Source organism: Triturus cristatus, chromosome 2_1 (genome assembly GCF_964204655.1).
Source record: "Triturus cristatus chromosome 2_1, aTriCri1.1, whole genome shotgun sequence".
Taxonomy (NCBI): Eukaryota; Metazoa; Chordata; class Amphibia; order Caudata; family Salamandridae; genus Triturus; species Triturus cristatus.
In genome coordinates this window covers 146,322,123-146,466,301 of record NC_140581.1, presented here as the reverse complement: position 1 = coordinate 146,466,301, position 144,179 = coordinate 146,322,123, and positions in this window count along the sequence as shown.

Below are 144,179 nucleotides of genomic sequence, written 5' to 3'. Positions count from 1 at the left end.
ATAACTCTCAGGATTTCTGATTCCTCGTCCTCCTCAACCACTTCCGGTACAATCACCTCTGGATTTCCTTGGCTATCCACCTCTTCTTTTACTTCGGGCAGGGCCACATATGTCCATTTTGGCGATTTATACTTCTGGTTAGGTTTCCTCGTTCTTTTGCTTTCTTTAATTACAACTATTTCTTCGTCTTTTGATTTCTCTTGACTCGTTACTTCATTCACTTGGTCAGCTCTTGGTGAATTTACTCGTGTCAGTCGATATCTCAGTCTTTTTATTTTATTCGGCCAAACTTCGTCTTTTGCTGCTCTTTTCAGTTTACTTCCTTTATCATTCTTTTCAGTTCTCCAAGCTCTCTTTCTTAGAACTCGACCTTCAGGTACTCCGTCTTCGCTTTCCTCTGACTCTGTTTCAACTTGCTTTTTACTTTCAACAGCTTCTTTTTCCACCACTTCTTTCATTTTCCCAACTTCTGTCCCTCCTCGAATCTCCGGCACGCAATCTTCCTGCTGACTACTTGTCCCTACTTCTAACTGGATGTTGGAGTTCCCTACACCTCCTCGGGGGTCTTCCACAGAAATCTTTCCCTCTCTCTCTGTATCTGGCCCCTGTCCATCTAAATTGGTTATTTCAGGTGGAATTTCTCTCAATATTTCACCTGGAACTTCTCTCTCAGTAATTTCTTTAATTGCCTTTTCACTGTCTTTTTCTTTTCTCAAACATTGAGTTTCTTGTTCAGTCTCTGAGTCTGAGCTGGTATCAGAAATCTGTAGCCTTCTTCTCAAGGAAATACTTCTGGGGACGAAAGTTAGATTTGACTCTGATTCCCCCCTTTCAGGGTTTGCTTTTGTTCTTGTCTCTTTGTCATCTGATTCAGTACTAGATTCTGATTCGTCAAAATATTCCTTTTCTGTGCTATCCACTGGATTTGGAATTCTCAATGTGTGGCTTGCATGAATCCAGTTTTTCAGTCCAGCACACTTCGCAGCTTTTGTTGTGGTCAAAATAACCTGTCGTGGTTTTCCCCACCTTGGAACCAAACAGTTTCTTCTTCTGTGTACTTTGATTCTTACCCAGTCCCCTGGGCTCAGATCATGGGCTTGCTTCTTTTCAAGGGTGGTGGCATCCGCTCCAACCTGATGAAACACAGAATGAACTGCGTCAGCCAGGCTTTTACAGTAATCCAACACCATGTCATCAGTTGTAGGCATCAGCTTGTTGACTGGTATGAACACATGACGCATTGCTCTACCCATGATGATTTCATGGGGGCTCAACCCTGTAGTTCTGTCTGGAATTGATCTAATAGTCATGAGTACCAGAGGCAAGACATCAGGTCATTTCATACCTGTGGCTAAACACATTTTCCCTATCCTGTTTTTGATAGCACCATTCATCTGTTACACCACACCAGAAGCCTCTGGGCAATAGGCACAATGTAGTTTTTGTCGTACATTCAATGCTTCACAAATCAATTTTATGATCTCATTATGGAAATGTCTTCCTCGGTCTGATTCAATTGTTACTGGGAACCCGAATCTAGGGATAAATTCCCTCAAAAGTAATTTTGCCACTGTGATTCCATCATTTCTCCTTGTTGGGAATGCTTCCACCCATCTAGAAAACAAACAGACCATAATAGAACATACCTCAACCTGTTACAGGGAGGCATCTCAATGAAATCCACTTGCATTCTAGTAAAAGGCCCTCCTTCTCGACCCATTGTTCCTAGGCTCACTACTGTCTTTCTTCCAGGGTTGTATTGCTGACTTATAAGGCATCTTTGACAAAGACTCTCTGCTACAAGTCTAAATTTTGCATTGTACCAGGTCTGCTTGAGCGACCTGATGATAGCATCTCTCCCTATGTGTCCCTGGCCATGATACATCTGTGCCATGGCAGACATCATGCTATCAGGCATAACTGGTGTTCCATCCCGATAGACCCACACATTATCCTTTTCCCTTGGTGCACATCCTGCTTTTACCCACTGTCTGATTTCCTCATCTCCTGTTTCTTCCTGCAATTGCCTTACTTCTTCCCAGGTACCCACAGTGTTAGTAAACATCAAGGTGCAAGAAATCACTTCCTTCTCCTTCGCCCTGTTTATCGAATTCTGATTACGTGCACAGTATTGAGCCATATCATTGGCGTACTTGTTACCAATGGCGATGTAATCACCAGTCTGACTTTGGGCAGCACACTTCACAACAGCCAATTGCCTAGGCAGCTGTATCGCCTCAAGCAATTTCCCAACCACCTCAGCATTCTTAATGGGAGTTCCACTTGATGTCAAAAACCCTCTCTGCAGTCATATTTGGCCGAAATCGTGCACCACACCGAATCCGTACTGTTAGTCAGTTATCACGATAACTCTCACACTCTTCCCAATCTTACATGCTCTAGTTAAAGTGACAAGTTCAGCTACTTGGGCCGATCTTACTCCTTTCAGGTAGGATGCTTCCATTACTGCTGCAACTGTGCATACTGCATATGCTGCACTCAACATTCCATCATCTGTTCTCAAGCAAGACTCAGCTACAAACATCACAAAATCACTTTCTGGTAATGGTACATCCTTTATGTCAGGACGTGGTTTGGTACAGAAATTGAGTACATCCAGACAATCATGATCTGCTTCATCTCTGACTTCCACATTCTCAGCATCAGGCAGTAACGTTGAAGGATTCACATTCAGGCATCTCACAAGTCTTACATTCATTGCACCCAATATGACTTTCACATACTTAGTCAGCCGACTATGTGTCATGTACTGAGTGTGACTCCTTGTAAAAAGGATTGCCACATCATGAGGTACAAACACTTTCACAGGATATCCCATCACAATTCCTTCACTCTGTTCCAAACTCCGACAGGTAGCAGCCACTGCTTTCAAGCACCCAGGTAAGGCTACAGCTACTGGGTCTAGCATTGATGAGATGTATGCAATTGGTCTCCTCAGTTTTCCATGCTTCTGTATTAGAACAGAGAGTGCACATCCATTCCTCTCACTGCAATACAACTCAAATTCCTTTTCATAATCAGGCATACCTAATGCAGGTGCTTCACACAACCCATTTCTCAATCGCTTAAAAGCTGCCAATTCTTCTTTGTTCAAATCAATGGGATCTCTCACATCACTTCTTGTCAAACGTACCAAAGGCTGTGCAATCAGAGAGAAATTGCTAATCCACTGGCGACAGTATCCAACCATTCCAAGAAACATTCTCACCTCTCTTGGGAGCTCTCATTCCTTTTATGATCCTGATTCTGTCTATTGTTATCTTTCTCAGTCCTTTTTCAATATTATGGCCCAAATAATGTTCTTCCTTCTTGCAAAATTGTAATTTTGATGGTGACACTTTAAGTCCTCCATCAGCCAGATGATTCAGCAAGGCTATAGTGTCTATTTCACAAGCTTCACAGGTTTTCGACGCCACAAGAAGGTCGTCGATATATTGGACTAACACTGAATTTTCGGGCATTTCTAAACTCTCTAAGGATTTCTTCAATATCTGATTAAATATGGAGGGGCTTTCTGTATACCCCTGTGGAATTCGGCACCAAGCCAAAATACGTTCGCCAAAACGTAACGCAAAAATCTGCTGACTGTCATGGTGCAATGGAATGGAAAAGAAAGCATTGCATAGATCAATCACTGTATACCATTCTGCATCATGGGGAAACTGATACAAAATCAGAGATGGATTTGGTACAATGGGACAGCAAGATACAACAATTTTGTTTATTTTTCTCAAGTGTTGCACTATCCTGAACTTTCCATTAGGCTTTTTCAGTCCCATAATCGGGGAATTACATGGACTACTCATTATTTCTCTCAGAATGCCTTGTTTTATCAGTTTTTCAATCCTTCAATTATCTCAGGTGTCAATTTATATTGAGGGACATTTGGATAGCTTACTCCTTCCTTCACTGTTATTTTTACTGGATCTACATTTCTCATTAACCCACATCTTCTCCTGTGAAATCCCAAACTTCTGCTTTTACGGACTGTTTCAATTCTTTAGGTAACTCATCAGGGTTAAATACAGCATAAGTTTCAGTAACCTCATTGTCCTTGTTTGCCATAGTCATTTTATACAGCACATCTTCATCAGGAGTTTCAAATGTTATCCCATCAGGGGTACAGAATATAGTGCAATTCATTTTACACAGCAAATCCCTACCTAACAAATTCACAGGACTTGTATCGCACATGACAAAGCGGTGCATTTCTGAGAATTTCCCTATGCTAACTTTCACTGGTTCGGTAAGATAAGTTTTAATCTGTCTGTTGGATACACCAACTACTTGGATCGTTTCATCCGAGAGAAGAAGATTCTTAACACCAGCTGACCTAACAGTTGATCGAGTAGCACCAGTATCGACTAGGAAAGTAATATTTTCATTATTTATCTTCCCAACCACAAATGGGCCTGTCTGGTCTACTTCTAGAGTTGCGCCAAGTACGCACTCTTCTTCCTCCCTTCGGCACCGTCAATAACCCTTTTCCGAATCGCTCTCAACGCGTTTTAGCCAATACTGCAAAACAGCGCTAGCGCGCGGCAGCTTAGTTACCTGTTCTTCGTTGTAGAATCCTGTCTCATTACTGTATTTCTGTGAGTTTTTCCTTTGTGGAAAAGGCGGTTTTGGCACATGATTCTGTTGGGTAACAACCTGCTGCTGTCGCTGCGGTTGACCACTCACCTCATTCTGCACCTGTGGATTCAATGATGCATTTTCATTGTCAGTACTTGGGGGAAATTTACACTCGGATTTCCAATGCCCTACCCTACCGCAATTATGACATGCAAATTTCTTTTTAGCTTCTTCTATATTAAAATATCCCTTACCTTTCCCAGGAATTAATTTTTGTATGGGGCCTGTATTACTCGCTTGTTCTGCTAACTGAGCTTCCTGCCTCTCTGCCAATTTTACTTGTGCCCACATAGCTTTCTCTTTTAATTTACGCTGTTTTGCTTCAATCTCATCACTGAAATATTTTGCATGTCTTAATACTTCATCTATTTTCTTATTTTGCCAATCTACAGTATGTTGTTTGATCATCTCACTAATCTCTGGACGTAGACCATATACAAATCTACATACAAAATGACTTACTTCCTTTTCACTCAAATTTTCATCACAACTGAACTGTTTAAAGGCCAAAATCAGTCTTTCGTAATAGGCATGTACTGACTCGTTGCTTTCCCGATGAGTTCTGTCAATTTTCACCCAATCTGTTTCTTTAGGAGGTACTTTATTTTTCAGAAACGCAATAACCTGTTCATATTTCTTCATAGCCTCTGGATCAGGAGCTCCTGTCTTTGGATCCCTAGGGTGTTCCTGTGTTGGCCAATTTATCATAAGCTTACACTCTTTCCATAAATCTGCTGGTACTATTATGTCAAATAGGCTATTCAGATCAATCCATAATACTTTAGATAACTTCACAAATGTGTCCACTTGCCTATACCACTCGACAGGCTTTTCGTGTAGTCAAGGAAAATCATTTGTAAATGACAAAATATCTTGTCTAGTCCATGGAACATGTACATATCCTCCTCCTGGAATTTCTCTCATGGGACATTCTGTTACTATCTTGTCCTTTTCTCTCACCGGAAATGCTGCAAATGTTTTATCTGAGGCGTCATCTCGTTTTCGGTACCACCTGCTTCTCCATTTATCTACATCTCCCCATTTTCTCAACAAAATAATTATCTCCTTAATCTGACTTATCCGTCCTGTGGTGTTCAAATTTTCAATATCTTTTTCAGTAAAATCTATTCGATATGGTTTTTGTAATGCCTTCACCTTTTCAATATCTATACCCATTTCATTTGCTACTTCTTCTAGTCTTTCATGCTGATTTTTTGCTCTCCATGTTACACTTTTGCACAAAAACAGTAACTCCTCATCCTGATAAGTTTTTAATTTCTCTGTGGGGATAGTTCCTACTATCAACTCTTCCAGCACCATTCGTAATTTAGCCACATCTATTGATTGGGATTCTTTGTCTTTTCTCTGCAAGCTTCTCTGGACCTAATGGTTTCTCTACATCACTTCGTTCTGAGTCCCTTTGTGTCTCTAATACTGATTCCATTGTCATTGTATGTCTTTCCGCTACATTTGGACCTATAAATGGGTTACTCGAAACATTTGGTTCGATCATACTCATTGTCTGTCTCCATGGATTTTCATTTAGGCTCTGCTTTGGCTTCTCAATCTGTTTATTGCTATTATAAGGAACTGTTAAACAATGTTCACTATCTTTCTGTTTATCAAAAATAGGCATCACAGGGCCTATAGTCACTGGAACAGTTACAGCTTCTAAACTTTTAGTCAATTCTCTTAGCTTTTCAGTTAATTCTAAAGTTGTTTTTGCTAATTCTTCCAAATTTTCACCACTCATTTTATCGTCTGATTTTATTTCTATCTCTCTGATGGCATTATTTTTCCCTAATTCTTGGGGAACTGGTTCAGTCTTAATGACTCGCAAAGTTTCTCTCATTGGGGCACTTGGTGTCAACATTTCAGATTCTGGTTGATACGGAGGTGGATTTTTATAAAACATGTCATCAAGAACATCATCCTCCGATTCATTCACTCCATACCCCCTTGATTCTATATTATGTCTTTTTTCCGTACATTTTCTACCTCCAACTTCTTCAGCAGTTCTTACAGGAAACAGACCTTCAGTCACACTCGCATTCCGCCACCTTCTCATTCTCTCATCATGAGTGTCATGCCCATATCTACCAAACATGTACTTATACCTTCCGCCACTCCTCTGTCTCTCTCTGTCATGCATTTCATCTTCCCATTCGGTCAATGCTTCAAAGTGTGTCGGTCTAGGTATCGGTTCTAGGTTCATCATTCTTTCTCTCAAATTTCTCAAAACCGCTAAATTAAATGAACTATGCTCTGGAAATGCCAAAACTCCGTAATTCTTAGTGTATTTTACCCAATTGTCTACCCAAATACAAGTATGATATCCGTATTTCACAACCATGAGGGATGCAGGCGATTTCGGCGGGGGAAGCAACTGTCCTTCCCTAGTCACAATCGGTTTGTCCTTTTTAAACTATTTCTTGATTTTCCCCAAACCCGGACTTTTTCTCCTTTTCAGGTGGATCGTAATACATTATTTTGTCTTTCGTGTATCACTAATTTTCTCCTTACGTCTTGTTCTGTTATTTTAACCAATCGTAGCGCGACTGACACTAACGCACCAATCCGGAGCGTCTATGTCACTTCTGCAATTCTCCAATCCCAGCGCGTCTCACACTAACGCACCAATCCGGAGTGTCTACGTCACCCTGTAATTCTCCACTCCTAACGCGGCGTACATTAACTCACCACTCAGGAGCGTCTACGTCTCTAGCTGACTGGCCAATCCCAGAGCGGTCTTTCTGTTGTCACAGCCGCTGCCGCAGCTCCTGCTCCTGTTGACCCCTCCTTTACAAAATTCTCTCGGTAAGCTTTTTTATGTTCTTCCAATTCACAAATCTGTTAGTAACGACATAAAAACACCACCATTGTCCGCTTCACTAACCAAAGAACAGTCAATGACCTTTCTCACAAGAATTCCGTCTTTCCCGAGAGCAGCGCTTACCTCTGCCCTACTATGGAATCGTTACTTCCGTTGAGAATGTAGCACATCCCTCTACCTTACCCTTCTAACAAACATCAGCTAACAGTTTCTCCAGAGTTAAGACACCTAGTTGGAGACCCAATGCTCCTGAGAAATAAAACCAGAGTTTCACAATTAACCTGAATGCTATTTCATTCACGCACTTTCACACGGTAAAATGTAGTACATTCACACAAAATTCTGTCTTTCCCGAGAACAGCGAACAGCCTGTTCTACTACAGAATTATAACACACGTTAATAAAGTAGCACTTCCCTCTACTTTATCCTTCTAGCAAACTAAAGGAACACCTATTACCTTTCCAGTGATAAGCATTATCAGAGTACCTTCTGGACACCTGGTACTTAAGACCAAAATTTCACAGGTGACCTTCGCTACCATACACTTCTTTCATACATGAGATATTTCTAATGGCAACACATGACGATGTCACCGAACCGAACCCAGACAATACGTCATGCAACTTCACTCATTACACGTTTCCCCTGTGTACCTACAGGGCAACAACAATTCCGTCGTTCCCGAGAGCAGCGCTTACCTCTGCTCTACTATGGAACTGTCACAAACTTCCGACTTCCTACATCCCAGGAGTCGTGCAAACCACATAGAACCTGACGCGACTCCACATAGAGTGTTAATACATAAACCAATACCAATCAATAATCAATAAGCAATGTACAAGCACTAATCACCAAACCAAAACAATAAAAACCATCATCTTGCTACCAGAAAAACTGTTGCAGCGCGGAAACCTGGGTAACAGGAATCAGGACAAAACCCCGTACCTAATATCCTCCCTTCGTCACAGACCAAATATCACATTAACACATTCACTTATACAATCATTGGCGGGGCACATAACACCAACATTCACACTTCGCTTCTCACTGGTCTGTACTTACAGGAGAAATGAATGTTCTAAGCGCTGACATGAAAGGAATACCTTATAATCTATAGAGAGAAAAATTATTTACATTTCTATACACTAATACCCTTATCACTGCACATCATAAACCTAAACATTAAGATACTTCTCCCACGTGATCGATGGATCAATTAGTTGTTTTGATATTGATGATTTAGTGCATCTAAAGCATACTCAAACATCCTGATCTACCTCCTTTCATTAAACAACCAAACACATTTTCTTGTTAATCAATATTTTTGTTTATCTAAATAATGCAAGAATTTTAGTTCCATCTAGTAAATTTATTAATCATTACGCAAATCACAGAACACCATATTTACCTATTCTGGCTATCGGTCGTCCTCTAAGTCATCTAATTTAGTCGTCAGCACGCTAAGGCCCAAAGATCGGGTCAAGGACCAGAGACGTGCAAGTATCGATCAGTGCCCATAGATTTTTGGAAGTCCATCAAGAAATTTGGCAGCAATTCAGTCTGTCAAAGATTCTGGAACACAGCCGTCACGTAGCATCACCGTCTTCTCCGTCAGCAAAGGAAACACGCAATCCAACAATTTAACCGTCCTCTCTATTCTAATGTCTTTTTTATAATGGAAATAAGGTCTAAAAGATACAATTTAGAGGATTTGGGCTCATCCCATTGGTTGGTTGGGATCGTCCGGTGAGGTTTCACACAATTCAGGATGTTAGGTCATCCTACATGTTTCATCCGGTTTTTATAAAAGTCTTTTGTCGAAGCACTTGGCAGGCATCCCGTTGTGACCTTGCTTGGGCACATCGTGTCTAGGGTCATGTCGAGGCCACTGGTACATGGTGTTGTAGCAGGCACACTTTGTCTGAAACCTCGTGGAATGGTGGCCATCGCGTCAAGTATGTCAGGTGGCCATCTTGATTTTAGGCCCAAAGGACAACTTAAGCGAAACAAACACAAAAAGTAATTAAAACATAGAAATAACGAATAAAATGTTAAACCTCACTTATTTCCCTATGTGCTTGTAATTATCTAGCATATGGCGACATTTAAAGCGTTCAAATTCACCCATTGATGTCATCTGGTGCAACATATGATAATGTCACAAAAGCAACATATATCATGCGATATTCTATTTTTCTAGTATTAGTATGTGTACATATGTTAATTACAAATTATTTTAGCCATGCAAAATGCAAATCCCACGTATATTTCGTACATTAGTAATGTTGGTTAAACTTCACACAAACACATTAATAGTATTATAATTATTAGATTATTCTAATTAGTATAAACATGCAGAATGGGGGGGTATACAAAATTACAGCAGAGAGGTGTAGGTGACAGCTGCATAACAGCAGAGCTGCTGAGACAGAGAGCAGGGACTCTGGCCAGGAGTTCAGAGGTCCTCCTCAGACACCCGAGCAGCGGCTGCCATTAAATAGGAAAGGGGGACGGAATCGCAAGTGGGAGGTGGGAGTGGGAACGGCAGGGGGGAGGGGCCGCGGGGCAGCAGCTGTGAGAAAAGGGAGCTGAAAACAGGCACGGAGGACAAAAACAAAGGGCACAGGCACAACGACGAGCAACATGTTCACAAATAGACAGAATCAAAGAAAATATCAAACACCAGGCACAACAATAAAAAGACAGACAAAAAGACAATAACCGGCACAACACGCAGACAGACAACAGCGGAACAGCAGAAGAGTTTGGCTCTCCCACTGGACCACCAGGGATGAGGCGCAGACAGGAGCCTGCGGGTGGAGGAGGGCCTCGAACACCTACCAGGGTAGAGGTGTAGGCAGCAGCGGCACAACAGCGGAGCTGCTGGGGCCGAGAACAGGGACTCTGGACAGGAGGTCAGAGGTCCTTCAGAATATTGTTTCTTCCTTATTCTGATGTTATTACTGATTTATAATAATACACAGGTGCTCTTAATCAATCGTACTCTCCCGTCTCGAATTAGGTATTTGCAAATAACTTCAATCATTAACCTCGGACAGAACAAAGTCGGTTCAGCACATTTCTCTCTCAGATGTGGGGTTCCTCCCGGCTCCTTCAATTTAATGCAATCATTTACTACATATTCCAATAGTCTTATCTTTCTTCAGAGGGTATGGGGCACATGGCCCTGGGCTACCCCAGCTTGCTACATCTTCATACGAAAAAAAGCACTCATGATGGACGTGAAGGTGCAAGGGGGGCATGTCCTAATCTGTAATACACAATATTTTGAGCCCTAATCTTTATTGTCACAGTTTTACGATCACTGCTTTATCCTCTATCATGGAGGAGGACAATTTATAAGTAAAACTGCATATATTTATTTATTTACTAAGTAACTGCTAGAAATGTGGTTGTTGGTTTATTGGGGTGTAAACCTTAGTCAAACAGCAACCACAATTCTAGTCTAACACCAGACAAAAAGATACCGCACCAAGTTAGAAAAATGGTTCTGACTTCAATATAAAATGCAATACCAAAACAATAAAAATCCAATGAGTAGAGCTTGAGATATTCATTTTAAAAGTTTTAAGTAAAAATAGCGCTTGGAAGCCTAAAGCTCTAAAGTGGGATATCATGGTGCTGCCGGATGGGGGCAAAGTCAAAATTTCAGGCCGACCACAATAGAGCGTGGGCCGGATAGAGGGATCCAAGCTGGCCATTGAACAAAAATACCTGAATTCGAGGTTACAGAGGATTGTGTGGATGTTGGTTTAAGATGTGTCGCACAGCAGAGGCAATGCACCAGTTCCAAGATGTGGCCAACCTGAAGTGTGGGATCCTGATGCATCGATGTTGAAGATACTTTAGACAGGGCTTGCGGTGAGAAGACCGGTGTCGAGGATTCTTTGCACAGTCAATGTGATATGTCGGCTCCGATGAGTAGGGAAGCTTTTGACGGCAATGCAAGGACTTTGCACTGGAAAGTGCATTGTGCAGTAGCGGTTCCAAATGCAATAAAGTTGAGTCCAATCAAAGCAGCAGTAGCTATGTATCAGTGCTGATCCATGCAGCTGTGGCGATGCACCAGTGCCGATCCATGCAGCATAGGTCCACTTCCAAGGGTCTGGGAATGGGGTGACATCACTTTGCAGGGCAGTCTTACAGACGACAGAGTCCAGGTGCAGAGGCAGGGTGGTTGGAGGTCATTATGTCCCTGAGACCACAAATCATGAGGCCAGCAAGCTAGCTCTTGGAGTCACTCTGGGTTCAAGAGATTCAGGTCCAGTCCTTCTTACCCAGGCAGGGGAACAGCAGGCAGCAGGGTAGCACAGCAAGGCAGGGGTCCAGCAGAGCAGCAGTCCGGAAGAGTGCCAGTCCTTCAGCAGCTCAGCTGCCCTTTTTCCTGGCAGAATAGTCAGAGGTTCAGAAGTTGACTGAAGTGGTGGTGTGATAGGTCTATTGCTTATACCCAGTTGGGCCTTTGAAGTGGGGGGAGAATTCAAAGCCAGGCCTCCGTAGTACACAGTACCCTTCCTGCCCTGGCTCCAAACTCACCTCAGGCAGCCCTTTCTGTGGGGACAGTCAGCCCTTTCTATGGGGACAGGACACAGCCTATTCAGGTGTTAGTGAGGCTGGGTCCAGCTCCTGCTGTTCCCACCCTGCCATCCTTCCGGGATGGCCAATCAAGTCACACCTAAGCTCTAATTGTGTGTGTCTGTCTAAGGGTATATACAAAGCCCAGCTATCACCCACCGCAGACAAGTGATCAGAAACAGGCAGCAGGCACAAAAAGGCTAAAGTAATAAAATGCTAACTTTGTAACAGTGGCATCATAAGAATTACAACTTAAAAGTCGACTCCACCATAAGTTATGACTTTAAATTGTGATTCTAGAGACACCAAATGTAAGAAGTTCATCTCTTTCTTATTGTGAATTACAGTTTTAAGATGTAATATGGTAATGGTAGAGATAGGCCTTGCAGTAGTGAAAAACAACTTTGGCAGTATATCACTTCCAGCACATGTCAAATTTAAAAATACATGTTCTGCCTTTTAAATACACTGCAACCTGCTCTTTGGGTTGTCCAGGCCCACCCTAGGGGTGACTTATATGCATAAAAAGGGAAGGTTTGGGCCTGGCAAAAGGGTGGTTTTGCCAGGTAGACATGGCAATGTGAAAATGCACATCCAGGCTCTGTAATGGCAGGCTTGAGCCATAGTTAAAGGGCTACTTAAGTGGGTGGCACAATCAGTGCTGCAGGCCCAGTAGAAGTGTTTAATTCACAGGCCCTGGGTAAGTATCGTACCATAATACGAGGGCTTATACATTAACTAAATAAGCTAATTGTGGATGAGCCAATATTACCATGTTTAGGGGAGAGAACAAAAGTACTTTAGCACTGGTTAGCAGTGGTAAAGTGTACACAGTCCTAAGGCCAGCAAAAACGAGGTCAGAATGTGTAGCAGGTAGGCAAAGGCTGGAGGGAAGACCACCCTAGGGCTGTCAGTTCTAACAGAAAATATTTAATAATTAAGTATTTATTATCTGAATAAGTAACACCTCAGTACTAATCCTGAAACGATGATTACCCATATGCAATTGGTTCATTACCTTTAACAAAAAGAATGTTTTTGTAATCCAGCCCCACTGTAATCATGAAACCTGCAGAGGAATGTTATTGTTGAAGTACCAACTTTTCAGGAAACATTTGTTTTGTTGAAAGCCTTTCTACTAAGACTTCATTCGCCTTTACTCAGTCTCTTTTTTAATTTACTAATTTGGCCTCCTGTGTATTATTCCAGATCGCAGTCATTAGCCTTCTATTCCATCGCAAGGAATTATAGTATTTTTTTCTGGAGCCCTGTTCGATAAATCTGCGGTGCTTCCTGTGGGAACCAGCAGACGCGGATGACGGGGGCCGGCGCCTAAGTGTTTATGCATCTAACATGACTCAAGTGTCCGTGGGAAACGCTATTTGCATGTGCCCATTGTCATTATCTTTGTTTTCCTGTAATTAATCCTCAGATTATTTACAGAGCTGCAGAAAGTTTGGTAAACTGAGATGAAGATCTCCAGAGGCCTCTTGAGTCTCGGAAAGAAATGCTATCATTTGCATTCATAAGAAGGTAAGTGCGGGTGTTAAAAATGTAAGCAGAATAGAAAGTGGTAACAAGTCGCCAAGTTGACTCCACATTTACATGAATAAGTTGTGTGCCAAAAGCGACGTTCATTTGGGTCCATAATAACTTTGCTGATAGTGGCAACCTGAATACCGTATATTTATAAAATGGCAAATGACAGAAGGCTAGGAGTAAAACCCCGAGGGCAGAAACCAAGATTGAAAGACCAAAATTAGATGCCACACCACAGGGCAAACAATGCGCAGCGCAAAGAGGCCACAAATCACATTCGCAATACAGTACTAGACCATCATGATAGGTCCACCATGCTGGACAGTTAGGGGCAGATTTACAAGCCGTCATTTTTAACATGGGAAAAATGACGCAAAAGTGGCGCAAGAGGCTTGTAAATATGCCCCTTGTTTTGGACTACATTTCAAAGGACAATGGGTCAAGCTCATATAGTGCAGGGAAAATTCTATACTGGGGTTAATAATCTTGTGCATATAAATAGTTTTATTGGACTCGAAATATACTTAAAAACAACTTCCAGTTCCCATCAAATGAACTAACAACGCCCTAGACACATGGGGCAGATTGCATGTTTCCTGGCGCATCCCTGCAAATCAGCAAGGATGCGCCAGGAATGATGCGTCACGCAAGTTTACCCTTGCGCCACACATGATGCGCCGCATTTACAATGCGGCGCATCATGGCGCAGGAATAAACAGATGTGTGACGCATCCAATGGCGTAAGGTTGGCGCAGTGCTTCAGTTGCGTCGCAAGCGCGACGCAACTCCAGCACTGTTCCAACCTACCCTATCCCTAACATGGTGCGTCAAGCCTTACGCCTGCTTCAAGCAGGCGCAGGGTTTTGGCGCATCAGCGTTGGGAAAGTGACTCAGTCAAATCTTATAGATTTGACCGAGTCACTTTTCAGGGGCGTTCCTGCGACGGAACGCCCCCCCCCTCTGTCGACACGCCCACGTGAAACCTGACGCAGGTTTTACGTGGCGCAGGGCTTTACATCGTGACGCATCTCCATAGATGCGTCACAATGTAAATATGGCGCAACGTGGCGCAGGGTTTACACCGCCGCTGCGTCACAAAAGTGACGCAACGGCGGCGTAAAAGTGGCGCATCTCCAATATAGATCTGCCCCATGATTTATACTTGAGCAAATGCTATGTCACATTCCTCTTTGTGGGCTTCAGCGTCACCTCTACACCGTGTTCAATCCAGTAACATCCAAGCTCCCATTTTCAGTTTGTGTCCCAGACCTCTTGTTCTGCCATTACGGCTTTAGGGTCAGTTTTAGCCTGCCAGCCTTAGAAGCATTACTCACACTTCAAGATTAACTTGGCTCCTAGGCCTCGCAGAGAGGCAACTTTTTTCTTATCCAATGCACTTTGGCCCATATGTTAAAAAATTGGAATATCGATTACCTAATTGCGTTTTTCTGTGAATCACAATAAGGAAATTGCCATTCCTAATGTATAAAACAGATGGAGTTTTATTGAGCGATTCCTAGTGTGTAGAAAATTGACCTACGTCAAGAATATTAATGAGGTAAGTTTCAGTTTGCAATCCATTAGAATTGAAGTCATCACAGGGATGGTGGCCTGTTGGGGTCAGCAAACCACCATGTCTGTGATTATTTTATAGTAAAGCATTTTTTTTTTTAAATGCAGCCCGTATTCCTTGAAGGAAAGCAGGATGTGTTTGTAAAGAAAATAATTAGACATGTACGTTTCATTTTTTAAGAGCAGGCAGTTATCCATATGTACATATATCTTCTGTAAACTACAGAAATTCCAATCTTAGAAAATCCAATAACCTGATACTTGAACATGTTAAACTGGCTATCATGAAAACAAAATCAGGATCTCCTTTGGACCCTTGTCCACCTAAGATAGTCCATCTAGTGCCCCAGTTACTGGCCATCCCTCTGACTAAGATCTAAAAAAGCCTTGTTCAGTTCAGGGCACTTCCTTAAACTGTGGAAGTTGGCCTTGGTCCTCCCACTTCTAAAGAAACCCAACCTAAACGTGTTGGATCCTAGCATCTATCGGTCCATCTCCCGACTTCTTTTTCCTTCTAAGATGGTGGAGAAGGCCATGAACATGCAAATGGCCTCTCCCATAGAGAGCAATCATCTCTTGGGTGATTCACAGTTCAGTTTCAGAAGTGGTCACAGCACTGAATCAGCACAAATTGTGGCCAGAGGGGAAATCAGGTCCTCACTAGATAGGGGCGGTAATGCAGCCCTTATCTTACTTCATTGGCCCGCAGCATTTGACACGGTCAATCATGAAATTTTGATTGGCCATTTGCAGAGCCTAGGGATAGAAGGCGTTGTGTTGGCCCTTCTGCGCTTGTTCCTTGAGAATCGGGTTAAATCGTCTTCGCTTAAAGATTTTACATCTGAGGCCTATTCCTTTCCTTGCAGGGTTCTTCAGGGTTCATTGTTGAGCCCGATCCTGTTCAATATTTTAGTTACACCTCTGGCAACTTTGATCAAGTCTTTTGGGTTATCACTAGTAGCTTATGCTGACGATGCCCAAATTGTGGTCTTGCTTTCCAACAACAGATCCATTCTGACTGACACATTTCAGAACTGCGTGAGCGCATTTAGCAAATGGATGTGCAATAACTGTCTTAAACTGTATTAATCTAAGACAAAAGACATCCCATTTGGGAACAATGCCTTATTCTGGTCTCTTTCATGGTGGCTTGATGACTTGCGCATACTTGCAATAACTGTGAAGAAGGTTAGAAAACTTGGCATCTTGGTGGATGAGATACTCACCTTTAAAGAGCAAGGGAACAAAGAAATTTCCACCTTTTTCTATGCTCTTCGAATCATCAAGAATATAGCTTAATTTGATCCTTTTGATCTTTTAAAGACAGTTGTCATTTCATTAGTCTTTTGTGGATTCAAATACTACAATGGTATCTATCAAAATTTTGGTAAAAGCTATTTGAATATACTTCCAATCCTACAGAAGTCTGCTTCATGGATGCTCCTGAAAGTGCCTAAATTCCACTAAGCATCGCAAACCATTAGCAGGTTACCTAGCTGCCTGTTAAGCAGAAGACAGTATTTAAGGCCTTATGCATCACTTTCAAGGCACTACATGGACAAGGTCCTGCACATCCGAAGGAGAGTTTCAAATGGTATCTTGTAGGACTCTTTGATCCAGCTCTGCCAGTAACCTGGCTGTTCCTCCCTGCAAACGTACTTCTTGGGGTGGCAGGAGCTTTGGTATTTACACGGCCTGAAATTGGAAGCGACTTCCTCGGGATCTAAAATCTGCTACCTCCTTACCAGCTTTTAGGAAATCCTTAAAAACTCGGTTATTGGGTCAGTAGAAGTTATGGGGTTGCCTGATCCTGTCACACATATCGCCAAGATGCAAAAACGCCTCAGGGTATTTGTTGCTCTCTACAAGGTTCTTCATTCATTCTTTCAAATACATTTGGTGGTTTATGGGTGAGTAACTGATTATGTGAAAGGCAGTATAGGTGAGTGTTGGAGTGTATGAGTGACTATGTGTGAAGGAGGGATTGTAATAGTGGCTGTATGGGTGAGTGTGTGCTTCTGTCAGTGACTGTATAGGTGAGTGAGTATGTGTTAGTATCTGTATGAATAAGTGAGTGAGTGCATATAACTGTAAAGGTGAGTAAATGGCTGTGCGAGTGACTCTCTAGGTGAGTGACTAGGTGTGTGAATAGCTTTATGAGTGACTGACAGTGTGTGAGTGGCTGTATATGTGTATAAGTGGATATACCAGTGGCTGTATTAGTGAGTGAGGAGTATGAATGGCTGTATGGGTGACTGAGTGGATGTGTGTGTAGACCCATGAATCAGAGAGTGGATGTGTAAGTACTGGTATGGGTGAGTCAATGGTTTTGAGAATGGTAGTGTGGAAGGTGTAGTGGGTGTATGAAAGATTATATGGGGGTGAGAGTGGGTGTGTAAGAGATTCTGAGGATGATGCCATCAGTGATGTCATCAGTGATGTCATTTGAGATGTGATGTCACTGACCATGTCATGAGTGATGTAATATGTGAGGCCATAAGCAGGGTATTGAGGGGGCGCAAGAAACTGCTGAATTTCTGTGGTTTTATACAAGTTAAATATCAACCTAACTATAACGTCCCTGCAACCTTCGTTTTTCTCAGTGAATTTCCAAGGTTTTTAAATGCTAAATCCTCACTATAATGTACCTGTAACCTTATTTTTTTTCAGTACATTTCTAAGGTTTTTCGAATTCTATTTCCCAACAATAATGTCCATGTAGGCTATGATTTTTTTAAAAGAATTTTTAAGGTTTTTAAATTGTATTTTCTATCTAAAAAGGCTCTATAAGTGGTATTTTTATAAGCTTATATTTACTTCAGTGGATTAATAAGCGCACTTTTTTTTTGTTTCTATCTTTTATATTTGCGACTATTCCCATGGACAAGTAGCGACAACAGAAAAAAAGCAGACATTCAATGAACATCTACACATCCAAAAATAGCATGTAAAAAAATCCATTCTGAACAATGTCCTACACATATTACTATATACATACTGCTTTCGAAGCATGTTTAAACTCATATTTTTCTACTAAGTTTTAAAAGAAACATCTTTCAGACCAGTTTTTTGTTTTTGCACTTATTTGGGACATCGCACTGACGTTAACAGCGACAATCGTGCATTTTCCATAAAGTGAAAACAAATAGATGCACACATCTAACGGTTTTTTTACACACTAGGAGCTTATTACTGTACACTCCAAACTCATGTTTTTCTAGTATATTTCTAGAACAACCATCTCTAAAACCTATTTTCTGTTTTCACGGTGACTCTTGAGACCGCGATGACGTCGGTAATCGCAATTACCCCGGACACTTTGTGAAAGCGCAAAACAAAAGTAGACATTCAATGGCCACCAACACACCCAAAAATATATTGCAAAACGTTGCACTATTTTCTGTTATTGCGGGTATTGGGGACGTTGCAATGACGTTGTTAACCGCGACAATCGCACCTTTTCCATAAAGTCTAAATTACATAAATACACACAGAATTTTACACACTAGGGATTTATTACTGTACACTTCAGACTCATGTATCTCTAAAACCTATTTTCTGTTTTTGCCGTGACTCTGGAGACCGGGGTGACATCGGTAATCGCAAATACCTCGGAAACGACGTGAAAGCGTAAAACAAAAGTAGACATTCAATGGCCACCAACACATCCAAAAATAATATGTAAAAAATCAATTTTGAACATTGCACTATTTTCCATTTTCGCGGTTATTTGGGACGTTGCGATGACGTCGTTAACTGTGATAATCACACCTTTTCCATAAAGTCTAAAATACATAATACACACATACTACAGTATTTTACACACTGGGGTTTCTTACAGTATTCTCTAAACTCATATTTTTCTTGAGAGTTTCTATAAAAACCATCTCTAAAACCTATTTTATATTTTTCAGTGACTCCAGCGATCCCAATGACGTCGGTAAACATGATCCCACCGGACATGTCTTGAAAATGGAAAAAAAAAGCAGGAATTCAATAGCCATTACCATATAAAAAAAATATAACTATATAATTAATTCTAACCATCACAGTAGATAACTCAGTATCTCAATAACTCTCCAAAAAACAATTATCAGAATCTCAATATCTCTATAACAATGCGTATTAATGATTCACTGATATATTTTTAAATTTCCACCAATATTAGCGGTGTTTTCGGTAGTCACGATGTCCCTGCGATGGTACACGCAGGCAGTGCTGGCAGTTGCGTTGTCCTCACGAATATCGCATGTGATTAAAAAAATAAATTTTGGACACATAACTTGTGTCACTAACACCCCCCTTTCTCAACCATGGGGTCATAGTATCTCCACCCTGACTCCTTATGTGGGCTTTCACACAGCCCCGGGAACCGTTCCTGATAGATAAAATAGTGGCTGCAACTTTCTGTTCAGGTTGTGTGCAGCCAATCAGGGTATTCCTGTTGGCGCATGCATTCACGATTCATCGGGAAACCTCCGTGAAATACCCGCAACCAGAGATATCACTACAATTTTAAACTTACATTTCTCAATAACTACTGAATGGATTTACACCAAATAAGCAGACGGCATTTCTGTGAACCAACATTTACCTCCCTGCAAAATTTGGTGTAAGTCTGTTCAGCGGTTCGGGCTGTAAGTTTGGCTAAAGCTTCCTATGGGAATTAACATTACAAAAGCAACCTTATTTTGCACCCAAAACTCTCGGTCCACACTGCACGGATGACACCTAAACTTCCCATAACAATAGAACCCTCTTTGACACTTTTTTGGGAAAATGTCATGAAGATTGATCAAACAACGCCAAAGTTATAGCTAAGTCAAAAACTGCTTTCCCTATGGAAACATGGTCCTAACTATAACTACCTACTGGCTACTGCCAAAATTCACGTAATCTTCAAAACTACTGTCCAGCTCTCTTCAGCTGCTGTGTGGAAAGATTTGTCAAGCAGGAGATGAGAAAAAGAGGGGTCCCAAAACCCATTTTTGCCCATGCAATTTCTCATAGGGATTTTGGACACAACTACAGCCCAAACCGCTGATCCAAATTACACTACATTTGGCAGAAAGCTATCTCTTGTTCACAAAAGAGCACTTTTTTAATTTGGTGTAAATTCATTAAGTAGTCTTTGAGCTATTAAAGAAAAAACAAAATTTGTATATGTAGAGAAGCAGATCCTCCTTAGATCCAACATATCGCATGCTGAGATCAGATTAGCTGCCAACACTTCAACCAGGAAGTGTTGGTAGCCATTTGTAAACACATGCATGGACTTTACACTTAGTTGACACAGGTATGAACTTTAAATACAAGCTTCCCGAGCCCCTAACAAAATTTGGCACACATTCTGTCTGTTTTCCTATTAAAGCGGGGTCTCCAGCCCATGAGATAGATTTACATCCATTAATAGCTCCTCAAGAATGCATAGCTGGCCCGATTTTGAAGAATATTGATACAGTCACGACTCAACCAGTAACACTGCCTGCCTCTGCTGAAGCCTTAGCCGCGAGTCCCTGAATAAACTTATGCTTTGTTAATATTGGACATGAAATAGAAGTGCCCAATTCTATTCAAAGCCAGATTTCAACAGCAAACTAGACCTCATTGACAGAGTAGAAAATAATCACAACCCCTGTCCTTTGCAATGGAATTCGCCACTGTGGGAAAGGCAGTTGACCTTCCCCTCTATCTCCACCCAGAGACTTGCTGCTTTCCACGCAACTCGTTTAAATCATGAGGCCATCAATCACTTTTACTCTTACATCACAAAACGGAGGCAACTTTGGGCCATGATTACATGAGGCAAAAATATAGGTGCCCACTTTGTTAATGGCAAAAATATAGGTGCCCACCCCTCAGATCTCAATTAGCAGCTATATTATGCATGACTTTTTGATTTATTAACAAATTGCATAATGGTTTTAGGAGAGGTTAAAATATTACAAATTTCTTTTCATTCTCGATTCTTTAGATTGGACCCAGTCACAGTCCTGAAGAGAACCGAAAGAGTGGTATTGGGGCTCGAAATGCGTCAGCATTTTTCAACCAGGTTTAAATCTACTCATAGGGAATAGTCGTCAATTTAAATAAAACTATCCCCAAGAGTACAAACAGTGTTCCTGCTGGTAGCAACCTTATAATAAATGTAGAAAATGGTTAATGAATTACCATATTGGTTGCTTTTCCTTGTTTAAATTATGAATGGTCATTCATGTTATGTGTAATGTGCCTTTTGTTCATTTGTTCCTCACAATATGAGTTGATTGTATGTCTAATTGTGGGAATTAGTGTTTGTTTCCCTTGTTCTGACCACATAAAATAAATGATTTCTTTATGAACTAATGAAAACATTAGTAAATAAATACTACAGACCAAAGAAATTGGTTCACGGTCTGCTGTTTGAGTAACAGACAGTGCTTAATGTGATGACTAGATATTTTGTTGTTCTAAACATTTATAGGGCCTATCTAGTTGTCATCTGTAGGGCCAACCCCTTCAGATAGTAATTCTAATGATATGGGGTAACGTTAAGTGGTCTAAGGTGATTGATAAGCCAAATACTCTGCTCTTTATAAAGGAGGATGTTTCCTATGCATTGGTGCTGGTAAAGGAGCATACCCAATGTGCAGAAACACAAGAGATGAGGAAATTCGATTTTCGATCTCGATCGTATTGACCCGCCGTTTTGTAAACCGCCGCCATTTTGTGTTGCCCTCACTCAGGCAGCACGGTGAACGAAGTCCTTTCTGCTTTTCCTGCGATATTGTGTCAAAATAGCCTTCTGCCTCTGTTTACAAAGCTGTTGTTAGGGACTGGCCGAGTACACTAATCCCTGTCTGGTTTCCCTGATCCCTGTCTTAACTATCTGTTGGTTCACACTATTCTCTTCTGACTTTATCTTATCTTCTGGCCTTCACTGTCTTCTGCTCGTATTCTCTCGTTTCACAACTGTCCTCCAAAACACACATACTATCTCGCCACCTGCGAGTCAGCTACGGACACGTTAATAGATTAACCTCTTCAGTGCCCATGACGAGATAGTCTCGTCATGGAGCATGGTCGCGCTGTGCCCATGACGAGACTATCTCGTCATGAACCCCACCCACTAATAAAACGCCCGGCACAGGAGGGGGAAAGGGCGTGGCACAGAAGGGGTTAACCCGTAAGGAGGAGCGACAAACACAGTTGAAGGAGAGGTTCTTCGGGTTACTCGATACTTTGTTTTTCAATCTTCTCTACTGGCTCTATCCTATCTTAAGCTTCCCTCATTGGTTCTCGATGTGTGCGCTGGGTGTGTTTTCTGGTTAATGTATATGTCATCTATACACTATAAAAAATTGTACGCCACGGAGTGAAGTGGCAGTCTCCTGAGAACATACCGTGTGTACTTCTAGGACAACTGTACTAGCTGCAGCTAATAAAATCTGATCTTTTACGCCGACAGAGTGTCCCCGTGTCTCTGTTAGCTGAAGCAGGAGAACCCAGGAGATTAAGGCGTACCCTGCGCCGCCAGACCTAAAAGGTTCTGGTTCTTCAGAGATAATGACAGTCCAACATAAAAAACTGTTTGAGAAACTGAAAACATATGTTTGCATTCAATACAAAACTAATTGTAGGCAGCTATTTGTGCAGCAGAACTGGTTTATTAAGGAGTGTGGACAGGCATAGGAGACCCTTATAACTGACATTAAATATAAATCCCCAGTAAACATCTACCAAGCTAAGATGGTATATAGAGCTGTACAGGCCCAAGTGAAGAAATCATGGGACAAGAACTGCTGGCAGGCCCTTAAAAGGGCACGCTCTGTAAAAGATTGAGCGACCTTTTGGCATCTAGTGAAATGGGTAAAAAGGGGCCAATCTTTGGTTTCTCCAAATCATGTAGCCCCTGATACCTGGATAAACCACTTTGCTAGTTTGTACTCTAGGGTGGACGATCAGTATGAACAGCAGACGGTTACTTTCTCTACATCGTCCGAGCTGACTTTTGATTTAGGCGATGTGGAATTTGCTTTAAATGCAGTTAGAAGGTTTACAGCACCCAGCATGGATAGTATTCTGGCCGATGTATTCCTGCACAACCGAGCCACCTGGTCAAGTTACATTTTTTATTAGCTAATGCCATAGTTTGTAGAGCACCAGTTCCCATTTCTTGGAGAGGTGCTGAGTTGATTCAAATTTTTTAAAGAAGTGATAGATATTTACCCGTGAATTTTAGGCCAATTAACTTAATAGATTCAAAATAAAAGTTGTGGCTCGCGTAGTGCTAGCCAAAGTCCAGGAATGGGTATCAGAAAATTACATCCTTTCTCCCTTAAAAGCAGGATCCTGGGAACGAGTTAGCACAGTACGCCAAGTTTTCAGATTTTCTCTTGCTTTATTGGCGGATGGTAGTGATTGCAAAGGGCAGCATGTATGCTGCTTTTGTTGACCTAAAATCTGCATTCAACTTGGTTATGAGCGAGAAAATGTGGAAGTTATTGTTTGATATGGGCATGCCTGCAGACCGTCTTTCCTTTAATATTCGCCTTCATGATGATGCTAATTATGCTCATGTGTGACGAGGCGCACACGGCAACATTACTGACCGATTTGCTATTGGGAAAATGGGTTTGTAAAGGATATGTTCTTGCCCCCACGTTGTTTTCCTTATTTTTGAATGGCGACTTAAAATTTATGGCCATTTATCTAACAGATGCTCCAACCTTGACAGGACAGAAGATCCCCATTTTAATGTTTGGGATGACTCTCTTTTAATCTCAAAAACCCCAATTGGGTTACAGCTTGCTTTCCTCTGCTTTGAAAAATTTTGAAGGATATGAGGACTTGTTATTATGACGACCAAAATAAAACATTTGGCCTTTATCCAACACCATTCCTTTAGGGGTATAATGACGTTGAATGGCCAGCCTTTTGAACTAACTGATGTTTTTATTTTAGCTATCTTGGCTAAGAAAATGTCATGGAAACCCCAAGTTGAAATAATGTCTCTTAAACATCGGCAAATAGTGGTTGCAGTACTTAAGGAATTCAATTGTTCATTTACCAAACAAATAAGCCCAATTCTTCAGATTTATGACGCTAAAGTAGTGGAATTGTCCTTTATGGTTCTGAACTTTGGGGCTTTTCTAATACTTCTTCTGAGCTTGCAGTTGCAGAAATCAAGTTTCTGAGAAGTATTACACATTGTTCACAAAGTACTCCCCTTAACACTTTGCAGTTAGATCTAGTCAAAAGCCCATATTAGAGAAAGCAAGACTTCTCCCAATTTTATACTGGCATTGATTGTGGACCACACTTGATCTATCTGATTATGCTGATGCTTTGAAGGCTGTTATTGGGGCCGACCGGACCATGAATTTGAATACTTACAAAGCACTGAAAGAACATTGAGGGAGATGGATATGAAGACCTTATGGTAAAATCCATCCGGTACACAGTTTCCCTCAAAAGAGGAATTAAAAGAACAGTTTTGGCTTTTGTATATGAATGATGAACTTAAAGTAACTAGAGGACCACCTTGACGGGACGTTTTTATGCTTTAAGCCTACTTCCCTTTTTGAGCCATACTGGGACAGTATATTGTTCCCTCTTGACAGAAAACTGTATTTGCAATTCCTGGTTTGTTCACTCCCACCAAAAAGGTTTAAATGCAAGTGGTCTCTTGAAACGTTCAGTAACTGCCCAATTTGTATTAAAACAACTGAGACATATTCTCATGTTTTATTTGTATGTCCAGCATACATAGGGCAGTGCAACAAATGGCTGAAGCCATATGTAAAACCTTGGGCACCAGAAGTAGCAGCTCTGCATTAATATTATGGTCCGATTCATCTTTCTTTTATACCTGCTCTGAAGCTAAGTTTGTTGGTTGGATGTGGACTATTGGATCAAAATAGTTACATTCCCACTCTCCTGCCTGTGCGTTATATGATCAGTGATGGCGATTATTGCTGGTTCCTGTATCTTTCCATATTATATATTTGTTCATATCTCATGTATGTTGTGATGTGTATTTTCAATGCATGATGTTTTATTATTCTTTCATTTATTTAATATATTGTTTTAGGATTTATAATGCTTTTATGACAATTAATGTTGAAATAAAGCTTTTGAACTGAAATGTATACACATGCACCCGGCTAGTTTTGGCACAGTCTATAAGCAGAAACAGTGGTTCCTGTGGACAAATGAAAACAATAAGCAATATTGATATACACAATGGCAATAAACAGGGGTAAAGAGGATGTCGAAGAGAGATGTAAGACCATATACAGCGGGATACTTGTAAATTCAAAATGTTTATATACATAAATCATCACAGGTATATTCAAACAAGTGCATGGTGTCCCCAAGTGAACATGAAACCTATGAAACAGTGCGTGACATTTTGTGACATAAAGAAATTGTGTCCATAATAACAAAGTCGACCATCAAATTAGTATACAATGAACGCAGCTTCTAATATGGTAATGGAGACTAGTGAATGATTCGCTTCAGGTATTGTCAACGGTATTTCAACCCTGTTACCAGTGGGGGGTCTCTTCAGGACTTAACAATGCAGGGACATCTGAAAGAAGGAATATGCTGTCCAAGTGACAAAAGTGCACCACAAGGTAGTGAAAGTATTGGAAGGGTACTCACGTGGGACTCAGCCGGGCACCCAGTGAGGGGGAGGACAGTCTTAAAATGTGCTATATTCAATAAACTGCATCCGTTTTCAAAAGAACACTAGAATCCTTGTGTAGAGATAGTAATTTAAGCAAGAATGAGCATGGCAATGCGTGTCGGATAAACGCGTTTCATTTATTAGAGTGATGATGATTCACAGGAATGAAAACACAAACGCGTGCGTCATCTACACGTAGGTAAAAAGAGATCCGCACAAGTCCATCTCCTCTTGTAGAATGACATTCTATAAGTTTATCTAACACGCATTGTTATGCTCATTCTTGCCTAAATTAATTGTCAACATTTTCAAACATCATTCTTGTGCCTGATTAAACACAGAAGTATACGTCTAAGATCCCCAGGACCTGAGAGGAGTTTCTTAGAAACTCTTAGGGCATCAGGAGAAGACCAACAGCAAGTTCCGTGACAGGTATAGTTGCTACTGGTCCGCTGGATACTTTAGGAAAAAGGCCTCTACAAGTTTGTTGTGCTCCTGAAGCCTCAGAGGAGGTCAGCCACCTGACCCTTGGAGTCTACTTATTTTTCCTGGGTACAAGTGGGAACAGGCCCAGGCTTTCAGGTTCCCTCAAAGCTCTCAAACAGCAGGTGCAGTCCTTCTTCTGTCCCGCCAAAGGTCCAAGGAATGTTTTGTGGAGTTGCCGCAGGGTGTCATTTTTATGGCTGACACCAGCTATTGTGTGAGGGTGACTCCTAGACACTCCTTAACCAATATGGAAAGAGTTCCTGGTGCAACACTACCCACTTTTTCAGTACTTATTTTTGCCTTAATGCAAACAGGCCCAAAATTCATGTATGTTCACTACTAGTGCTTAAGTAGAAATGCCCAAAAAACACAAATAATCCTCTTGTGTTTCTATTCATAATTTAAGTGTCCTAGAGGGATCTAAAGATATTGGACAGGTCACCTTACCCACAATTTATCGTGGCATGCTTATTCCATATCAATACCAGAGTAGGTGATAACACTCTGGTAGACTCAGCCATCATTGAAGTTCTTCGATAACTTGTTCCTGGATTAAATCAGGGATCTAGATGAATTGAAAAAATATCTTTGGGTATACCCTAGCAGGTTCCTTTTATTATGTGGATACCCTAGATATGGTTGAAAATTAAATGTTTTGGGATATCTGATCAAGTACAACGGTTCATCTAAACGTGACCTCTGAGAGCTAGGGTTGTGTATCAGAGGGATCTATGAAACTCACCAGTGACTTCTCCACATCTAACACTAAAATCCAGTTTGAAACAGGCCCTGGACCCACAACAAGACAGGAGACAGAAGTCTGGTGGAATAAAACAAGGGTCCCTCAGCAACCAGATGTAACACTTGTAACCTGGTCCTGTTTGATCCCCTTCAAGGGTGCAAATGTTTTACATGTGCCTCAGACAGTCTTGTCAGGTAGGATATGACACTGTTGTGCCCCGGATGGCAACACACCCCACCCTGAATATTCTGCTAAGCTGAGATGAGTCAGACCTGCCCAATCAGTTTGACCAGTCACTCAAAAGTGGCTTTTGTGTAGCTCCAGTAGTTCACACCTCTTTAAGATCATGCACTTGATTGATAGCCACTGGTGAGCAAAAGTAAATCAGCCTTTAGGGGTTCCAGGCAGGGAATATGCAGCTTTCTAAATGTTATTCTACATCAATAATTATGAAAAATCTCACTTCACCATTGAATTGGGCTTTTAATAAATGTTAAAGGAATTTCTTTTCTAGCTGGTTTCTAACTGGAAATAGCAGAATTAATATTTTAATCTGTTCTTGTCTCATAGGACTGCCAGATCCTTCCACTATGAACATTGTTTTGGGGCCCTGTCACTGAAAGGGCATGGTAACATGAAATTTCTGCATGTCCAGATTTTAAATACTATTCTCTCTACCTTGTGTGACATTAATTTTTAAAAGGGTTTTTCCTGTCAAAAAGGTTATTTTGACAGGTTGGGCGCAGGCTTAAACTGGAGCAGTCAGGCTTATCTTAAACCTACAATGTTGAAGCTAATACGTCTGGCCTTTTGTTAGTTGGTAATGATTGGGCAGATTTGTGTGTATTGATTTGAATGAAGGTACCATAATGTAGCAACCTCGTGAGCTGTCATGTGTTAATCAGGTCATTTACATCAGGAGTCGTTACATTGCCGTTTTTATATTGAGGTGCCCCTACAGCACAGAGACTACCTATTGCCCTTATTCACTAACCATCACCAAGGCTAAACATTACCTTAGTACCCTTATGCACTACCCATCCCTGAATCTATCCCTCAACCATAAAAAACCATAAAAACTCTATCCACTGCCTACTATGAGGCCTATATGTTCTTTACTTCTCATAACACTACACAACCCTGAGGCCTAAAGTTTCCCTACTACCCCTATATACTACCTATCCTAGGCCCTAAAAACTCCTTTCTACCGCTATATACTACCCAACCAGAACTCTAAAATCTCTTAGAACTACTCTACACTACCCTTGCCTGAGGCCTCAAAAGTCGTACTAACCCTAAACACTACCGATCCCTGAATCATAAAACCCACTTAATATGCGTATACAACACCCATCCCTGAACCCCCCAAAACCATTCATTACTATCTCTGAACAATAAATCCATCTTTCTGCCCCTGTACGCTACCATTCCTTAAAGACTAAAAACTCCCCAAAAAAGTGTAAGCCCATGTGCCTAATTACCAGTATGGCGGTACACGTGACTGCGACGAGACGCCCGGCTCCGCCAGGATCAAGGATCAGACTGCACTGGTGGTCTGGAAATGGGCAGGAACATGCTGTTGGTGCAGCTGCGGAATTGCTGAGCATATACCAACTTTTATTTCCACTGCCCTTTTCATGCCAATGAGATAACCATAAAAAGGGTGGTGGACATAAAAGTATGGAGGCCCTAATAAGGCCCTTTGCCACTTTTGGTCCTGGTGGTGAATGCAGAGGGGCACGTGTTCCTCCCTGGAATTGCAGCACCATTCCTGCACAGTATGGCATGCACAACATGGTGCATGCCACACAGAGCAGGAACATGTTGCAGGCGCTGTCACGGTGGCAGTTTGATGTTAACTCTCTCCTATGAGCCTAACAGACCACTGCTGAGACTACCGCATCGCCATTGATTACATTCGGATTCCAGCAGGTGGTGCAGTATGGGCATGGGGTCCTTCTGTCAACATGGTGCTGGCCGGCTGACAGGAGGACCTAAACACTCATAATCAGGCACAACGGGCCCCATTCATAGAACTAACTTAAGACAAAATCCTATACTTACTACCATTTTGGTATTCACAGAACGTACTTACTACTTTTGGTATTCACAGAAGGCACTTACTACTTTTGGTATTCACAGAATGCACTTACTACTTTTGGTATTCACAGAATGGATTTACGACTACTAACTTTACGTCCGCACTCGGGCTGGAATTTCCGCACCCGGAGCGGGAATTCCGCTATTGGGCCGGAATCTCCGCTCCTGGGACAGAATCTACGATTACGGGCCTGGAATCTCTGGGCCCGATTCACAGAATTAACTTAAGACAAAATCCTAAACTTACTACTTTTGGTATTCACAGAATGCACTTACTACTTTTGGTATTCACAGAATGGATTTACGACTACTAACTTTACGTCCGCACTCGGGGCGGACATTCTGGCCCGGAGGCGGAGCTTCTGGCCCCGAGGCGGAGTTTCCGGGCCAGAGGCGGGGCTTCCGGGCCGGAGCCGGAGCTTCCGGCCCGGATGGGGAGATTTTGACCATGGCTAAATCTCCGCCACTGGCCGGAATCCCCACCTCCGGGCCGGAAGCTCTGCCTCCGGGCCGGAAGCCCCGCCTCCGGCCCGGAAACTCCGCCTCCGGGCCGGAATTTCCGGCCCGAGTGCGGACGTAAAGTTAGTAGTCGTAAATCCATTCTGTAAATACCAAAAGTAGTAAGTGCATTCTGTGAATACCAAAAGTAGTAAGATTAGGATTTTGTCTTAAGTTAATTCTGTGAATCGGGCCCTCTGATTCCGGCCCGAAATACCCGCACTGTGGCCGTTGATCATTATCCTCAAGGGTAAACACCTGTCCAAGTGCCTACCATCCCCCACCATGCATCAGCTGACACACTGCAGCCTATCCACACACTTCAGCCTATCCCAGCCCTGCAGCATGTATGAATGCAGAGCAGACACACACAAACCTTTTCAACATATCACTGAATGTGTTTGTTGCTCTGCCCCTGGCCATGCGGCAAAACTACTTGAGGAGGAGGAGGAGAGCAGAGAGGATCTTCAGACAGCGAATCAACCTATTTGGAATGTCCAGCCATGATGTCAGGGCCGGGTACCATTTCCCTCCAGAAGTCATCTTGGAGATGGTATGTGAGTGGGAGCAGGAACTTGACTCTGTGACCTGCTGCTCCCATGCCATTCCAGCATATCTCAAGATCCTTTCTACTCTCCATTTCTTTGCCACTGGGTCATTCCAAAAGGTCTGCAGTGACCATGTGGGCATTTCCCAGTCAAGCCAGTCGGGGTGCTTGCATCAGGTACTGAGATGCATCACTTCTAGAGCCTACAACCATATACAAATGCCCCATATACTGGCCAGGAGACATAGGGCAGTTCGAAATTTTGATCTCACGTGCGCTGGGTGCAATTGATTGTACCCATGTGGCCCTTCAGCCACCCCGCCACATTGCACACATCTCTGCAACAGACACCGATGGTATTCCATCAATATGCAAGCTGTCTGTGATGCCAGTGGGAGATTCATTGATGTGCATGCAGTGTTTCCAGGCAGTAGCCATGACAGCTTCTTATTCCACATGTCACCTCTTGCCCGGCGGATGGCTGCAGGAGAATTTGGCAACATGTGGCTACTGGGTAAGTATCAAGCACAAAAAATGAGGGATATGTGTAATTAAAATGTCTGAATGCCACCTAACATTAACCATTGTACAATAAGAATCATAAAGCTACATACACGTCTTAACAGACACTGCATGTACTAAAGTATAGATCATGTCCTGTGCAAAGCAAAGAGGGAAATGTAACTAACTGCCCTTTCTTCCCTCCTCAGGCGATGCTGGGTATGCACTCTCCCCACAACTCCTCACCCCTTACAGGCGAGCAAACACTGTACCTCAGCGTAGGTACAATAAGGCACACATACGGACTAGAGCCATCATAGACTGCACTTTTGGTCTGTTGAAGTCGCTATTCAGATGACTTGACCGTACAGGGGGTGTGCTGCTGTACTCCCCTGCAGTCGTGTGCAAGATCATATTAGCCTGTTGTGTTTTGCACAACATTGCTTTAACGTATGGTTTACACATACATCTTGAACCTCGGCTAGCTCTTAATCTGGGAAACCGGGCCATTGCACATAACTGAGGTCAGGGTATGCAAGTCTGTGATCAGCTTGTTGCCACGTTATTCACATGAGCAACCTGTAGTGTCATGGACAAAATGTGGTTTGCAGTCTGTTGTCAATGATGAAACTTGGATATTCACGACTGTGTCCAACAATTCCATCTTGAGACTATTTGGCAAGCCACACTAACTGCAGGTAAATAACAGCTGTTGACAGTAGTCAAAAGGTTGAGCCTGCTTTAGGTTATGTGCCCATGTCAGAGATCAGTATAGTGGATGTCCCTAAAGAATCTATTGACTCAGATGAAAAACGATACATGTTCTGAGAGACCAACCTGGACCTTATGAGGATGGGTTACTTAATCACAAAAGGGCATAACCATTGCATTCTCAGGCCTGTGCCCTCAACAGATTTTACTGCCCACACAAATGATGGTCCCACAATGTGAGTGACGATGTCATGGGTGAATCAGGCACTATGCATCTGTGATACACAGCACTGCTTCCCCCCAATTTTCTGTAACACAACACACAACTCTTGTTTTGAGTACTAAATATGGACTACATGTACCACAATGCAAAGTAGGAGAAAACTAAACTGTGGTTTGATGTTGTGTCAGCCCCCCCCCCCGTCCACGCAAAAATGTCATTAAATTCTCTGTTCTCCCTTTCGTTACATGTTTATTATTCTCACTTGCAGTGTCATTTCAGGTTTTTCCACAACAGAACAGCAGGATGGCAGTGGATTTGATTAGTGATAGTGGATGACTCAGAATGAACACAAAATGGCTGTCAACAACTTCCTGTGATGAATATCCTGTTTCCCACTTCCTGTATTTCATTTCCTGTATAATAATGTGTTCCGGGTCAATTTCGGTGATTACGGCCCAAAAATGTAATTTCCAATTTTGGAGCGTAATGCACAGATGTGGACCCGCTGCTCCGGAACAGGAAACTATGTTTTCGGACCATAATCTCCGAAAATGAACCGGAACACATTATTCCATACAGGAAATGATATACAGGAAGTTGGAGACAGGAAATACATCACAGGAAGTTGTTGACAGCCATTTTGTGTTCATTCTGAGTCATCCACTATCACAGATCAGATCCTCTGCCATCCTGCTGCCCCTCTTAAACTTATTTCCCCCAAAATGGCTGAGGGTTATGAGTAGAAAGCACCCCCTTTCACTGAAAGGAGATTAGACATCTTGGCTGAGGGGGTGCTGGCCAAATATCCTCAGCTATATGGGGACCCTGAATACCAGCTGAGCCCGGGCCAGACTATGGGCCAACATCGGTGAGCGCTGCAGTGCAGTGGGCGTCCACACCAGGAGTGCTAGGGCATGCCGCAAGCACTGGGAGGACCTAAAACACTGGGCCTGGCACAAGGCTGAGGAGCTGGTCGGACAGTCTTCCCAGCACCATGTGCATCGTCCTCTCCTCTCTCCACTGTACAGGAGTGTCCTGCAAGCAGCTTGACCAACCCTCCATACTCAGCTGGAGGAGCATGAGCAGCAGAGACCTGGTAAGTGCATTATACGCAATATATGGCTGGGAGTATGATGTGAGTGAAGACAGTGCTGTACCATTGTGTGTCCCATGCCTCCATTCACCTATTCTGTGTCCATGCAGCAGTCACCATGAATCAAAAGACACACTGTGGCATATAGACTGTACAGGGCAGAGTGCATTTTGCGAGTTGTAGATTCTTCATGATAACTGGGGAATTGAGCCACACTTGTGCATTTGTTTTGAAATTTGCACTTGCAGCACCACTAAAAGTAAACCAAGGGAATCATAACTGATTTGTGCATTGAATGAGCAATGGTACAGACACTGTCCAGTGTATGTATGGCAGGCCAAAGGGTATTGGATGCTGTGACTTGCATTGCATTTGTTGAGTTTGGGTTCTAATTGAGGCAGATCATCATGTGCCATGGAGTCAAGAAAGACTTTGAGATCCTTGCCTCACTCTTAAGTGTTGCTAAATTTGCAAAGTGTGTCCACTGACACACGTCTTACCCTCAGTGGCTTGTATGCCATTTCACATGTACAGGTAGCTGTCACAATGACCCACTACTGGTCACCGGTGCACTGCACTACCTCATCAGTCACCAAAGCCAATATGTGGCACTGGATTGTCAGCTTTTGTGAGGGAACATCAAAAGGCTAGACTCACAACGTAGCAAAACAAATAGCCCAAACCCTATGTGGATGTGTGACCTCCATTCGGCATTTGTCTTGTCCTATACAATGCTACACAGCAGATGACATTTGTCCAGACATAAAAGAGCTGTGACTCCATATCAGAGGCCAATTTCAATGAAATCTGGACTCTTTCTGATCTCCTTTGGTGGACTGGTTTGGAACCTGCACATGTAGCAGTGACAGGACACACAGATCACAAGAACTCCAAAGTTGAGGGTTGGCTAATACAGTTGTGTAAGCCACAAATATTTTCGTGAGATGTCCATGTCAGACTCAGTTCAGGAGATGACAGTGAACATACATGTAATGTAAGCTCATAAACACTGACAACTGTATAGTGTGATCAGAGGAAAACAAAGTCTGACCTTGGCTCATATATGTATGTGTCTCATCTTAAAGTATACAACCACTACATCATGATTTTGCTTACATTTCAGTGGGAACAGCTGGCCAAATGGTAGAACAGCAGGACCAGGTTCGGAGCGGGAGAACATCAGTGCGCCGGCGGCTATGACCTCTTTCAACCAGTGAGGAAGAAGAGGATGAGGAGGGACCCTCAACATCTGGAGGCAAGGGGATTGCACCCACCCAGACTGACCAGGAACGCAACTCTGGTGCTACAGGCCGGGTGGAGGCTGTAGACATTGAAGTGGGGGGAAGAACTCGACACCTCTGGCCTGGGGGTGGTGGGGAGCTACTCCCCCCAGACCATTCACCTGTGGGTTCTGTTGAGGTGTCCCCAGGGCAGGCCAATACCCAACCTGGGCCTGCCATCAGCCCCTCCCTACATCTAGAGGCCCCCATTACATCAGGGTCTCCAGCTGCATCCCCTGCAACCAGTCTCCCTCATCATAGCTGCCAGCTCGACCACAACATTGTCTCTGGACCTGAGGCACCACATCCCTCCTGTCCTACCATGGCCCCTCATGTGTTGTTCCTCCTGTGGCTGTCCCAGGGGACTTGATGTGGGTATTTGAGGGTCAGCCAGACTTGTCCTCTCGCATCATGCTAATGTTGTGTCTAGAGGTACGCATGATGCGAGAGGAGATTGTCCGAGCTCTGGCCACCCTCACTACCAGCATCAATTTCATAGCCACAGCCATGTCATCTGTTGTTTCCCAACTTCCTTCCCATACCACCGTCAATGTCTCCCCCTGTCCATTGGTCCACACTGTTTCCACCCGTACTCCTTGTGTGTCCCAACCCTGTGTGGTACCTGTTCCTGCACCGGCCAGCCATATGCCTGCATCGTATATGGAGGATCTTGACATTGTGGTAGTAGAGGATGACCGAAAGGGCACTTGACTTTTTGACAGAATTATCTTTGTGGACAATTATTTACTTTTCCCCTTGTAAATAGACTGGTTTCCCTGACGCTCCCTGACGTGTTATATTTTTGTTGCCCCACCCCAATCCAAATTACCTTCTCCATCTGCATTAAGATCATCATTTGTTTTCCTTTCTCCCTTCCAAATGAACGGTTGTTCTTCAAATCATTTATAAATATCTTTAAGAATCTTACTTACTTTAACTTGTTTGACTTCATTGTGAATGTCTGGTACAGAAAATGGACATGTATTTGGTGAGTCATCTGCTATGCACATTATGGCTTTTTGCAATGATGGGTTACACTTGTGACTGTGTCACACACACACATACCTCCTCACATCGTTAGGCCACCTACATTGGTATACAGGACATGATACACAACAGAATCTTGACTTTTGAAGATCATTACTTTTTCTTTACACATATTCACAGTGGTAAATTTGTTTTTGGGATGTTGTCAATGGCGATTGTGCTTGCGAAATTGCAATTTTGGAGGTGAGGATCGCTGTGAGGGATCAGGTCTGGTTTGTCGCCTACGTTTAGGTGGGTGTTGTCCATGTGCCTGTATAGGGTGACGTGCATGTGCAGGGGCAGATGGTGTATGTACAGTTGGTATTTGTGCCTGGACAAGGGGCTAGTTGTGCAGATGGTGGGAGAGCCTGTTCAGGGGGTGGTGGTGGTTGTGCAGGTGGTGGCAGTGCCTGTACAGGAGGTGGTGGTGGTTGTACAGGTGGTGGGAGGGCCTGTTCAGGGGTGGTGGTGGTTGTGCAGGTGGTGGCAGTGCCTGTTCAGGGGGTTGTGGTGGTTGTGCAGGTGGTGGGAGTGCCTGATCAGGGGGTGGTGGTGGTTGTGCTGGTGGTGGCAGTGCCCGTTCAGGGGGTGGAGGTGGTTGTGCAGGGGGTTGCAGTGCCCATTCAGGGGGTGGTGGTGGTTGTGCAGGTGGTGGGAGTGCATGTTCAGGGGGTGGTCGTGGTTGTGCAGGTAGTGGGTGTGCCTTTTCAGGGCGCCGGTGTGGATGTGTACCTTTGCTGTGGTCCTGTGCAGTTGGTGGTACAGGTGTGTGAATGTGCTGTCCTGCAGGCAGATATGATGGCTCCCCTCCCTGCATTGACCAAGAAGGGAGACTTTGGATCACTTTCAGCATGCCCCCATCATCTTCATGGCCAAAGCATGGTGTCTTGCACTCTCTTCCCTTTGGATGGATATCATGTCTCTCATATTCCTGGACATGTCCTGCCAAGTTCTATCTATCCTATTCAAAACATGGGTCAGTGTGTCCACCACCTGAGGGAATTGGAGCATGTCCTTCAGGGACTTAGACATGTCTGACAGGGTAGCCCATATGGCACGAATGTCCTGCCTCACATCTGTCTGCTTTTGGAAGAAGTCCTGCTCCCACTGGCCACCAGAGCCAGGTGCAGGATCTCTCTGCATCAGAATCGTCATCCCCGGAGAGGATGGACAAATAGTCACCATCATCTTCCAAGTCTTCATCCTCAGAAACTTCCTCCTCCTCTTGCGCATGACTTGCTGCCGACATAACTGCCTGGAGGAGCTGTGGATTTTCCCCTCTGATTGCCCGTCACCCAGCACTGGTTGAAGGTCCGTCATCCTCATCATCATTATCCCCTGGAATACAGAGTTTGCAACCATATTAGTAATTGACCTGGTATAATATGTGGTGTAACACAAGGGTTGGATTAACTGTACTTTGCATCAACAGATGACGATCATGTGACCTGGTTAAGGTACCACCACAAATGACAGCTCACACCATAGCACTGAGGTGTTAAACGGAGATGTACATTCTACAAGCAAACTCACCAGCTCCAGCCACAACTTTCTGTCCATTCACGATCCCCCCTGATATCAACTGCTGAACCTGGCTCTTCATAGATGTTGTTGACACAGCTGTCCCCGATACAGCAGCTGTAAGAGGGAAGTGACAACATTCTCAATGATCTGCATTACTAATTGACAAACAGGCACATGTGACACTCATAATATGTATGTCACTTTGTAAACAACAACTGCTGATTCTATACAGAAGGGGATCTTGATCTTTGTCATGGCTTAGTAATCTAAGCTAGTGGCACACTTTATGCCACAATTACCTGATGGACAGGTGCGAGAGGGTTTCACTGCTGCAGCCAGGATGTCATGCATTCCCCAGGATGGTGTACACTGCACTGGTGTCATCCTGTCAGCAGGTTTTGATAAGACATACATGTCCATATTTCAGTAAAACATATGGTAGCTATGAGCTAACATGTCATTCTCAATGACCATTGACAGGATAATCCAGGACAATGTGAAGCATGTTTACCTCATGGACTTTACATGTGGGCCCCTGCTCACATGCAACAGTTGCCAGCTGGTACCTCCACACAGCACTGACATCAATGAGATGACACATCAACAGGCACACTTGTATGAGAAGGTTACTGATATTTCAAGGAAGGGGATAAATGACCAGGACTCCTCCGCATTACACTGATTACACCTTCACCATTAAGACTAACAGGTTTCATGAGTATAATGTTGTCTGTTGACAAGTCAAAAGGAGTTCATGTGTGAGATGTGCAATAGTTAGGTACATACTGTGGCTCATTTGTGCTTCCCTACCCATGAAGTCACAAAGCTCATTTTGAATGAAAGAACACACATTTCTTATGTCCCTGACCAGATGTCACAGCCAACCCTGTAGCAGAAGTCAATGTGAGTCTTTGAATCTGGGAGGATCTCATCGTACCTAAAATGATAAGTGTGTTTGCAACTTTACATTTCTGCTGCCACATGTGATGCACTCAATTTCAGGCCCAAAAGATAAACATAAGCAGTTGTGGGCACCACCATTGCAGAAGTGTGTAGCACTTAATATCATGAGTGATCCCACATATAGGGCCCGATTCACAGAACTAACTTAAGACAAAATCCTAAACTTACTACCATTTTCGTATTCACATAAGGCACTTACTCATTTTGGTATTCACAGAAGACACTTACTCATTTTGGTATTCACAGAAGTTAGGAGTCCTAACTTTAGGACTCCTAAATGCCTTCTGTGAATACCGAAAGTCTTAAAATTAGGATTTTTCTCAGGTTAGGAGTCCTAAAGTTAGGACTCCTAACTTTACTACGACTAAACTGAGAAAAATCCTAATTTTAAGGCTTTCGGTATTCATAGAAGGCATTTAGGAGTCCTAAAGTTAGGAGTACTAACTTTACTACTACTAAATTGAGAAAAATCCAAATTTTAAGACTTTCGGTATTCACATAAGGCATTTAGGAGTCCTAAAGTTAGGAGTCCTAACTATACTACTACTAAACTGAGAAAAATCCTAATTTTAAGGCTTTCGGTATTCACAGAAGGCATTTAGGAGTCCTAAAGTTAGGAGTCCTAACTTTACTACTACTAAATTGAGAAAAATCCTAATTTTAAGACTTTCGGTATTCACAGAAGGCATTTAGGAGTTCTAAAGTTAGGAGTCCTAACTATACTACTACAAAACTGAGAAAAATCCTAACTTTAAGACTTTCGGTATTCACAGAAGGCAGTTAGGAGTCTTAAAGTTAGGACTCCTAACTTCTGTGAATACCGAAATGAGTAAGTGCCTTCTGTGAATACCAAAATGAGTAAGTGCCTACTGTGAATACCAAAATGGTAGTAAGTTTAGGATTTTGTCTTAAGTTAGTTCTGTGAATCGGGCCCTCCATGTATAAGGGGCCCACTACCTAGAAGCGACGTCTATCAAAATGACATGACTACGAATCCTGAAGTAAGGTCCACTATTGTGTTTTGTTGATGGCCAACAAACAAGCCATCCAATGAAAAAAGTACATAACGAGCTGGGCGAACTGGGCGATTTCATGTATAGTGAAAACATTCTTACTTGGACAGTGAATGCATTGTCAATACTACTGATAATAGTATCTCACTTCTTGTTCATCATTGTCATATTTGTCAACGTTGGATTTCTTGATTAGGTCTATGGAAACAATTACAATATAGTGGGGACCCCCTTTTGACTTGTTGTGGCACTCGATTCCATGATTGAGTTCCCAGGTCTGGGACTGTTGGTGGAATGCATGTTATGTTCCCCAATTACAAAGGTATGATGAGCCAAAACATATTGTATTTTGTCTTTCGCTATTCACAAATGTCATTTGCTAAAGTCCATTGACAACTGCAATAGTTATTAAGCTAGTTTTTCATCAGTTTTTCAAAGGTTACCTTTCATAAATGGACACTATATGTCCCTCTGTTGTCCCCTGACAATGTATGCTGACCAGTTTGACTTACCAGTTAGTGAGGGTGGTATGCCTTGCTTTGGATGATGTTGTTTCCTCCCAGAAGATGCAGGGACCTCTGCTACTGTGGTTGTCTGTGCTCTGGCTGAATGTGTCAATAGGTGAGAAGGGAGGAAAGTAACCAATTGGGAAATGTACTTGTGGAACTTGTCAGGCATTTCCCCATACCTTCTGCATGCTAACAGTGTTGTGAAGTACTGCCGCAGACGGGGCAGGTAGGAGCACTGGGGCGTTGAGGATGTAATGGCGTGGCAGGGTGGGAAATGAACAAAGGAATATGTGAATGACATATATTGATCTGAGGATTCTCTTACCTTCTGCTTTGTGATTTTGGCTGGCACAGGGTGAGTTACTTTTTGGATAATTTGGGGCAGATTTACAAGGACAAGCCTCTTGTGACACATTTACGCCGCCGTTGCGTCACTTCTGTGATGCAGCGGCGGCATAAACCATGCGCCACATCGCGACTTATTTACAACGTGGCATATCTAGGGAGATGTGTCACGTTGTAAAGCCCTGCGCAACATTAAACCAGGGTCAGGTTTAATGTAAGCAGGGTGGGATTTCCATCGGGAAATGCCTCGTAAAAGTGATGCAGTGAAATCTACAAGATTTCACGGAGTCACTTTTCAGAGGCCACTGCGAGGAAACCTTACGCCTGCTTGAAGCAGACATAAGGAGTGGCGCAGATCGTTAGGTACGGGCGGTTCCTGAACATTGTTGGGTTTGCGTTGCGCTTGTGACACAACTCCAGCAAAGTGCTGCCCTTACACCATCAGATGCGACACGCATCTGTCTATTCCTGTGCCACGGTGTGCCGCATTGTAAATGAGACGCATCCGTGGTGGCACAAGGGTAGTATTGCGTGTCGCATAAATACTGGCGCATCCCTGCTAATATGCAGGGATGCGCCAGTCCTTGTGAATCTGCCCCCTTGTATTTTCCCAATTCAGTTGTCAGTTGATTTTCATATGTTCCGCAACCCTTACCCCTTTACGTTTTTGACTGACTCAGTCGCATCTGGATAAGTGTAAAGGGAACTTTATCAATTGCTACTTAGCAGGGTTAGGTATTTACGGCAGCAGTACTGAGCCCATGTTTTCAATAGTGGGAGAGGGATTTGCCACTTCTAATACAAAGGATTCTGGGACTTATGGTGCAACATACAGAGGGTAACACATGAATCTCTGACTGATTATATTTATATATACACTTTGGGCAACTTCCTTACTCACAATGACAGTGCAACACAGACAATCTTTTCATATACTTATTCTTGTCATCCCATTTACCTGGTACCACGTTGCGGACATCACTCACAGACAGCCCATGGAGCATGTGGGGGTGGATTGTGGTGAGGATAGCCTCCTCTAGTGGGGTGAGACAGATGCAGGGTCCAGAGTGTGGGGCAGGAAGTATCCTGTTCAACTCGACCCTGGAGTACTTCTCCTTCACCCTCTGTTTTTGTCCTTCCACTTCTTCTTGATGTATCGGACTGTGCACCTCTCCACTCCCAATGCTGTGACAGCATTGGCTAAATGCTGCCATAGAGATGCCTTCTGTGTGCGCCACTGGTGCAGTAAGGTGGGAGACCATATAGGCGTTTGTGGTGCCTCACTATGAACTCCACAACCATAGTGGTCTCCTCAGTAGTAAAGTTCTTATTCCTCCTCATTTGTTCCATTTTTCTCTGGCAATGTACAGCGATTGAAAACACGAACTCTCTGTGGCCAAACCTGTTCCTTCAATGTGTTCTGCTTTTATATGTTTTGTGGTGCTGGTCTTGCAGTTAGTGTTAATTTACTTCAGCTGGAGCGTGGTGGGGGATGGTAGGCACTTGAAACGATCATCAGGCCAAAATGAAGGTATTCTGGCCCACAATCCAGTCGTAAATCCATTCTGTGAATGCCAAAAGTAGTAAGTGCATTCTGTGAATACCAAAAATAGTGAGTACGTTCTGTGAATACCAAAATGGTAGTAAGTTTAAGATTTTGTCTTAAGTTAGTTCTGTGAATCGGGCCCTATGTGTGTAATTGTGTGACATGTCTAAGAGGTAAACATCTTTACAAAATGGATGCAAAGAGAAACTCCTGATTTATTTACCTGTGATGTAATGACCCTCCTGATGTACCTACATGAAAGGCAGCAATTCAGAAAGTAAATCCTGCAAAGTTTTGATGATTCAATCAATCAATCAATCAGGCATTTGTTAAGGGCGACTACTCACCTGTAAGGGTCTCAAGGCGCTGGGGGTGGGGGGATGCAGGTTCAAGTCCATCAAGGAGCCAGGATTTGAGGTTTCTTGTGGAGATGGGGAGCGATGTTGTCTGACTGAGGTGGAGTGGAAGGGCGTTCCTGGCTCTGGCCGCGAGGAAGGATAAGGAGTGGCCTCCCGATCTCGTCTTTCTGGTGCAGGGGACCACAGCGCAGGAGAGCTGGACTGATTGATCGTAGGGTCCTTTGGGGTGCGTGTAATAATGATTTAGTACGTAGACATTTGTTGCAAGTGAATAAGACTGCCACTTTAAATGGCTAATATTTTTCCTAACAGCTGCACCACTTTTCAACTTTTTTTATGGTGTCTTTGTTTTGTTTTAGTATTGAAACCAAACTCACCGTTAGCCCCTAGATGTTGATTTAAAAAACAGTACAACATCTCCACATTTCCAAATTGTTACAAAGGAAACTCTTTTAAATATCGCAGAACAGTGTTATCATGGTGTTACTGTCTTATGATTAATACCTCAGATCAATTTAAATTTTACGGCTGCATTTCGCTTAGTTCAACATGTTTTCATATTTCTTTTTATTGGTTTGGGACTGTTACATGATTTTTTTCTAGACTTTAATGTTTTGATGTCACTGTATGTTCTCCTATACAGGCCTGTTGCATGAATTAAGTTGCTCGGATCAAGTCTAAGACTATCTATAGAAATGTTATTTTACGTTTTTAATAGATTGTTTCCCTTTGTGGAGCTCAGCTACCATTTATATGGAGACAGAGTCAAAGCCCTAATTGTTAGTGATTCCTACGTCACACTATGTAATGTGTGTTTGTGTGTGTAAATGTGCAGATATTTATATAGCGCAAATCACCAACCGGTCTCTAAGCGCTTGCTTAGGGAACCCGTTCTGGTATTCCCCTGTGAGATAACCCAGCAGGGCATCCACAAGGTGAAAGCCAGGCATCCCGCCGCGAGGGGCCATTGTGGAGATTAAGCAAGCTATTGCCCAGAGTCGCAGAATTTATGGACTCAAGACCTAGCCGAGCCAGGAATTGAACCCTGGTCCCGGGCTGACCTCTGCTTCCAGGTCTGCCTACTCTAACCAGTGAGCCACACTTCTCCACGTAGGGATACTGAAAAGTGATATTCCAAAATCGGGGCCAAATTGTTAAGAATTGAACTCAAAATTCGGTAGTATGATTGGTCTTTTTAATTATATACCGTAATATTCAAGAATCACCTGCAAATACTAATTATAAGAGTGAAGAGAAAAATAAACTACTTTGTAGTAGTTAGTGGCGGGTTGGCGTTTCAGCCATTTGGTAGAATGTTATCATTTATGGGGCAACTAGGGAAGAGCATGATAAAACATGAACACAGGTTTTAACCATTATGCAAGGGAAGGGTGTTGTACTGAAGAGTGAAAAGTGTCAGTTTCTAAAGGAAAAGGTAGAATATTTGTGACACATTGTGTCGAACATGGGGTTGAGCCTAGACCACTGTTAGTGAAAGCCATTGTAGAAGATAAAGTTGGTCTGAAATCTTTCATTGGACTGTGTGAATTTTTTTTTAGATTTGTGCCAGACAATGCGTCCAAAGTGAAATCTCTCAATTTTAAATGTGCCCCATGTTTTGAGGATTCAATGGATGAAGTCGTCCCTCCCTTGGCTCGGAAGTTATCCTTTCAGTTTCGGTACAAAACAATACCCACTAAATCTTTTTGAATAAAAATGGAGTAAGGATCCAGCTGATGATGACCAATGCCCTGCTTGTAATGTGAGTCTAGAATGCATTGTTGCTCTGCTATTTTTTTGCCCAAGTTACAACTCTCTTAGGAAAAAATTGATAATTCCTCTTTACAAAATTGTTGGTCCCGGCCATTACCTGGAGGTGCTTAGAACTTTGAGCACGAATACAAGCAGAGTTGTGGTCTTTGGGTTGTTGAGATATTGGCACGCACTGTGGCTGAAAAGGCCCAAATGTATATTATGATGGTCTTTGATCAGCCATGGAAATACTGATATGCAATATAGATCCAGTGTCTAGCAAGCACTTTAGGCCGACCTTATCTTGAAAGCATGTGTATTCTTTTCAATGTTGCTATGTGACATGAATTACCAATCCAATCCAAAACAGCTTTATTCGACAAAAGTCATAAAAGCAATACAAAACAAATACAGGTACACAGTACATAGAGGATCAAATTAGAACAAGAGACTAAACACTTAAAAACGAATACCTTTTAAAATGTATACAAGATTAAAAACATGCAATCTATACAATTTCAAGTAGAGCGTAGGGGGAAGCATCTAGGGCAGCTGGCACTTTACTGACAAATACTCTGGCTTCTTATGATCCAGGCCCACCCCAGGAATTTAGCAACAGCCACAACTATGGCCGGGTCAGTACTGGTACGAAGGATTCTTCCTGCTTCACCACTCAGTCTAGTACCCAGTAATTTACAAATGGGTCTCAGCCAGACACGCCTCGGAACCAAATAGGCAGGGCATGCAAAAAACATATGGGCAATTGTTTAATCATCATATTTACACAAAGAACATAGATTATTACTATTGGTAACCCACCGAGCAGTAAATGATTTTAAAGGCAGCGATCCCACCCGCATCTGAACATATAATTTCCTGTCTAACACTTTTGTGACAAGGTCCCAAAAGGGTTCAAGCCTTGGAGCAGGTTTTATGCTAAAAAACACTGTCAGATAAAGAGAAGGATTTGCTATCAGAAAGTGCCTTAACGTTAACCAGCTCCCAATATTTCTCCCGAAGGGTTCTCCCAAAGATCACTCATTCCCAGAGCCACAAGAGATCTTCTAAGTTCTTTAAACCAGCTAATATTACGGGAGCCAACCAAAGACATTACATCGAGGAAGCCCTCGGCATACTGGGCTAAGGCTGGGGTTGTCCACAATGTACGCCAATAAAGAATGGGGCGTAGTCTAGCTACATCTGCAATGGAATTCTTACCCAGATCATGCCTTAAGGGAACTATAGGCGTGCTCTGTGGGAGAGAAGTAATGCTACGGAGAAACTTCCGAGATGGTTTAGGAAGACAAATTCTCGTGACCCCACAGTTCAGCACCATAGAGGGCTGCATTTACAGCTTTAGCACTATAGACCTGGAGCGCGGGGCTAATAGGCTTCGTTAGCGATTTTTTGAATTCACCAGATATTGCACCTACAAGCTGCCTATGTTTTAAAGTAGACAGTTCCTTCTGCTGTTTCCACTTAACATTGTTTTGAATATTGACCCCTAGATATGAATTACTTTTATCTATGTTTTTAACGTGGTCCTTTGTATTGTAAATTTTCTGTGCTGTGTACTTGTATGACTTTATGGTCAAAATAAAGTACAGAAAAAAAAAAGAAATAAAAAAAACAGAAATCTTTCACCAACATGTTAAAGAACAAATACCTTTTGAATGGGACAAAAGTTATCATGAATGAGGTAAATCCCAATTGGTTAGGTCCCAAATTTTAAAACCCTTCGATCCCAGGGTTAAGTGCACCATCACAGTGAATGCCAGGGTTTTTGGCCTTGGGGCAATTCTCACACAAGGTTGGTATGGAGATAACATTGAGCCATGCCTCAAGGGTTTTAAGAAGGGCAGAAATGAATTTCTCTGTGATTTAGAAATAACTTTTGGCTTGTTAGTGTGTAATCATGAAGTTTCATCCCTGTATCTGGGAAATCATGTTGTCCTGTGTACAGATTACAGTCCCTTAGTCTCTATTCTTTCAGGTGACAAGGTCAAAGAGGCATACCCCTTGGATTGCTAGGTTGTCCACTAAGCTTATACAATAAGATTTTGAAGTTTCATATTTGCCTGGCAAAAAGAATGCAAGGGCAGATTATGTATCCAGATTTTCTATTTCTGTTGTTGATGTATATATGATTGAGGATGAAGAACAAGATAGCTGTTTGTAGCATCCATTGATGTGGAGAACATGCATGCTGTTAGTGAAATTGGAGTGGAGGAAAGAGTTATTCAAAGATGACTTACTAGTACAAGTGATGAGGTTTGTGAAAGATGGATGACCCGAAGAAAAAAATGTTTCATACCACTTTCAAACTTATGTTAAAGTTCTTTGGAACTGTCTGTTGAAGATGGCATCCTTATGCATGGTGGTAGATAGAAACCTCCTGAAAGTTTAAGAGCAAGAATAATGTGTTGTGCGCATAAAGGTTATTTGGGCAAGACTTTGACAAAACGTAGAGTATGCAAAGTTTTTTAGCGGCCCCTCATGGATAAAGAAGTGGATTATTTTTTGGGTGATTGTGTGGTGTTTAGCAGTGCAGGAAAGGGATTCAAAATGAGGACTCTGCATGTGCAACCAATAGAATACCCAACTAGACTGTGGTAAAAGGTGGGCATTGACTTGGTTGGTCCATTTAACTCTTTGCCTCCTTTTTCCAGATTTGCAGTTGTGGTCATTGACTACTATTCAAACTGGCCGGAAGTCCATTTCAAAAGTGAACCTACTTGCAAAAAGGTGATAGATTTGTATAAAGGTTATGTTCCTAAAAGAGGGTTTCCCATCTTCTATTGTGTATGGCAATAGGGTACAGTTTTTCAGTCTAGAATTGAAAAAGATTAGTTCAACAAAGGGGAATTGAACATTACAAAAGCTCATTGTAACACCCACAAATGAATGGACTTGTGGAAAGTATGAATAGAGTTTTGGACAACTGTGTTCAGTGTGCTATTGCAAGTAAGTGCCTGGTACAAAATGATGTGCGTTCAATGATTTGGTTCTACCATACCACTCAACATTCTTCTACAAAGGTCTCTCTTTTCAGTTAGTGAGGGGGAGAAAACCATTGTCCAAGATTTGTCCTGGGTAGATGTCAAGGTGGGTGAAATTGAATATAATTGAAGGTGTAGAAGAAGTTGTCAGAAATAATGTTGGTAAGGCTCAATATCTAAAGAAAATACTTTTATTCTAGTCAAATTGTTGTTCAACAACACGCTAAAGTGGGAGATGTGGTAGGAATAAAGCTGCCTGTTCACACAAAAAAAGATAACATGAAATATTACGAACCCCTGGTGGTCGATATGGTCTGTGGAAATGCCATCAGGGTGAATAACAAACATTGCTGGAATACTGCCAGAGTGAATAAGATTAAGAATTTTGGGGGTCAGTGATGAAGACACTATGAACAATGTTAATGAGAAGAATGAAACTCTCCGATCAGATGTCAGTATCGATGAGGTACCTACGGAGCTCTGCAGGAGTAAACAACAATGATAAGCTCCACTGTGGTATCGCTGAAGTGATCATATTTTTGATTTCCTTGTTGTTTCTGATTATTGAATCTATGCTTTTTACTCACAATGCCTATGTCTACTTTGTGCATGCTTAATTAGTACATATTTTGGTGAAAATGTATATAGTTATGGTTAGTGTTTGTAGCTTTCTTTGTAGAGGTTAAGATGTATTCATCTAGATTCATACTTTTGTTTATGTATGTTCTACCTTCAGTAGTGACTATAAGTTCTTGGTTCATGAATCTTTTATCTGTTTTTATTCAACATAATAGAGGGAGAGGACAATGTAGTAGTTAGTGCTGGGTTGGCGTTTCAACCACTTGGTAGAATGGTATGGGGGTTAATGAGATCAAGTAATTCCACAGTAGAATGTTATGAGGGGTTTGGAAATAACAACAGTTGTTGTGGAGCCGAGGCCATTTGAGGTGGTGCTGTGCAGTCCCTGTACCTACAATAAATCAACATTTGAATTTACAAATATTTGAAAATATTAAGGACAGGTTAGGCTGTGACTGTAAACAGAACTGTTTAATAGTGGAAGTGATCACCATACACATTAACAATGCATTAATTTGATTTTGTTGCAATTACTTGGCTGATGTTTTCTTCAGCTCCCACTCATAGATTTTAAATTTTTCCTTTCAACGGTGAGTCTTCAAAATATGTTTTAATAAATATACCTACTGAACAAGATTGATATCAGTAAACTAAAAAACTGGAACACTAAGGGGCCGATTCCGATCCTTAAAAAGGCCTTAACTCTTGTCGGTCAGTAAACGCTTGTTTACTGACCGACTCGTACAGCTGTACGAGCGAGCAAGTATGATGCGAGCAACGTGAAATTCGCTGACCGACTCGTTTCCGGGTCTGAACTGCTCCGTACGCCTCGTCTGTAAGTGAACCGTGCCATGCAATGGGGGCGAATTCTGACCGAGCCAGTACGATGCACGCGTCGGACAGCCGGATCGAGCTGAAATTTCCTACTCCCAAAACGTCCGGGAAACTGCCTTTGGGGGTCCGCGTTGGACCCCCCGTCACCCGCAGCCTTACAACTCAGACACAGGGGGAGACCCAAGGGTCTCCCCAACACAGGCATGTACGGAACAGATGGCACCGACGCGTACCTACTGTGGGGGCGCCCTTGTGCGAGACGTACCCATTCAGTCAATGGGAGCCCATGTACGCGTTGTACGACCGGCTCCCATTGACTTCTATGGGAGTCTGACCGAACCGAGTCCGGCAGTATGTGACAGCATCGTACTCACTCGGTCGGACTGCAGGAGTCCGGCTCGGTCAGAAAACACTCCGGGAACCGGCTCGGTCTGAGAGCTCTCCGACCCAGATCGGCACCTTAACTGTGATTATACAATGTAGACACCCAGGCAACTGAAAAAATATACATGATGGTTATCAACACAACCATGGCCAAGTAAACATGCTGGTGTGTTGGTCTAGACACAAAATCTTGTGCGAAAGTGCTGACAAGTCATTCTTTCTTTTGGAAAACCTGCAGAAAATCTGCATATAATGTGTTTTGTGTGACCTCCTGTGAATCCAATTAGGGTAGAAGATGTATGTTACTTTTTGATAGATTCTATAGTGTACCACAGTTGCAAATGTATGTTTTAGTGACTAGCTTCATAGTCTACTGGTTGATATATACATGCAAAAAACAGATGCTCGAAGCTGGCAATTCAATTTCGGTGCTTTCTCAAATTGGTATCAACACTGTAGACACCCTGGTCTGAAAAAAATCTCCTCATGCCTCATTAGTGGACTGTAAGAAGATCCAATTAAAGGCATATGTGGTATGAACTTTACCACATTGGTATAGTACAGAGAATGCTGAAATATTATATCTTTAAACTTTGCGGAAAATGTGACAAAATTCATATTCAAAGCAGTCCACTTCCCAGCTAATCAGTATAGTGAACCATTGACATCCATGTATAGGCTTGTAGCAGTATCAGAATGTTTAAATGAGATCATCCTAATATGTTTGCCCATGGCAAAGAATTGATATCTGCAATAATGTGACAGTAAGATAATTCAGTCTATGATTGCCTGATGCCTTTTGCGGGTATGTCTAGGGATTACGTTGGTTCATCCTCACCTGCACTCAAGGACTAGTAGATGGTTGATAATAATTAGGCTATTTTATAAATCATTATGCCAATTTACCAGGTACTGCATGGAAACCAATAGTAACTTTCAGTGGAATTCGATGGTACAATATTTTATAATTGGTAGTATGTAAAATAGTCTAGTCTGCGATAATTTAATGTAATTTGCCACAACTCAGATCTATCTACATGTTGCCCTGTCATTCTTTGGGTGGTTTCCCCAACTTCTGCCTGCTTCCCTCCATTTTTTCTGTATCTTTTTGTTGGCTGTAGGACTCTGAGCACTTTACCACTGCTGACCAGTGCTAAAGTGCATGCTTTTCTCCCTTCAAACATGGCAACATTGGTATATACCTGATTGTCATATGTAGTTTACCTGCAAGTCTCTTCTAAAGTTGTATATCATATAGCCAGGTCCTGCAATCTAAATGCTATTAGTAGGCATGTAGCACTGATTGTGAGACCCACCCAAGTAGCCTTAGAAACCGGTCTCAGGCTTGTCATTGCAGTTTACTGCCACTTTGAATTGGCATTTAAATCTACTTGCCAAGCCTTAAACCCTCCTTTTTATTACACATAGATCACTCCTAAGGTAGGCCCTAGGTAGCCCTGTGGGCAGGGTGTTATGTAAGTAAGACATAGGACATGCAATCTTAAAGTTTTACATGTCCTGCTAGTGGCAAACAGCTAAATTAATGTATCACTACTGTCAGGCCTACTCCTCTCATAGGCTAGCACTCAGAATTCCTTACAAACACTTTAAAGCTATAATTCCTGATCAGAAAGGAGAATCTAAATCATGTATCATATCGTGGTAAAGTTGGATTTGACATTACTATTTACGATAAGCCAATTTTAGAAAGTGGCCATTTCTCTGATCTATACTTTGCTCTGTGTGCTTGCAGTCTGTGTCCAATACACATCTGGGCTGTATGACAGCTACAATTTGGGCATTCCCTCTAGAGAGCCACAAACACAGGAAGGTGAGGCTCATCTGCATTCTGAGCACTCATCTGTATTCATCTGCATTCTAATGGGTCTTCCTGGGTGGCAACGAAAGGGAGGGCCTGACACTTACACCTCAATAGTTAGTGTCCTGTGCACAGACAAAGCACTGATTCACCCACACAGGTGGCCTGACAGACAGGACTCAGTTGAACGGGATCTTTGTGCACTTCAGAGAGATCCTTTGTAGTCACCCCTACATCAAAGGCACTTTTGGGTATAAGTACTGGGGCTCTGACCGTACCAAATCAGTACACTACTGAACCTGGGAAGAACTCTGCTGGAGTAAAGACTGCTGTGCTGTAAGAATTGCCAATTTGCCTTGACTGACTGTTCGCAGGATCTGCTTCTCAGCTTTACAGAGCTGCTGGCTGCCTGCTGATATCTGCCCTGCTGAGAACAAGGACTGGAGCCATCTCCAAGGGCGTGCACGCTTGCCTCCTGTTTTCTAAAGTCTCAAGGACACAAAAGGCTTCCTGCAATGATGCTGGTGGAGATGATCTCTGCCATCTGTGAGTCCTGCCCTTATCTGAGTTGCCTCCAGTCCTGGGCCTCAGAACTGGGTTCTGTAGCTGATTTCTGCGAAAGCTGATGCAGTGCATTGACTGTGAGTGAAATTCCGCCGCATTGCCATTCAATGTCAACGCAGAGGCTTCTCGACAACAGTGGATCCACAGTCTGCGTGGCTCAATGATGGCACTCTGTGCAGCTCGATGATGACGCATTACTTTCACTTCAATGGAGTTCAAAAACGACGCAGGACCCCCTTTGGGTAGCTTGAGGCTACTCAGAATGTTTTTGACAATGACACTTACTACAGCCAAGGTATTTATTCAGCAGGACCTGTCTGGGTCCTGTAGCCAGCCTGCCCTCTATCACGGTTGGCCTGAACATTGGATTTGTATCGGTCCATCGCGACCTGAGGTACCCTTTTGACTGCTAGTGACTTCTAAGCATTCATTTTTGCATTTATACTTTAAAAATATATATTTCGACTTCTTTTTTTTTATTTGGAGAGAGTTTGCAGAAAAATTCATAAACAATTTGCATAAAACTACAGCTAACATCAGATTATTAGGCAAGGACTTGTTGCTCAATATTTCATATATATTTACAATGTAACCAAATAAGAAGAAAAGGAAAAAAAGAAAAAAACAGAAGAAAAAAACAAAGAGAGACATAATAGCAGAGGATTCAATAAAATAGCAATTTCAATCCAGAATCAATTATGCCCCATCTTCCAGAGATCATATTTCAGCTTGTCTCCTTACAGACCGATTTGTCCTATAATCCATTTTTTCATAGGGGCCCAAATTTCCCTACCTCTCCTCCTCACACCCCGGCCTTTACATTTATACAGAGATTTCTCCAAATGGTATATGGCCAACAATCGGTTAATCCAAGCTTGAAAGCACGGAGGATCCACATCTTTCCAATGAGTGGCAATAAGAAGTCGTATTATAGCTACAGCCATAAAAACAAATTTACTATTAAGATAATCACATTGTATCTTCTCATCACATCCTAGCAGCATTAATGTTGGAGTTATTCTGATGGTATTCTCAATGGCTGCTGTCAGAAATGCTTCTATTTGTTTTATTAAGGGATCTAATTTCTCACAACTATAAAACATGTGGACTATATCAGCTGGCCCTTGATCGCATCTGGGGCATTTGTCATTCTCTCTTTTCCCCACATCGATGTAATTTTTCAGGAGTAAAATATAGGTCATATATCGTATAATAATGTTGTGCTTTTAGGTTTGCTGCAAGAAATGTTTCCTTTGCTAATGCTATAGAGAGATACAAAGCAATATCATGGTCTCCAATTTTTGTGGCCCAGTTAGATTCTACTGCCTCAAGATCATCCAGGAGTGTATCTATTAAAATGTTATATATATATTTGATCTTTGTCTGAGACTGACAAATAGCTTCGATTAACAAGTTCCTATGCAGGGAAAATCTCTTCTCCTTCATTTTGTTTAGAAGGCTTGTGAACTGTCTATATTTAAAATATGTTCCATCAGGTTTACCATATTTTTGCTGTAGCTCAAAAAACAACAATCTTTGTTCTATTAAATAAAGGTCTCCAACGATCAAAATTCCCTTTTCCTCCCATTACCTAGCCAATTTATAATACATTGATATAGGATAGAGGGGAGATCGCCACAGTGGGGTATATCTATTATAAATAGATAATTTCACAAGACCAACCATCCTTTTCCAAATTTTCCAAATTGCTATCACCACCTTGAATTTAGTTTTTTTATAATAGCTGGATTCTATTTGTCGGAGAAGTACTCCCTGTGCATTGGCTCCTATAGCTTACTCATATATCGAAGGGAGATCCCCACCCATATTATGTTGTCGATTCTCCATACCTTGTAAAATCACAAAATCCATATACTGTAAAAATCATGCATAATAGTAATATCTAAGATTAGGGGCGGACCATCCTCCTCAATCTTGTGGCAACATTAGAAATTTAAGAGTGCCGAATTTTGGAGTATTTCCAGACAAAATTACTGAATATACTATCTATTTTTTTTTAAAGTTATCTTCAATTTCTATTGGGATAGATCTAAACATATATAAAATTTTAGGGAGCATAACCATTTTCAAGATGTTGCAGCGTCCTATAAGTGATAACTGAAGTTTATCTAGACGACGCAAATCTGCACTAATCTTGTTAATTATGGGTGCCATGTTTATTTTCCATAATCCCAGGGATCAACGTCAGAGTCAGAACAAGCGAGTCTGTACGAGTAACCGCAATAGGTTCCTAACAGCTCACAAGTACCCTGAAGGACCGTTTCTTCACTACAATAGAGAAACAGATACCACAGATCTGATCCCTGAACACAAGGGCGGTGAGTACAAAACACCCACCCCACAACAATGTTTGGTGAGCCAAAAGGTGCTCTACTAAACTCTTCGGTCCTGATGAAAGCCTCTAGAGTCTACATGAGGCTGAAACATGTAGACCATCACCAGACCATCACCAGTGCATTAAACCAATAACGAGGTTTTTACATGCACGATAACTTTTTAATTTCCCATGTCATTAATTTCAAGAATAAAGGACACGAGATTTGATACTGGGAATTTTATCTTCAACTTCACAATTTTTTGAGCACGAGTACGCCCTCTTTTTTATCTCTGGCCACTACTGCAGAACCAGTTGGTCTTCCTCCATGTGGAGGTTAGCATATTGACAAAAGAAGCCCAATGATCATGCTACTACGGTACACAAAGGCGGAGAACCAACATATACCGCCCATCGCTTGTGTGCATTATATGAGGGTTTTTTAACGATGACTTCCTACGTTAACTGAGACCCTGGTACACAGGACAAGTGGTCCATTCTCCCCCCCTTTTTGATATTTGTATTTTCCATATGGCCTCTATATTGCTGGTAATATAAATACCCATTATACATTACCTCAGTTAGCTTTCGAGGATCACTACATGGGGTTTTAGAATTGCATAAGATCTGAGTTTTGCCTGTGTTTAGCAGATATCTTGATTTTCGGCCGTATTCATCAGCTAATTTCTGAATTTGTAACATTGCATTTCCTGGGTCCACAGTTACAATTTCCAAATCATCAGCATATTTTTGTATCATACCCATTGCATTTAACTGGCACTCAAAGAAAAAAAAACAGAGGAGAAAGGGAAAGCATAAAAGTCACTATCAAATTAATCAGTCTATGATTTCCTATCCCAATTCTCCAGGTGTTCTTCCAGTTAAAGAGAGAGGAGAAGCATAAAGGCCAATATCAGTGTATGATTTCATATCCCAGCTCTCCAGGTATTCTTTCACTTTGATTTCTGAAGTGAAAAAATTGACTTGATCTCCTTTTATCACTTTTAGATGGGCTGGATGAAGCAGATATGCTTGCCCTCCCCGATCTTGCACTGGCTTTATCATCTGTCGGAGACGCCATCGTCTTTCCACCGTGAAATGGCAGGAATCTGGTTGGACAAAGAAGGAATAATCCCCACCACTGCACTTTGTTGTTGGCTTTGCTTTATCGTATATTGCCTGTCGCAGTAAAAAATTACCAAAATAAACCAATATGGCGCGAGGTTTCGTGTCGGGCTTCAAAGGCGATTTAAGATTAAAAGGAACTTGATGGGCTCTTGCACTTCCTGCGTCCAATTCCAGCCCTCCAGATCTGGAAATGCCTTAGATAACATATCATCCATGTACAGCCGAGCATCTGTCCCTTCCCTCCCCTCTGGTATACCTAGGGCTCTTAGATTTTTTTCGGCGTTGCCGATTTTCATAGTCTTCAAGTTTCCACTGAATATCAATTAATTGAGCATCGTGTGAGATAGTGCTTGCCCGTGTAGTTGCTAGATCATTTTCCAGGCCTTCAGTGCGTACTTCAAGGGTTGTGAGGCGCTCAGTAATAACAGCACAGGACTTCGCAACTTTTCTGACAGCCCCTTGAATCTTTCGCATCGTCGTTTGCACACGTTTACTGTCTTGGCGTGTTTCTTCACAATAGGACAGTATAGATTGAATAACCATATCCAAGGTTGAGGGTGCTAGGGGGGGATATATTCTCACCTTTAGTTGGTGAAACAGTACTGGTGCTAAGTAAATCTTCTCCCGGATAGTCCCATCTTAGATTTTTTTTTGTGGACTGGGATGGTTTATTTTCCTTACTGCTTTGCACATTGTGGCTATTGTATCTCTTCTGCCAATGTCTGAGTTTTCATCACTAGAGTCCCCCAGTGACTCAGAGCCTGAGCCTGATACTGACCAAATGCCATCAGAGAGCGAAAAAAGTCCAGCTCACTATGATTTGAAGACGTAGCATGGTTGGTAACCAGAGTCATAGCCTTAGCCCTTTCTAGAGGGGAGTTAGGGATGATACCCCCTGACGTACAGTTTCTTTCTTGAATCCCTGGCCCCAGTTTAGTACCTCCATTCATGATATCCTCTGTCTCTGGTTGCAGGCGGGGGGATTGAGAGGTGGGGGAGGAGGCTGAGTATGTTCAGTGGACATAGGTGTTTCTGTATCTATATCTGTCCTCAGGATCGGTGTTTCATCTGACACTAAAAGATTTGTGCCATCACCCTCCCTGTTCACATCTCTCCTCTCCATGTTGTTCCCCCCTGGTGCTGCTCACCTGTTTGTTCTACTTGCTTTTGTGGATGTTTTACCCCTGGTGCTTCTCGCAGCATTTCCAATTCGGTCGGCTCCGCTGCTGATTGCACTCCACTCCAGTTTTTCTTTTCTTCCGCTCTAAGTGAGGCACTCGCTGTATTTTGCTTTTTTCCACCTCCTAACACGGATAGGAATCCATGGATATTGATGCTTTAGGAGATGAGCCAGTGCCCATTCCCGAGCGTGCTTTCGCCTTTGTCCCAATAGCGACGGGAACCTTTGGAGCCATGACTGAAGAATGCGCCCGGTAAGGATCCGAGCACTGTGAACAGTGTTTCCTCTCCCCTCCACCAGGTGTCAATAGCGCCAGGCAAACGGACAGCATCCTCAGAAGCTCAGTGCGGCAAAATGCTACTCCACAGTGGGCAGGACCGGGACAAAACTTCAGGTATGAAGACGCTACATCCATTCCGATCTTGCCCTCCTCTTTGTTTTTGAGCTTTCCGTCCCTTTTTTTTCACTTGTTAATCTTCCTTTCTTATCCCACGAAAAATCAGGCAGCTGGGAGCAACTATGCTGTATTCTTGTGCTCAATATTCGTCCACTCCTGCCATTATTGTATTAGCTTACTTCAGGGTCCATAGTCAGAGAGCAGCAAACGGCCAACTCAAGCAGCCACCATCTTGCCTCTCTGTCGACTTCCACTGAGTTTTATCATTTTGGTCTTGTCTTACTCAGATAAATATTTTTTTATTTTTCTATACCTGTGTGGAGTCTTTTTGTTGTGTTTTCATTGGGCTACAGAGTGTGTGTGTGTTGCACAAATACTTTATACATGGCCTCTTATGTTAAGCCTGCCTTCTCTGTGCCAAACTACCAGAGAGTGAGCATAGTTCATTTAAAGTATGTACCTCACCTACCCTGACTAGGATTGTGGTCCCTACTTGAACAGGATGCAAACCTTTACCAGCTAGAGACCTAAATTCTGGCACCACCCATCTCTTTGAAACTTTTTTAGAAACGTTGTGATTGTTCTGACATAGATTAATTAGCAAAAAGTCCCAGGTGCTGCTCCAGTTTTAGTAATTTGGCTCGTATGTATATACTTATATAATTACTGTAATAGTTGCATTTCAGGCTAATGGACAGCATCACATAACATTGTCTATCTGTTGATTTTATCAGACGTTAATTATCCATGAACAGAAATGAATGAATGAAGCTTACCAGAATGATTTTCTTACTACACATTTAGCACTAGATAAAGATAATTATATATTTTGTATTGAAAGTATTTATTACATTTAAAAAAAATTCATGCAGTTGTTAATGAAGTAATGAAAGTAATCTGTTCAATATATTCAAAGAGATTTCATTATCTGACTATCCAAATATCAACCACTTTTAAAAACACGTCTAAAAGCACCAGAATAGGAAAGCCGCATGTTAATCCATTGCTAAACATTTTCCCTTAAATATTACAGTGAAGCAGTGCTACATCTTTTTACTTTAGACACTGAACTTCTCCTGCTGCCGAAATTTTGACCCCCAGATACTTTGCAGTTTGTACCACCGGAATATCCGTAGATACCATAGTTGATGACTGAATAATCTGGGTTTTCTGGACGTTGAGTTTGTACCCTGAAAGCCGCCCAAAAGTATGCGCTAGGGTCTTAATAGCAGAGAACGCCGATGTCACATTCCTCGTTATAACTATGATATCATCGGCATAAGCTAATGCCTTAAAATCAACCGCATTAATCTCGACAGGTAGAATCTTACTAGAAAACTCTATTGTACTTAGGAAAGGATCGATATAAAGAGCAAATAACAGGGGCGAGCAGGGGCAACCCTGTCTAGTGCCCCTGTTTATTTCAAACGGACTTGAAAGATTCCCTGAAATTGACATAGAGGCTTGAGGAGCGATATAAAGAGATTGAAGAGCCTGGACAAAATTCGGGGAAAACCCCTTCCACAGAAGAACCCTCCATAGGAAATCCCAAGCAACCCGGTCGAACGCCTTTTCGGCGTCCAACAGGATTGCTGCAAGAGGGGAGTGAGTAACCTGCGCCCAATCCAGAAGAGCAATAACACGGCGGACATGATCCGCCGTGTCCCTTCCGGGGATAAATCCATGTTGGCGAATAGAGACCAGGGGGGATATAAACAGAGCCAATCTAGCCGCCAAGATCTTTGAGTAGATTTTACTGTCCGTATTTATTAACGAGATCGGACGAAAAGAGGCGGGATCCAGCTCGGGTTTGTCCTTTTTTTTTAATAGAATGATTGAAGTAAAACGCCAAGAATCTGGAATGATCCCAAGTTGGGCGTCTCTCAAAATCCGTAAAAAATTCTCCTGTATTTCTGATCGAAATGTACAGTAGAACTCCAAAGGAATAAGGTCGGTCCCGCTGCCTTTTGCACTAGCCAATGAATTCAATGCTGATACCACTTCATCCCATTGGATTGGGGCCGCCAAAACCGTATTCTGATGATCCGAAATTTTAACTGTGTCGAGTCCCTCAATAAAAACAGCAAATTCACGATCCATTGCATGCGGAATGGCTTCCTCGGTATATAAAGAACAATATAATTCAGAAAAAACTGATAGGACCCCTTCAGGGGTCTCATGAGTAACCCCCAAAGGATCCTGAATCCTGATAATACGATTGGCTAATCCACGCTGCTGAAGCCGCTTGGCAAGGACCCGCCCAGACTTCTCGCCATACCCAAACATTGTTGAGCGAAACTGCAGATATTTGGCCGCAAGGTCCTGCCCGAAAAACTCCTGCACTGAGACTTTAATACGTGCTACCTGAGTCTGGATTGAAGTTATGGCCCCTCCCTGCCTAGTTGTGGTAGTAAGCAAAATTTCAGCTCTGCGTAGTTCATCGAGCCGATCCTTAATTTGATCTTTTATTTGCTTTTGCCAAAAAAAAAGAAAAACTTTTAGTCTCCCCACGAATAGCAGCCTTGAATGAATCCCAAAGTATATTTTTGGGGGCCGAGCCTCTGTTAATATTCAAGAATTCGGTTACCCAAGGTCTCATATGATCAATATACTTTGAATCTAGAAGCAGCTTCCGCTCAAAGGTCCATGATCTTAAAGTATTCCTATCAGCTGATATAATACATTTGGGGCCTCATGTAGGTAGCCAAATACCGGTCGGTAACGGCCGATTTTCGGTAATTATACCGTTACCGACCGGTATTTTGGCTTTTGGTATGTAGGGGGCTCATTTCTGGATTCGGTAATTTACCGAATCGGTAAAATTACCGAATCGGTAATTTTACCGATTCGGTAAATTCCGAATCCAGAAATGAGATGTAGGGGGAGTGTGTGGGTGTTTTTATGAGTCGGTATTTACCACCAACTAATAGTTGGTGGTAAATAATGAATGGATGTGTTAAAGCATTTTAAAGCGCTTAGACGTGTGCAATGTGGCAGACATACATGCCCTTAGGGCATGTATGTGTGCCACATGTGCACACATGGCCGAATCAGGGGTGCAACAGGGTGTCAATGTGACACCCTGCCACCCTTGCATGTGTTCCCCCCATTACCGAATCGGTATTTACCGATTCGGTAATGAGGCATACCTTCCCATCAATGGGAAGGTATGCCTCATTACCGAATCGGTAAATACCGATTCGGTAATTACCGAATTTTACCGATTCGGTAAAATTTCCCAAATGATTACCTACATACAAGTTACCACTTCTTAAATACCGATTCGGTAACGTTCGGTATTTAAGAAGTGGTAACTTGTATGCTACCTACATGAGGCCCTTGATAACCAAAGGATTATGATCTGACAATATTCTAGGGAAGATTCATATTGAAGAACAGGGTGCTAACTGATCCGAAACAAAAAAATAGTCTAGTCGAACCATTTTTTTGTGGGGAGCAGAAAAATAAGTGGACCCATCTTTATCTTTGCAGTAATAGAACCATAAATCAGTCATAAAATGTTCTTGGACAAGAGCTTGCAGGGCTCTATATACTCTAGGTTTTTGACCAGAGTAGGTCTGCCCTCCTAATAGATTAAAATTAGCTGAGAGATTAATATTAAAGTCCCCGCAAAGGCAAATAGGTTGGGGCCATAGAGCCAGCTCGATATTTAAAGAATCTAATAATTCAGGATCGTCAAAGTTTGAATTATACACAGTGCACACTGTCAAAGTTGAACCGTTAATCAAAAGCTGCGCAATTGCCCAACGGCCCCAGGCATCTTGGCTATATCTCGAGCATGATCCTATCCCATGCTTCATTAGAATAGCCACCCCCCTTATCATGGAAGTCTGAAAAGACATACTATTAGATCAAACCCTGGGATTTTAAGGCACTCTCTATTGTTCAAAGGAACATGAGTTTCCTGCAGACAGAGTACCTCTAAATGAAAAGATTGAATAACCTGTGCAAATAAAGCACGCTTCCTCCCATTGTTGAGACCACAAACATTCCATGAGGCAATAGAGATTTTACCCAGTATCCATTATCGTGAGAAAGACTAAAGAAAAAAAGACACTTTTAATTCGCTGATTTAAACCAAGATTGTCATAAAGAGAAAGAAAACCGTCAAGCTTATTTTTAACATGCACCCTGACCCCATCCTCCCACCCTCCCCGCACCCCTACCGGCCCACCCTCCCACCCAAACCCTAGACACTGAACTTCTCACTCAGATGTTTTGCATGTGAAGACATCTGCCAAAATGTTTGCATTTTGCAGCATACTTGAATATGTGGAATTGTTTGCAAATTTTCAATTTCAACTTGGTGTTTCCTCACTTTTGTAAAGTTCTACTCCTGTATTAACAGTTACGTTTTCAGAAAGGTACTTCTATTATTCAGCAGAGGTTTGTTGTGTTGGATGTCTTAATACCCTGCCAAATTATGGCAAATAAAAAAACACAAGGACTGGATTCAAGCTAGCCTGGCTGATGAGGGGTGTTACCTTGCTTGGCTGTTCGAGCTGGACTGTTCCCATGGTGAAAAAGACACTGGCAAGAAAGAGTTATCCTGTCTGCAAAAATACTTTAAATAACGGAGAAAAAAACTAGTTCCTCTATGGTGCTCTAACGAGTCATAGACATGCGGCTAACAAAAGTAACAGTTAATAAAAAATAAAAAAATTAAGGTCAAATGGATTAGATCCCAGGGTATAGACAAGACTTGTGTTTCTTATTTTTATTCATGTCAAAGTGATCACACTAGACATACAGAGATCAAATCAGGATGGTAAATATCATAAAATAAATACATTGATACAGACAACTGTGTCTGAACACCAAAAGAATCATCACATCTGATCTATCGGTGCCTGTAATGGTTCAGTTGCTAATTTATCCTGTCATTTGAAAGGTTCCCCAGCTGCCATGATTAATCCAGTGTTCGGGCTTCTCTCGAATGGGAGTTACTTAATGCTGAATGATCAAGGGTGTTGTGGGATGCTTCCAGGCATTGAGTATATTTTCACTGTAAGTTCCAGGTTTACTTGCTGTATGCAATTATTGTTTCCACCGACCCACACAGTCAGGGAGACGCCATTATAGCCTTTGTTGACTGTTTCATTTATACGGTTTGATACTCTGAGCTGAATGAAAGCCATGCTTTTACAGAAGGATGTACCTTAACCTCAGCCCGAGAGACTTTTGATCTCCAGGTTGCAAGGTCCTCAGCTGAGATACAGGCACTGGTACAAAATAACTGCCCTTTCCATTTCAAGGAAATGGTAAGTGTATATTTAACATGTCGGATACGAAGGGTATAATACAACTATTTAAGACCATAGTTTTTGGTCTGCTAAGCACCTTTCAGACAGTCTTCGAAATGATTCCAGCTTTCATACACTCTGTATTCGGAAGCATTTTTAGAGGGCTTCCGCTAATCCTGCTACTGGTAGTGGGTATCCTGATATTACTTTTTCTGCTTTGCAATGGACATCCCAGTCACCAAGGAAATTGAAAAAACGCTCTTGGAGCGAAGTTACTGTGATCGCATGGTACTCTATCTTAGCATACCTCCACTTCGGGAGCTAAGCGAGTCTTGGTTCCTATCAATTCAACCAGTCTGGATTGTATGTGTTTTGCCTGTTCTCCACAGCTTGTTCTGTGGACAAAAATGCATGGTGGATCTCTGTCTAACACTGACATCGGTCCACGTACTGCAGTGTCCCCAGCGTATTCCAATGTTGATGTCGGCATTCTTAGAGCCACAGCGGGATGCTTCAGCTCCTGTTGGAATGGATATCAGCTCCTCTACAGGCACGCAGGCTTTGGTTGTTTCAATTGGTTCCCCAGCATCGGCTGTGGGAATTGAGGAAGATCATCTTTGCTCAATTGACCTGATCTGCGAGGTGTTACAGGGACCATCGTCTGTGATGGCAAGCAGCAGTGCTGTTGCATCTCCCACACAGGACACATAAACGTTTGGCTCTCCATGTGCTGGGAAGAATTCGGCCTTTTCCCAAAACAAACAAAATTGAAATTTTAAACAAAATTGTTTCCTCTCTTATTTACTCTTGCTGAGCACTAAGGCTCTCAGATGCTCTCAGTTGCTCCAACCTTATATGTGAACATATTTAATGGACTTACAGGAATTTTTTATATAAAGGATATATATATATATAGTTTTTAGGCACTTTTTAATAGGCTTTTTCAGAGATTCTTTATTCTGAACATTTTTTAACATAGTTTTACGATTAATATATTGTCCGGTCGGATGAGGAGAGGGTGTTATGTTTTGTAATGTACCCTAATATAGGCCTGGGTAGTCACCTAACCTTTCACCTACATTTCCCTGCCTTTGTACTACATACGGTTTTTGGTACTGACCTTTTGCCTAGTTAAGGTGCTTCATAAATGTCATACGGTTTTCCCAGAAAACTAGCCCCATTTATTATGCATGAGGATTCTCAGAATCACAGCAGGATAACCATCTTCTGCATAATAACTATGTATAAGGGTCATCCCTTTCGTCATCCTCAGCCAAAATGACACAGCAAGGAAGAACCCCTGAGGGTACCCTTAAGATATGTATACACCATATATTTGCTGGGCAGGCAGAGGAGACAGACTTCCATGCGAGACACTGAGGTTCCTGCACACAGATACTCCAGCTCACAGTGGTCTGACATCCCTTGTGGAGTGTCTATCTTGAGACCAAGACAGGGTCCCACAGTCTTTCACTTCAGATAATGGGGTTGGCTTCAGCGTGGGGGATTTGTGGCTCTACACCTACATACATTATAGGTACACTTAGGTGCATCTAGTTAGGTTTGCATCGTAGGAGTGCGCATTATTGTCATGTATTTATATTCTTGAATATATTAATTGTTTTAGCACTATGGTAGGAAACTACCATCCCTTTACTCTATTGGTGCTTATAATCATTTATATCTGTTTCTGTCTTATATTTGTTTAAGCACACCGATTTTACACTAGAATGATGCTGGTTCAATAAATGCTTATTGAAAATGTCCCCACTGTTTATTCTGTGTATTTCTCTGAGACAACGCGAGCACCAGTGACTGAACGAAATGTACTGTACTGTTTCCACGATCCCAGGTGGGACAGAGTTGTCATGTTCGATAGCTGCCAAGAAGTATTTTCTCCTTGGTAAGAGGAGCTTATAGTGGCACTGTGAGCTAGCTGGTATACACACAGTATCCAACTCATTTTCGTGTGAGCCCAATGTCTGAATCATCCTTAAAAACAACTGTGCATGTGTGAATCCAAACACCCCATCTGTCCAATTACTGATTTTAATCATCCCTCCTCTGCTACACATTAAAATAAGGGTGTCTTTTTTGGTAGAAGTTAGGAATTTTTGTTAGATACTTCTCTTCTCTCAGTTCCCTTAAGTAAACAACCCTCTGCCTGTTGATTAGGGGCTCACCCACCGTTAGCGGATTCTTTGGTGAGCTACGGATGTTTGAGGTCATACCATTTGTTTTAAGCAATTGCCTATGAGGTCATACAAATCCCTGAAGGTGGAATTGTGGCAGATGCTTTTCTTACTTTGGCCCTTTGTTGCCTACAGCCTGTCTCTGATTACGTGTTTGGGATGGTTGACACTTGAGCTTTGTGTATTACTCTTAGGCAGCCACACACAATGGGAGCATAGGTGTGACCTGATTGGCCATCCTGGAAGGATGAGAGAGAGGAGCTGGGCACAGCCTCACTTACACCTAAAAAGACTGTGTCCTGTTCACACATAAAGGGATGCACACACCCCTGTATTGAGTCTGGAACCGGGGCAGGATGAAAGGACATCTGTGCACTTCAAATACATGTCTTTGAAGTCCCCCTCCACTTCAAAGGCACCACTGGGAATAAGTACTGGACCTCAGACCGCACCACTTCTGTACAATCACGGACCTGTGGATACTCTGCCAGGAAGAAGGACTACTGTGCTGCAACACGGACTACCACTCTGCTGGACTGCTACTCTGCTGTACTGCTGTGCTTTGCTGGCCTGCTGCATGCTGCCCTCTTGCCTAGGAGTGAGAAGGACTGGACCTACATCTCTACAACCCAGAACCTAGAGTGACTCCAAGGGCTAGCTAGTTGGCCTCTTGATCTTAAGTCTCAGGGACATAAAAGACTTCCACCTATCCTGCTCCTGCACCTGGACCCTGCAATCTGTGAGTCTGCCTTGGAAGTGGGCCTAAGTTGTTTGCTCCAGAGGAACCAATGCATCCTCTGATGCAGGAGCAAAATCGCCACACCACTGCTGTTCCAGGAACAGAACCAGTGCATTGCCTTTGGAACCGGCGCATCTCCTTTGGAACCAACACACCCTTTGCTGCTGGAGTAGAATTGATGCATCACCTTCAGAACTAGCACATAGCTTTCAGAACTAATGCATCGCTGCTGCAGTATGGAGAAAATCAATGCAACCTCTCTTCTGAACGATTGACACATACACATCGCCTCAGCTGCACCCACATCTTCATCAACGCAACGAGGTTAAAGGTATCTTCGGTCAGTGAGCCTCTATGGGTCCCCGTGTCTGGCCCGTGCTCTATTGTGGTGAGCCTGAACTTTTGACTTTATCGCGATCCGGTGTGACCAGATATCTGAAGTTCACTCTTACTGCTTCTAAGTGCTATTTTACAGTTTATTCTTTCAAAATTCTGATCTTAAGTTCTACTGCTCTTGTTTTATTTAACAAATTAAGAGATATTATTCTAACCTGGTGTGGAGCCTTTTGTGTGGTATTTTCACAGTTTTACTGTTTGAAATGTTGCACAGCCGTGGTCCATGCAGGTAACAACGGTAGGGCGGTGGGGCCCTGTAAGGGGGGATTCCGAGGGACGATGCAGTGGAAAATTAAATAATTAATTCATTTTCCTTCACCATTGTCCCTCGGAATCCCCCTTACATGGCCCCACCACCCCACCACTGTTACCTGCTCAGACCCCGGCTGCTGTTGCGCCAATACCTTACACATTGCCTCTTAAGTTAAGTCTGACTACTCTGTGCCAAGCTACCAAAGGGTGAGCACAGGTTAATTTAGGATGTATTTGTGACTTGCCCTCACTAGGACTGTGGTTACTGCTTGACCAGGGTGTGTATGGCATTTATCCAGGAATCCAATTTCTAACTCATTGGTTCTTTGGATAAGATCAAAAGATGTTTGTTAAGGTCTGTCGGGTGCAATTGTGGCCTGAAGTTGCTGTAAATGGTGATGATTTTGTTGCTGAAGAAATTAGAGAGATAATTGCAGAGGTCATGTGAGGGAGTGATTAAGTAGGAGGCGGCCATTGGCTTAGGAGAAATCTTTCAATATGGCTCAGATTTCTTTGTTTCTGTTGGTTCTAATGCAGCCTGCCTGAGTGGAGCATGTGGTTGTTCTGATCATCTGGTGGTAGCATCTCAGGGTAGATTTGAGCATGCTCTTATCTTCATTGTCCTGACTCATTCTCCATTTGCACTCCAGTTGTTTGCAGTGCTGTTTCACCAATCTGAGTTCCTCCGTGTACTAACTGGCCTGGCATCTGGAACTTGTAGTAGTGTTGTGTTTTTTCCAACTACGGCTGGCTGGTCTTGTGATAGTGCATGTACGTTGGGCAGGAACTGGGATGCTTAATTTGATGAGGGTGCGGTATGTCCAGGACCTGTTGTGAGCTAGTCAACTCAGATGCTGCAGAAGTTGAAGTTGGTAGAAAAAGGATCCAGAAGGTGTCCAGCGACAAGAGTAGGTCTGTTTCCTCTTTCGGTGAGGCCCAAGCTTTAGAGGTCAACAGTGAGTGCTCTTGAGTTGGGGTTGGTGTGGTCTTCCAAGTGGAAGTTCAGGTCTCTGAGTAGGATATCTTTGCTAGCACTCATAGCGAGTGGTGCAACAAAGTCCATGATGGTGTCGGTGAAGTTGGTGAACATTACTGTTGGTTGGTAGGTGAGGGTGCCACTTGCAGTGAAGTTGACTGTTACGTGGAGCTTGAACTATAGTTGTTCAATGTTGGAGGATGAGGTGTCAGTGGATGTGATGTGACTGATGGTGTTGATAATGATGGTGATTCCGCCTCTGGGAATCTCCATTTGTGAAGTCTGTCTTGCCTCCCAATTTTGTTGACAGGGGGATGGCTGTGGTGATGCCATTTGCCCATGCAGCGCTCAGCCGGGTGTCTGTGGAAAATAGTAGGTCAGGGGCATTGTCGTGAAGCAGGTCCCAGATCTCTGTGGTGTGTTTGTTCAGTGAGCAGGTGTTGAGGAGAATGTATACGAGTGTGGAGTTTTGTGTGGGTGGTTGCAGATCTGCGTGAGTGCCACAGAGTGGGGTTTTGGGTACTGTTGGTGTGAGTGTTAGGTGTGGGTAAGTGCATAAAAAGTTGCAGTAAGTGCAAGAGAATGCTTCCTTGGTGATGTGTGGTGAGGCAAGGCAGCAGCGCTTGGAATAGCGGAGAGGGTTGAGAGCGCGGAAGGTCGCAGCATGGCAGCAATAAGATGGGGAAGGATCCAGGCTCCTGGCAGTGGGTAGGGTCCAGGCATGGAGGGGCACAGACGGGTTTGCCTTTGGTGTGTCAGCAATGCACCCACTGTGCACGGCCGCTTCACGTTCACACTCTGGCAGCCATTAGGTAGGCCCTGGAAGAGGAGAGAAATCTCCCAAGCCCATTAGATATAAATGAACATATAAAGGTGTAAAATGCAGCCATGCTTGAGAACTTTATCTGTGAATATCTTCTCTTAGACAGCCATCCCCGGGGATGGTCTGACTCTCAACCGTATCTGTAATCGTGAGTGAGGATGGCTTTCAGTAAAGATGGTGGGATGTCCCATTTTGTCAATTTTTCCAATCACCATCTGTGCAATCCAAGGCAGTTTAAAAATCGATAAATGCAGCAGAGAAAAGGGTGCCTTTTGTCTAAACTGTTTTTTGAATAAGTGATGGAAGAGATGGTAAGTTATTCTCTATGCAGCATCAGTTCTTGAATCCATACTTAATTAGGCTTTAACTAGTGGCCTACATTCCAGTTCTTTGTGAAGGAGTTTCGCAAGTCATTTATCCTCTTTATCTAATAATGAAATAAGGCAACTGGTGGCAGAAAAGGATCCTTTTTAATGAATTGGCACTAATAATGATCCCTGGCAGCTATCGGGTACAGTGTCATTTTCAGGAAAGTTTATGCATTGTGGAGACATAACCTATGACTATAACAGACTACTGGCTTTCGTTGCAGTAGCCAGAAGGCCATCTGGACTGGGAACTCCATCACTTCAGATGGAGTTCAATAGAGCCTGTTCTTCCAACGGTTTAAAGAAAAATGTGTTCACATTTGAGATATTTGCGGTATTCAATGACACTTCACGTGAAACGTTAACCATAACTTCTTCTGTAGCATGACAACTGAGATGGGGGGAGCAATTGGTACCCTCTTTCTTTTCTTCTGATAAAGTTCGGTTTACTAAACTCCAAAACCTACAAATATCTCCAGATCTACAAACCTAACCTAAATTATTCCAACTTTTTCCATTCATCATATGCTTTTCTATAGTTTCCCTGATTGTGCCTATTTCTTTAGTTAGAGTCTTGTTATTTTATTTGTGCTTATTGTTCTTTAATACAGTGTTAAGCTGCTTCTTTATGTTTCTGACTGTTTTTTTATTAAAGCTATTTTGGCTGGATCACTCTATAAACCTGGCCTTTTCAGATATAGCCAGGCAGCTTGGGGGTTTTATTCCGAAACCAGTTCCAGGATGTGTGTTTGTGGTCCAAGGAGGACCCGGCTTGGCAGTTCGGGCTGGACTGATTCCATGAGGAGCAGGGCCAAGACTGATTTGCATATGGCAGGGTCCAAACTGGGGTTGCATAGTCAGCAAAAGTTCAATGGACTTAACACAGATCTCTTGAATGGGGGTGAATGTTTGATTCATTCAGCATTCTGTCCATCATTTGCTGCTGAAGCACTTTTCACCCTAAGTGGGATGGGTATGCCCAGACGTGGCCCCCTTGCTCGAGGTGCCACTGCATTCAAGCTACCATTACTGGTGTCTCTCTTTCATGCAGCACAGTGCAGCGAGGTAGCTTGCAATGCACCAGAAGAAGGATTTTTATCTGGAGAAGGACCGGAACACTGCCATATTGTAAGACTAAAAGCTATGGGTGTGGCCAGAGACCTTGTTTGGTGCATAGATGGATGAACAATTAGTTGCAAATAATATTTCAATTACATCCATGCACAGAACTCAATTTACAATATGTATTTGAAAATTCAGAAAATACATTTGTTTTTATATTTAGATTTCAATCTTTTTGAGGAATCTGTGTATCATAATCTACACAAACCAAAGTTTATCCACGTGTAGTTTTGCTGAGAGAAATTAAAATGTGTTTTTTTCTGTTCAGGAGTGGAACCTCTATAGGTAATTTCCTATTTCTACCTAGGAAAGCACTTAAACCATCTTCTGCAATTGTAACGTTGATAAATTTGTGGTTGTTCATGAATATTGCATGGCCATCCCTTCCTGCCCCACTTAGGGCCTCATTTATGGGGATTGGACACAAGGCAGAGCAGCAATTCACCTTACTGCGCTGCCCTATGTCTAAGTGAAAGGGCAGGAATGCACCATATTTCTCCAATATGGTGCATTCTTGTCCCTTGCCCCAGCTCTGGCACCATTTTGACAACCTAGCGCAAACATAGGCACACTTGCACCATGGTGCAAGGGTGCCTCTAGTGCCGGCAGGATTGTTTTTGTGCAGGAAGGTTTACATGGTCTTGTAAATCTGGAGAAGAATCAAAATCCATGGGTGTTACGTGGGAACACACACGGTAATGCCCACGGAATGCCTCGGGAGTGCAGACTAAGGCAACACAGTGATTTGCGGTGCCTTGCCTTTCTCCATATCTAGGAGGCCATTGAAAATCACGCAACGTGGCTTTGCGTGACATCATAGATATGATTTTGTAGTTTGTGCCGCCGGAGCATCACAAAAAGTGTCGCTCCAGTGGCACAAGGCGCTCACCAATATGCCCCTAATGTCCCTATTGCAGTTGGTCTGTCATGCTTGCTCATTGTCGTCTGTACTAAGTTCCATATGTGGGCAAATGTCTGCGTCTGTGTATCGGGAACAAGGCCGTTGCACTCAAAGCTGACTTTTGTGCACCTCAAAGTCCTACATTTACCAACAACTATGTGAGTTAGGCCCAGAGTCCTTTATTTGTCCCCAATAAGATCACAAGGTGTGCGAAATGACGTACGAACCATTTCATGAGATTAAAAAAAGCTTGGTTTAGTAGTTAATTGGTAGGAAGGTAGTGGGTTTACTTTTTCATACTGATGGTGCCTAGTTGTAAGACAGAGTGACTATTGCAGAAATAAGAAGGATGTTATATTGATCAGGGCCGGACTGCGAACCAAAACCGGCCCTGACAAAGTGCTCGGCTGCCCACCCTCCCCTCCCCCCCGTGGGTTGGGGGTACGGCTGTGTTATCTTTGCCAGGGCCCGTTTTCGGCCGATTTTGTTACAGGGCTGATTTTGCAGCTATGCTGCAAAAACGACCCTGTAACAAAAACGGCCCCCAGGGGCCCAAAACCGGCCCCCAACCGTGCGGGGCACTGGGGGATTGCCCGGTGCCCGCTACGGCCAGTCCGGCCCTGATATTGATAGAGAGACAGCTGTCTTGCTCCCATAGCTATCCCACAGTGTAATAATTTCATTCTAGGTTTGACTATCAAATCCTGATTTTAATATTTCGTTACAATTTAAATGTTTGCTCTTGTACTGTTTGGCTACCAGAAAGGAGGCTCGCATGCTGCAAATTGATTGTACGCACACAGACACACACACACTTATAAGTGCACACATACACACAAGCATGACCACTCACACATATCACATCCCATTCAGGTTCATGACATAGACTTCAGATCTTTGGTCACAAGGATATCTCCTCTATGTGAACGACACTGCATGGGGATCTTTCAACAATGCTGAACTCAAATTTCGTTTTGTTCAGGAACTAGAACCACAAGTGTACTGTTGCTGCACAAAGTTTTAACAAAGTCTACGATCGGTTGAAAAGTGCGTTATCTTTGTTTTTATTTTTATCAGGTAAAAGCATATTTTATTATTGAAGTTTTAGGAGCTGGATTTTTTAAACATGGGAGAATGCCTGCCTTATTCCTTAAATCGAGTTGTCAGGCGCATTCCCAGTCTTCAAATAGCGGCCAGCAGCTCGCAGTGCTAGAATTGTTCTCTTTAATCATTCCATTTCTGGCCCTCTCTTGCCCAGAATGCAAATCATTATGAATTATGTGACGGTGCTGTGATTTAAAAAGAATAAAACATTTTTTGGATGGAGATCAACTTCTTCAGTGCATGTGAATCAACATGATTTAGGATGTTCTGTGCCGCAGTAAATACACCCTTCTCGGTTCCATTCGCTGCTTTTGTACTGCTCCTGTATTTAGGAACAAAGTGGAACCTTTTCACACTTTCCGAATAAAGGTGTGAACACAAAAAGGAAACACCTGCATAGATAGGGCTTCTAGTTAAGCTTACATGGCAGGAATTGGCATCACCAGGTGTTATTTACTATGGCTTCTTGTCATCTGAAGGGAATACAGATGCCCTAATAAAAAATAGTGCTTTTTGCATTCAAAAGCTATTCAGCCTGCTTTAGAAAGATATATTGCATTATGTCATTATTCTCCAGTGGATGCCAACAAGGCCATAAACCATTTCAGATTTTCAGATTCTCCATGTATGATAAATGTAGATACAATACTCTGAGTGGAAAACCTTTACATGATTTCATATTACCTTGAAATTCTCTCGAGGACCTTGAACTCCAGGGTATACAATACACATCTCTACGTTACATAAATAACATAGTTCATGAATTATATTTCGCAGAAGTACCATTTAAAAGACCAACTCCTCATCTTTTGTTTGGTGGTGATTGGTAAGAAAAGTGAAGTTTGTGCTGTTGTTTATTTCCAAGAATCAGTCGTGGCATGCCATTGGCGTGTCACAAAGAGTTGCACAGCCTTATGCGCGTATGTGAACAACATTAAACACGTAATCAGTAATTGTAACAAAGTTAATCCAATTCATTCCAATGTTTCACTCTTTTTATCCATCACGTCAAAGGTGAATAGGCCCAGATGGGCAATTTGAGAGCATGAACATGTATGAAATCAAGAAACTTTATACCTTTGACGTGATGGATAATAAGAGTGAAACATTGGAATAAATTGGATTAACTTTCTTACAATTACTGATTACGTGTTTAATGTTGTTCACATACGTGCATCAGGCTGTGCCACTCTTCGTGACACGCAAATGGTGTGCCACGACTGATTCTTTGAATTAGGTGGGCGCACTTGGCAGAGAGAGCATTAACAGTACTGCACGCCAAACCTGAGAAACAGGGTATTCAGTTTGAACCAACAAAGAAAAGGGTGTGCTTCAGGTTCATGACAAATGTTGTTTATTTCTAAACACAACTCTGCCCATGTGAAAGTGAGAAAAAACCCTTTCGCACAATCCTCCAGTGCACATTTCACTGGTGAGATAACTCAGTGTAATAAGCCATCACTGAAGATGCAGGTAGGTAGAAAAACAAGATTATTAAGACAATTGTCCATAAAACATTCTAAAAACTCAATTGACGATTAAAATCATTAAAAGGGCCCCATCCTAACTACCCAACATCCACTACCCACTACAGTTCCTCATTAAAAATCTGTTTAAAAGACCCTAAAAACTGAGCAATACTAACTACCACATCTAAGTCACGCATTTTGGACAACAGCTCTACAGTTTCCCTCCAATGGAGAACATCATATTTAAAAAACAGAGGTCTTAAAAACGTAATTCAATTCGCAAGATAGAAGACACAGTCCATAAGTATATGCAGTATGGAGCATTTAACTTTCAGGGGGCAGGGGCAAAACCCCTATTATCCTGAACCATGTCCCAGTATGGCCGGGATGATTAGATTGGATAACATCCCACCCTAACCCTTAAAATTTCATTTTGCAACCCAGGGTCTGGTAACTGTGATAAGTGAGGGAAAACAGTGTCCTGGCCCAAAGTAGAGATTGAGAAAATGATGGATGGTTTCTTGTTCAGGTAAAATAGGTCATTTGATTCAGACATCAACGCAACAGAATCTTTCAAGGCATGCTTGCCTGGGAAGGGGGACCAAGATGTAATTGTACCACTATCTGAATGGAGGTTCCTCGGGGAAAATAATCTAGTTCTTACGTCCTTTGCCCACATTCTTTCCCTATAATAAATCCCTTTCCAGCACAATTTGGAGACTTTAGACAACTCATCATCCTCCAGGACTGTAGTAAGGAATCTTAGGGCCTGAGTAAAGGCCATTAGGTTCCATGAGACCAGATTGCACTCTCTCCTTATGGTCTGAACCATGGTGCCTTGGGGGAGGGATTAAAGCCTTCTAAAACCTACCCCTTCTAATCTGTTCCAAATGTCGGATCAACGGAAACAACCTCTCCTCCATACAGACCCAGCAGAGGTATCTTCCCTTTGTAAGCCCTTAGTAGTGGAATATGGGAAAACTCCCCAAATCTACCATTAAATCTTGATAGACAACTGGCCTGCAATGAGGCCTTCTGATTGAGGCCATCCCAATGTGTACCCCAATTCAGGTTCCTCCTGAAGGCTAAACCCTAATATTTATATTGGCCAACTTGCTCCACCTCCCGTGTGTCTAAGTGCCAGCTGAATTTCTTTATTTTCTTCCAAAAAACAAAAATCTTGGTCTTTTCCAAATTAATGTGAAGCAGGTTCTGCTTACTATAAGTTGCTAGAACATTTAGTTTCTTCTGCAGACCAATAGTGGGCCATCATCTAATAATACCAGATCATCTACATAAAGTAGACAGACAATGTGCTGTTTCCCGATTTTAGGGGAAGATGCAGTGTGCGATGAAGTTTAAATCCAATTAGCATTAACTTATTTTAGATGTTTATGACTAATGTCCTCACAACGAGGCAGCTATAATTCTGATGTGGGTGGAAACACGAGTTTCCACCTGAATCAAGATCACAAGATATGCAGTAATACTCCCTCCTGTGAGTTTACCACATACACATTTCTACAGTGGTAGCCATCTGTTTGCAAAGATGCCCCATGAAGGCCGGGACACCCACGTTATAAATATAGGCAGGAATTCAGGAGTAAACTGGTACATTGTCTGATCATCTTGATGCCCAGCCATGTCTCCATTACCTCATCCATGCATCCGTCCATTTATATGCTTACTCATACACACAGTAACTCGCTGATTCATCCGACCATCGACTCACTCATCTAGATAGCCATTGACTTATTCTCATGTTCACCCATTCACCAGTCCGCACAATCACACATAAAAAATTGCAAAACAATGAGGCACATTTATGTTTAAAATAGTCAGACCTGTTGGCTTTCTTAATAGTTGGTATTTATGTAAATATCATCAATTGGGTTTTAGGTTTTGGAGCAGGGTACCAATACCAACCACAGAAAATGCAATGTGGATAGAGCACATATCAACTCAATGAAAAACTGTTTACCTCTTGCTTATTGCTGCAAAAGCAGCACAAAACTCACCAGAGAAATATTATCAAAGCGCACCATACAGCATGATCGGCGTTACCATCCACAAACCAATGGGCTTGTTGAAAGGTATAACAAGACCCTTAAAGGCCTGATTAGAGTCCTGCCTGAGACCTTAAGGAAAAAGTGGGATATTCTCTACCATTGAACACATCCACGTCTCCTGTGTGACAGATTGAATTAGGACTGAACAATTATGCAATCATTGATTAACCCACAATAAATATGATCTTTTGAACTTGAAAAACATGCAATATTTTTGAGAGGCCAAAGGGGATTACGCTGTGCGTCAGACACAGGGGCGAGATGCCGCTCCAACCATGTGTTTATATTCTCTACCATGCCTGCTGTTTGTCTACAGGGAAGTGCCATACTTCTGGTTGAGCACCCTGTTAGTGGACCTCTGAGTTTGGTCAAGGAGGACTGGGAGTAATCTCCCAGAAAAAAGCCTAGGATGTAGTGGGCTACATGCTGGTCTTCAGGAACCAAATGGGTAAGCTGTGGAAGCAAGCTTCCAATCACTTAGCAGCCAGCCAGGATGTCGTGAAGGAGGGGTATGGCAGAAATACCACTCCTGTGGAATTGACACCTGGTCAGAACGTGTGGGTGATGGTATCCGTGGAGCATGGGGCCCTCCAGGACAACTGGAATAGGCAGTATGAGGTGATTGAGAGGGAAGACCATCTATCAGGTAGATCTCAAGACCCCAAGGCAACTCCCCCAGGTGCTGCATGTCAATTGCCTCGATACGCACTTTGAGAGGGCTGAGCTCACCATCCTGTTGATAATAGATGGAGAAGAGGAGAGTGAACCTGTCCCTGACCTCTCCTGACCTCTTGGACTCCAGGCATAAGCAAGGGGCTGCGGGATGAGTAATCCTTTCCTCCACTCTAACTTCTGAGCAGCAGAAGAACTGCCAAGTGTTAGGGCAGTACCCCTCTCTGTTATCTCTTTTTCCTGGGACTACCTACCTGTGTACCCATGATATGGACACACAGGACAACCTCCCTGTTAAGAATAAATCTTACAGGATTTCAGATACGGGAGGTACAGCATCAAGGCTGAAGTATCAAATATGCTGAAGATGAGGGTGACAGAACCCTCCAGTAGCCCCTGGTCCAGTCATGTAGTTCTGGTACCCAAAGCAGCCCCAGCCGGCACCATACCTGAACTGAGGTTCTGTGTGGATTACAGAGGGCTCAACTCTGTGACAAAGACTGATGCTTATCTTATTCCTACGGCAGATAAGCTGACAGGTTAGGGGCTGCCCAGTTTTTAAGTACCTTTGATCTTACATCGGTCTCCTTGCAGATCACCGTAACAGAGGGAGCCAAGGAGAAATCAGCTTTCTCCACTCCAGAAGGGCATTGCCAGTTTAGGGTAATGCTCTATGGACTCAAAAACTCCTCTGCCACCTTCCAGGGCTTGGTGAACCAGGAACCTGCTGGCATGGAGGCCTTCTCAGCTGCGTATTTGGATGACATAGCTGTCTTCAGTAGCAGTTGAAAGTACCAAATCCTTCACCTTCAGCAAGTGTTTCAGGCTGTACCAACAGGCAGGCCTGACTTTCAAGGCAAGTAAGTTCCAGTTATGATAGGGGTCTGTGGTGTAGCTGGGACACCTGGTGTGTATGGGTAAGGTGCAGTTCTTTCAGGCCAAGATTGAAACAATCATTGCCTGGGAGCCCCTCAAAACCGAAACTGATGTCAAAGCATTCTTAGGTCTCACTGGGTACTATAGGAGGTTTGTCAAGGGATATGGCACCATTGTTGTCCCCTTACTGATTTGACTTCTAAGAAGCAGCCTAGAAATGTTATTTGGACAGAGGAATGCCAATCTGCATTTGACTCTCTCAAGCAGTACATGTGCACAGCTCCTGTGCTCAGCGCGCCTGACTTCTCCCAAGAGTTTATCATTCAGACTGATGCCTCAGAACATGGCATAGGGGCAGTACTGTCTCAGCTTAATGAGGAGGACCTAAACCAGTCTGTAGACTTAATTTCCAGGAGATTACTCCCCAGGGAACAAAGGTGGAGTGCTATTGAGAAAGAAGCTTTTGCTGTGGTCTGGGTACCAAATGGACATAACTGTTCGGAACTCACAGCCAGACAGACTTCAGGCCCCCCCTGTGGCTCATGCAAATGAGGGGTAAAAATGCAAAACTGGCAAGGCATTCCATTTCCGTACAAGGTATGGATATGAGAATAGAACACAGACCAGGGGTAGACCAATCAAATGCAGACGGTCAAGCTAGGTTTTTTTGCCTTAGTGGTGAGAACTCCCTAGAGGCTGAGTAGATCTCCCCACTTTCAGCTGGGGGAAATGTGTTAGACCAGGCATCATTGGGGTGATGTTTCCCCAGATGTTTTGCCTTTTACCTCCTGTTTTCCTGATTCTCTTTTTGTTGGCTTAAGGACTCTGAGCACTTTGCCACAGGTAACCAGTGCTAAAGTGCATGTGCTTCTCCCTAAACATGATGACATTAGTGTATACCTGATTGGTATATTTGTTTTACTGGTAAATCTTTTGTAAAGTTGTATGCTATATACACTGGGCCTATATTTCAAATACTGCAAGTAGGTCTGCAGCACTGATTGTGCCACTCGAATAAGTAGCCTTTTTGACCTGTCTCAGGCCTGCCATTGCAGGGCCTGTGTGTGCAGTTTTCTGCCACTAAAACTACATTCCAAGCCTTAAAATTCCCCTTTGAATTCATATAAGTCACCCCTAAGGTAAGCCCTAAGTGACCCTAAGGAGAGGGTGCTATGTACGTGAAATGTAGGTTGTATACCTATATCTTTTACATGTGCTAGTAGTGACAAACACCCAAATTAATTTTTCACTACTCAAGGCCTGCTCCTATCATAGGTGACTATTGGGAAGTTGCTTGAGTTTGAATCCTTAGAAAAACAGAAGACAAAATGGGTTTGACAGAACAGGAACAGTTTGTTTAATTAAACATAGCGGCAGGGAGAAGAGTTACAAGTCTGATGTCCTTTTTATATACAAAAATAGGATGTCATAAAAGTTTTTGACATACCATATATCGTGAGGAATGTCGGTTGCTGCTTTTGGAGTCATAAATTAATGGTCAAGTGGTTACTACAGGTGGCACTTGACCTTACGTGACAGAGTATGACCAGCAGTGAACGTGTCCAGATGTCCAGCATGAGGAGCGCGTGATCACTATGTGGCTATGTGTTCCAAACTCATGTGGCATCTGACTTTATGGTGTTTTCAGGAGCAAGAGCAACCCCTCCGGCCATGTGTGCTTTATTGGCGCAATCTCCTCTTACCATTGTAATGTCACTGTGCCTATCTGTGAGATTTATCCAAATCTTCTTGCCCAGCTATGTACCCTGTCACCTGTGACCAATCAATAAGCAATTCCAAGGCCTAGGTCTCAGAGCCTACCTAATTATATTTTTGCGAGTCGAGGTTGATGTAGAGTTCAAAACAGGCGATCTGTTAATGAAGACCATATTTCATTTTCATCTATCTATGCATCAACTTCCATATTAACATTCCCCCCTCTGGTTAATTTTTCAACTACACTACCTGTCTCTTGAATTTTGGCAATTACTGTACTTGGGGACTGTTGTCGCTATTGACAACCACTACCTCACTATTCATTCTACCTAGTTTGAGGACTGTGTTTTTATATCAGGTGATCCTCTATTGTATAACCCGGCTTACCAAAAGAAACACAATGATAACAGGCAACAGGTATTTACATAAACTGGATAGCCATCAGGGAGCCAAAAGAACCAATCCAAAAACCACTCATGATCAAGGGCACCTCCATCTTCACGCATGCTTCTTTGTAGAATATGCAGTGCTTGAATGGCAAGCGTCAGTGTTCTATTGTCCATGTCCTTTCCTGGGATGGACATGTAACAGGCAGCACCGATCTTGGCACACACCCCTCCCTTCATTGCGGTTATTAAGTCTAGTACATTACAGTGCTGCATTACCATGAGGTGGATGGCTCGCATTTCTTCCTTGATCACATTGAGGTCAAGCTCTGTGCTGTTCAGCATATTGAGCATTTTCCACCGGGTAATTTGTAGCCAGTGGTCGTTTAGCTTTTCTCTGTAGGGTGAAGAAGGTTATCTACCCACTCTGCCATCAGCTGTGCTTCCATGAACTGCCTAAATTCTTCTGGAATGTGTTTCAACTGAGCCCAGCCCAAAAGGTCCACCACTCTCCTTTCATGTAGTTGGTGCAGCAAGGTGATCTTTTTCCTTAACAGGTGCTGGTACAAGTTTGTTAGCTCTTCTCCAGGAATGACTAGGGTCGGGGTGTGTAGTGTGACAATGGAGCACAGTCCTTTCCATCTGGGAACTAGCTGAGTATAGGTATGTTTGCTACACTGCCAATAATAATCCATAAGCGTGGAGGTGCTGCATGGCATATCCAGAATATGTAGTATCACTCCACCCGCCTTGGTGTCCCAGATTTCCTGTCACGGGTTAGTCATACTTTCTTTAAACCCCACCATGTAACCCACTCCCCATTTATTCCTGAGTTCGATGGCCCTACACAGGAATTCCATGTTGGGAGATCACTTACTGTTTAAAAAGACCACCCTGGATACACTAAGAGCCACTCTCAGTCCACAGGTGGATGTTGGAGCGGACATGTTTGTGTACTGAGTTGGGGGCTTTGCTACCTCTAAACATTTCTTCCCTGGGAAATCTCAGGGCCAAGAGATATCTTCAACTATGATACTCTTCCTACATATCCTGTCCAGTTCAGTTTGGGTATCAGTGGGTTCAGTGAAGATGTATAGTGCTGTTGGGTTGGTGTTGTATTGGGTTATGTTTACAACTACCCTGTGTGGTTCTATCTTGCCGGGTTGGATTTTGGCCCTTATCCTGCATAGGTAGAGGAGTATTAGGCATTTTGCAATCTTGGGTGCTACTTCTTGGGATAAGCGAAGCCTAGCTACACCTACTGTGTGTGAGACCAATGAGCAGACTTAACAAGGCCTGGCTGATGCTTGGAAGCTGCCCGTGGTCATATGCTGATACCATTTGTTATGTTAAAGGGCGCTGTGCAGTGCATGTGGGATGCTGGTGTTCTGTTTAGTGTAATTATAGGTAACACATGGGAGGTCCCTATGCAGGTGCAGTAGTTTACCATTAGTAAACCTCTTTTGACTCAGCAGTTCCTCTGCAGTACTTAAGTGTAGGACTAGCCATAGTAGGCAGATCATACATAACCATATAAATATACATACCTTTTGTCGTCATACTGCAGTTCGAGGTATGGGTTCCTTTGAGTCATCTGTGTACCTCCAGTGGCTGTATTTCTTCTGGCCAATTAAAAAATGTTCGTAATATTTAGTTCAAGGTTGTCATCGCCATAGAAGGGTTTGACTGTACATACATTGGAACGGTGCACTCATGCTGGTGTTAAGCACACTCTTCACTGAGGGCCCATGAGTTTTTCCTTCTTCCATTGGCGTAAGTTTGAAAATTTATTTTTTCCCTTTGGGTTGTGGGGGTGGACGAAATGTCACCACTGGTGCACTGTGGTGTTTTTGCGGTTACATGTTTTGAAGTTTTCCCCGGTACCTTCAATTAGTTCCTCGCGAACCACCAATTTCTGGCTTACAAAAAGGTCCTAGCTCTCCCTAGACAGGCCAGGAGAGCAAGAGTAAGGCGGAGCTGGGTCTCACCAATCCAGACATCACTTGCTCAGGTGATTTAATCAAATATTATATCAGGACTACGCGAGCACCAGAATTGTCATTAAAATGACAAATTAAAATGCTCTTCGAAGAGGAGGGCTCCCCATGGCAGGTGCACTTGGCAGCAGGCACTAGATTACTGGACATTAATATCCAAAATCTGAACAACCCTGACATCCCACTAACAGCCTGGAGGAAAACAGTGAATACTCTGGCCAAGAGAATATCTTTTGAAAGGCACTTGGAAAGCCTGCATCACCAACTCAATCTCTCCTCGCTGGACTACTCATACACCATGGGAAAACCGCAGCCCTACCTGGAGCAAGCTCTGACAGTCCTGGCTCAGGGAATAATCACCTACATGAGACTTCTTGCTTTGCCCATCATGGATTTTAACCCAACTTGGGCCTGGCAGGACAATTCAGTGGCTTGCCGACTCTGCAATTACCACCGTGAATCTTGGCTCCATCTGTTGTGCTGTTGCCCAAAGTTAGTCAGTGAGCGGCAGCGCTTGGTTCTCCCAATCTGTAGGTTGCTTGGCCTACAAAGTTGCAGGGAAGTTTCCGACCTGTGCTTCTCTATGAAAACACCTCAAATTGTGGCCCGACTAGGGAAATTCACAGACGCAATCCGAGCCAAACTGAAACTGGAAAACTGAATTATAACAGCACTCAGTCGATCATCAAGCATGAGAGACTATGATAAAATGTTTCCTTAAGTCCAACGTACAACACTTTACTGCTAGATAGGACAATAATCCTAATAATAGTAATTTTTATTATTTTAAATCTTTTTAAATCACTTTTCTTTCTTAACTAACTGTGTGAGATTTTAAACAAGTTTTTGGTTTATTGATAGAATATTGTAACAATTTTAATTAATTGAACAATAAAGATTAATTCATTCATATTTTGAAAGAGCTTGACTGTTACTTCAGCAAGTCACATTTGCTCCATTGCTAATGGTTTCAAAAACCCTGTATTTTACCACATGGGTGTGATCCCATCAACCTATTAGTTGTGATCTACTGAGGTATCAGAAAGCATTCCCTGTTGAAATGTCCTTCAGTGATTTGGAGTGTGAAGGTGATTATTATTCTCTAGACAGAGTCTATTTTTTATAAGTCTTTGAGCACCCCCCCAATACTTCTTGTGTGTTTTTGGATCTTTGAAGTTTTGATTCTGAGTGATCAAATCGGTATTAGGTATGTTTGTGAGGTGGTCTCATGAGTACAGGGAGGGATGGAATTGTGGCTTTTAGCCGGAGTCCTATTGGTGACACTAGTTTTGCCAAAGGTGCCTCACCTGGTGCATGCCTAAGAGCACGGTTGCTGTTCAGCCCCTTCCTAAGGATATTTTCCCACTGGAGGCTACCTCCTTTTTATATTATCCCCAGTTGAGCTTGCTATGCATTGTGTAGTTCAGTATCGCTATAAGTGCGTGGAAATGTGGGAAGAGGTGGCTTGTTACAGTTTGATATTCCTGGTGTTTTCCACGTGCCCCATGAACACATTGCGCCTCCTTGTTCCCAGCACGTGGTGTGTAATGTGGCACTCCCCTGTGGCCTCAGATATCTTGTTTTGCTGGTCTCGACCCCACCTTTTATCTGAAATCTTCCTTTTGTCCAGATTTTGGGCGTTTCCCTGAATCTTAAAATTCATTGTTTTTTTGCCTTGCCTGGAGAGGGTCCGAGGCTGCTCTGTAGTTCTTCCCTTCCAACCCATACAGCCCCAATGAGCTCAGAATTCAGGGCCGGCAGTTATCCTGGGTTGTGCTTGCAAGTTAGTAGCAGCGTGAGCGGACAATGCTTGGGAGGGGTTGAACCTGAAAGGGGTGTCCCCGATGCCCTGGATTCCATCTGGAGCAGGGGTAGAGGCTCAGAAACCTCCATCCCTGCTACCCCCTCTCCCTCGGGCCCCACCCCACCTTGAAAGGTGGAGTGAACCCCCAACTGGAGTTTCAAGCTCGTCACCACGCTGAGGTAGGATGACTAGATTTCTAAAGCTAAACATTTTGGATGTTTCACAAAATAGGAGTAGGGCTAGAACTTCATGTCGCAAAGGGGCACACAATGCCTTGAAGGCAGTGCTAACCAATGGAGCAATCACAGGCCCCTCTGCACTAAGGGAAAACTAACTATGGCTATTACACTGGCTATGAAAAGACTGTTACCTATTCAGGCACCGAAACTCATAAATACTAGTTCAGTGGGGTCCCTCCAAAAACCCGGGATAAGTGCTTGATCTACTGAAATCTGCCAGGACAGATAACCAAAAAACATGGGGCTGCCGGGTGAGTCTGTGACATCTTTTCACCTTACGCTGAGGCCTCTAGTCTTATTGACTCTTGCGTGTGGGGGCTGTGTAGTTCTGGGGTCTTACCATCCCAAGTGCAGGAAGAACATTGGTTCCCTTTACCAGGTATGGCTTCATTCATAACCGAAAGGGAGGCCTACATTGCTTTAGAGGCTTTTGGAGCATTTGGAGCGTTGTTGGGATGACTCGCCATGACGGAATTGTTGAGCACGGGCATGATGCCCTAAAATGGGAAATGACTTGGTGATTGGAATGCTTCCAATTAGACTTTGGCTGTGGGACCTGGGTGTTCGCTTTTTAACCAGTTTTCTTTCATTGCCCCCTTGTCAGACTGCCCTGTTCCTGAGGTGTGGCCAGTAAACCCCGCTCCTAGGGATCAGAAGCAGAGTGGGTCCTAGTTTCTGTAGGCGCTTTGAAAAACCTGAATAATCTGTGCTCCCATGGAATCACCATTAATGCCTAACTAAGTGTGGACATCGATCAACACAGCCCATAGCAACCCTAAATTTCTGGAAGAAAAAAAAAAAGGTTTTTGGACCCCAAATGCTGTCTGTAGTCCTTTCTGTTCCGATAAAGGGGGAATGGGGATACAGTTTATCTTTACTGTTTGAGTTGAGCTACTGGGGGTTAGGTTGTTATTATTTCCTGTACCTATTTACTGAGGGGACCAATTTTACTGTGTATTTTGGCTCTGTAATTTCGTGAAGGCGCTATATTCCCAAACTGTCACCCATCCTTGCTGTTGTGCTGTGGTTGCTACTGCCATGTGCTCACCGAATTACTTGATCCCTGTTGCGGTTGTGTGGCAACCGGCGGACCTCCCGGTGACTGAGCGTATGATATGTTCTGATTACCTGGCGTTTGGTACTGAGGAGGGACATTTGAGGGGGTATGTGGTGGCTGGCACTTGGCTCACTAACCTCTGCTGCTTTTGCTGCTCATGGTATGCCTTTGTCCAGGACCTTCCTACCAGGTGGCCCAGCCTAAAGCAATAGAAGCACTTTCTAAAGCCTGGTTGCGACCAGCCTTCCTGGACTCCACTACCATAACCTGTTTGTTCTCCCAGACAGCCTGTTTGGAACCCTCTAAAGTTTTTAAGTGGAGCCACCCTTGTGACTGGTGCCATCTAAACTGTTGTGGCCATGTCTGCCCCCAAGAGGGCAGTCGTTATCAACTGAACTATTTTTACTGTATCTCTTTGTGGCTGCTTCTCATTTTCTCTTTCCTTATCTTCTTTTTTCTTATGATAGTGCAGTATATGAGCTTGTATCGCTTGCCAGGGTTTGGTATCTAACTCGACTACACTGTCCAGTCCACTCTGTATCTTGGTTGGTAACCATTTCTTCAAAATATTGTTTAACAATTTGACTTTTGGGCCTGTATCGGTACAAGACTGTCCGGTTTCTTGTCTATATCTTTCCCTTTTTCTATTCAGGACCCTGTTTGTGCTTTCCTCTGGCTTCATAGTCTCTGCCACTTTCCCTCCTACATCTGGGTGGTCAGGGAGTATTTCTCTTTAAAGCGGTCCACTTTCGGTGACTGCATATTAAACATGGTTCCGTTATACAGGGTATTTGTTAGCGCGATTGCTGGAATGCGTGTTTGGGTGAACATTGTGTTAGTCTGTTTATTATTTGTGAGGGGCTCAAATCCCTTGCAATGAACAACACAGTTTATGACATTTGTGTACCTGGATGTGTCTCGTATCTGGGGAGTGATGCTGCTTCCTAAGGGTATTCAAAGCAGTTAGCTGTGCTAGGGTAGGATTCATGAGTTCTCTCACTTTGTATTCCTGGCATTTATATTATCATAGTTGTCACAGTCAGAAGTGTAGAAGGGATTGATTTTTCTTGCCATTCTTCTTTGAAGATTTCAGAGAAGGGTGATTGCTTGCTTTGTTGTAGACTGTGTAATTTTACTGCTGCTTGCTCTACGGTTGTTACTTCTGATTTATCAACCTAGAGCACAGTTTTGTCTAAAAAAACGTATTCAACTTCTTGATTTACAACTATTATCACAACCCTGCATTTTGTAAACACCACAGGCTCAGGGAAATGGGCTATAATTTGTTGTTTAAGCTTGCGGAATTAGCACTCTGTGAATTTCCTCCAAGCTGCTCAGTTGCTCTGCAGTATAGCCACTTAAACTTAAAAGTTTAAAAACTGATTATTTTGTTCACATGGTAGAGTAGATTGAATGAAAGCTATAAGATTTTTTGAATAGCAAGTGCTGTGAATAATCCCTTTCAGTGCTGGCTTGTTTGTTTGCTATTTTTAGGATAACATACCCTGCATGGTGTACTGCTCCTCTAGCAATCATCTCGACCTCACTTGTATTGGAAATTAACATTTCATCTTGCAGTCAAGGGCAGCTCCTCCGCAATGGTGGAGGAGCGTTTGCCCCACTGCTTTTAAGCAGTGCGAGGAAGAAGAGAAACATAAAATAACTATAGTTATTATCATTTTGTGTTTCCTGCCCCTTTGCAGGTTGGCGGGCTGCTCTGCTCTTTGAGCAGGGCAGGGGAGTAGTGGTTTGCCCACTCCTAAGTGCGCAATGATTGTTTGGTCAACACTCTCGGGCCGCCCAAACCAGTCATGCCCACTTTCCCCATTCTCCATGCAGGCTGCATTACAGCCTGCGTGGAAAAAAACCCCATGCTCCCATTTCCTGGTTGAGCTTAAAACCAGGATGCTCAAAACCAAACACAATGCTGCATTGCAGTGTTGTGATTGGTCAGGGGAGCCTGGCTGTACTTCCTGTGCCTGTCTGACAAGGAGAGCAAAGACGTGGGACCCGGTGCAGCAAGGTAAGTGTTTTTTTTAAATTATATATATATATTTTTTTATTGCGCATCATTTCCCCCCTTGCCCTCTTCATGCCCCCCTGCACCCACCCTGTCACCTGCAAACCATGCCGGCCGCCACTGCTTGCAGTTTCAAAGCACACCTCCGCACAAGGGAATCCACTTTAAAGGTTGATGCAATAAACAATATGCCATATCTTTGACTCACTTTGCCTCACTCTTGCACCACGTAACATGGTGCAAGAGTGACCTAAACCTTAATCATATTTTTGAAGCCATGCAAAGCCCCTTTGCATGGCTTTCATTGGCTTAAAAAATATGGAGTAATGCAACGCAGTGCAAATTGCTGCATTGGGTTATTCGGCACTGGGTAGGCATTCCATGGGCCTTGTGTGGGTGTACAAGATCTCGTAAACCTCAGAATGCACCAAAAAGATATGCCTCCGACATAAGGAGGAGAATTCTATTTATTTCTCCTTGTGTTTTCAGCAGCACACATAGAAAGAGGAAAAAGCCTCTCAGGATTGTTTTAGTGCAGGAAGGTGCCTTTTCCTGCACAAAACGTTTCTGCCCATAAAGAGGGGGCCTACATTGTCCCTAGGCTGCAAAACTGGTGCCATCGCTGGGGGAAAGGACAGGAATGCGCAGTATTGAATAAATACAGCGCATTCCTCCCCTTTCCCTGTGATGCAGGGCAGAGCAACAAGTCACCTTGCTGTGCTGCACTGTGCTACTGAACTCGAAAATAGAGCTCTATGCTTTTAATACATCTCAGGTTCTTTATTACGACAGAAGAACATTTCTGTTCTGACTTTTTCTTGAAAATCAACGTGTAGAAGTTTTCAACTTCTTCTTTCTTATTGTTAGGCTCAGAAATATTCTCTTACGTTCTTGGTTTTCTCCATGTTCAGTAGCAAAGGTCCAACGTCTTCTGACTGTAGCACAAATTGCACTTTCTGTGGAACTTAACTTTAGACTGTTGTCCAGTACAGTTGTCAAAGCCATTACAATAATTCAATAGATCGAGATACAGATTCCTCAAATAGGCTACTTACTGATTCAAGAGCCAGAAGATATTTTAGTTTCATATATTGCAAAGGCTGTCACAGAGATGCAACAAACGAATCATCTTCCCCTCAATCATACCACTACTCTTTTGTGCAAGCATCACGGCCTGCAATGGGATAATTAACCTACAAATCATAGGCCCTTTTAGATATGTTTCTTCATTAAAAAATAGACCCAAGCATGGCAGTGAATTCCTCATTATTTTCGTACACTTTTGAGATAAAATTATGGTGTGTATGCTTAATACTGTTGGATGCTGAAAAATATTATCAAGTAAAAAATAAAATATGTCGGCAGGAGTTATGAGTGAAAATACAAATTTGGTGGCATTTGTCTTATGTGGTATTTTGTTGTGCTTGTAATCTGTCCCTACAAGGCTTAAAATGTCAATGTAAAAATAAACAACACTTTATATTTCTACCTATGAAATGCACGATTCTAGATATATCCTCCAGACTGAATGTAAGATATTGGTGTATTAGTTAGGAGGGGTGAGAACCAACCTTAAATAATAATCACTATCCTTGTCAGAGTGAGCCACTAAATGTACTAAATAAACCTGTGCTTAACCCTCTGGTAGCTTGACACAAAGCAATCCGGCTTTACTTAGAGTCAATGTGTGAATTATTTATGTAGTACTCAAATAGTTATAAATTGAAAACACAACACAAGAAAAATCCCAAACAAATTTGGAAAAATAATATATATTTTACTACATAAAATGACATAAAAACTACAAAAAGCCAATAAGTAGAAACTGAAGAGTAGAATTTTTTATATTTGAACTGCAAACAGTGCTAAAAAGGGCAAAACACCAACTGCGGCTATCTGCTTGGGCTTGACTGGTTCAAAGTTAAAAGTTATGGCAAATCGGGATGGATCGGCAGTTGGATACAGGGACCAGGTTAGTTCCGATGGAATGTTTACCTTCAGATATAGAAATGTTTATTGAGAAAAAGTGGTATTCGACAAGTCGTTAGAGGGGCAAGCTGACTAGATCCAGAGCAGTTTGCATTGGTTTATAAATGCCAAAAAGGTGTTTGTGACGATCTGCGTTAAAAAGTAAATCAAATCTGATGCAAAACCTTTCTTATCTAGTCCCCCGTGTCTTGTCTCTATCCTCCGGGATTCTGATAACAATCTGAATTCAGGTCATTAATTTGAAAGATGTGCCCTCCCTACTCAGTGTACACAATAACCACAATCTGATTAGGCAGCTTACCTACCTTAATCATCACTATCAGGATACGGAACAAAACTGGCCATTGAGCATGGCCAAACTGGGAACTGAAACCGGCCCTGGCAAATAACTTCTGTCTCACTGCTGCTGCTATTGTTACAGGAGGCCAAAATTGCAGCCATCTGCAAAACCGGTGCACAGTAACAAAAATGGCCCCTAGGATGTCCAAAACCAGCTCCCACCCTGGCAGCCCACCGGGGAAACGCCTGGTGCCCTCTACGTCCAGTCCGGCACTGCCATTGAGAACCTGTGTTCAAGCACTGTTAGCTGTGGAACAAGAATAATGCAATTCAAAAAGAGAAATGTGGAGTAAATTCAAGCACCATCAAAGAACAACATCAGTGAAGAGAACACAATGAAATAAAAGCTTTGAACGTCAGATAAAAAGCTTGAATGTAATCAGGTAGGACATTCCTTTCTCATTTCCGTAAGCGTTCCCTTTGAGACTATTATGTACAGGCCATTTCTGATTGGTAAACAACACAAAAATTACTAACACTGTATTTTGATGCTGCGAAATACTCTGAATGGCATGAAAAGAAATATAGCAAAATAATAAAGTATTATGTAGTGGAATGATCATTTACAACTCAGTGTAAATCAGCACAGGGCATAAAATATAGCTTCAATCAACGAGGTACTGCCAAATGCAAAATTACATTAATATGCGATAGTGCAAATATCTATATAGCTGGTCTTTATGACAATATAATCTCTGATTTATATTGCATAGTGTGTTAGAAGTATAATGTAGCACTGAAATCAATGCTATTGTTGCCTTCTATTGCATTACGAAAACAGGGACAATTATGTTAACAGAACGCTGCTCCAAGGCCCTATTTTGCACGGCGTGTAAACATAATATACCAGACATAGTTTATGTATTTCTTAGATCTACAACTGCCCAGCACATTTCCATTTCATACTCTGTTGTTTATGACCGGTAATCCGAATAAGATTCCATTACTTGGACTTTTGCCCAAAGCTTATAAAAGTCGTATAAAAATCCATTCAGAAATAATATGCTTACATGTTTCAGCTGTTCAGGCTCATTTCCTTCTCTTTTTATAGAAATAGCAGGACGCCAATAGTGCAATACATAACAAATCCACCAATAGTTCCATGTTTCAGTATTTCTAAGTGAATTGGGTGTTATCCTATGGAATGTTTCAGTGAAGGGAAAAGCAAATGAGATGCAGCATTTTCTGCTTCTGTATTTCACTAGAAACCAAGAGGGAAGCAGGAATGCGTCCTGTTTTCCCTGGACTCTCAGGTTCAATAGTTAGAACTGTGCTTCTTACTGAAATAATAGACTGCTCCATTATTGACCTGTTACAGTGATGCACACTTTCTAGTTTTATAACTGGGGTGGTTCTAATCCTGTTTCACAAGTCCAGAACAATTTCTTGATATTATTGGTAGAAATGCAGTTTTGGAAGGTGCATCAGGATCATTTTTAGAAAGCCCTGCCCTTAAATTTGCAAAACTTCTCCTGAATGGTTTTTCATTCATTTGGAGTTGATTTACAAATGGTGAGGATTCGCAAAGAATTCCAGAAACGACAAAAAGACTACATCACAAAATGTCCTCAGCCTTGAGGTGGATATAACGTTCCTGCTGAGTAGGCACTCCCCGCGCCTAGGGGAGGGGCGCCCTTAGTAGCGCCACGGAGCTGAGCCTCCTCCAGGGCTGGTTAAGGAGGGAAATCACTGGGGACGTCTCCGGTGTACGTAAAGAAACTGAAACTTAGCATTAAGTTATTTAGGGAGGCGTCCCAGGGGTCTCGTCCTCTTTGTCTTTTTGCACCCCAGAGAAGCTGCAGGAGTGTCATAAATGAGGCGAGGCAGAGTGTGGCACAGTGGGTTCAAGGAGGCCTGGCGTAGCGCAATGTAATATCGGGGTCGTTAGCCCAGTAGTAATAACACGATGTTCATAACCCCAAGTTCATGGGTTTGATTCCCCTTACGGGCCAATTTGCAGTTTTATTTTCAATTTTAATTGCATTTTAAGTTCTGTTAACTTACATACCTGTTTTATGCACCAGTTTTAATTAATTTGATATGTGTGTGAAGGCTAGGGGTGGGCGGAATTTGCGAAATTAACTTTTGCAAATTATCGCGAAAATGTTTAAACTTATCGCAAACAAGCGGAAATATCGCGAAGATGCAGAACTTTTTTTCCCGCATGTTCGCGAGATTTTCTGCATGGTTGCGGGTCGCCAACTTACCCATGTGGTTGCTTGCGGGCGCGGCCATCTTGTTTTGAGTTGTCTCGCGGTGCATGATCGCGAGAAGAAAGACATGATCGCGCGACGCATGACGTCACTGCGGGCGCGAACTGTCGCAAGACAGCGCAAATGGCTAAAAACAATACAACATCTCATGGAGAACGCGACCGGATCAAGAAAACTTGTCGGCGAACGCAGGGATTCAGGTAAGGCGATTGTGCGCGCGCCAGAATGTATTATTTTACAGCGCGAGCAAGAAACAAATTATCGCCAAGCTGCGGAAACCGAAAATTTTGACATTTTCGTGCTCTCTGCGGAACGCGAAAATTTCAAATTATCACAATTTCCGCAAACGGAACGAAATTTTCGCCCAGGCCTAGTGAAGGCACAGAGGCCGCAATAATAGCCGGTGGCTGTGGCGGGCAGTTGAGTATTTCGTGTGGCTGCCGCGTTATGCGGAGGGCGTGGCTTCAGTGTTTGGAGCATCGTCTTTGACCCAGGACGGGGTTCGTGCCTTCAGCATACACATGTTGAAAAAAGATGCGCTTGGTTGGAATTTGTATCAGCGTTACTTAAAAAAGATGTGCTTTGATAACAAAACAAAACAAATTGTAACAGCATTAATTATCTGTATAGTGAAGCTCTTTTGTTGCATGAGGTGTGTTGGGGAGGAGACCACTTGGAGGGAGGCCATGTCCATGTGTGAAGGGGTGTGGCTAAGGCGGCAGAGCGTTGTAATGATGTCGTCGGCGGGGATACCTCTCCATACTGACCCAATTCCAGAGGCCAGGGGTTTGTGACTTGTATCAGCGTTAATTAACAAAGATGCACTTTGGTCAAACTATGCAAAAGTATAAATCATGTTTACGGGCTTATCTTATGAGTCGGTTGGAGGCAGTTGCATGCAAACACTGCGCTCCCAATCAGTATTCATAATCTCTATGGTGAATATAGAATTAAAAAGAAAGGCTGCTTTCCTGGTTTTCGTGTGCTTATTCACCGGGTCCAAAGACTGGACAGTTAAAAAAACAAAAACAAAAAAAACAGGGTTTCTGAATGCAGTCTCTTCTTTCCACACGTGCAACGTGGTCTGAAAAGCCCCTTTTCTAAGCACGCTCTGTCATCCTGAGTAGTCAGGTGGAAGGTAGCGCAGATTTTGCAGAAGTATTGCTAGTCTGGTGTCTAACATACCGTCTTTTTGTTTTTGGCTTGAAGGTACGAGGCATGGCGCCAAAGCGTGCACGCGCAAATCTCAGAAAGCCTGCATCCCAGGAGGATTTCCACGCCCTGAGCGAGCTTTGGAAGGCGGCAAGTGGCATGGCATGGAGGCAGCTCTGCAGAAGTTGGCGGGCGAGCCTGAGCAACAGCCTGATGTGGGGCACCAAAGCAGCAGAGGAAGGTCCCGGTTCATTATAGGGAGGGGCAAAAGGACAAGCCCTGCGCACAGCCCGAATCAGTAACCACAGTGGGGGGTGAGTCACTTGCTCAGGGCATAGCTGCTCGCAGCTCGGACTAGGCGGCGCAGGGGCCAGTACTTAACATGAGTGTGGGTGCTGTGGGGCAGAGCATAATGGAGATCTCCACAACAGCGGCATCTGTGGGTTCACCACAGGTAGGGGGAGCACTTGTAGTAACACAATCGGCAGTAAGCGCTGCAGCCCACCAGCCCCTGGTACTGACGGGGGAGCACCAGTGCTGCCACCTCACGGGACCGGCATAACGACAGGAGCACAAGGGGGGTTGCAAGCGGCATGGAGTGCGGCCACCTACCAGTCTCCGGTAATGTTGGGGGGGCAACAGTGCCATCACCACCCAGACAAGTTACGGTGACGGTAGAACAGGGGGGGTAGCAGTGCAGGTGTGGGCACAACCTGGGGCCTGGGGGATGCCGGCGATGGTGGGGTTGGGTGTGGTTCAGCCTTCTCCCACACTGGCGACGATGGGGTCGAACGTATTACAATCGCCTCCTGTAGTGACCCCATTGATATTTGGGTCTACCTCCTTGGTGCTGGCCCCTCCTTCAGCAATTTCATGGCACGTTCCAGCCGGGACGATAGAAAGGATTCACAAGGCTGAATTTGTGAACGGTTTTGACTTGATCAATGTGGGGGTGGACCCAAGTAGTCCGAGAGCTGGAAAGGAGAGCGAGTTAAAGCCAAAGATGGTGTGGGTAGAGTGGTCCTTGAGGAACTGGGTGACGATGTTTTCCATTTACGCGGTGATTCTGACCGAGAAAACTCCATCATTAGCCCCACAATTATTTGGGTACATGTCCCTCATTCATGGGGCGGCATCCAAGTTCCAGGGGTCAGCCTGGATGCAGTACGACATTAAGTTTAGGCATATGAAAGCGGTTAAGCCAGAAATAGCATGGGACCAGAGGGTGATCAATATTTGGCATGCAGAGTTCAAAATGTCTCAAGCAACGGCTCAGTCCTTTCGATTTGAAAGAAGTTTGAGAGACAACAAACTGGCCTTCTGGCACTACAACCATAAGGACGGATGTATGTCGTTACAACGCACACTTTTACAACGCATGCACTTACAACGCATTTTTTACAACGCAACATCCACTACAACGCATTCCATTACATAGCATGATACTACAACGCATGTTTGAAAACTACCTTTACAACGCATTCCATTACATCGCATACTACCTTTACAACGCATACCATTACAACGCATAATATTAAATTGCATTTAAGGTAAGTATTGGATAGTATAGGGGTAAAAATTACTATTCTAACTCCAGGGGGTGCAACAGTAGGGTAAGTGTTGGATTGCGTTGTAATGGTATGCATTGTAAAGGTAGTATGCGATGTAATGGAATGCGTTGTAAAGGTAGTTTTTAAACATGCGTTGTAGTGTCATGCGATGTAATGGAATGCGTTGTAGTGGATGTTGCGTTGTAAAAATTTAGTTGTAAGTGTAGTGCGTTGTAATAGTTGCGTTGTAAAGGTTGTTCACCATAAGGACTGTAGCAAGGGGGCAGCATGTAGGTTTAAACACATTTGCTCTTTCTGCTAGGGGCAAGGACACCCAGAGTTTAAGTGTTTCAAAACGCATGAGAAGCAGAGAGAGCAAATAACCCCTAAGAGTCGACTGCCCAACTAATAGTGCGAAGCACCCTTCCCCAATTAGTCTGCATGTTCTCACACATCTACTCAGCAAATACACAAACAACAAGGATGCCCGCATGCTGTACTACGGTTTCAGGGATGGGTTCTGCATTCCTTCCAATGCACACCGAACATCAGTCCCACCTAAGGAACAATTGTCAATTTTGCAGCAGCATGAGTTTGTCCGGTACAAGGTTATGAGGGAGGTGTATGCGGTGAGGGTGGCGGGTCCTTTTAGTTCTCCACCATGCGCATCCGTGGTATGTTTGCCACTAGGCCTGGTTCCAAAGAAAGAGCCAGGCAAATTCCAATTGATCGACAACCTCTCTTACCATACCGGGTTATCTGTCAATGAGGGGTTGGACCCAACTCAATGCCAGTACGATACACCACCTTTGACAATGCCATTGCAAAACTACGGAGATTAGGCAAGGGGGGCCTGATGGCAAAGTCAGACATAGAGGCAGCCTTCCGCCTTTTACCCATCCACCCAGAGGATACTCGCTTCTAGGTTTCACCTTTGAGGGGCAGTACTTCCTTGACTTATGTATGCCCATGGGGTGTTCCATAGCGTGTTCTGTGTTTGAGACATTCAGCAGATTCCTTGAGTATGCAGTGAGGGACTTGGTGTCATCTGACGATGTGATGCATTACCTAGACGACTTCCTGTTCATGGGTCTCACTGGTAACCGGGCATGTGGGAGGGCCCTGCAGGGTTTCCAACAGCTTGCTCAGGCATTAGGGGTTCCATTGGCTGAAGACAAAACAGAAGGCCCCACCACCTGTTTTTGCTTCTTGGGTATCGAGATAGACTCGGTGGTTGGGGAGTGTAGGTTGCCGCAGGAGAAGGTGAGGACATTCAGGGATGTGGTTACCAACTGCTTAGTGGCCAGGAAGGTTACGCTACATCAGCTGCAAGTTTTGGTGGGGCAATTGAACTTCGCCTTGAGAGTGATTCCCATGGGGAGAGTTTTTTCAAAGAACATAGCGCGAGCAATGACCGGCCTACGTGCAAAGTAGCACCACACCAGATTGTCTGCAGAGGTCAGAGAGGAATTGGAGAGGTTTTTTTTTTAGATAATTTTAATGCAACACTATTGTGGCAGCAACCAGCACGGAGCAGCAGAGAGATAGTCCTCTAAACAGAAGCGGCGGGCAGCATTGGTTTTGGGGCTGTGTTTGGCTCTAGGTCGTGCATGCAGCATTGGCCTGGGGAGTGGATTGCGTCTTGGCTCACACGCAACATTACCTTTCTAGAATTGTTTCCCATCATTGTAGCCCTACACGTTTGGGGGGTGGCAATGGAGAACACCAGAATCATTTTTTGGTCATCTGCGGTGATGGCCATCAATAATCAGAGCGCAAAATGCCTTTGGGTGCTGCGGTTCTTGAAGTATCTTATTCACCTCTGTCTTTTGCATAACATGCATTTTTCTGCCAAACATGTACCGGTGTGGATAATGCAGTGGCTGATCCTTTGTCTCTATCTGAGTTGGCAGAGTTCAGGGCACGGTGGCAGCAGGTGGACAAAGTGATGGCGGTGTTCTCAGAGGAGTTGTGGAGGCTTGGTGCCCCATTGCCACAGACCTAATTGCAGCAGCGCTGGCACCCAAGACAAAACGTATGTACGAGAAGGCTTGGGGGGGTGTACAACGCAACGTTCAGATCAGGCACTGACGCAGACAGGGTCACCCCGGAAGGAGTGCTGGGTTTCCTGGTGAGGCAGAGGGACAGGGGAAATCGCTGTCGCTAGTGAGACAGCAACTGTCCGCCATTGTCTTCTTTGCCGGGTTACAAGGAGTCAGGGATCCTACCAATGACTTTAGGGTACGAAAGGCCATCAGGGGTTGGGAACGCATGGTACAGAGTGTACAAGACAATAGGCGACTTATAAACACGGAGAGGCTGGGGAGGATTTTGGGGGCCTTACAGCAGGTGTGCCGGTCCCAGTATGAAATTGAAATATTCAGCCTTGCTTACCAGCTGGCCTTCTTTGGGGTATTGTGCATCTCCGAGTTGGTAGCATTGTCAAAAAAGGGTGAAAGGGCCTTGGCATGGCGGATGTACGTTGGGAGGTAGGGTCAATCCATCTCAGGATCCGGAGGTCTAAAACAGAACCCAATAGGGAAAGGCACATGGGTAAAATTTCATGTGGCGCACGACACCACGCTCTGTCCAGTGCCATTGACAAGGGATTACCTCAGGGAACGCCCCGTGGTGGCATCAACCAGGCTGCTAGTACACCAGGATGGGGCACCAATGACGCAATACCAGTTCACTCAGGCGTGTTGGCGGGCGTTGGCCTGCCTGGGCGAGGATTCAACACAGTTTAGTTCCCATTCCTTTCGCATAGGGGCGGCCACCACAGCAGCAGCGATGGGCCTGCCAGCTGACGCAATCAAGAGGGTGGGTCAATGGTGGTCAGCATGTTTTGAGCGGTACGTGCGGCCAAATCTCACGTAGTGGGAGGGAGGAGGCCCAGGGGTCCACCAGTCTTGGTCATAACAGCAATTCTATCTCTCTTTCAGTGGATGCCCGCAGCCCAGTGCACTAGGTTGGTGTGGGCTTTCCTTGATTCGCAGAGCAGAGCAGCAATTCCACGGGTCTAGTCTGGAGAAAGCACAAAAGGCAGAGGGGTTTGCACACCATTGGATTGGGGTGGGGGGTCTGAGCTTGCAGGATCTGTTTGGTCAGCTTGAACAAGCTTTATAATCCAAAGCGGTTCCCCGCCCGGTCATTTTAGTCATTCACGCTGGTGGGAATGATAAGGTGCCACTGGGCAGGAGAGGGGTGCAAGAGAAATTGTTTCCAGCCATGTCCAGGATTAGACAGTACTTACCGACGGCATCCATATTGTGGTCAGAGGTGATACTGTATGAGGTACGTGCCGGGGGGGCTCCGTTAAAGGCCATCAACCAATCTGTAAGGAGGCTGAACCATTCGATCAGTAGAATATTAGCGGGTTCCACCATGAGTACAATTCAGCACAACTTGCTACATTCCCGGAATAGGGAGTTGTGCCATCAGGATGGGGTGCATCTGTCGGCAAAAGGAATGGCGATCTTTTCCAGACTAATCTAGGGGCTATTTTGGAGCTCGGTCAGCGTTGGGGGGGGGGGGCGAGTGCGCCAGGGAGCTTCTCACCCTGTGACGGAGCACTGACAGATAACAGAAAAAGGGCATGCACTGCAATGGAGGTTCAGCGACTGGATGGACCCCAGGAGGGGGTAGGATGGAAGTGTGCAGAGGGCAGGCGGGGAGGGGATTGACATGCTGGTGGTCATGGACTCTACTGCCCTAACCCGCAATGAATGGACTGAGTAGAATCTTGGGGAGGCTGCCTGTGTTCAGGTACCCTGGTGGGCAGGTGCACTATGCAATGCCCTGGATATCAAGTAATGCAACTGTTTGCTGTAGCGCGTTGGGGCCTGCTGGCACAATGTGCGCAGCTGAGTGGGTCGGCTGAGTCGGCAAAATCCAAATTCAAGTGTAAGGCCAAGCTGAAGTTCAAGTGTAATGTCGTGCCTAATTTTCATACTGCCTTTGACTGGTGGATGTCGCTGAAGTCTGATACTGTGAATAATGATATATATGCAAGTAGAATACTTTTAATCTTATAGTGGTTTGTGGTGAATAATCTTATTTAATGTGAATAAAAAGTCTACGTCTTGGACAACATAACTTGATTCCGAAAGTTCTTGGGCCCAGCGGGGGCAGAAAGGTGTCAGAAGTGGGGGAGGAGTGAGTGTTTCATTGTGAGCATACTTTTATACTTCTTTGACGATGAATGATGGTGGAAAAGACAGGCAGAAAAGAGGATAACTTCATACACAGAACTTATACAGACCCATTAAAGATTAAATATTTACTTATGTGTTAGAGGTTGCCCACAGACCATTATCAAATACCTTTTTTTCAAAAGCTCGAAAAAACCCTTTTGAGTGTTTCAGCAGCTCCGTTTCAGTGCTGGCCCTCGACACTATTACATTCCTATGTTACCCTGAAAAACCTACATCACCCTTGGACAATGATAAACACCTCAATATGAATTTACAATAGAGCTTAAAAACCGTGCAACTATAATAGATTCTCGGCTTGGAACTTGAACTAGAGATGCGGTAGGCAGGGCAGGGATCTCATATCATGGACCGGTGTCTGTCATCTACACCAGTGCACAGGCAAGAGCAAGGAAAACAAAAGAGGAAGAAAAACACCAGCGACGACGCAGCTGCCAGTGCCAACCAAAGAAAGGTGATCAGAGGGAGGAGCCTAGCGCGCAACCAAGATGGCCGCGTAGGTGCGAGGCTCCCGAGGACCTCCGTGACCTCCTACATAAATCCTGAAAACATCCTGTCCTAAATGAGGGGACTGTGTCGGTGAGCCCGAGCTGAGGTGTCACCCGTTTTCCGCTTCCAAATTGGACCTCGGACACCGGCGGGAGCACCGATTGAGGTTTGCGGCCTTCTCCACGCCGGCCTCCCGGATTGGAGTTACGGGGCGATCCGGAGACAAAGTGATCAACAGCGGCGGGCAGGGCTGGGCGACTTGCCTACCCCGCACTTTCACTTTCGCTTTTGCACCCTCCTTGCTGTATAGGCGAGGTTGGGTTGCGGGGCGGTGTGCGGTGGTGTGGCCTCGTTGGGGTGCCCTGCTGGCCCGCCGGCTGTGATCCGTCCTGCGGACTTGTGATTGCCCCCCCCCGGAGCCCGTGAACTGGTTTATCGGCCTTTTCCGAGGTGATTGGCACGATTTGGGGACTGAAACCATGTCCACAAAGCAAGATGGCGACCGGGCAAAGGTGAAATCGACCCGCCGTGGCGCAGCCCATCAGTCCAACAGCATGGACCGTTACACCCTCCAGAAGGGATCTCCCGAGGTGCCGCGTAGGTCCCCTGAGGACCCGACTGATGCTCCTGCGCTGCCCGCGGATCTGACCCTGCGAGATGTCATGGGCGCTATCGCCGAGATGAAGGCCTCGGTGGACCAGCGCTTTGACACACTGGCGAAAAGATCGACTCGGTCCACGTGGATGTTGGCCTGGTGAGGGCTGATTTATCCAAGACCAATGACCGGGTCGATTCCTTGGCCCACACCACCTCGGGCCTTACAGCGGACGTGGCGGCCCTCCAAAAGGAGGTGCGCCGGCTTGGCCAGGCGAGCGCCCTGATGGATCGTCGACTGGAGGATTCCGAGGGTCGGGCCCGGAGGAACAATGTCCGCATTGTCGGGGTGCCGGAGGGAAGTGAGGAGGCGGCGGCGGACCTGTTTGTGGAGGACCTGATTCTCACCCATCTCCAGCCCCGGGGGCTGAGTAAATTCTTTGCGGTGGAACGTGCCCACAGGGTTCCCGGAGGAAGACCTAAGGCCGGAGCCCCTCCGAGGCCTCTCATTGCCCGGATTTTCAACTTTCGGGACAGAGACGCTATCCTTCGGACTTCTAGGCAACAAGGACCGGTCCGACTGGACAATATGGACGTAAACTTCTATCCTGATTTCACCCCAGCGGTCCAGAAGCAGAGACTGAGCTTTCTCGGAGTCAAACGTCGTCTACGGGACTTGAACCTCAAGTATGCGATGCTTTTTCCAGCTAAGTTGCGGGTGGAGGTGGATGGCCGCACGCACTTTTTTGATCGTCCCGAGGCGGCCGGGGACTGGTTGGACTCCTTGCCCGGGGATCGGGGCCGGGGGGTGGGGGGGCGCCGTTGGAGGGGAGGGCTCGCCGGATCAGGACTGAGGGATTAATAGTAGGCCTCGCTCTGGACAACATTGTTGTCATTTTTGACTGTTCGTTAAGTCTCCCTCCTGTGGAGGTGGTACGGGGTCTCTTGGGGGCTCTCCCTCCTCCTCTGGGGGACTAGTTAGTTTAATCATTCATGGGGCGACAGGCACACTGCACTTTGGGGGGGCTGTTTGGGCTCATGCAGGGGTGCAGGGAGGGGGGAGTTCTGTTGGGATGGGTGGGTTGGGGTGGGGTGTTGTTCGTTTCTACCGCAAGGCAAACCCTTTATTGTATTGGTGTTTTCAAGGTGCTCTCCGGGGGACGCATGATGGCTTCTGTATGTGATGGGGGGTAGGGACCTGACTTTATTGTCCTGGAACGTTAACGGACTGGGGGATAGGATTAAGCGAGGTGTGGTCCTGCAGTATTTGAAACGACTTTCGCCAGATGTGGTCTTTCTGCAGGAGACACACCTTATTGGTAATTCCTTTTGTGCCATGAATCGACGTGGCTATCGCTTGGTGGCCCACTCGGGCTTCACGTCGGGCTCACGGGGGGTGGGCATCATGGTGAAGAACTCGCTCCCGTTGGAAATAGACGAGGTGCACCATGATGAGAGGGGACGCTACACTGTCTTAGTGGGGAGAATGGAGGGTAAAGTAGTTGTCTTTGTATCAGTGTATGTCCCACCGGGGTTACAGTCTACGACTTTTGCAGACTTGGGGCGCCTCCTCCTTGACCTTCCGGGGGGGCTTCTGGTGGTTGGGGGGGACTTCAACGCGGTGGTTTCTGGGACCGTGGATCGTCACCCCCCTAGGGACCTCCCCCGGGCGCAGGCGTGGCTGTCCGGCTTCTTAGATACACTGGGATTGGTGGACTGCTGGCGCTTAAAACATCCCACGCAGCTGCAGTACACTTTCCACTCGGGTGCCCATGGTAGCCTCTCACGGCTTGATTATGTCCTTGTCCCTGCGGCCTATGTTGGGAGGGTAGGAGAGGTGCGCCATTTGGCGCGGGGTATTTCAGATCACTCCCCGCTCCTGTTGCACGTTGATGTCTCCCCGAGGGGGGAGGGCAGGGTACCTCCAATCAATGCCTGGTATCTGCGCGACCCCACTATTCGCGCTGATTTGATTAAATCCTTGCAGCGGTATTTCGATGAGAATGTGGGGTCCGTCCCTTCGGCTATCTCCCTGTGGGAAGCCTTCAAAACAGTTCTTAGAGGGGAGGCCCTCTCCTTTATTTCCCATGCCCGGAGGTGCGAGCAGGAGGAGGTGACCCGGGTGGAGGCCGAAATCGCTGAATTGGAGGGTGATCTAGAGGGTGGGGTGACGGATGCTGCACTACATGTCCTACAACTTAAGCAGGCGGCCTACAGGGCCCTCGTCACGGAGGCGGCCAGGGGCCTCTATAGAGAGCAACAGGGGCGACTGTATGATGTGGGTGATAAGGCTGGTAAACTGCTTGCATGGTTGGACAAAAAGGAGAGAGCGAGTCGTGTGGTCCCGCTGATTGAGAGGATGGATGGTGTGCGTGTCACCGAGCCAGAAGACATTGTCTCTTGTTTCGCGGATTATTTCCGCGAGGTGTATTCCCCTGTGTCTCCCTGCTCGGAGGAGGATTCCCATGCCCTGCTTAGGGATATCGCGCTGCCTTCCCTTTCGGTGGAGGACAGGGTGTCGTTAGATGCCGCTCCTACCTCCGACGAAATTGCCCTCGCTATACGCTCGGTCGCATCCGGCAAGGCCATGGGCCCGAACGGCATCCCTATCGAGTTGTATAAGCTGCGACCGGATGTACTGGCACCCCACCTCCGTGCGATGTTCCTGGCGGCCCACTCGCTGGGCTCCCTCCCGCCGGACCAGCGCCTGGCTACAATCGTGGTGATCCACAAGGAAGGGAGACCTCGAGACCGGGTTACATCCTACCGGCCTATCTCGCTCTTGAATGCGGAGCCCAAAATCCTCGCCAAGGTGCTAGCCAACCGGCTGGTCGGCGTGGTGGGCGATTTGGTCCACCAAGACCAGTCCGGCTTTATTCCCCATCGCAACACGGCCCTTAATCTGCGGCGCTTGCACGGGGTGCTCGCGCGTGTCCCGTTTGTGCGGGAGCCGGCCATATTGGCGTCCTTAGACGCCACCATGGCGTTTGACACGCTCGAGTGGCCATACATCTGGGATATGCTGGCGAAGTTTGGATTTGGCCCGGGGTTCATCAGCTGGGTCAAATTGTTGTATTCGGGCCCATTGGCGCAGGTGGTGGTGAATGGAAGAGTATCGGTCCCATTCGAGCTGGGACGGGGCACGCGACAGGGCTGTCCCTTGTCGCCGCTCCTGTTCGCGCTGGCCTTGGAACCCCTGGCGGAGTGGCTGCGGTGGCACCCTTCCATCCGTGGTCTCCGTTGGACCCCCGAGTATGAGGACCGCGTGTCCCTATACGCTGACGATATCCTTTTGTACCTAGCCTCCCCGCGTAAATCACTGATTGTCCTGGTTGATGTTTTGCGCTCATTCGGCCGCAACTCAGGCCTTGTCATCAACTGGGCTAAATCATGTGTGTATGTGCTTTCCGGGGAGGCTCCCGTCCTCCCGCGGGGCTGTCCGATCCAGATTGCCTCGCAAGGGTTTTCGGTACCTGGGGGTTTACATTACTCTGGACCCGGAGGCCCGCTACGAGCGGAATTTGCTTCCCCCCCTCCAGCGCTTGAAGGAGGACGTCGCGCGCTGGCGGCGCCTGCCGCTTTCGCCGCTCGGCCGGGCGGCACTGTTTAAGATGATGTCGTTGCCACGCTTCCTGTACGCTCTCCAGAATACTATGGATTTAGTCCCGGCGCGCTACTTCCGTGAGGTGGAGAGTCTACAGCGCCGCCTGTTCTGGGACGGGAGGCCGCGTATTGCCCTGACGAAGTTGACGCTCCCATGGTACGACGGGGGGATTGCCCTCCCGGATATTAAACGGTATTACTGGGCCTCCCAGCTAGCTGCAATTAATCATGGCCTTTACGGGCCCGCCTTAAACCCGGCATTTGAAATGGACAAGATGCTCCTGCCTGGTGGGGACTATAATCGAGCGCTCTACTCTGGCGCGCCCGGACCCCGCCTGACGGGACCTACGCGTGTCATGGTGCGAGTATGGCACGCGGCTAACGCAGCTATGGGATGGAAGGACCGTTTGACCCGGGCATCACCGTTGTACGCGTCTGAGAGATTGGGCTCCCTGTGGACCTCGAAGGGCTTCGAGAAGTGGGACACGATCGGCATCAGTAAAGTGGGGGACCTCTGGACGAGGGGGGGATTTAAAACATTCGAGACGCTGCAGACGGAGTTTCAGCTGCAGGGCAGTGAATACTTTCGGTACTTGCAGGTCCGTCACGCGCTGGGCTCAGTCTTCCCAGACGTCGCCTCCATCCCGGAGTCTTCCCCCCTGGAGGATAGAGTGCTGGATGGCCACGTTCCGGACAGCACGATCTCCCTCATCTACAAAAAATTGATTAATGATCGCTCGGGCTTGCTGACCGGCCTCCGCGAGGCTTGGATTGCCGACGGGCTGGAGTTGGACGACGAAGACTGGACTTCCGCGGTGGCCTCTCCGAAGGAGGTGGCCATACCGGCTCGCCTTCGCTTCGTCCAGCTTAAGATACTCCATCGGGTTTACATGACGGGGCCAAGGCTTCTGCGTATGGGCTATGCTGAGGATGGGTTGTGTAAGCGTGGGTGTGGTGCCTTGGCGACTTTTTTGCATATTTTGTGGGAATGCCCGAAGGTGGAGCGATTCTGGCGTGGTGTGCATGAGGTTCTGCGAGTGGTTACGCATGTCGCGCTGCTGCCTGAAGCGAGGAGATGCCTGCTGAATATGTGGGAACCAACTGACTACTCGGTCCCGCAGACGCGATGGGTGACTCTGGGATATATGATAGCTAAGCGTGACATTGCTCAATTGTGGGGATCCCAGAGGCCCCCGACGGTGTCGGCCTGGAAAGAACATATGGATTGGTGCATGTTCCGGGAAAAGGTGGTGTATGTGGCGAGGGGTAAGCCTGGGGCATGGGTGAAAGTATGGGGCCCCTGGAACGCCTACCGCGGGGGTATCTGCGCGCCACCATTGCTGCCTGTGGCCTCACCAGCCCCGTCCCCTTAGTTGACTCCTTTCTATAGCCCCGAGCACGGAGTTCCCCCAGTCCTCGATCTGTTCCCTTTCCCCTCTTTAGACTCCTGTTGCTGGCTGGGGTTCCCCATCCGGGGAGCACGTGCTGTTACTTTCGATTGCGGGATGCCTTGCGGGTGTGGTTTTTGTGTTGTGTGTATAAAATGAAACCGTATTGTGGGGTCAGAGTGATGTGGCCCACGACGCTGATACCTCCTGATTTTGCTTCTCTGCACCGCCCAGTGTTTTTGTATGTATGTCATATGCTCCTGTCATTCTAGCGGCCGGCCGGAAGGTTGTAGGCCCATACTTGTATATTCTTGAGATTGCAATAAACGGTTTCAAAAAAAAAAAAAAAAAAAAAAAAAAGAAAGGTGATCAAACCAAACACACACCTGTGCACGTGGAGGTATCTATATTACACAAATCTAGCACGGGACTGATAAAAAGCAGGGTGATACTGTTCAATGTCCTTTACAGTTAGGCAGGCGAAATGTGGGTGTCTGTGGTGTTGGATGGCAGTGCTCTTTGAAGTAGTAAGGAGACTTCAGTTTCTTTCTGAACTACTTGCATATACACGTCAACCCCCTCATCATCCTCAAACACACATATATTATTAAACTCTGTCTGGTAAAACTAGCACATCCAATGCATAACAATTTCAATCCAATTAGCAAAGACAATTAGAGCAACACAAAACGCTTGATGACACACACTGCCAGCGTAGAAAATAAAAGGAAGGCTCCAATCACAGAGGATTGAATTGAATCAAAGTGCGCCGAGTGTGTGAGTAACATATCCATTATTCATTTGCATCTGGACAATTAGCCACGCAGAAAATGCGCACTGTATAATGCCAATCAAATTACCCAAACGCACAGGGCAAGATGAGGGTCTGCATTCATGCATACATTGCATGCACATGAAAATAGCACACAGCTCTCAAAAAAAGGTTCAGTTTAAAAAGTGTGCACTATTAGGTGACTCAATACTGCCTCCAGACATGTCTGAGTGATGTTAGTTCATCATCATGGGATGATACAGATATCACCATAAACCGACCGAGATGACAAGTAAGCAAACAGTAATAAAGAATACTGTGTGAGCGGAGATCAACAGTCAATTCACCCGCTACAAGAAATGCAATTTGAAAAATGCATCATATTGTAGTTTTCCCTCAAAGGACTTATTAACACTTTTCCTTATCAAGATATTCCTTCAGAAATATGCCGTTTTATTCTGAGGTAAGGAAGTTTCTTAACTAACTAAACGGGCTGTGCTTAAATGGTCAGAATTAGGGCCGGACAGGCCTATTTCCCCAGTGCGAGGAAGCACTTGGAGGCCTCTTTGAAAGTCCCTGCTGCTTCTGTTGCCTCTAGCACTGTTCCTAGCTGCCCGAGGTTAATTGCCGCAGGAGGGAGAGAGGATGGATAGAAAAAGTGTGTTATTGCAAGGAGACGAATGGAGGGCGGCTGGTTACAGCATACTTGCTAGGATTCCCCAGTACAGCCCTGATCAGAATTAGCCAATTTTTAAACAGTTGGGGCCCTATTATGAACGGTGCAGTGTTGAAAGCTCATACACTTATGTGGAAATTTGCTTGGGTACTGTATGAGCTGCACACAACACTGCTCGGAAACAGGAAGCAGTGGTTGCCTTTGCATTTCCAAGCTGTGCTGCCTGCAATATGCACCCGTTCAAGATATAACTCCATAATTCCCTCTATTTACATTCTTCGAAGGTTAAAGTTACATTGGCGGAGCCAGGATAAGATGCTACATGGCCTTAACCCCTTCGCTGCCAGGCCTTTTCCCCCTCCTGTGCCACGCCCTTTCTTGGCTATTTGGGGTAGTGCGCGCTGAGGCCCCGTTACTTTTTGACCACATAAGGTATCCTTGCCAAATTTGCGTCCTTTTCTTCCAACATCATGGGGATTCTGACGGTACTCAGGGTTTGTGGATTCCCCTGGAGGGGTCACAGAAATGAGCCAAAATACAGCAAAATGTAGGGTTTTTTGGGGGAAAATGGGAAAAACGGGCTGCAAATGAAAGCATCTGGGTTTTTCCCTGCAAGTGTTATCAAAAAAGGGTTTGTGGGGCTGAAATCACCATTTTCCCAGCTTTTACGGGATACCAGACTTTTGTCAGAAACCCAACATTTTTTACACAGTTTTGGCATTTTTCTGGGACATAGCTTATTTTTGCTATTTTTTGTGCTTTCGACCTCCTTCCAGTTAATGGTAGAAATGGGTACAAAAGCAATAATGGATCCTGGTAAGCTATACATTTTATAGAAGTAGACAAAATTCTGAATTCAGCAAGGGGTCACTTGTGTAGATCCATCAAGGTTTCTTTATAGAAACTAACAGTTAAATATAGGATAAATTGAAAATTTGTTGAAAAAAAGCGCCTTCTGTGTCAACGTTTTCACCTGTAACTTCTTCGAATTATGACAGCTCTTTGAAAGCAATATACCGTTACATTCGCTCGACATTACTGGTTGTGAGGATATATAGGACTTGTAGGTTCACCAAGAACCCGATGAACCCAGAGGCAAAAACTGAGCAGCAACTTGCAATGGTTTTTTATTATGAACCGGGTATATAGTAATTATTCTGTAAAAATGTGTACATGGAAAAATCTGTATGAAAGACTCCTATGTATTTCTGAAATGGGCACTAAATATAGAGTTTAGAAACAGTAGATATTTGCACATTTCCGAATTTGGGAATACTCATACTAGCATGAGAATTATTAGTCATTTTTTAGAATGACTTCCTTTTTAACACAGTCTTTTATTTGGAAGGCAGAAATGCATCGAAAGTCAATAGGTAATAACAGTTCCTTTACTAATCCGAATTACCCTAAGAGTCCCGATAAAAATGGTACCTCACTTTTAGGGGTAGGCATAGTGCCCACGACAGGAAATGGCTCAAAACCCAACGTGAACACACCACATTTTCACAATGCAAAATTACCCTTTTTTAGCAAAGTGCCTAGCTGTAGTTTTTTAACCCTAGCTCTGCCGGCACCTAGGGAAACCTAGCAAACCTATACATTTTTTAAAACTAGACACGCAGGGGAATCCAGGATGGGGTGACTTGACTGCGTCCCACCAGGTTCTGTTACCCAGAATCCCTTGCAAACCTCAAAAATTGCCAAAAAAAACACATTTTCCCCATATTTCTGTGGTGGAAAGTTCTGGAATCTACTTGGATCCCCAAATTTCCACCCACCCCGTGTTCCCCAAAGTCTTCCGAGAAAAATGGTACCTCACTTGTGTGGGTCCGCCTAGTGCCCGCGACAGGAAACGGCGCAAAACGCAACGTGGACACACCTCAATTGCGCTGTGAAAAATGACCCTTTTTTGGCAAAGTGGCAAGCTGTAGTTTTTGAACCATAGCTCTGCTGGCACCTAGGGAAACCTAGCAAACCTATACATTTTTGAAAACTAGACACCCAGGGGAATCCAGGATGGGGTGACTTGATTGCCTCCCACCAGGTTCTGTTACCCAGAATCCCTTGCAAACCTAAAAAATTGCCAAAAAAACCAAATTTTCCCCGCATTTTCTGGGGAAAAGTTCTGGAATCTGCGTGGATCCACAAATTTCCACCCAAAGTACCCCAAAGTCTTCCAAGAAAAATGGTACCTCACTTGTGTGGGTCAGCCTAGTGCCCGCGACAGGAAACGGTGCAAAACGTAACGTGGACACACCTTAATTTTGTAGCGAAAAATGACCCTTTTTTGGCAAAGTGCCTAGCTGTAGTTTTTGAACCATAGCTCTGCCGGCACCTAAGGAAACCTAGCAAACCTATACATTTTTTAAAACTAGACACCCAGGGGAATCCAGGATGGGGTGACTTGACTGCCTCCCACCAGGTTCTGTTACCCAGAATCCCTTGCAAACCTAAAAAATTGCCCAAAAAAAACACATTTTCCCCACATTTCTCTAGTGGAAAGTTCTGGAATCTGCATGAATCCACAAGTTTCCACCCACCCCGCATTCCCCAAAGTCTTCCGAGAAAAATGGTACCTCACTTGTGTGGGTCGGCCTAGTGCCCGCGACAGGAAACGGCACAAAACGTAACGTGGACACACCCCAATTTCACAGCGAAAAATGACCCTTTTTTGGCAAAGTGCCTAGCTGTAGTTTTTGAACCATAGCTATGCCGGCACCTAGGGAAACCTAGCAAACCTATACATTTTTGAAAACTAGACATCCAGGGGAATCCAGGATGGGGTGACTTGACTGCGTCCCACCAGGTTCTGTTACCCAGAATCCCTTGCAAACCTCAAAAATTGCCAAAAAAAACACATTGTCCCCATATTTCTGTGGTGAAAAGTTCTGGAATCTACTTGGATCCCCAAATTTCCACCCACCCAGTGTTCCCCAAAGTGTTCCAAGAAAAATGGTACCTCACTTGTTTGGGTCGGCCTAGTGCCCGCGACTGGTAACGGCGCAAAACGCATTGTGGACACACCTCAATTTCACAGTGAAAAATGAATTTTTTTGGGCAATGTGCCTAGCTGTAGTTTTTTAACCCTAGCTCTGCCGGCACCTAGGGAAACCTACTAAACCCACACATTTCTGAAAACTAGACACCCTGGGGATTCCAGGCTTGCGTGGATCCCCCAACGTTTCCTTACCCAGAATGCCCTGCAAACCTCAATTTTAGCTGAAAAAATCACCTTTTTCACACATTTTAGTGTGGGAAAGTTGTGGCATCACCGGGCTGACACAAATTTCCTACCACCCAGCGTTCCTTCGGGTATCCCGATAAAAACGGTGCCTCACTCGTGTGGGAGGCCCAAGTACCCGCGACAGGCAAGGGCCCCAAAAGTAGTGAGGCGACATGAAAATTGCCTATCTCAAAACGACCTGGTTTTGCAAAGGGGGGTCACTTGGGTTTTTGGCCCGGTGCTCGGCGGCCACCCAGGGAATCCTACCAAACCCACACATTTCTGAAAACTAGACACCCGGGGGATTCCAGGGAGGTATGGCTTGCATGGATCCCCCAACGTTTCCTTCCCCAGAATGCCCTGCAAACCTCAAATTTAGCTGAAAAAATCACCTTTTTCACACATTTTAGTGTGGGAAAGTTGTGGCATCACCGGGCTGACACAAATTTCCTACCACCCAGCGTTCCCCCGGGTCTCCCGATAAAAACGGTGCCTCACTCGTGTGGGAGGCCCAAGTACCCGCGACAGGCAAGGGCCCACAACGTAGTGAGGCGACATGAAAATTGCCTATCTCAAAACAACCTGGTTTTGCAAGGGGGCTCACTTGGGTTTTTGGCCCAGTGCTCGGCGGCCACTTAAGGAAACCTACCAAACCCACACATTTCGGAGAACTAGACACCCGGGGAATTCCAGGGAGGTATGGCTTGCGTGGATCTCCCAACGTTTCCTTACCCAGAATGCCCTGCAAACGCAAAATTTAGCTGAAAAAATCACCTTTTTCACACATTTTGGTGTGGGAAAGTTGTGGCATCACCAGGCTGACACAAATTTCCTACCACCCAGCGTTCCCCCGGGTCTCCCGATAAAAACGGTGCCTCACTCGTGTGGGAGGCCCAAGTACCCGCGACAGGCAAGGGCCCAAAACATAGTGAGGCAACATGAAAATTGCCTGTCTCAAAACGACCTGGTTTTGCAAGGGGGGTCACTTGGGTTTTTGGCCCGGTGCTCTGTGGCCACCTAGGGAAACCTACCAAACCCACACATTTCTGAAAACTAGACATCCGGGGGATTCCAGGGAGATATGGCTTGCGTGGATCCCCCAATGTTTCCTTACCCAGAATGCACTGCAAACCTCAAATTTAGCTGAAAAAATCACCTTTTTGACACATTTTGTGTGGGAAAGTTGTGGCATCACCGGGCTGACCCAAATTTCCTACCACCCAGCATTCCCCCGGGTCTCCCGATAAAAACGGTGCCTCACTCATGTGGGAGACCCAAGTACCCGCGACAGGCAGGGGGCAGATCTGCCGCCAACGACCCTCCCGGGGGGGCGGAAAGACTGGATTTTCTCTGGGGGTGGGGTGGGGGTATTGTCATGCCCATTTTGGGGAGCCCCTACCCCTACACTAATAAAACAAAAAAATCCATGGTTTCTAGTGGGCTTTCTGCGCCCCTACAGCTCCCATCTGCCTCCTGGGGGGGAGGGTGGGGGCATTGACATGCCTGTTTCGGGCAGCCCACACCCTAAAAACAATTGCGCAAAAAAAAATCCTGGTGGATAGTGGGCTTTCTGCCCCTCTGGGGGGGCAGATTGGGGGCTACTGCCCCATCAGGGGGGGGGGGGCAGAAAGGCTGTAATGGTGGCGGGGGGTGGGGGCATTGGCATGCCCTTTTCGGGCAGCCTCCACCCTAAATAAAATCCATCACCCTAAAGAAAATTGCGCGAAAAAAATCCCTGGCGTCAAGTGGGCTTTCCGCCCCCCCGAAGGGGCAGATTAGGGGCCAATGCCCCATCTGCCCCCCAGGGGGGGTAGAAAGGCTGTAATGATGGCGGGTGGGTGGGGGCATTGGCGTGCCCCCACCCTAAAAAAAATCTAAAAATAAATCCCTGGTGTTTAGTGGGCTTTCTGCCCCACCGAAGGGGCAGATTAGGGGCCAATGCCCCATCTGCCCATGGGGGGGCAGAAAGACTGTAATAATTGGGGGGGTTGGGTGGGGGCATGGGCCTGCCCGTTTTGGGCAGCCCCCACCCCTATTTTTATTATTTTTTAAATTCCCTGGTATTTAGTGGGCTTTCTGCCCCCCGAAGGGGCAGATTAGGGGACAATGCCCCATCTGCCCCCGGGGGGGCAGAAAGACAGTAGTAATTGGGGGGGGTGGGGGCATGGGCCTGCCCGTTTTGGGCAGCACCACCCCTATTTTTTTTTTTTTAATTCCCTGATGTCTAGTGGGCTTTTTGCCTCCCCGGGGGGCAGATTGGGGGCCGATGCCCCATCTGCCCGCCGGGGGGGCAGAAAGGCTGTAATGGTGGCGGGTGGGTGGGGGCATTGGCGTGCCCGTTGCGGGCAGCCCCCACCCTAAAAAAAGCCTAAAAACTAATCCCTGGTATTTAGTGGGCTTTCTGCCCCCCTGAAGGGGCAGATTAGGGGCCAATGCCCCATCTGCCCCCCGGGGGCAGAAAGACTTTAATAATTGGGGGGTGGGGTGGGGGCATGGGCCTGCCCGTTTTGGGCAGCCTCCACCCCTATTTTTATTTTTTTTTAAATTCCCTGGTGTCTAGTCGGCTTTTTGCCACCCCGGGGGGGGGGGGCAGATGGGGGATAATGCAAAGACTCAATGGTGCCAACGTTATTTGGGGGGAGCAAAGGCCCTTGCTCAAGGGGCCGCTCCCCCCTCCCTGGTGTCTAGTGGGTGGATCCCCGCTTTGGGATCGCCCTCCTGTGGCGATCCCCAAGCAGGGATCCCCTTTCCAACGATACCTCTCCCGTCTTTCTACGTGCTCAGGGGGCTGAGATAGCCCCCTGAGCACGTAGAAAGTGAAACTGAAATGAGCCTCTTGGCTCATTTCAGTTTCACTTTCAGTGTAATGACGTCGGCGTGACGTGCGCGCCGATCGTCATTACACTGAAAGGGGGTGGGGGGGGCCTAGGGAGCTGCGGAAGCTCTTCCCCAGCTCCCGAGGCTATTTTTAATTAAAGGGAATCCCTCTGGTGCCCGCACCAGAGGGATTCCCCAGGGAATGCCTCATGAACGTGCTGGACTCGTCATGGGCACAGCGCGACTGTGCTCCATGACGAGTCCAGCACGTCATGGGCACAGAAGGGGTTCAGTGTGAGAGGGAAAACTCTGCCATTGCTACATACCATAGTACAGGCATGGGCAAAAGCATGATGTGTACTCATTGTGTGCAACATAGAGGTGTAAAATGCCCCTGAAGGCACACCTTGGATGGAGAAAAAGGTTGTCCAGAGACCCTGCAGTGATAGGTAGATTTTCATATACTAGGCACAACAGCAAGACCATGGGACCGCTAGTCCCACCCTCCTTAGCGGCCGCGAGCTGCCGATGACGTTCTTTCCGCGCCCAGAGATGCTAGAAAACCCAGCAGGATCTCCCGCAGTGCGGGAGAGCATGCACAGCAGCGAGTACCAGGAGACCACTAGTCCCAGCCTCCTTAAGAGCCGTGAGCTGCCGACACGGTCTTACCTGTACCAGAAACAACCATCCTGGTCCCGGTATGCCCTGACGTGGGGCCCTTGCTCACTTTGCCACTGGACTCAACCTAGCCTGGCTGATGAGGGCTGTTACCCCGAAACCAGTCCCAGGATGCTTGTTTCTGGTCCAGGGAGGACCTGGCTTGGCAGTTTGGGCTGGACTGTTCGCATGAGGCACAGGGTCAAGACTGATTTGTATATAGTTGGGTCTGAACTGGGGTGGCGAAGTGAGCTAAAGAACAATGATGTATTCAACCCAGATATGTGACTGGGGTGAGTGTCTGAAAAAGTTTCAGAGCTCCGTCCATCATCTCCTTGTGTTTGCTTTGTTCGCCGTAAGTTGGCATGGTATGCCCAGACATTGGTCCCTTGCTCACTTTGCCGCAGGATGCAAGCTAGCGTGGCTAATGAGGGCTGTTACCCCGAAACCGGTCCCAAGATGCTTGTTTCTGCACCAGTGCAGACCTGGCTTGGCAGTTCGGGCTGGACTGTTCCCAAGAGGCACAGGGTAAAGACTGATTTGCATATAGCTGGGTCTCAACTGGGGTGGCGAAGGGAGGTAAAAAACGATGATGGATTCAATCCATATCTGGGACTGGGGGTGAGTGCCTGATAAGTTTCAGTGCTCTGTCTATTATCTCTTTGTGTTTGCTTTGCTTTCCGTAAATTGGCATGCTATGCCCAGATGTGGGTGCCTTGCTCACTTTGCCACTGAATTCAAGCTATCCTGGCTGATGAGGGGTGTCACCCTGAGACCTGTCCCAGGATGCTTGTTTCCGGTCCATGGAAAACCTGGCTTGGCAGTTCGGGCTGGACTGTTCCCATGAGGCACAGGGTCAAGTCTGATTTGCATATAGCTGGGTCTGAACTGGGGTGACTAAGTGAGCTAAAGAAGGATGATGGATTCAACTCAAATCTGTTACTGGGGGTGAGTGTCTGAAAAGTTTCAGCGCTCCGTCCATCATCTTCTTGTGTTTGCTTTGTTCGCCCTAAGTCGGCAGGGTATACCCAGATGTGGGTCCCTTGCTCATTTTGCCACTGGTTTCAAGCTAGCCTGGCAGATGAGGGGTTTTATCCCGAAACCGGTCCCAGGATGCATGCTGTCGGTCCATGGAAGACCTGGCTTGGCAGTTCGGGCTGGACTGTACCCATGAGGCACAGGGTCAAGACTGATTTGCATATAGCTGGGTCTGAACTAGGGTGGCGAAGTAAGCTAAAGAGCTATGATGGATTTAACCCAGATCTGTGACTGGGGGTGAATATCTGAAAAGTTTCAGCGCTCCGTCCATCATCTCCTTGTGTTTGCTTTGTTCGCCCTAAGTTGGCCTGGTATGCCCAGACGTGGTTCCCTTGCTCACTTTGCCACTGGATCCAAGCTAGCCAGGTTGATGAGGGGTGTTACCCCAAAACCGGTCCCAGTATTTGCTTGTTTCCAGTCCAGGGAAGACCTGGCTTGGCAGTTCAGGCTAGACTGTTACCATGAGGCACAGGGTCAAGGCTTACTTGCATATAGCTTGGTCTGAACTGGGGTGGCGAAGTGAGCTAAAGAACGTTGATGGATTCAACCCTGATCTGTGACTGGGGTGAGTGTCTGAAAAGTTTCAGTGCTCTGTCCATTATCTCCTTGTGTTTGCTTTGTTCACCCTAAGTTGGCAGCGTATGCCCAGATGTGGGTCCCTTGCTCACTTTGCCACTGGATTCAAGCTAGCCTGGCTGATGAGGGGTGATACCTCAAAACCAGTCCCAGGATGTTTGTTTCCGGTCCAGGGAAGACCTGCATAGGCAGTTCATGCTGGCTGTTCTCATGAGGCACAGTGTCAAGACTGATTTACAGATAGCTGACTCTAAACTGGGGTGGCGAAGTAAACTATAGAACAATGATGGATTCAACCCAGATCTGTGACTGGGTGTGAGTGGCTGAGAAATGTCTGCACTCCGTCCATCATCTCCTTGTGTTTGCTTTGTTCACCCTAAGTTGGCAGGGTATGCCCAGACGTGGGTCATTTGCTCACTTTGCCACTGGATTCAAGCTAACCTGGCTGGTGAGGGGTGTTACCTTGAAACTAGTCCCAGGATGCTTGTTTCCGGTCCAGGGAAGACCTGGCTTGGTAGATCGGGCTGGACTGTTCCCATGAGGCACAGGTTCAAGACTGATTTGCATGTAACTGGGTCTGAACTGGGGTGGCAAAGTGAGCTAAAGAACGATGATGGATACAACCTAAATCTGTGACTGGGGGTGAGTGTCTGAAAAGTTTCAGCGCTCCGTTTATCATCTCCTTGTGTTTGCTTTGTTCGCATTAATTTGGCAGGGGATGCCCAAACCTGGGTCCCTTGCTCACCTTGCAACTGGATTCAAGCTAGCCTGGCTGATGAGGGGTGTTACCCCGAAACCAGTCGCAGGATGCTTGTTTCCAGTCCAGGAAAGACCTGGCTTCGCAGTTCGGGCTGGACTGTTCCCATGAGGCACAGGGTCAAGACTGAGTTGCACATAGCTGGGTATGAACTGGGGTGGCGAAGTAAGCTAAAGAATGATGATGGATTCATGTCAGGTCTGTGACTGGGGTTAGGGTCTGAAACGTTTCAGCGCTCCGTCCATCATCTCTATGTGTTTGCAATGTAGAGCCAATGTACACTCTGGCAGAGAAAGACAGAAAAGACAAATATTACTTCAAAAGAACTATTCCTTAATACACACACATACTGGTTGGATTTGAAATGAGGGTGAGTGAAGGTTCAGAGCGTAAGATTTTATTAAAAGAGATTTCACAAAAAGGAAATACACTGTTGATAATTAAAAGATTAAACACCTGAACCAATGACTCACAGCTGGTGAGCTGTAAAGCCACGGCAAGGCACCAACCTCATTACATGCCATTCACTCACCTTTCATACGTGACACGCAAGACCATTCACACCGCCAGCAGCGGGCCAAGCACATTACAACATTCACATCAACAGACAGCGCCATTCAAGGGCCCATCCCTTTCATACTCCCAAATGACTGACACAGCAATCACACCGGCTGGTTAGTGTGTGCAGTGGCATTTGGCTAGTAGAGTGGCTAATGACCAGCAGCAGTCACTACTCACACACCGCAAGACAAACGCCAGTCCACCCACACTGCCAGTCAAATGCCATTCCACCCACACTGCCAGCCAAACTCCAGTCCACCCACACCACCAGCCAAACGCCAGTCCACCACAAAACCAGCCAAACGCCAGTCCACCACACCACCAGACAAGCACCAGCCCACCCACACTGCCACCCAAGCACCAGCCCACACACACTGCCAGCCAAGAGCCAGTCCACGCACACCACCAGCAAAGCAGCAGCCCACGCATACTGCCAGCCAAGTGCCAGCCCACACATGCTGCTAGCCAAGCACCAACCCACACACATCACCAGCCAAGCACCAATCAACACACACTGCCAGCCAAGCGCCAGTCCACACACACTACCAGCCAAGTGCCAGTCCACACCCAATACCAGCCAAGTGCCAGTCCACGCACACCATCATCAAATCTTTTTTTATCAGGAAAGAAAACACAAACAAATTGGAACTACATACAAAACTATAACTACAAACACAACTGCGGTAACAAAAGACATCCTTCTAATGCCAATCGTGAAACAACAACAAATATAAAACCATACAGACCAGCAAGTACACTATTAGACTCACAGTTGCTCCCACATCTGCTGCTCACAGGTCTTGTTGTCAGTACACCACAGCCACTCCCTGATGGCTGGTTTCCACCCACGCAAAAAGAACAATTGATGGACAGAATGCAGAACAATGTCATACATTCACCCCAGTACAGAGATCTGTGCCTAAATCCATCGTTTTTTTGCTCACCATGCCGTTTCAGTTTGAACCCAGCCATATGCAAATCAGTCTTGACCCTGTGCCTCATGGGAACAGTCCAGCCCGAACTGCCAAGCCATGTCCTCCCTGGACTGAAAACAAGCATCCTAGGACCGGTTTCGGGGTTTCACCCCTCTTCAGCCAGGATAGCTTGAATCCAGTGGCATGGAGAGCACAGGACTCACGTCTGAGCATACCCGTCCCACTCGGGGTGACAAATGCAAAAACAGCAATTGATGGACAGAATGCAGAACAATGTCATACATTCACCCCAGTACAGAGATCTGGGCCTAAATCCATCGTTTTTTTGCTCACCATGCCGTTCCAGTTTCAACCCAGCCATATGTGGTTTCCACCCACACCACACCCATCAAGCACAGGCGTCACAGGACACGTGACCCTGCCAATAAAAACGACCGGACGCACGTGCTCCACATCATTGCCATTTCAGACTTGGTGCACCGGATGCACTGCAGCCGGCACAGGCACACCGCCACGGGACGGTGAATTTCGGTCCACTGAGGTAGGGGCATTGTAAGTGCTGAGCGGGTGTGCAGCCTGTGATGATGCCCCATCCCAGTGGTCCGGACAGCTCATGTTTTGTGTGCCCTGCTGGACCGCAGTGTAGGCCTGAGCCATCGAACAGTGGGGGCCCACCGCCACATGCGTGGCCTCAATGGTTACTGAGTTAGTGACACTGCAAGGGCTGAGCGGGTGTGCAATCTGCAATGATGATGGGTGCATTGGCATGTCCTCTGCCATGGCAAAATAGAGACACAGCACCAACTGTGAGACCTGTTGGCCTATGGAGCGGGGCTGCATGATGTGGAGGGTGCCCTGTCCGCAAAAAGGTGAGCAGTGAGGCCTGGGTGCGCAGGGGCGGGAAGACACCTCTGGGTGGCGGGAGTGGATGAGGTGCAGCAGCCTGGGTGTTTAGCGGCGGGCAGACGCCTCTGAGCAATGGAAGTGAATGATGTGCAGCAGCCTGGATACACAAAGGCGGGACAGCGATTTAGGAATGCACAGTCATATATACTCTCCCATTCCTGATTCTGTACTATGTTTCAGATGTGGGAGCTTGAGGGCTCCACTAGGTCCCAGCACATGGTAGGAGACACAGCAGTGGCATAAAGGTGAGCTGCGAGGGTTTGTCCACAGTGTGGGCACTCAGTGTCCCTCCTTATTTCTTCCTTTCTCTCCCTCACACTCTCTCTCTCTCTCTCTCTCTCTCTCTCTCTTCCTCTCTCTCACACTGTTTCTCTCTCTCTTCCTCTCTCTCACTCTTTCTCTCTCTATTTCTCTCTCTCTCTTTCCCTCACTCTTCCTCTCTTTCTTTCTTCCTCTGTCTCACACTCTTTCTCTATTTCTCTTTCTTCCTCTCTCACTGTTTCTCTCTCTCTTCGTCTCTCTCACTCTTTCTCTCTTTCTGTCTTCCTCTCACTCTTTCTTTTGTTTTCTCTCTCTCTTCCTCTCACTGTTTCTCTCTTTCTCTGTCTTTCTCTCACTCTTTCTTTCTTTTTCTCTCTCTCTTCCGCTCACTCTTTCTCTCTCTCTCTTCCTCTCTCACACACTTTCTGTCTCACTGTCTCTCTCTCTCTCTCCTTTGATGGATGCATGCCGCACAATCTTATTTTGCTTTTTGTCTAACAGGCTGTGATTCATGAATTGACGTCCCCCCTCCAACACGGAACTCCCGCCACTCAGTCCCACCAGAGCTGAACGCGTGTGCAGCCTGCGATGATACGTGGCCATCCTGACAATCAACACACATTCTGAATTGGGAGCTCTGTTTACCGCATGTACGCAATGCTTGAGAAGGTTGCTTCAGCACATGGTGCACCCTCTTACACACACACTGGTGGTGGAAGGTGAGCAAAGAGGTTTGTTTCCGCAGCAGCGGATAGTCACCTCTGGGTGGTGGGAGTGGATAGTGTGCAGCAGCCCGGGTGCACAAAAGCGGACAGACACCGCCGGACACTGGGAGTGGATGGGGTGCAGTAGCCTGGATGTGCAGGAATGAGCAGTCACCTCTGGGCACTGAGAGTGGATGGGGTGCAGCAGCCTGGGTACACAGCAGCGGGCAGACACCTCTGGGCAGAGGGAGTGGATGGGGTACATCAGCCTTGGTGTGCAGACGTGGGCAGAGACTTCTGGGTGGCAGGAGTCAATGGTGTGCAACAGCCTGAGTGCGCAGGCCGGACAGACACCTCTGGGCAATGGGAGTAGATGGGGTGCAGCAGCCTGAGTGCGCAGGGGCGAAACAGAGTATTACGCGTGTGCAGTTGTATGTACTCTGCAATTACTATTTCTATACTATGTTTCAGATGACTAAGTTTGAGGGCTGCATTATATCCCAGCATGTGGTTGGAGGCACACCGGTGGCAGAAAGGTGAACTGTGAAGATTTTTTCCACAGTGTCAACACTCACTCTCCCTCTCCATCTCTTCCTTTCTCTCTCTTATTCTCTATCTCTTCCTTTCTCTCTCTCACACTTTCTCTCTTTCTCTGTCTCTTCCTCTCTCTCTCTCATTCTTTCTTTCTCTCTCTCACTCTCTGTCTCTTCCTCTCTCTCACACTGTTTCTCTCCTTTTCTCTTCCTTGTATCTCACTCTTTCTCTCTCTCACTCTTTCTCTCTTTCTCCGTCATCCTCTCTCCCTCTCTTTCTCTCTCTCTCTTCCTCTCTCTTACACTGTTTCTCTCTTTCTCTCTTCCTTGTATCTCACTATTTCTCTCTTTCTCTCTCTCACTCTTTCTCTCTTCCTCTGTCTTCCTCTCTCTCTCTCTCTCTCACTCTTTCTCTCTTTCTCTCTCTCTCTCTCCTTTGCTGGACGCATGACGCACCATCTTATCTTTCTTTTTGTCTTGCAGGCTTTGATTCACAAATTGTCGAGGAATGACACACCATACCTGTACCTACTTTTATTTTATTATTTTGTTTAAATACAAATGTTTTATATGTAAATCCATACATGACTAAGATTCTTATTTGTCCAACCTCACAAGCATCTTCCTATTAATAATTGTATGACATTAGCCAATTTCTTACGTTCCAGATTCCCTAACGTGACTGTCATATTTTTTTTTGGAGGGTGGGGGTGAGGGGGGATGGCGGACAAGGAGCTGCTGCTGGGGGGTGTCGGAGCAGTGTTGGGTGTCACACCTGCATAATCATTGGCTCCAGTGCATCTGTTCTCAGAGACTTGCGAGCCGGCAGGCGGTTTATAGAGGGAGAGCCACGGCCCATCTGTTCGCAGAGGGAAAGCTGCAGGCCAGCTTGCAGATGAACAGCTCTGGGCCGACAGGTGTAGGGAAAGGTGTGGGCCGTCGGCTTCCAAAGGGATAGCTGAGGAACAGTGATGTGGGGAGAGGGAGCATGAAGGGGGGTATCTCGCAGAGAGAGACCTGCGGTATATTTCCAGTCTTGCCTTCACGGATACAACTGCAGCCCGACAAGTTGCACCCGAAGAGCTGCGAGCTGACCGGTGGTTCGCAGAGGGAGACTTGCGGGCCCAAGAAAGTTGTTGGGGGTATGCTGGTGATGTGGGAAGAGGGTGCGTTACCTGCTGATGTGGGGAGAGGCAGCGTGAAAGGGGTATCTCGCACAGACAGAGCTCCGGGATGTTTTCAGAGTTGTCTAGGACAGATGCGAGCTGACGGACTGAATCACAAAATGGCTTTTCAATGCTCATTAGTGTGACTTATCAACAGTTCGGACCCAGACAAGCAGAGGGATAGCTGCGTCCCGTGGGCTTGACTCGCAGAGGGAGAAGTACCGGCCGTCCGCTCCCAAAGGAACAGCAGCATACTAGCTCGCAGAGGTAGAGGCACAGCAGCGTACTAGCTTGCAAAGGTAGAGAGCTGCGATCCGACGGACTGTCTTCTAAAGGCATAGCTGCGAAGTGGTGATGTGGGGAGAGGGAGCGTGAAACAGGAATCTCGTACAGACAGAGCTCTGGTATATTTTCAGTATTGTCTATCAGAGGTAGAACTACGGAGAGATACGAGCTGACAGACTGAATCACAAAATGGTTGCCAACATTTCCTAGTCTCAACAGTTCGTAGCCAATGGGTCGCAAGCTCGTGCTCGTAACGCCTTAACCAATCAGATGTCAGAATTCTCAAATATCAATATCTGTACAATATAATATTTAGCAAAACCTACTGAACGGATTTACCCCATTTAAACAAAAGCGTGCTTCGTGGACCATGACCTTTCTCCCTGCCAAATGTGGCGTGTCCACTCGCAAAGAGGCACAGCAGCGTACTAGCTCGCAAAGGTAGAGAGCTGCGAGTCGACGGACTGCCTTCTAAAGGCATAGCTGCGAGCTGGTGATGTGGGCATAGGGAGCGTGAAAGGGGTATCTCACACAGACAGAGCTCCGGTATTAAATTGCCCACAGCACCTTTCTTTCATATTTTCACTCGATACGAGGCACAAGATGGCTGCTAACGCTTCCTGGTTTGAAGTGTTAGCAGCCAATCAGGGGACACTTCCTGGTTTGAAGAGTTACCAGCCAATCAGAGGCAAGCTCGTGCTCGGGAGTTAGGCTCCGTCCAGATATATATATATATATATATATATTTTTGTACTATAATATCTCAAAAACTACTGAACGGATTTACACCATTTTAACAAAGGCGTGCTTTATGGACCAATACCTCTCTCCCTGCCAAATTTGGCGTAATTCCGTTCAGCAGTTTGACCTGTAGCCTTGTCTAAAGTTTCCTATGGAAAATGTATTGAGAAAACACATTTTGGGACCCCCTTTTTTTCTCATTCCCCCCTTGACCAATCACCTCCAAACTTTAAAGATAGAAGATGATCAAAAAAGTGAAACATTTTGGAAAATTTCGTAAAGATTCTGCAAACGACGCCAAAGTTATAAGCACAAGAAAAAATTGAAACGTGGTCTTAACTATAACTATCCACTGGCGACCGCCAGTAGATAATATATATATGTGTGTGTGTATGTGTATGTGTATATATATGCGGCACAGTGCTTGCGGAAAAGAAGAGCTCGGCACCTGATCCATCAACCGACTGACGGATTCAATTGTGCTGAAAAGGGTGACGACGGAACCCACTTAGGGGAAACTAATGAACTCCACTGGGAAATGGATACTACAAATCCCAGAAGTCATTGCACTCAGCATAGCAGTGGAGTTCCCTCTGATTTGTCACTGTTCAGGCTGCCTATGGTTAAGTGGCGTCACAGCCACGAAACACGTCAGGCCAATGATATAAGACTGGTTCTAAAGTGCTGGGCTTTTCTTGTGAATAAAACCGGATGGTGAAGCAAACACAGTGTTGTGCGTCCTTGAATGCTTTGGGCACGTTGTTGATCAAAAATATATATATAATATATATATATATATATATATATATATATATATATATATATATATATATATATATGAAAGAGTTGCCCCTCGATAGTACCGCACTGGAGGTAGGATTATAGGATTAATACCAGAACACAGGCAGTCTGTTGGAAACTGCAACCTTCATTTTCTTCCTGCCATACGCGTCTCGGGCCACTGCCCTCTTCAGTGGCAGATAGTATGTGATTGGTGGCACGCGCACAACCACCAATATATCCCCAGTCAGTATTTCACAGGTGCATCTGGTCGCAAAGATTCTTGGGACTGGTAGTTCATCAAATCCATGTGGGTCGCCGCCGCAAAACACATTTTCAAAGTTTTATCAAAAGGCACAGCAGAATTCATTCAGACGCCCATGCACATTAACAGCACCTCCTGCTCCGCTTTATCACTGCATTCCTTTGTTCAGTAGCGGATCCACAATGATTTTGTAGTTATGCAGTCCCGCGGCCGGGCCGACCGCTATCAATGAAAGAAAGAGTTGCCCCTCGATAGGACCGCACTGCCGGTAGGATTAATGCCAAAGCACAGGTACTCTATTGGAAGCTGCAACCTTCATTTTCTTCCTGCCATACGCGTTTCGGGCCACTGCCCTCTTCAGTGGCAGACAGTATGTGATTGGCGGTGCAGGCACAACCACCAATAAATCCCCAGTCAGTATTTCACAGGTGCATCTGGTCGCAAAGAATCTTGGGACTGGTAGTTCATCAAACCCATGTGTGTCACCGCCGCAAAACACATTTTCAAAATTTTATCACAAGGCATGGCAGAATTCATTCAGACGCCCATGCACATTAACAGCACCTCCTGCTCCACTTTATCACTGCATTTCTTTGTTCAGTAGCAGACCCACAATAATTTTGTAGTTATGCAGTCCCGCAGCCGGGCCGACCGCTATCAATGAAAGGAAGAGTTGCTCGTCGATAGTACCGCACTGCAGGTAGGATTAATGCCAGAGCAGAGGCAGTCTGTTGGAAACTGCAACCTTCATTTTCTTCCTGCCATACGCGTTTCGGGCCACCGCCCTCTTCAGTGGCAGATAGTATGTGATTAGCGGCGCACGCACAATCACCAATATATCCCCAGTCAGTATTTCACAGGTGCATCTGGTCGCAAAGATTCTTGGGACTGGTAGTTCATCAAACCCATGTGGGTCGCCGCCGCAAAACACATTTTCAAAGTTTTATCACAAGACACGGCAGAATTCATTCAGACGCCAATGCAGATTAAAAGCACCTCTTGCTCCGCTTTATCACTGCATTCCTTTGTTCAGTAGCGGACCCACAATGATTTTGTAGTTATGAAGTCCCGCGCCCGGGCCGATCGCTATCAATGAAAGAAAGAGTTGCCCCTCGATAGGACCGCACTGCAGGTAGGATTAATGCCAGAGCACAGGCAGTCTGTTGAAAACTGCAACCTTCGTTTTCTTCCTGCCATACGCGTTTCGGGCCACCGCCCTCTTCAGTGGCAGATAGTATGTGATTGGCGGCGCGTGCACAACCACCAACATATCCCCAGTCAGTATTTCACAGGTGCATCTGGTCGCAAAGATTCTTGGGACTGGTAGTTCATCAAACCCATGTGGGTCGCCGCCGCAAAACACATTTTCAAAGTTTTATCACAAGGCACCGCAGAATTCATTCAGACGCCCATGCACATTAATAGAACCTCCTGCTCTGCTTTATCACTGCATTCCTTTGTTCAGAAGCGGACCCACAATGATTTTGCAGTTATGCAGTCCCGCGGCCGGGCCGACCGCTATCAATGAAAGGAAGAGTTGCCCCTCGATAGGACCGCACTGCAGGTAGGATTAATGCCAGAGCACAGGCAGTCTGTTGGAAACTGCAACCTTCATTTTCTTCCTGCCATACGCTTTTCGGGCCACCGCCCTCTTCAGTGGCAGATAGTATGTGATTGGCAGCGCGCGCACAACTACCAATATATCCCCAGTCAGTTTTTCACAGGTGCATCTGGTCGCAAAGATTCTTGAGACTGGTAGTTCATCAAACCCATGTGGGTAGCCGCCGCAAAACACATTTTCAAAGTCTTATCACAAGGCACGGCAGAATTCATTCAGACGCCCATGCACATTAACAGCACCTCCTGCTCCACTTTATCACTGCATTCCTTTGTTCAGTAGCGGACCCACAATGATTTTGTAGTTATGCAGTCCGGCGGCCCGGCCGACCACTATCAACGAAAGAAAGAGTTGCCCCTCGATAGGACTGCACTGCATGGGGTCCCCAGGGCCCATAAAAAAGGAAAAGAAGGGGTGCCACACAGCCCCCCTTCTTAAAAAATGTTTTTTTTTTTAAAAGACGGGCATCGTGCCAGAGGCCCCGCCCCCTCCCTGCAGCACTCTGCAAACGCGCCCCCTGGCGTGTTTGGAGATGGGGAATTAATTCCCCTTGAATACTGGGTGTCCTTTAGGGCCAATTAGCCCACCAGGAACCTCCAGTATGCACCTGGGAGCTGGGTTGCAGAGAGGTGTTCAGCGGCCAGGCCCCTTTTTACACCTCTCTGCAACGCAGCTCTGTGGCGCTTAATGGAGGTACCTGGTGGGCTAGTTGAACCCCAGGGACCCTCAGGATTCAAGGGGAGTTAATCCCCCAACTTAAAACGCGCCACGGGGCGCGTTTGCACAGTGGTGAAGGGAGGGGGCAGGGCTTGAGTTGACATGTGTGCAAATACAGCCTGTGGTGTGTTTTAGGATGGGGAATCAGTTCCTCTTCAATCCTGAGGGTCCCTGGGGCCCAACTAGTCCACCAGGTACCTCCTGTAAGTGCCATGGAGCTGCGTTGCAGAGTGTGGTAAAAAGGGGCGTGGCCTCTGAACACCTCTCTGCAACGTAGCTCGCTGGCCCATACTGGAGGTACCTGGTGGGCTAGTTGGCCCCCAGGGACCCTCAGGATTGAAGAGGAATTATTTCCACAACTTAAAATGAGCATGAGGGCGTGTTTGCAGACATGTCACCTCAGGCTCCGCCCCCTTCCTTCAACATTGTGCAAACGTGCCCCCTGGCAAGTTGTAAGTTTGCTAATTAATTCCCCTTCAAAACTGAGGGTCCCTGAGGGCTAAAAAGCCCACCAGGTACCTCCAGTATGCGCCAGGGAGCTGCGTTGCAGAGAGGGTGCGTTTACACCTCTCTGCAACAGCGCTTACTGGAGGTACCTAGTGGGCTAGTTTGACCCTAGGGACTCTCAGGATTCAAGGTGACTTAATCTCCCAACTTAAAACGGCCGCAGGGTGTGTTTACACAGTGGTGAAGGGAGGGCACGGGGCCTGAGATGACGTGTGCAAACACGTCCTGTGGTGTGTTTTAAGTTGGGAAAATAATTCCCCTTCAATCATGAGGGCCCCTGGGGGCCAACTAGCCCACCAAGTGTTTCCAGTAAGCGCCACTGCACTGCATTGCAGAGAGGTGGTCCAGTCCGTGCCACTTTTTACACCTCTCTGCAACAGCGCTTACTGGAGGTACCTAGTGGGCTAGTTTGACCCTAGGGACCCTCAGGATTCAAGGGGACTTTATCTCCCAAATTAAAATGGCCACAGGGCGTGTTTACACACATGTCCCCTCAGGCCCCCCCCTCCCTTCACCTGTGTGCAAACGCACCCTGTGGTGCATTTTAAGAGGTAGTTTTAATCCCCCTGCCCTATTATGTACTAGGGTCTTACAGAGGAGGGCATGGTACTGCAACGCATAGTGTTCCCTAGTGTATGTAGGTGTTTTCACTGTATTCTAAGTGTCTTTTAAAATAGCACTGGCTGCAGGACTAGCTAGTCAGACTCAGTTACCACCAGTACCCGTCTGAAAAAGTTGAGGGTACAGGATGATTTTGCAACAAGGCTTCTTTCTGATACTCTGTTTGTTCTTTCTTCACGTTTTCCTTCTTCCTGCACTTTTCTTCGTCTTTGAGGACTTCTGTTGCTTCTTTCTGCATTTCTTTTTTTTCTTTGTGTGCGTTTTGTCTTCTTTCTTCACATGTCCTACCTCTGTAGGCATAGTTAGAAACCAGCATTTAAAAAACCTTTGAAATTCACTTAAAAAACCATAGGTTTCAGTCACGTTAAAGTTAGACATTATCATTTAAAAAACCTTTGAAATTCACTGAAAAAAACATAGGTTTCAGGCACGTTATAGTTAGGAATGAGCATTTAAAAAACCTTAGAAATTCACTGAAAAAACCATAGGTTTCAGGGACGTTATAGTTAGCTGGACATTTCACTTGTACAAACCCTAGAAATTCCCCCATTATAGTTAGTACAGCTAACTATAACTCGCGTGCCCACAATGCACTGCTGATGACATCACATATTATATCACTCATGACATGGTCAGTGACATCACTCATGACATCACTGATGACATCTCAAATGAGTGTTTTATTCAAGCATCTTCAAATAAAAAAAGAAGAAAAATGTTCTGAAGCACAAGTGTTGGTCCTGTACGACTTTTGACAGAGTGCACCTTCCCCTTTTTTTGTGGACTTTTATGTTAAGTTAGAATCTCTCAACAGCAGATGCTGGGAGATGTTGCACTCACTTTGATACATATGATTAATGGAATTTAAGTGCTTGACCAAGGTCGGCTGTTGGTTGCTTTGTTGTTATCAGTACTGTACTCTATATATAGATGTGGGGCCCTCTTTACTAACCTCTAGTTTTAACTGGGCAACCTGAGGTTAGTTTGCAAAATTGCAGTCACAGATCCTATGGCAAAGCTTTGCATTTACATGTTTTTCTTTTGTATAGTATCCTCTCTTTTATCAGGCACTTTATTGCACTTTGAGCACTTTATCAGACTAGTAAGGAGGCTACAGAACATGACACTGCCCACATGGGCATTAATTTTAGCTTGTTTCAAGATTTATACGTCATATGAATGAGAGAGGTAAATCAAATATAGTTTTATGAATATGAAGCTAGTTAAAATAATTAATTTGGGGCAAGCTTATTTTGTGTTGTATGTCATTTAATCTGATGTAATAATGGTACAAAAGCGATAATGAATACAAATCTAGAAATTAAGCAAAAAGTTATCTATTTTGCACATAATTAAGGCAATTTTTTGCTCAATTTGTGATTACACAGAATTGCTTATTTTGCAAGTTGGCATATTTTTCATATTTCAATCTTATTGTGAATATATTTCAACACAATGAGTTTTTTATATATTCAATCAGTCATTTTACAGCATTTTTTAAAAAAATGACGTGAAGAAATGCTTATGTTCTATTCCTCTTGATGATTTACATCAATAATTGTATACAAAAACATATTTTTATAAAAAACATTGAATTTATGTGTCAGCTCACTCATTCCTTGGAGGTAGTCTGTTTTCTGTATTTGTTGCACATTTAGGCACTGGGCATTTTAAATTGTTTGGAATTCTCCGTAGCTGGGTCATGTGATTGAGGCTAGGCTTGGCCGAAACACGTTGTGGCGGACTGTGAATGAAATAAAGAAACTTTGCACGTACTTATGGTGTCTGTGTCCTGACATCTTCTGCAAGGTAATTGATGTGACAGGATTAAAAACACACACACATATATATATATATATATATATATGTATATATATATATATATATATATATATATATTCAGTGAAAAAACCATAGGTTTCACACACGTTATAGTTAGCTGGACATTTCACTCGTAAAAAACCAATGAAATTTCCCCGTTATAGTTAGTTAAGCTAACTATAACTCGCGCGCCCGCAATCCACTGCTGATGACATCACATATTACATCACTCATGACATGGTCAGTGACATCACTCATGACATCACTGATGACATCTCAAATGACATCACTGATGACATCATCCAGTGAATGTGTGTTTTTCTGAAAATTAAATATGTTTTATATATCTCAAGGTCGATGGAGGAATAAATGAGTATATAAGTGTCTAAATGGATGATTTGTTTTTGAAAAATTGTTTGTATTACTGACTGGTTAAGTGTATCTTATTGAATACATGGCTAAGTGAGTAATGTTTAAATGTGTAAATACCTGTATCAGTCTCTCACTTTGTGTATAAGTGGCTGCATGGGTTGGTGAGCAGCAACATGAGTGTCTATATAGGTTATTAGTTGGTTTTTTGAGTATCAGTATGAGTGTCTGAGTGTCTGTATGGTTCAGTGGGGGGTATTACGTAGTGCATAAGTGCATGAATGAGTAACTCACTGTTTGTATGTGTTGAAGACAGCATATGTGCAGGACTGTATGGGTGGAAGAGTGTGTGTATGGGTGTGTTAGTGAGTGAATGGCTGTCTCAATAGTGTCTCTATGAGTAACTACATATGTTTTAAACTAGTATATGTGACTATTGGTGTATATAAGTGAGTGTATGTGAGAGTGAGAGATTGAAAGAGTTCCTGTATGAATAAGTATGTGTTTCAATAAGTGATTGTTTAAAAGACTAAGTATGTGTAAGTTTCCGTAGAAGTAAGTGTGGTGGTGTGTGTATAACTGTATATGCAAGTAAATGGATGTTTGATTCTTTATTAGCATGAGTAACTATGTGTGTGAGTAACTCTATGGATGAGTGGCATTGTGTTACAGGATGTTTAGGTGTATGAGTACATATGATGTGTGAGTACATGAATGAGTGACTGTACAGGACTGTTGGTGAATAAGTGGATGTTTATGTGGATCTTAGAATTATTGAAGAGGTTGTTGTAATTGGTATTGGTATGTCCATTTTTTTGAAAATTTCAGTCTCTATTTTTGAATGTGTGTATCAAAGGTTATATTAGGGTGAGAGGAGGTCTGCCACTCTATCACATGGATGATGTCATCAGTGATGTCATCAGTGATGTCATTTGAGATGTCATCAGTGATGTCATGAGTGATGTCACTGACCATGTCATGAGTGATGTAATATGTGATGTCATCAGCAGTGGATTGCGGGCGCGCGAGTTATAGTTAGCTTAACTAACTATAACGGGGAAATTTCATTGGTTTTTTACGAGTGAAATGTCCAGCTAACTATAACGTGTGTGAAACCTATGGTTTTTTCACTGAATTTGCAAGGTTTTTTAAATGCTAATTCCTAACTATAACATGTGTGAAACCTATGGTTTTTTCAGTGAATTTGCAAGGTTTTTTAAATGCTAATTTCTAACTATAACGTGTGTGAAACCCATGGTTTTTTCAGTGAATTTGTATGGTTTTTTAAATGCTAATTCTTAGCTATAACATATGTGATTCCCATATTTTTTTTTATTGATTTTTTATGATTTTTTTTTTATGAATTCTTATATTAAATGTGTTTTTTTTTTAAAAAAACAAGTTTTTGTTTAACTTTTTATTCTCTTAAAACACTATGTTTTTTTTCTTAAAAATCTGCAATATTTCAAGTTTTCTCTTTTTTTTTTTTTATCAAACAGGTAAGATATATTAGTATAACTTTGAAAATATATATATTTTTTTTTTAGTGCGCGTACAGTAAGCTTACGGTAAGCGTACGGTTTACGCAATGTCCGTAATTTATCTACGCTGTTTGCGTATAGTTACGCAATCTGCGTAGCCGCGCGTACTGCGCGTGGGGCGCGTACGCGTGTACCCTACACGCGCACGTTACGCGGAAGTGTTGGGGAGTGACTGTTATGCGCATGCGCGCGAGCGCGTGTCTTTTTTACGCGCATGCGTACTTTTGCCGTAAGCGTACCGTAAGCGCACCGTAAGCGTACGGTTGGTCATGTGATCATGAAACACAACTTTTGATTGGTTGAAACTACTTTCAGTTCTAGAACTCTCCTACACCACACCCATTCCCCTCATTTCTGCTTGTGATCCCTTAGGAGAAGGAGCTGGGTTGTCTTTGTGATACGATGGCAGAACAGCAGAGCTCTTCTGAGAATGAGGCTAGCAGCACTACCTTGAGGCAGAGAAGGAGGAAAGAAAAGACCTCTTTCATATGGGAGTATTTTACTTTTCCAGAGGACAAGAAAAAGGTAAATGCACCCTTAGTGACTTGTAAGCTGTGTGGCCGTGTACTTTCAAGAGGGAATCCCAACAAGAAGTATTCCTTCGGGAATCACACCATGTTGAGACACCTTAAAGATGTACACAGAAGGACACATGCTCGACATACTGAAGGTAACCCTTCAGTAAGTCAACCAAGCACATCCACAGCAGCTCAGCCTGGTCCATCATCTGCAGGGCCGAGTCCTTCTTCTGCAGGTCAGGTGAGCCCTTCATCTGTGGTGGGAGTATCTCCTTTTTCTTCTCCTCTGGAAACCAACCATTGTTTTTTGAGGGTTGAAATACGGTGCGCCACTTGTCATGATCTAATTTGTCATAGGGAGACCAGTGTTTCCCTAGTGAACAATAAAATAGATCAGCACATTTGTCGTAGAGACTAATATTCCCACTCTTTCTTTCCTCTGTCCCTGCATGAACACAACGGCTCTTTTAAGAGCCCACCTTACCTTTCATCTATTTTTTATATATGTTTTTGAAACTTTTTTTTGATTTTTTTTTTACCGTACGCGTACGGTACGCGTAATTTTTTTTTTTTTTTTTAAAAACACTAAAAATTAATTATCACATTACAAGGTCCTTGAGAGACTACAATGAAAAACTGAAAATGTGATTGTGGAGAAGTGGAAAAAAGGGACCTTGAAATTTTTGACTTACCATACCCACTCAAAAAATTATTTATTAATTTAAATTTAATTTTAATTGCTTTAAAAATGGTTCTAGTTGTCGAAAATTTTCTATCTCAATCTGAAAAAAAGAAAAAAGTATTAATATTTAATAAAACATTTCATAATACAGTACACATATTTACATATTTTTCAAAAAAATGTTTTGCCTTTTTTTTGCTGTTTTCAGAATATATTGCATTTCACTATAAATTGTGAAAGCAATTGCATTCATCATTTAACAGCGGGCAAAAAAAAAATTAACAATCTCAAAGATTGTTTTAAAAAAGGCCACAATCTCTTTTTGCATAAACATAACTTTATAGAAATGATTAATATTCTTAAAAAATATCATCTAATATCAATACTTATTTCTTTAAAATACCGTCTGACATTTTTGTTTCAGAAGTATAATCACAAAAATATATCTTCAATAACTCCACAATACATCTAATTCCATTTCCTTTAGGCCAAATAGTAATTTTCAAATTCTTTTTTGATTAAATTTCCAATGGTAATTCAATAAAAATCTAAAGTTTAAATTGTACAGATCTCACCGATTGTCTGTAACATTTTGGTTTCCGAAAGATTAATTAATAATTAAATAAGTCCACAATAGAATTGTTTACCTTTCCGCATGGCCAAATAGTAATTTTAAAAATCTTTTTGGAATAAATTTCCAATGGCAATCCAATAACATTCCAAAATTTAAATTTTGCAGATGTTACCGATTTTTTCTAAATTTTTGGTTTTCCAAAGTTTCATTAAAAATTGAAAAAGTCCACATTACAATTGGTTACCTTTCCATTAGGCCAAATGATAATTTGTAAAATCATTTTTTTGAAAATTCCAATGGTAATCCAATAAAATGGTAAATTTGTTTTGTACAGTTCTTGCCAAGTCTCTCTAAAATTTTGGTTTCAGGAAGATTAGATAGGAATTTGCTAAATCAAAAGGCAAAAGTTGCTTAAAAATCAATTGGGAATCATTACACAGTGTCCAGCCTTTTTCACATTTAAGATAAACTGTGTAATGACCAGAAGTTACAGTAGGTCCATCATGGAAAATTATTGCAACTGTTACAAAAGTTTTTCCTGAAATTGATAATTGCTGTCCTGTAAACTTCTTTATTAAAGTATCTAATTTTGAACCATCAGCTTTACAGCGTTGCATCATTAAAATTACATACTGTCCGTATTCTTTTAAAATTAACGTTGAAAACATGTCAGATTGACACTCACCGCATTCCATGCTATGATTAGCATCTTTAACTAATTTAGCAAAAGTGACTGTTTTACTTTCTGGCAATGTTAAATAAATAAACCTTTCAGAATCAACATTAGAGCCACATATTTTATAACAGTTTTCACAACTATGTTCCCATTTATAAGAGAGACCAAATAAATTTTCAATGGGAACCCCTTCTTCTTCCAGTACCTGAAGAAAAAACATCAAGAATTCCTGTGCGTCTTGCTGTACATTTTGAGAAAACTGTGTTCGTCCTGAACATACATCTAAAAGTTTTCTAATTTCAGTAGCACTTTCTATTTGAGTTTTATCATTACTCAGCTTTTGAAAAAGGAGACTCAACTCAGAACAGAATCTTTTTCCCTGATTTACTATTATCTGCTCTTGCACACTTTCCAGATAAAATGCAACATTCAGCACTACATTAGCGTAGCAGTTGACACCAGAGCTATTTTCAAAATGATATCCTACAACCTGTTCTTCATTTTCCTTTTTCTTTTTGCTTGCAATTACATCACTCCTCTTTGTTTTCCTCCTCTCTACATCTTCATTACAGATATTCTCATTTCTCCTTTTACGAGAAACTACACGTTTCTCCAACACAGGATACTGACCTAAATGAGGAGCATAGCTTCTTCTTAATCTATTATACTCCTTTACACAATTTGTATCAGCACTAACTTTTGAGTCATCAAAGTCTATCATGAATAAACCTGATAATGTTTTCACTTGTGACAAAGCAACATATGCCATACCTTCTTTGAACACAGTTGAACCAATGTTCACAAATGCACAATCTACAGTCAATCCTTGAGACTTGTGAATAGTTACAGCATATGCTAAAGAAAACGGAAACTGCTTCCTACGTACATATAAGTCTTTCACAAGCATGAAACGAATGTCTTTAACTTCTTCTATCTGATCAAATTTTATTTTTAAACATTCAATTCCATCTTTTTTCTGATAATTAATAAAACCCACAACTCTTCCCATAGATCCATTAACTAAACCTTTTTCAACATCCAAATTTCTCCTTAAAAATACTCTACAGTTCATGCAAACATATAGATTTTTTTCTAATCCAGCAGTTTTGGAAATGTTCTTCTCTAGTGAATCCAATTTATTTTTCAGTTTGCCTGTTAATGTGATAGTAATTCTTCCATCCTCAATTTTGTCCACTGCTTCCAATTTCCTGATATCTTCCTTTTCCAATTTCAAAAGCTCCTCATTGAATATTGAGCATTCACGTAGAGTTGGCATTAAGCAGATGACACTTTTCTTTTCTGCAATGTTCTTGTATATCTTCTCTGCAACTATTTCTTCCTTTGGAAATAAATTATGTAGCAACCGACTCTGTAATGCTTTTGTGCCAGCTTCAGTGAGTAGTCCAATTCTGATATCTTTCAGAATACTTCCATATTCTTCATCGTTTGCTTGTCTCAGATTGGTAGTGAGTTCCTTGTACTCAAAGAAGGACCAAATATTTGCATTACCGATGCTTCCCAATGACTTCTTTGTGTCTTCATGTGTCACAGTATTAAACACTGGTTGTCCTTTAACTGGAGTAAGCTGTAGAAGATCCCCAAAAACTATGACATGTTTTCCACCAAATAACACGTCATAGTCTGTCCTTAGAATTTGCTGCATTCTTAAATGCACAAAGGCAAGCATTAAGTTTGATACCATGCTCACCTCATCAATAATGAGAACTTGCATCTTCTTCAATACTCTTGAAACTTCCAAGCATGCTTCTCCAGTTAGCTTGTTGTATTGTATTTTGTTCTCATGCTCCACTGGTAACATTAGCAAACGATGTAAGGTGATTCCTTTTATGTTATATGCTGCTAACCCAGTTGGAGCAGTAACCACACAAGACAAAGTAGAATCCGTTTTTTGCTGTAGGTAGCTTCTGATGACTTTTATTAAGAAACTTTTTCCAGTTCCAGCTTGTCCACTTACATACATCCTGATTGGATGAAATGATGTGCATGAGCACTCTTTTTTTTCATGTAGAAATCCGTGATCAATTTTGTTTCTGATCTCTTCATAAATTTGTTGCTGCTCTTCGTTCAGTTGTCTTTCCAAATTTTGTAAGTCTATAAATTCTTCTTGAGCTTGATTCATAGCCGTTTCCACTTCATTCATGGCTATTGATGCTTCATTTTCAACGATTGGTTGTCCTAGGGGATCTTGACTGAGTGTTCCTGAACTTTGGCTGTCCTGAGAACTGTCTCTAGCTACTTCTGCTGCAATTGTAGTTTCCTGTTCAATTTCTTCATTTAACATTTGCAGATAAGTTGAGAATGTACTGCATTGTATGCTGTCTTTGCAAGCATTAAAAGAATCTTCATAGCTTTGAAATTCTCCCAGTAGTTCATCCTCTGTACGCCATGGTTTAAACAGCTGTAAAAGAGCCAAGTAGTAAAATTCCTTTTTGTCAGTACTGTCGCAACTCAGCTTCCTGTGATTTATCAAACTTCCTTTTGTTTGCTTCACCAAACATCCTTCCTCACCAATGACTTTATATTTTCCATTGTTGATGTCTTCTGCGGCTTTCCGTGAATAAATGTAGTTCTGCAGCACTTCATAAAGACACATGTTCTCCAGATGATGACTTCTCTTTGGGTAATATGTGTCCAACATGTTTGATTTCAAAATATCTGTACTTTCTGGGTCATTCTCGGCCAAATATTCAATTTCTCCAACAGATTTCAATACCCGATTTCTCATTGCTGCAAGGCCTAAACTTGCCCAACTTATTCTTCTTGATTTCGAGTAGAGACTTGCAGAAGATAACCTATCTGAACATTCGTAGGATCCAATTTCCCGATGCGATAACATCTTTAAACTGAAACTGTACAGCTTCTTACTGATAGTCTTCTCGTGAGAAATCTCTTCCCACATTTCCTTCAATTCTGTTTTTTCTGATTTCGTAATGTAAGACGTTACATATCGAGCAACAGCAATGGAATTGTCAGCTACATACTGTATATCCATGTTAGCATTCCACATGGATAAAATGACTGGGTTGTAGTCATTTATATTTTTTGATTCTTCTTTTCTTTTAAGGTTGTAGGTATTCTTAGGTGATTTTCTTGTGATAGTATGTCTCACAGATGACATAAAACTGTTTACTCTTCCATTTGAAAGAACAGGTCTAGGAAATCCAAATCGACATTTAGTGTAGTATTTATCTTTGCTCTTGTATTTCCGTCGACAGTATTTTCCACACCGATGACTTTGGAAACGTAAAACTTGCTCCTTTAACTTTTTCTCTTCTGTGCTTTTTGGTATAGCACATGTTGCATATTCTTCAATGTAAGATAACACTGCTTCATCAGCATCTGTTCCAAACTTTGGGGCATCCTTGATCCACAACAGCATATGAATATGAGGAGCACCTCTTGCCTGGTACTCTTTTCTCCAAAAGAAATCCACTACTTCTCCTAGAGGTGGATTTTTTTTATTGCAGATGAAGGACATCATAGCCTCAAATCTATGATTGAAATATCTGCAAACATTAACCGGATCCAATGAGCACAGTTCTCCTGCTGTCTTGTATTCGATGTTTTTAATATTTGAATTTGCCTCTCGTAGAAAATCCAGTAAATCATCCCAAGCGTACTCAGCACAGCTTAGGGTAAGGAACCATGTTGGTGTTCCTAAATTCCGTAACATGCATTTTAATTCACCATGGCGTCGGTACCAATATTCATTAGTCCCACACTGACAAGCCATCAGATTGATCAGTTGTGTTTCCAAATGATCATCTCGGTGCTGAACTTTCTCCATAAAATCCTTAGCAGACACATTTTGTAAATGTACTCCACTTTTTAAAATGTGATTTACTGCATATGATAATGCAGACAAGTCGCTTTCAAATAAAAGATGGAACAAATAAGGAATACTTTGTCGAAATCTTGGATCTTCTGCATATAGTCTTGTAGTCCGATACTCAGAAGCTGGAATCTGTTCTGGACGTTCATCGTATCGTCCTCCTTTTCCTTTAGGAAACAGCTGGGGAAAACATCGAGCTTCCAAGCTCTCCTCCCATACACTCACGGGAGTTCCTTTCGCTTTCTTCATCTGAAACAGATCAACATTGTCTCCCATAACTTCTTTTGAATGAAGAGGATGTATGCTAAAATGTTCATAAATTTCTTCTTCCTTTGACTTGTCCACTTTTTCAATTTGTCCAGTTGGTGTTTCTGTGTCTTCTTGTAAATCTTCTTCTTCTTCTTCTTCTATATAAATTGATTCATACCATTTGTTATTCCTTTTCAAATACAAATTTGCTCTTTGTACTTTCCGTACATCTACCAGCTCCTGCCAAATCTTCTTATTCTTTGTAGGTACACCATTAACCAGAATAACTAATGGTTCAGTTTCCAAAGTATCTGCATCAATAGTTTCCATATTTTTTTTCAAATCCAAAGGCAAATATACCACTCTACCTTTTAAACCTCTCAGTAAATCTGAAGGAGGTAATTTACCAGTTTTGGGCTCCATACGTACTATGGTCTGGAACGGATGAACACATTGAATAAGTATAGACTCATAAGTATTTAATTCAGAAAGTTCGGCAGGAATAACATCCAATTCTAAATTATTATGTACAGCTCTGGTCGGCATTCTATTTTCTTCTAATTTGTTGTAACAGTATTTACAAATACGCTGAACTTCACCCAATTCAAAACAATTTTCAAGAAATATATATGTGGCAAAATCCTTCCACTTATAATTATCTTCATTTTCACTTTTTCTATAGAGATCAACATACCTGGTTTGTTTTCTATAATGAGTTCTGCGGCAACAAATACAAGTAATATTTGGTCTTTCATTAGAGATTTTTTCAAATTTTGTTATGTGATCATTAAATGTCTTACTTAAAAATGGTTCTACATTCTCTTCCACTTCTTCCTCATTTACTGTGTCCTTTTCTGCACTGTTTTGTTCAGGACCAAAGTAACAAAACTGAATTTCATCAACAACCTTCTCTACATCTGATACCGATCCACGGAACAGAGCCCTATTCAATTCATCTAACTTTATTGCTGGACTTTTAGCAAAATACAACCGTCTCACAAACTTTCTCATTTCAGTATGATGAACAGCCAGCATCCTAAAATGATGGAAAACACTATTACACACTTTTCTAGATAGACAAGCCAGAGAATGACCCTGCAAACCAGTATTCTCTCTCACTCTGCATGGATCCAGACTTTGAAGCACCTTAATCTTCTGTTTTACACTTTTTTTACTATATTCTCTTAGAAACTCACGAAATTTATCAATAGATTCCTGACGCACAGTGCAAATACTACTACAATTCCAAGTGTACACTGGGGCTTTAGGACGTCTCCCCATAGCCTCATCCGCCATCACTTGTACCTCATCTCTTGGAACCATTATCTCCGTCTCCATTATGCAACCATTTTTCACTTCGTAAGCACGACCTCTGGTGTCAACTGCATGCAGCAAACTATTACTTTGAAAATAGCTCTCTTCATTAAAAAAAGGTTCACTACTTGAACTATGCATCCATTTTCCTAAAAACACTTTACAAAAGTTTGTTCTGTTCACTACTCTTTTCCTTTTGCTTTGTGATTTCAGTACATTAACCATTTTATCTAATGTACGCATCCTATTCAAAATTAAAATGAATAGTTTCCTTTTTAATTCTAATGCCTTTGCTGCAATGGCTTCAATTTCTTTTTTTCTCTTATAAAACTTAGCCTTTTGCTTATATTTCTTCACATCCTTTATCAAATTGGACATAACTCTTCTCTGAAACATTTTTCTACGTATCTCTTTAAACGCTGTTTTTCTGTTTAAGTTTATCTTTTTAGTTGCAGAAGGTATATTTGCATTAACTAAATGCTCAATTTTTTCCTCTCCTTTTCTATTGAAAACATTTTTTCTAGTACAGACATTTTGTACATTTTTCCTTTTTTTGAATATGTTCTTTAAAAAATCTTTTGTTTGCTTACCAGAAGATTTTTTCTTTTTCCCAACATGAGCATCTCCAACTAACTTAGGTCCTCCAGTTGTCTTCAAATATAGGTTTTTTTTGTGGTCTTTCTTTACTCTGGATTTTGTAGGCATCTTAAATTTTGTTCACTGCTCTTCAGCAATACCTGAAAAAAACTAAAAAAAAATTCCTTTATTTTATTTAAATATATTACTACATTTTTTATGTTCTTTAGAAATCTTAAAATACTATAAACCCCTTTCCTATAAATGAAAATCACAATAACACCTTCACAAATTAAATTTCTAAAAATAATTCGTGTGCACACAAAGTCATGCTTTGAAATTAGACGGAAAACAAAATTTCTTTGCCAATTTGAAAGCACACTTACTACTCTTTTTTTTGGCAAGTGATAAACACTTTTACAGACTGACACATTTTGAATCCACTTTTTAGATTCTTAAAAAAGCACATGTCCAAACTGCTTTTTCAGACCAGCACCATGTGTAACCTGGGTGACTGACTACACTCCAGCAAGGGCAACCAGCCTTAGTGATGCTGAATGTATTTGCATTACTGACTGAAACCTCAAACCCCACTCGCTTGTGAATACTGTGCATGATTCCACAGGGTAAGCAGCTGGGTGTGTGCTAAGAGTCTGCTTCTGCACCAAAAAATGGCTCCCCCTTTCCATCTAATGCAACTGTGAAATCACCAGAGCAATACGCAATAAATCTCTGCCTGTAATTCCTTTTTGCACACAGAGTCATGTTTTCATATTAGTCACAAAACGAAATTTCTTTGCCAATTTGAAAGCACACTTACTACTCTTTTTTTTGGCAAGTGATAAACACTTTTACAGACTGACACATTATGAATCCACTTTTCAGATTCTTAAAAAAGCACATGTGCAAACTGCTTTTTCAGACCAGCACCATGTGTAACCTGGGTGACTGACTACACTCCAGCAAGGGCAACCAGCCTTAGTGATGCTGAATGTTTTTGCATTACTGACTGAAACCTCAAACCCCACTCGCTTGTGAATACTGTGCATGATTCCACAGGGTAAGCAGCTGGGTGTGTGCTAAGAGTCTGCTTCTGCACCAAAAAATGGCTCCCCCTTTCCATCTAATGCAACTGTGAAATCACCAGAGCAATACGCAATAAATCTCTGCCTGTAATTCCTTTTTGCACACAGAGTCATGTTTTCATATTAGTCACAAAACGAAATTTCTTTGCCAATTTGAAAGCACACTTACTACTCTTTTTTTTGGCAAGTGATAAACACTTTTACAGACTGACACATTATGAATCCACTTTTCAGATTCTTAAAAAAGCACATGTGCAATCACCAGAGCAATACGCAATAAATCTCTGCCTGTAATTCTTTTTTGCACACAGAGTCATGTTTTCATATTAGTCACAAAACGAAATTTCTTTGCCAATTTGAAAGCACACTTACTACTCTTTTTTTTGCCAAGTGATAAACACTTTTACAGACTGACACATTTTGAATCCACTTTTCAGATTCTTAAAAAAGCACATGTCCAAACTGCTTTTTCAGACCAGCACCATGTGTAACCTGGGTGACTGACTACACTCCAGCAAGGGCAACCAGCCTTAGTGATGCTGAATGTATTTGCATCACTGACTGAAACCTCAAACCCCACTCGCTTGTCAATACTGTGCATGATTCCACAGGGTAAGCAGCTAGGTGTGAGCTAAGAGTCTGCTTCTGCACCAAAAAATGGCTCCCCCTTTCCATCTAATGCAACTGTGAAATCACCAGAGCAATACGCAATAAATCTCTGCCTATAATTCCTTTTTGCACACAGAGTCATGTTTTCATATTAGTCACAAAACGAAATTTCTTTGCCAATTTGAAAGCACACTTACTACTCTTTTTTTTGGCAAGTGATAAACACTTTTACAGACTGACACATTTTGAATCCACTTTTCAGATTCTTAAAAAAGCACATGTCCAAACTGCTTTTTCAGACCAGCACCATGTGTAACCTGGGTGACTGACTACACTCCAGCAAGGGCAACCAGCCATAGTGATGCTGAATGTTTTTGCATTACTGACTGAAACCTCAAACCCCACTTGCTTGTGAATACTGTGCATGATTCCACAGGGTAAGCAGCTGGGTGTGTGCTAAGAGTCTGCTTCTGCACCAAAAAATGGCTCCCCCTTTCCATCTAATGCAACTGTGAAATCACCAGAGCAATACGCAATAAATCTCTGCCTGTAATTCCTTTTTGCACACAGAGTCATGTTTTCATATTAGTCACAAAACGAAATTTCTTTGCCAATTTGAAAGCACACTTACTACTCTTTTTTTTGGCAAGTGATAAACACTTTTACAGACTGACACATTTTGAATCCACTTTTTAGATTCTTAAAAAAGCACATGTCCAAACTGCTTTTTCAGACCAGCACCATGTGTAACCTGGGTGACTGACTACACTCCAGCAAGGGCAACCAGCCTTAGTGATGCTGAATGTATTTGCATTACTGACTGAAACCTCAAACCCCACTCGCTTGTCAATACTGTGCATGATTCCACAGGGTAAGCAGCTAGGTGTGTGCTAAGAGTCTGCTTCTGCACCAAAAAATGGCTCCCCCTTTCCATCTAATGCAACTGTGAAATCACCAGAGCAATACGCAATACATCTCTGCCTGTAATTCCTTTTTGCACACAGAGTCATGTTTTCATATTAGTCACTAAACGAAATTTCTTTGCCAATTTGAAAGCACACTTACTACTCTTTTTTTTGGCAAGTGATAAACACTTTTACAGACTGACACATTTTGAATCCACTTTTCAGATTCTTAAAAAAGCACATGTCCAAACTGCTTTTTCAGACCAGCACCATGTGTAACCTGGGTGACTGACTACACTCCAGCAAGGGCAACCAGCCTTAGTGATGCTGAATGTATTTGCATTACTGACTGAAACCTCAAACCCCACTCGCTTGTCAATACTGTGCATGATTCCACAGGGTAAGCAGCTAGGTGTGAGCTAAGAGTCTGCTTCTGCACCAAAAAATGGCTCCCCCTTTCCATCTAATGCAACTGTGAAATCACCAGAGCAATACGCAATAAATCTCTGCCTGTAATTCCTTTTTGCACACAGAGTCATGTTTTCATATTAGTCACAAAACGAAATTTCTTTGCCAATTTGAAAGCACACTTACTACTCTTTTTTTTGGCAAGTGATAAACACTTTTACAGACTGACACATTTTGAATCCACTTTTCAGATTCTTAAAAAAGCACATGTCCAAACTGCTTTTTCAGACCAGCACCATGTGTAACCTGGGTGACTGACTACACTCCAGCAAGGGCAACCAGCCATAGTGATGCTGAATGTTTTTGCATTACTGACTGAAACCTCAAACCCCACTTGCTTGTGAATACTGTGCATGATTCCACAGGGTAAGCAGCTGGGTGTGTGCTAAGAGTCTGCTTCTGCACCAAAAAATGGCTCCCCCTTTCCATCTAATGCAACTGTGAAATCACCAGAGCAATACGCAATGAATCTCTGCCTGTAATTCCTTTTTGCACACAGAGTCATGTTTTCATATTAGTCACAAAACGAAATTTCTTTGCCAATTTGAAAGCACACTTACTACTCTTTTTTTTGGCAAGTGATAAACACTTTTACAAACTGACACATTTTGAATCCACTTTTTAGATTCTTAAAAAAGCACATGTCCAAACTGCTTTTTCAGACCAGCACCATGTGTAACCTGGGTGACTGACTACACTCCAGCAAGGGCAACCAGCCTTAGTGATGCTGAATGTATTTGCATTACTGACTGAAACCTCAAACCTCACTTGCTTGTCAATACTGTGCATGATTCCACAGGGTAAGCAGCTAGGTGTGTGCTAAGAGTCTGCTTCTGCACCAAAAAATGGCTCCCCCTTTCCATCTAATGCAACTGTGAAATCACCAGAGCAATACGCAATACATCTCTGCCTGTAATTCCTTTTTGCACACAGAGTCATGTTTTCATATTAGTCACAAAACGAAATTTCTTTGCCAATTTGAAAGCACACTTACTACTCTTTTTTTTGGCAAGTGATAAACACTTTTACAGACTGACACATTTTGAATCCACTTTTCAGATTCTTAAAAAAGCACATGTCCAAACTGCTTTTTCAGACCAGCACCATGTGTAACCTGGGTGACTGACTACACTCCAGCAAGGGCAACCAGCCTTAGTGATGCTGAATGTATTTGCATTACTGACTGAAACCTCAAACCCCACTCGCTTGTGAATACTGTGCATGATTCCACAGGGTAAGCAGCTGGGTGTGTGCTAAGAGTCTGCTTCTGCACCAAATAATAGCTCCCCCTTTCCATCTAATGCAACTGTGAAATCACCAGAGCAATACGCAATAAATCTCTGCCTGTAATTCCTTTTTGCACACAGAGTCATGTTTTCATATTAGTCACAAAACGAAATTTCTTTGCCAATTTGAAAGCACACTTACTACTCTTTTTTTTGGCAAGTGATAAACACTTTTACAGACTGACACATTTTGAATCCACTTTTCAGATTCTTAAAAAAGCACATGTCCAAACTGCTTTTTCAGACCAGCACCATGTGTAACCTGGGTGACTGACTACACTCCAGCAAGGGCAACCAGCCTTAGTGATGCTGAATGTTTTTGCATTACTGACTGAAACCTCAAACCCCACTCGCTTGTGAATACTGTGCATGATTCCACAGGGTAAGCAGCTGGGTGTGTGCTAAGAGTCTGCTTCTGCACCAAAAAATGGCTCCCCCTTTCCATCTAATGCAACTGTGAAATCACCAGAGCGATACGCAATAAATCTCTGCCTGTAATTCCTTTTTGCACACAGAGTCATGTTTTCATATTAGTCACAAAACGAAATTTCTTTGCCAATTTGAAAGCACACTTACTACTCTTTTTTTTGGCAAGTGATAAACACTTTTACAGACTGACACATTTTGAATCCACTTTTTAGATTCTTAAAAAAGCACATGTCCAAACTGCTTTTTCAGACCAGCACCATGTGTAACCTGGGTGACTGACTACACTCCAGCAAGGGCAACCAGCCTTAGTGATGCTGAATGTATTTGCATTACTGACTGAAACCTCAAACCCCACTCGCTTGTCAATACTGTGCATGATTCCACAGGGTAAGCAGCTAGGTGTGTGCTAAGAGTCTGCTTCTGCACCAAAAAATGGCTCCCCCTTTCCATCTAATGCAACTGTGAAATCACCAGAGCAATACGCAATAAATCTCTGCCTGTAATTCCTTTTTGCACACAGAGTCATGTTTTCATATTAGTCACAAAACGAAATTTCTTTGCCAATTTGAAAGCACACTTACTACTCTTTTTTTTGGCAAGTGATAAACACTTTTACAGACTGACACATTTTGAATCCACTTTTCAGATTCTTAAAAAAGCACATGTCCAAACTGCTTTTTCAGACCAGCACCATGTGTAACCTGGGTGACTGACTACACTCCAGCAAGGGCAACCAGCCTTAGTGATGCTGAATGTATTTGCATTACTGACTGAAACCTCAAACCCCACTCGCTTGTGAATACTGTGCATGATTCCACAGGGTAAGCAGCTGGGTGTGTGCTAAGAGTCTGCTTCTGCACCAAAAAATGGCTCCCCCTTTCCATCTAATGCAACTGTGAAATCATCAGAGCAATACGCAATACATCTCTGCCTGTAATTCCTTTTTGCACACAGAGTCATGTTTTCATATTAGTCACAAAACGAAATTTCTTTGCCAATTTGAAAGCACACTTACTACTCTTTTTTTTGGCAAGTGATAAACACTTTTACAGACTGACACATTTTGAATCCACTTTTCAGATTCTTAAAAAAGCACATGTCCAAACTGCTTTTTCAGACCAGCACCATGTGTAACCTGGGTGACTGACTACACTCCAGCAAGGGCAACCAGCCTTAGTGATGCTGAATGTATTTGCATTACTGACTGAAACCTCAAACCCCACTCGCTTGTGAATACTGTGCATGATTCCACAGGGTAAGCAGCTGGGTGTGTGCTAAGAGTCTGCTTCTGCACCAAAAAATAGCTCCCCCTTTCCATCTAATGCAACTGTGAAATCACCAGAGCAATACGCAATAAATCTCTGCCTGTAATTCCTTTTTGCACACAGAGTCATGTTTTCATATTAGTCACAAAACGAAATTTCTTTGCCAATTTGAAAGCACACTTACTACTCTTTTTTTTGGCAAGTGATAAACACTTTTACAGACTGACACATTTTGAATCCACTTTTCAGATTCTTAAAAAAGCACATGTCCAAACTGCTTTTTCAGACCAGCACCATGTGTAACCTGGGTGACTGACTACACTCCAGCAAGGGCAACCAGCCTTAGTGATGCTGAATGTTTTTGCATTACTGACTGAAACCTCAAACCCCACTCGCTTGTGAATACTGTGCATGATTCCACAGGGTAAGCAGCTGGGTGTGTGCTAAGAGTCTGCTTCTGCACCAAAAAATGGCTCCCCCTTTCCATCTAATGCAACTGTGAAATCACCAGAGCGATACGCAATAAATCTCTGCCTGTAATTCCTTTTTGCACACAGAGTCATGTTTTCATATTAGTCACAAAACGAAATTTCTTTGCCATTTTGAAAGCACACTTACTACTCTTTTTTTTGGCAAGTGATAAACACTTTTACAGACTGACACATTTTGAATCCACTTTTTAGATTCTTAAAAAAGCACATGTCCAAACTGCTTTTTCAGACCAGCACCATGTGTAACCTGGGTGACTGACTACACTCCAGCAAGGGCAACCAGCCTTAGTGATGCTGAATGTATTTGCATTACTGACTGAAACCTCAAACCCCACTCGCTTGTCAATACTGTGCATGATTCCACAGGGTAAGCAGCTAGGTGTGTGCTAAGAGTCTGCTTCTGCACCAAAAAATGGCTCCCCCTTTCCATCTAATGCAACTGTGAAATCACCAGAGCAATACGCAATAAATCTCTGCCTGTAATTCCTTTTTGCACACAGAGTCATGTTTTCATATTAGTCACAAAACGAAATTTCTTTGCCAATTTGAAAGCACACTTACTACTCTTTTTTTTGGCAAGTGATAAACACTTTTACAGACTGACACATTTTGAATCCACTTTTCAGATTCTTAAAAAAGCACATGTCCAAACTGCTTTTTCAGACCAGCACCATGTGTAACCTGGGTGACTGACTACACTCCAGCAAGGGCAACCAGCCTTAGTGATGCTGAATGTATTTGCATTACTGACTGAAACCTCAAACCCCACTCGCTTGTGAATACTGTGCATGATTCCACAGGGTAAGCAGCTGGGTGTGTGCTAAGAGTCTGCTTCTGCACCAAAAAATGGCTCCCCCTTTCCATCTAATGCAACTGTGAAATCACCAGAGCAATACGCAATAAATCTCTGCCTGTAATTCCTTTTTGCACACAGAGTCATGTTTTCATATTAGTCACAAAACGAAATTTCTTTGCCAATTTGAAAGCACACTTACTACTCTTTTTTTTGGCACGTGATAAACACTTTTACAGACTGACACATTTTGAATCCACTTTTCAGATTCTTAAAAAAGCACATGTCCAAACTGCTTTTTCAGACCAGCACCATGTGTAACCTGGGTGACTGACTACACTCCAGCAAGGGCAACCAGCCTTAGTGATGCTGAATGTATTTGCATTACTGACTGAAACCTCAAACCCCACTCGCTTGTGAATACTGTGCATGATTCCACAGGGTAAGCAGCTGGGTGTGTGCTAAGAGTCTGCTTCTGCACCAAAAAATAGCTCCCCCTTTCCATCTAATGCAACTGTGAAATCACCAGAGCAATACGCAATAAATCTCTGCCTGTAATTCCTTTTTGCACACAGAGTCATGTTTTCATATTAGTCACAAAACGAAATTTCTTTGCCAATTTGAAAGCACACTTACTACTCTTTTTTTTGGCAAGTGATAAACACTTTTACAGACTGACACATTTTGAATCCACTTTTCAGATTCTTAAAAAAGCACATGTCCAAACTGCTTTTTCAGACCAGCACCATGTGTAACCTGGGTGACTGACTACACTCCAGCAAGGGCAACCAGCCTTAGTGATGCTGAATGTTTTTGCATTACTGACTGAAACCTCAAACCCCACTCGCTTGTGAATACTGTGCATGATTCCACAGGGTAAGCAGCTGGGTGTGTGCTAAGAGTCTGCTTCTGCACCAAAAAATGGCTCCCCCTTTCCATCTAATGCAACTGTGAAATCACCAGAGCGATACGCAATAAATCTCTGCCTGTAATTCCTTTTTGCACACAGAGTCATGTTTTCATATTAGTCACAAAACGAAATTTCTTTGCCAATTTGAAAGCACACTTACTACTCTTTTTTTTGGCAAGTGATAAACACTTTTACAGACTGACACATTTTGAATCCACTTTTTAGATTCTTAAAAAAGCACATGTCCAAACTGCTTTTTCAGACCAGCACCATGTGTAACCTGGGTGACTGACTACACTCCAGCAAGGGCAACCAGCCTTAGTGATGCTGAATGTATTTGCATTACTGACTGAAACCTCAAACCCCACTCGCTTGTCAATACTGTGTATGATTCCACAGGGTAAGCAGCTAGGTGTGTGCTAAGAGTCTGCTTCTGCACCAAAAAATGGCTCCCCCTTTCCATCTAATGCAACTGTGAAATCACCAGAGCAATACGCAATAAATCTCTGCCTGTAATTCCTTTTTCACACAGAGTCATGTTTTCATATTAGTCACAAAACGAAATTTCTTTGCCAATTTGAAAGCACACTTACTACTCTTTTTTTTGGCAAGTGATAAACACTTTTACAGACTGACACATTTTGAATCCACTTTTCAGATTCTTAAAAAAGCACATGTCCAAACTGCTTTTTCAGACCAGCACCATGTGTAACCTGGGTGACTGACTACACTCCAGCAAGGGCAACCAGCCTTAGTGATGCTGAATGTATTTGCATTACTGACTGAAACCTCAAACCCCACTCGCTTGTGAATACTGTGCATGATTCCACAGGGTAAGCAGCTGGGTGTGTGCTAAGAGTCTGCTTCTGCACCAAAAAATGGCTCCCCCTTTCCATCTAATGCAACTGTGAAATCACCAGAGCAATACGCAATAAATCTCTGCCTGTAATTCCTTTTTGCACACAGAGTCATGTTTTCATATTAGTCACAAAACGAAATTTCTTTGCCAATTTGAAAGCACACTTACTACTCTTTTTTTTGGCAAGTGATAAACACTTTTACAGACTGACACATTTTGAATCCACTTTTCAGATTCTTAAAAAAGCACATGTCCAAACTGCTTTTTCAGACCAGCACCATGTGTAACCTGGGTGACTGACTACACTCCAGCAAGGGCAACCAGCCTTAGTGATGCTGAATGTTTTGCATTACTGACTGAAACCTCAAACCCCACTCGCTTGTGAATACTGTGCATGATTCCACAGGGTAAGCAGCTGGGTGTGTGCTAAGAGTCTGCTTCTGCACCAAAAAATGGCTCCCCCTTTCCATCTAATAAAACTGTGAAATCACCAGAGCGATACGCAATAAATCTC